Consider the following 105,120-nt stretch of genomic DNA (forward strand, 5'->3'; position numbering starts at 1 on the left):
GCTGATTCTGAGAAAAATCTACAGTATCTACTTAATATCCTAGCAGAATATCTGCATAAAAACAAACTGAAGGCTAATGTATCGAAAAGTCAAATATTGATATTTAACAAAAAGCAACCAGAGCTACCCCCCAAGTTTTATTTGGAAGGTCAAATTTTATAAATAGAAGAGAAAGCAACATATTTGGGCTTTACAGTAACTCGAAATGGTAAATGGACACAACATATATCAGCAACTACGACAAAAGGAAAAAATGCACTTTTCGGTATTTACAGAAGCAACGTTACAACAGGAATAAGCGATCTCAGCCTTCATAAGCATACATTTATCACAAAAGTTTTACCCATACTGCATTACGGGGCAGAAATTTGGGGCTACCAGACTACACAAAGATTAGAAACTCTACAACTACAATACTACAAGCATGCATATGGGCTGCATAAAACAACTCACTCTCTAGTATTGAAAAGTGACCTAGGCATCAACAGTTTAAAAATACGAAGAAAGATACAGATGATCAAGTTTTGGCTCAAAATCATGAATTTACCCGAGGAAAGACTTATTTTTGCTGCTTATAAAGATCTTCTCACCCAAAAAAGTAAAACCACTTGGACAGCACAGATCAGAAAAATACTACAGGAAACAGGCTTTTCAGACGCGTGGAATGGAGGACAGGGACCACTGGACCAAGAAAACTTAATAAAGGAATTCCAAGCAAGATTGCACGACCAGGAAATTCAACTTTGGTGGACAGTTTTAGATAGGTCGACTAGTCTTACTTTGTATAGAGATATAAAGCAGATTTATGGACAGGAGACATATTTGAAGCTGGGATTACCTAGTAAGTATATGAAAACGTGGATTCAGCTTCGAGCCAATTGTCTACCAATACAAGGAAAAGAAGTTTGGAAAAATAGAGAAGGTCCGGAAACGCAGCGTACTTGTCTAAAATGTGGTGAGATTCGTTTTGGGCTGGGTCATTTCCTCCTGCAATGCCGGCGGCTTTCTCACATAAGGGGAGAAATTTTGAAAGAGGGTAATGATTGGCTACTTCGGAGGGTTTCAAGTTCAGATTCACCACAGACAGTAGTCAGTTTGGTAAATTTTGCATTGAAAGGTATGAATGTTGATTAAGAGGATAGTGATTTTTGTATGTCTTTATTTTATTTATCCTTTTTCTTTTCTTTTTTGTTTTGTATATGGCTGTAAAAAAGCTTTAATAATACATTATTATTATTATTATTATTATAACAAGGCTTTGGGGTTGATATAAGCCCCTAGAACCCGGGGTGAGTGTTGTAACTTATGCCCCTGGGGCCTTTAAGGTTCGAATTGGAAGACTGATTGTGCAAACTTCAGAGGTGGCTCATTTGGTTGAAATTGAAAGTACTAGTTACATTTTAAGAGTCAACAGTGATGGAGGTCAACTAGCCCTCCCCTCAACTACCCTCTTTTCACCAAAGGCAAATATCACAATAATGAATTGCACATTAAGTTAGGTCTTTCAAGATATGTTGTGGAGGATCTTGAACTAGCCAGAAGACACCATCATTTATATTTTAAAGGATTTATTTTGAAGGGAAATTCAACGTTCTAGTACCCTTTTTAAGAATCAGAAGCGTTTGAAGTGAAATCAGCCCTCTTCCTTAGCTTATAGTTTGCCACACACTTTCAATCAAAATTTTAAGACAGCCATTTTGTTAAGCATAGCTTAACAGTCCTGTATTTATATCTTTAGGGGTATTATGTAGGTCACCCCCCCCCCACAGTTATGCAATTTGCTCATTATGCTTAAAACAAAAATGCTGCTTTAAGATTAAACACATTGATCTTAAAGCAGCCCTCCCCTCAACTACCCTCTTTTCACCAAAGGCAAATATCACAATAATGAATTGCACATTAAGTTAGGCCTTTCAAAATATGTTGTGGAGGATCTTGAACTAGCCAGAAGACACCATCATTTATATTTTAAAGGATTTATTTTGACTGGAAATTCAACGTTCTAGTACCCTTTTTAAGAATCAAAAGCGTTTGAAGTGAAATCAGCCCTCTTCCTTAGTTTATAGTTTTCCACACACTTTCAATCAAAATTTTAAGACAGCCATTCTGTTAAGCATAGCTTAACAGTCTTGTATTTATATCTTTAGGGGTATTATGTAGGTCAACCCCCCCCCCCCAGTTATGCAATTTGCTCATTATGTTTAAAACCCAAATGCTGCTGTAAGATTAAACGCATTGATCTTAAAGCAGCTTAAAATAAAGTAGATTTTATTTTAAGGGCTAGGTACACGTAGCTGATTTCGGGAACTGATTTCAGATAGGGTGTATTCCACGTTGGGTGATTTTAATTTATGATGCTAGGAGGCGGGGTTCAGTGACGGTTTTCGGTGATTAATCATCATAAATTATGTTCTAGACAAAGGTACGTACTAGGGCTTTAGAGCTCTAGGCATGTAATTAATCATATTTAATGATTATCGTAAATTAATCGTAATTAACCCTAGAAAGGTAAGCTTCCCAAAAAGTTACGTAGATGGTAAGCTTTCGTAAAAATTACTACTTGCAGAAACATTGACTTTTAAAACTCATCACTTAACTGTATTTTAAAAGTAAGTGGGAATTATCAAAAACAGATCTGCAGATAATGTTTTACACAGCACAAAAGGTTACTTTTATTTTTTGGATTCACATGGTATGCATGACTTCGCACGGTGTTCACCGAAGAATGGCTTTTGCAGTGGTTGCAAAAATTGGTAGTCATTCGGCGAATGCGGTCTGGGCAGATGCTGAAGGTCTTTCTTCTCCCTTCCACAGACGTTCCTGAATGTATTTCACATGTCACCTCCATTGTTTGACTGATATCGAGTCTGATCGAGCGCTGCAAAGTGGGGGTTTCTAAGCGAGTGGTCATATGCGGCTGGGTCAACTCTTTGAACAGAACATTCATGAAATCCTTTCGTGAAAGTGGTCTTCCACCAGATTTGGAGCTATGGAAGGAGTAGATGACATAACTGTTGATACACGCGATGTTGATCAACCCATAAAAAATGCACATGGGCCACCTATTTGTCTTCTGAGCCACTGCCATTGAACTACACATTTGGTCAAATGTGTCTACACCGCCTTTGGTGTTATTGTAGTACTCAATGATCTCAGGCTTCTTTGTTGGATACGTGATACTGGTACCCTCACGGCAAGTTGACAGAAGCAGGACCGTTTGTTATGGCTTAGGAAGATAAGACACTAGTCATCTCTCAATCGAAACAGAACATTGATGCTCTTGTGATTCTCTCTTTGCTGACAAGCAGGTCTTCCGGGAGGTCTCTCTTATGTTTTCATACTGTACCAACTGTAGTCAGTAGATACGGTTATTTCAGTAGGTCTGCTGCAAACGGAATCGATGTAAACAAGTTGTCAGTCGTGACATTTCTATTTGTCAGTGTGAAAAATTTTTGCTGCTCATTTGTTATATCAGAAAGTAGAAAAAGTTAGCATTCTTGTGAGAAATGTCCTCACAAAATTGGCGACGAAAAATGTAACTAATGGTAAAAACTGATCTGGCCTCTCTGTGTAAAGAAGCCTGCTAGAAAAAAAGTTTTTGTAGAAGTGTCCCTTTTCCTGACATAGGTGAACAAGTTGAAAAGATGGTACGCTTTCGTAAATTTTACTACTCACCCTTAATATCTCCCCAACCGGTTCAGATAATAAAACCTCGGTGACGGCACAAGAACTGGCTAGTCATAATATTAGCATATCAGGGAGGTCGGTTCGCGCAATGCATCCGTTTCCATGGCAACCGCGAAAAAGTGTTTTTGCATCGTAAAATTTACGAAAGCTTACCCTTCTAGGGTTAATGATGATTAATCACCAAAAAACGCCACTAAGCCCCACCTCTTAGCACCATTAATTATAATAACTTTACATGGAATACACCCTTGCTGAAATCGGTTCCTGAAATCAGCTATGTGTGCCTATCCCTTTAAGATCCAATCAAAACGCATTGTGTGTATGCTGGTTGCAACAAAGACATCTTAGCAACGTCCCAAAAAAGACAGAGGGTATTAAATTCAAACTTTCGGAGCTATTTCTATTGCTACCACTGCTTTTAAAATTTAACTAAATCGAAAGTGTGTAACTGTATCCAAAGTATCAAAGAGCACAGAATTTTTTTTGGGGGGGGGGAAAGGTATTAAGTTTTATTTTTCGGGTCAACTAGAGGAAGTAAGAAGCTAAATTAAACACTACTATTTGTGTCCAAATTTTCAACATGGTGTTTGTTGTTAAAAACTGCTGAAAAAGTCTCGCCACCATACACACATCAGGACAAACTATGAATGCTACTATGAAAGCAACTTGAAAGAATAAATATCAGAATGTGTATTTTAGACGGAAAAACCAATTTTTTTTTTGGTAAAGGGCAATTTACAAGGCCGTATCCAGAGGGGGGGGGGGCTACCCGGTTTGAACACCCCCCCCCTCCGAAATTTTTGGCCGACTCGAAAATAAGTAGAAAATTATTAAAACCTAGGTAAAAATCAGTAAAATTAGTCGAAAACTGAGTCAAAAATTAGTAACCCCCCCCCCCCAGAAAAGTCAAAAATTAGTTACCCCCCCCCCCCCTGAACAAAAATCCTGGATACGGCCCCGGCAAATTATGTTCCAGTCATGAGAATACAAGGGGGTTGTCAGCCTAGTCCTTTTTATTTTTCATTGTTTTGAATTTGACTAGGTTATTTATTATAATATATTTTCGTTTTGGGTTTCATTTATTTATTAATTGTGATTTGTGGTAGTTTTACACTTGGAAGATGAGAGACACTAACTCGTAGATTTTGACACCGCCGTAAAAACTTAAACAATAGGAATTTGTTGGTTTCCAATGCTTTCAAAGAAGATAAACCTTCTGGAACATTTTGCGGCCATATGTTTTTAGCTTATTTTTGATGATTTTTCAGCCATATTTTTTTCTTAGTTTTTTTAATTTGGCGGCCGCTTCTTTTAAAATTTTCAGAAGTTAATATGGAAGTCTCTTCAACAAAAATAGATTTAAGGTTTTGCTTCTAAGTTTTTAATATATTTAAGGTGTGTAAATTCCTTTTTATCCCTTTCCGTAGGACATCTCAACTAAACTAAAAAAACGCAACTCAATCAAAAATCTCAAATTTGGATAACCGAATTCTCCGTGGGGAAGGAGTACTTTCCTGATGGTTACTTTCCGCGCGGGGGGGGGCGGGTAATCCTCGGTGGTCATTTTTCTGGGGTCGTAAATGCCTAAAACACTAAAAAACATTTTATAAGCCTCTTTAAAATTAAACATTTTAAAAAAGTATACCAGGCATAAATACTCACTTTTTGTAACCATTAACAGAAAAGGAACTAACATTTACAATCAAGGTTTTTCATTTTAACTGTCAGACTAGATGGAAAAAATAATATTAATTATAGAAGAAACAGCTTTGTTTTCTTTGTGATATATTTTGTGAGAGGTAATCTAGGTCTAGACTATTTAAACAAGGCTTACCTTCCATTCTGGCTTTTATGTTCTTTTTATCAACCGAAACTTGGGTAAAATTCTAGTTCAGCTACTTTTTATCAGTTTCTTGTCAAGGGGCTGGTCAGAAAAATGAGTTTCAGTAGCCAGGGCCAACAACATAGCCTACCTTGGGAAGGTATTACCAAGATTCCATGTTAACTCCCTCAAGATTTTTAAACAGGGGCGTAAGTTGGAGCAAATTTTCCCAATCAAATGAAAATGACAGTGAAAACTAACAAAATGGTAAATTTCTACCAAATCATATTAGGCCAGGCTATTGAGTTAGGAATAAAGTGAATACACCATTCAATGCCTGGTAAGGTTCTACGAAATAATATTATTGAGTTAGGACTAAAGTGAATACACCATTTGATATATTTTTTTATGCTGATTAAGAATATAATAAGCATTTTTATTGGAAATGAATTTCAGCCCCCTCCCCCTGTATATGCCAATTCAGGGTTAGGTTAGGTATAGCCTATATAGGGGGGGGCTGAAATTCATTTCCGATAGAAATGCTTATTATATTCGTAATCAGCATTAAAAAAAAGGCATCGAATGGTGTATTTACTTCAATCCTAACTCAATAATAGGCCTATGATTTTGTAGAACTTTACCCAATGCCTTTTGGTAAAGTTCTACCAAATCATATTATTGAGTTAGGAACAAAGTGAATAGCCTACACCATTTGATGCCTTTTTTATGCTGATTAAAAATATAATAGTCATTTCTATGGAAAATGAATTTCAGCCCCCCCCCCTAGATATACCTAACCCTGACTTCGCATATATAGGGGGGGGGGGCTGAAATTCATTCCCAATAGAAATGATTATTATATTCATAATCAGCATAAAAAAGGGCATCAAATGGTGTATTCACTTTAGTCCTAGCCTAACTCAATAATATGATTTGGTAGAACTTTACCTGCATTTTTTTTTTCTGATTACAAATATAATAATCATTTCTATTAGAAATGAATTTCAGCCCCCCCCCCTATATATGCCAATTCAGGGTTAGGTTGTAGAAATATATGCCCTGAATTGGCATATATAGGGGGGGGGCTGAAATTCATTTCTGATAGAAATGATTACTATATTTGTAATCAGCATAAAAAAGGCATCAAGTGGTATATTCACTTTATGAGTAAGTCAATAATATGATTTGGTAGAAATTTACCATATAAAGGGGCCCTATTTTGCTTTAAAGGTAAATATGTACTAAAAAACTGACCGGATTCTGTTAATGTTTGAATTATACAGATTTGAACCTAAATTTCAGCTAGGAGGGAGACTTGGGTCTAGGGGCAGGGGGTCAAATCAAGTTCTAGGAGAGGCAGTTCAAGGCTGCTTTAAGGGCTCAAGATGCAATCTGCAATAGAAGCAATTATTGTATTATGGAAGAGCATAAAAAGGCATCAAATTATGTTTTTACTTTCATCCTAGCTAAATTATAGTGCCACCTAGAAATTTACCATTATGCCCCTGTTTTTAAAGTCTTAGAAATTTGCCTACTAGACAGGTTGACCTATTGAAATTTTGAAAAAACAGCATTTTACCTTAGTTTTCAGTTATCAGTTTATTTTTCTTTGGTTTTAGTTCTGAAAATGTAATTCATATTTTTTGAGTAGAATTTTGAGCCATATCAATGGTTATTTTTTTTTGTAAATTTAGGAAATATATTTGCAGAACTATGAAACATCAGAAACTAGGGTTGAGCAAGGTTGTGAAGCTAAAAACAGTTTTCTTTGAATTTGTTTAAAGAGAAGATCTGTTTTGCAAGTTTTCACTTTCATAACATAAAAATTTTAAAGATCATCAAAGGTAACTGCCATCTAGAAAGCGAAGGATTAGAGGCAAGTACTTCAAAATACCTACCCAGGACAAAGCCTACTTTAATTTGCAGACAAATCCATAAAAGTTCCCTTTTTTTAACCTAACCCCTTTTGAAGATAGCAAAAAGTAGTTAAACTTTAGCCTAATTATAAAAGTAGTAGGAAATTTAGCCTAATTATTAAGGGGTTTCAGGCTCATTTGAAAATCTGTACAAATTTATTTTCATATTAACATTTTACTTTTAAGACTAAAATAAATAAATGGTTACCATTTGTAAATCAGCTGCAAATGGCAGTTTTTCTCACTAGATAATTTTTTGGTATAAACCTAGGACCCAAGCCATATATAAGGAAACATGTTAAGAAAATAATTCTTACTTTATAATATGCTGAATAATCTAGTTAGCACATTTTGCAAGGGGAGAACCTTTATCTCCACTTCTTTCATTATATTTCCAGTTTTTTTTTATCCCATTTCTAAATATTTGTGTCTATTCTCCAAGTCTTGAAAAACAATTATAAACAAGCATCATCTAACCTAACTAAATTTATCACTATTTGTCTATTGAATTGTTTTTGTGAGAAATAATTAAATGGCACTGATAGTGTTTAATTAGATGTATAGAGTATTTGAAATTAGAAAAATGTGGTTGAATCCATGTTTATTTTTCAGAAATTTGTCTAAAAAAGAATTGCACAACAGTGAAAGAAGTGAATATAAATGCTCCCCGGCCCCCCCCCCCCCCTGCAAAGTGTGTTAACTATGATTATTCTTCAGCATTTTATGATGTAAGAATTGTTTTCTTAACATGTTTCCTTATATATGGCTAGGGTCTTAGGCTTATACCAATTTTATTTTTACAAACATGTTTTTAAACTTTTGGCTACTAGGCTATGTATTGTTTTGAATTTTTGGGCCCCCATTAAGAGCTCATGCCCCTGAAGCAATTATTGAACTATGAAAGAACATAAAAAAATCCATGAAGTGAGAGATATGCTAGAACAAAAAAGGAGATATTTTTAGATTACAAATTGTATGCTCATTTTTGTGGTGTTGTGCTTTTGACAATTCATCCACAGCCTCCCCCAATCCTATATAATTCTAACCTAAATAACAATTAATATAAAATAAAAGTGGTGCCACAAGATCCCCTCTTTTATGCTGCTTTTCAACATAGTATTTACTACCCTGACAATCCATCTCCCTCTCCCTAATGGAAAATTAGGCAATATAACCCTGACAACAGGTTTGTTTGTTATTCTTTCTATTGATTAATGTTTTGTAAAATTGTGTACCCGGTGTAGACTTCATGTATCAAGTTTAGTCTGTAGGATTGTGCTGAAGATCAGATAAATAGAATCCTAAGCATATTATAAATGAGTTAAATGTGAATAATAATAGGAAGAAACTTTATAATCTGATTAATGTAAATATACTGTATAGGCTGTTAGAAAGCAAGTATTTCATTGCTATAGTTTTTTTTTAGCTTTATTGCCTATATAGCCTATCATAGTCTTGGGTTATATATAGGATCACTGGGCAGGGCTAAGAATGAAACAAATGTGGGTTTAACCATGAAATGAGCATAAGATTAGCAATATACGGTAAAGGCACTGATGATTTGACAGTACAATTTTGGAACCACTGTCAAAAGTTTCCTTCAAAACAGGATAACTCTGCTTATTGGTGAAATGGAACACCATCTCTTGCAGTCTTCATTATAATTTTGAAAATGTAAAATGTGGACACTATATCCAATACACCCAGATATGAAAAGAATATTAAATTCAATCAGTTTCCTGTTTTTGACACAAAATAAGCTCCTGACAATTTTTTAGCTATGTAATGTTCAAAATGTCATTACTTGTTTTTTTTTGGCAAAAAAATTGGAATCAGCACCAATGCATCAAGATACATCTGATCTTCTCTAAAATGTAGCCATATTGGCTTTTTCTTGATAAAATTAAGGTAAAATGGCAGCTAACATTATATTGATGAAACTATGTTCCAAGTGTCAAAAATTTTTGTCTGATGTAGTGGAATACCAGACCAACTAAAAATGTTCCTTCAGCCAAATTCAAATTTAGATATTGGATTCTAATATGAAACCCTGATTACAAACAAGAAAAAGCCTACAGCTTTTTCTTCTTTGGAGTAGTAAGAGACAACCCTCAAAGAATCAGGCAGCTAACTAAGTCTAATGTATACTATGGTTTGTTCTTCTAATGATCATCTTTTTCTATTATAACTATTGCATTGCTCTTTTTTAGAAACCTGGATTACAGACAGGAAAAAGCCTATGGCTTTTTCTTATGTGCTGTAGTTTTTTCTTTACTAGGTTTCTGCTATATCCATTGAAACTTACATAGTCCCCATCTATAATGAAATATATAGTTTCAATATGTATGTTTTGTATTATCTTGCTGAAAGATAAGTGTATATAAATATCATATTCACTTATTACTTCATATATGGTTACTAGCCTACCTATGATTATGATGTCATTCATCAAGATTGGTCATAAAAATGCAGTTTTTAGTGGAAAAGTTGATTTTATTTAAAATAATTTTTTTTTTAATTACAAATGGCACTAGATCTAATAATTTCCTTTAACATAAGCCATTGAACACCTCTCAATGATGTTCTAGTGCCAGGCTATCTGTGGGAAAAAAAGATGCAGTTTAGGCAGAATGCTGTAGTAGCTGCCACTTTTCTTGATTTTCAAGCCAATATATTTCCCTTGTTGTTCAAAAGCCAAGGGAAAGTAAGTTTCCTCTGTAAGGGTTTCAAACAAGGCGGTTCTAATGGTGTATTTTTTGTTTTGATCTGAGTCTATTGTTAGGAGTTTATGGGTTGTTATTTTTCTTAACATTGGACATGATTATCTCTTACTAGGTTGCTAGCTACTGCTGCAACCCAGATTCATTTCATTTGAGAATATCTTGTAATAACCTTGTCGAAATTTTTGATAGACAGCAACAGGCCCTGTCAAAAAGTGGATTAAACTGGTAGATTAACTTTGAAATGTGCAAATGTTGACAATACTTGAACTGTGAACAACAAAGAAATCTTTGCTGGACCATTAAAGCTGAGACAAATTGGGCTATCTCAGGTAGCATTTATAAAGAGACCTATATCACACTATTATATCACACAATATATCATAGAGACCCAGGTCACACAATTACGCTCCATATGATTATCCGATTTTGTCCCTATACTTGAGGTAATTTTTTAGTTTTTTTGCTTCCACTATCTGAATAGTGTTTTATACATTTACATATCTAAAAAAGTTGAAGAAAAATTAAGAAATACACTAAAAAGAATAGGCATGTTGAATGCACCAGGATTTGCCCACAAGTATTCCCCAAGTATTTTGATACGTGTCAAATTGGGTTCCGACTTACGTCAAAAACAGGTAAATTTTTTGTTCTGTTTACATAGTATTTACGTTTCTTAGTTTCTGCAAAGTTGATCTCAATCAGGACTCAATCTCCAAATTGGAGGCAAATAGGTTAAAATGCTCCAATTTAAGAAAATGGGAGTTTTGTACCCTTTTCTGATAAAACTTCAAACTTCTAATCAAACAGTTAGATTTGTAAATATTTTTCTACATACTGAAACCCTTTTCAAACCAAAAGTATTTAAATTAAGCCTTCTGGAGTAGAAAAAGTGCTTCTTTTTTTAACAAATACTGTTGAATTGTTGGTAGCTTTACCCCATATATATACCTCTTTTTTTTCTAGCATGTCTCCTTCTGGAGAGCTGCTATTCTCTAGGTATACCCATGTTAGTTATTGATAAAATAAAAGTATTTGGTAGAACTAACAAGCAAGCCATTAAAATATAGGCTATTGCGATTTACTATTAGCCTAGGCCTGTTGTTATTGTTCTGCTAGCTAGCCTAGAAGATGAGCCCAGCACTTGTACTTTTTGACACTTTTCAAGGTACTAGTATAATGGTTAGCCCTTTCAGAAGGAAACACTAACAATATTCTGAAAACAACTCCTAAAAACTTCCAAAATCCTTGTTTCTATAACTCCTAAAAGCTCACCCCTTTACTTTATCACCTCCCATCCCCTAATGGTCATAGGCAGAGCCCAAATTATATATGTATTCTTTAGAATTTTTGATGAATAGAATTCACTTAATTCTGCCTTACGGGGCTCCTGCTGAATGATTTGTGGCATAGAGAGGATAGCAATTTTGCTCTTCCTGGTGGACTGATCTGCTGCTATTAGGGGGGCCTTTCCAGCTGCAATGTCAGCCATGTTGAGGAACTTCTGAAGGCTGTCCTTCCACTTCACCTAAGGTTTACCCTTTAGGCATGACCTACAATGGGATGTGGGGTCAAAGTTATATATAATTAACAGAGGCTGTTGGTGGCATCCAAAGGAGATGCTTAAACCATCTGAAAGTTTGCTGGGCAATTTGTGTTGAAAATGGAATTTGGTGAGTATGGGCAAGGAGCCTGTCATTACTCACAAAATTATCTCATTAGAACCCCTTGATTCAATGAATTTTTTTGTCCTTCAGTTATCTATTGTGCTCAATATTGTGGATTTGAGGGCCATGTCTCAGCTGCATAGAGCAGAAAAGGGATGAATTATATATGTGCATCTTTGTGTGCCTTGAAGTATGGAATGATTTCCATGTGGTATTGAGTGTTCTGATGATAAAAAAAGCTTTTGCAATTTGGCTGTCCATTTCCACAGAGGCATCATTTGAAATTATGGAGCCAAGTTAGGTGAAGTTAGTAACAACTTCACTGTTGGCTCCACATACTGCAATGAATTCTTTGGCTGGTAGTTTGACTGCCATTATTTTTTTTTTTTTTTTGCCAATTTACTATAAGCCCAAATTTTGCAGTTTATTCCTGTAGGATGTTCAGAGGATCTATCAGCTGTTGCACAGAGTTGATAATGAGTGCCAGATTGTCTGCAAAGTTGATCTCAATCAGGACTCAATCTCCAAATTGGAGGCATAAGGGCAATCAATCAGTTGTTTGAGTCAAGACATAGTCAGTGACTCAATTAAACAATGCTTTTCCATTTACAAGAGAGTTTAAGAGAGAAAATCAGGTTTAATTTAAATAAAGCAGTGACAAACATATCAAAAACAAAAGCAGCAACAAAACCTTAATTAATAAAAAAATTCCGAATATCTCAACTCCACATCTGGGAGCCTTTATCAATGGAAAAAAAGAAAAAACTAGTTAATCATCCCAAGAAAAAGAGCACAAATGAGAGAAAAAGAAAAAAAGCAAACAAACAGACAAAACAAATAAATAAAACTTCCATCTTCACAAAACTTTCAAAGTACAGCAAAACTGTAATCACAGAACAAGACACCCAAATCTCTAGATAATGTTCTTGTATAAGATTGGATTGGCAAATGGGATATCTTAACAAAATTTACTAAGTATAGCAAAACTGTAATCACAGAAAAGGACACCCAAAACTCTAGATAATGTTCCTCTATAAGATCAGATTAGCAAATTGATCTATTAAAAATACAATTGTATTTTTATTTGAAAAGAAAACAGTTCACCACCCCTGATCAAGTTTACAGGTTAAAACCCTTGAACTGCTTATATATGGCCAAACAGGTGAACAAAACTCATGCATTATAAGTTGATTGAATTTTTTCATTTCCAAGTTTAAATGCTGTCCATTGGCTCCTGCCAGCCTTGACCGCATTCCAACTTATTCTTACAAGGTTATCACCTGTTCAAGGACTGTCATGTAGATTACCATTGTTGGAAATTTTACCTGCCCCTTAATTAAACTATTATAAATTGAAGTTATTCTAAAATCTCCTTCATCTCTATTAATACTAATACTCCCATAGATAATGTTTTTAGTTTCTCTAAAGCTTTTATGAGGCCTATAGACATGTCTAAAATTTTCGTTTGGTCAAGTAATGTAATATGATGAGGAAAGTCAAATAAATGTTCTGCTATAGCTGATTACAACGTTTCTAGTTTTTGATTATATTTTAGTGAACAGTTAATGCTGTTTTTGTGTTGCTGTAATTTTAGTGGATCCCATTTGCCAATCCAATCTTATAGAGCAAGATTATCTAGAGATTTGGGTGTCTTTTCAGTGATTACAGTTTTGCCATGCTTTGGAAGTTTTTTTTAAGATATCCCATTTGCCAATCCAATCTTATAGAGCAAGATTATCTAGAGATTTGGGTGTCTTTTCAGTGATTACAGTTTTGCTGTACTTTGGAAGTTTGTGAAGATGTGAGTTTTATTTATTTGTTAGGTCTGTTTTTCTCTCTTAAACTTTCTGGCAACAGCATACCCTTTGCACAATAGTTTCCATGGTAGATGACATGCTTTGTTTCCCATTCACTTGAATGCAGCTCTTGGTTCCTTATATCAAACAGTTTGGTTAACGAACTGTAAGTAAGGAGCAACCATGCTCAATAGTAATCGAAACGCTAAAAAAAAAATGAATTTTGATACCAATGGAACATCAAAAGAATCAGATTTTTATGCTGATTTCAAATATATAAGTTTCATCAAGTTTAGTCTTACCCATTAAATGTAATGTGCCTTAGAAAATTTGCCTTATTTTCCAAAAAAGGGGGAACACCCCCTTAAAGCCATAGAACCTTAATGAAAATCACATTATCAGATTCAGCATATCAGAAAACCCTAATGCAGAGGTTTCAAGCTCCTATCTGCAAAAATGTGGAATTTTTTATTTTTTGCCAGAAGAAAGATCAGGGATGCATGTTTCTGTTTTTTTCGTTTTTTTGTTTTTTTTTCCCAGGGGTGATCGTAATGACCCAGTGGTCCTAGGATATTGCAGGAGGGCTCATTTGAACATAAATTAAAATTTCTAGTGGCCTTTTTAAGTGACCAAAAATGGAGGGTAACTAGGCCCCCTCCTACACTCATTTTTCCCAAAGTCACCCTATCAAAATTTTGAGATAGCCCTTTTGTTCAGAATGGTTGAAAATGTAGTTATTATGTCTTTGAGGACGATTTAATCCCCCACAGTCCCCGGGAAAAGGACTGCAAGTTATGAACTTTGGCCAATCTTTACATATAGTATTGGTTATTGGGAAGTATACAGACGTTACCTTGTGGGATTTTTTTCTGGTAGTGGGGAGGGGGGGGGGCTGGTTCGGCGGTTACGTGGGAAGATCTTTCCATGGGGGAAGGGACATTGCTATTAAGGGGGCACAAAATTTCCCAACATTATTTAAACAAACAATCAGAAATTAAATAAAAAAAAGTTTTTCAACTGAAAGTAAGGAGCAACATCAAAACTTAAAACGAACAGAAATCATTACGTCTATGATTGGGTCTGTCCCCTAGTCAATACCTCGCTCTTTACGCTAAAGTTTTTTTTGTAGTCGTTTCATCACAACTATTTATTCTAATTAACAGCCATGGTGATTCAGGGGTCTTTCTTAAAAAATGAGAACAAAATTCGAGCTTTAGCATAAAAAGCGAGGTATTGACTAGGGGGTGAACCCCTAATATACGTAATAAATACATACAAAGATAGAAGTTCGTTAGGTAGGTTAATTAGTAAGCTACGTCTATTTATTACTAATAAAAAAGTTCATAAATAAAATTAAACAACTTTCGAGAAAGCCATTTAACCAAAAAAAAGTAAAATTTAAATTCATATTTTATTTCGATTATTCATTTACGGTAGGCCAAAATCAAAACTTGTACTAATTAAGTAACGTTCATAAATTAAAAAAAAAAAGAAGTTTTTTCAACTGAAAGTAAGGAGCGACATTAAAACTTAAAACGAACGGAAATTATTCCGTATTTGGAAGGGGCTGTCCCCTCCTTAACGCCTCGCTCTTTATGCTAAAGTTTTTTTTATTGTTTTAAAAAAGTTGTGAGACAGGGTCAAACTTTAGCGTACAGAGCGAGGCGTTGAGGAGGGGACAGCCCTTTTCAAATACGGAATAATTTTTGTTCGTTTTAAGTTTTAATGTCTCTCCTCACTTTCAGTTTTAAAAAAACTTGTTTTTTTATTTAATAGCTTTTCAAGGAGTAGACAATATTGGGCTGGCAGTCAGAGGGAGTGGACTATAAGTCACAGGGATTTATTGTTGATCATATCAAAGGCAGCCTTAAAGTGCACAAAGGTTATATAAGTTTTTTATGGAATTCTTTTGTCTTCCACCAATTGCTTCACTGTAAAAATCTGTTCAACAGTAGACCTCGTTGGCATATATCTGGTCTGTTGGATTTGCCCTTTTCTCTACAGAAAACTTCCGCAGCAGTCATTCCAAAGAGCTTTCTGGGCACTGAGAGAAGAGTAATCCATCTGTAATTTGAGAATATGCTCTTGCTTCCCTTCGTTTTCCAAAGAGGAAGGGGATACCTGCACTCCAGTCCTTCATAACCCAATCTGTGTGCCAGTTGCTGGCACACAGCCTATCAAGTCGCTGGCATCAAGCCATGGCCACTTAGAGAAAAAGCCAAGACCAACAGTCTGAGTGAGAGGCAAATCTGGCATAAGCTCTTTTTTAGGATTAATTAAAGAAACCTTTTCCACTAAATCAGCTTTTCAAAGAAAAGTTAAGAACTCCATTAAACCAAAAATGAGCATAATTAAAATCATATAATCTACCAAGCGTGAAACTACCACAAATTAGTATCGATAAATAAATGAAACCCAAAAAAACCAGAAATTACAATAAATAACCGAGTCAAACTCAAAACGAGCAGAAATTAACATGAGATGGGCTCTAAACCCCTTTGCCTTCCCAAGGCCAAAACATCCGTAGATAGCCCTTTTCTGAACCCAAATTGATTCTCAATTAGAATTTTATTCTTTTATAATATAATAAATTAGCTGGGCATGTACCACATTCTCATATAACTTAGAGAAAAATGGGAGAATAGATATTGGTCTTCGATTCGATGGGTCATCATTTTTCCCTCCTTTATAAAGAGGAACCACTCTTGCAATCTTTAGTGCTTCCGGGGAGACTCCAAGATCTAGAGAAAGGTTGATGAGGCGCGTCAAGACAGGTAAGACACTCGTTTTTGCGGCTTTTATGAGTTTCAGCAAAAAATCATCCATCCCGCTAGAGCTTGACTTCATCGTAGCCAGGAATTGTGCCACTTTCTGTTCCGAATATCTTGCAAACTCAAAGGAATTCTCACTTGCAGGCTGTCTTTCAAAGACAGATCCAAAACTCACAGATGAGCATAGTTTTGCCCGTGCTTGATCGCAATGTCTTTTTCCTTCATTTACAAAATAACCACACAAAAATTCAGATATGCGTTGAGAATCAGTAAAACGCACTTCTGTCGTCTCCATGGCTCTCACCTCCTCCTTACTATGAAATTTACTCAAGAGTTTATTTATTGTTTTCCATGTATTTTTCATATTCCCTTGATTTTCATGAAATTCATTTTGGAAACAAAGTTTCTGAGTATTCCGTTTTACTGAATTTAAAATATTCCGAAATCTTTGAATTTTATAAAATTATCCTCTGAATGATCCTTTAAATAATTCACGTAAAATAATTCGCATAACTTTAACTCTTACTCTGAAGACTGTGGGGGGAGTGTCCTGCTCAAAGGTGTATAATATCCAGAACTTTCAACTGTGTGGAACAAAATGGCTATATCAAAATTTTGACTGGATGTGTTTGAGGAAATGGTTGGCGTAGAAGGGGTCTTAGTTGCCTTCCAATCCCTTTCGACTATGAAAAAAGGCACTAGCCATTTCAATTTCCAATCGAATATGCTCTTTTTGAAGTTTCCACGACAACGCTTTCTATGCTATAAAAACCTGACATGCCCCCAGGGCATAACTTACCACCCCTGCCCTGGGGGCTGCGGGGGGTTGTCATCCTCAAAGACCTAATTTCCAGTACTTTCAACTCAGTTGAACAAAATGGCTATCTCAAAATTTTGATTGGATGTGTTTGGGGGAAAGGTGGGCGTGAGAGGCGGGTCAGTTACCCTCCAACCACTTTTGACCATTAAAAAGGGCACTAGCCCTTTGAATTTCCAATCGAATGAACCTTTTTTGAAGTTTACGCCAATGCTTTCTATAAAAATCCTTATATGCCCCCAGGTAGTCCCCGAAGCCGCGTCACGCCGACATGACGGTGGCGAATGTGCGATTTAGTATCGGCGGCGGCGCGCCGCTAGGCGTGTCGAAATTTTTTCGGTGGCGCGCCGCCGACTTCTGACCGGCGGCGCGCCATGGCGCGCCGATTTTTCTGATTAAAAATAATAATAAAAATTCCATTTCACCAAGTACGTTCAACCTCAACTTGATTTTAGTAAGGATTTTTAAATGGTTGGCTAAAAACATACAAGAACAATATGACAAAACAGAATTTGTTGGGCCGTGCGGAAAGTGTTTATGTTCACCGTCGATCAGACCAAGTAGAATTTTCATTTTTAGCCACTAGACCCAGGGAAACCTATGTTGTGTTTATGTTTAACATCGCAGTGTTCCTATAAAACCCTGTGTTTAGTCATTTTCTTCTTGTTAATGATTTCGGCTAATGTGTGTATAACTTTCAAAGTTTGAAGTTCAAACATCTCCTGTTCATCAAAAACATGCGAAAAAACATGCGAAGTGAAAAAAACAAATAACAACATCGAAAAAACACTGTATACAAGTCAGATACCATGGCTTAACAACACCAACAATTTTAAATCAGCGGTTACATCACTTCAGTTACAACTGATGTAACAAAAGTGAGTTTGTTCACTCTGCCTGGAGCCATTGAGCATTGATAAACAAATGAAACCCAAAACGAACAGAAATTACAATAAATAACCGAGTCAACTCAAAACGAGCAGAAATTAAGATAAGTTGGGCTCAAAACCCCTATGCCTTCCCAAGGCCAGAACATAATTGGCATTTTACTGAAAAAATATAAATGTTTTTACTTTTAAAACTTTAATAAATCAAATAATATTATTATTTTGATTACTAAATATCAGTATGTGTATATTAAACCGACAATGCACATTCATTTGTATTTTTTCAGTAAAGTGCAAATTATGTTCTGGCCTTGGGAAGGCATAGGGGTTTTGAGCCCAACTTATGTTAATTTCTGCTCGTTTTGAATTTAACTCGGTTATTTATTGTAATTTCTGTTCGTTTTGGGTTTCATTTATTTGTCGATGCTGATTTGTGGTAGTTTCACGCTTGATTTTAATTTTGCTCATTTTTTGTTTAATGGAGTTCTTTACTTTTCTTTGAAAAACTTATTTTGTGGAAACAGTTTTTTTAATTAATTTCTGTTCGTTTTATATTGCCATAGTCTTTTCAGGGAAAAAGAAAATAGTGCTTAAAATTTTTTCGTTTTATTAAGAATTTATAGTTTGGTCAGCTATTTGTATACTGGAAAAAAAATTTCAGCAATTTTTAACAAAATAGACCCTTTTAAAAATTTGGTTACAAATAGTAGTGTTTAATTTAGTTTCATACCTCATCTAGTTGACCTGAAATGGAAAACTTGATACCATTCACAAAAAATCTGTTTTCTTTCTTTGATAGCTTGGATACGCTTACGCTATTATGATTTGGTTAAAGTTTAAGAGCAGAAGTAGCCCCGAAAGTTTGAACATAATACCCTCAGACGTTCTTGGGATACTGCTGAGATGCCTTATTGGGGAATTAGCATTAACGCAGTGCATTTCGATTTAATCTTAAGGCAACATTAACTTTTTAAACATAAAGGCAAATGGGAGGGTGGGCGTGGGAGGGGGATTAGTTTCCCTCCAATAACTTTTGACTATTAAAAAAGGCATAAGCCCTTTCTATTGTCAAACGAATGAGCCCTTTTAAAAGTTTTTACAACAATCCCTTCAATACAAAGTGCCCTGGTCTAAACAACAGCAACAACAAAAAAAATGATACATTGTACCCACATCGATCTTTACTATAAAAATGTGAAGCCTTCCAATCACTTTCGACTATTAAAAAGGGCACTAATCCTTTCGATTTCCAATCGAATGATCCCTTTTTGGGTTTCTACGACAACGTTTTCCATAAACACCTTATATGCCCCTAGGGCATAAATTACAACCCCTACCCTAAGGGCTGTGAGGGTGGTTGTCATCCTCTAAGACCTAATTTCCAGAACTTTCAACTACGCTAAATAAAATGGCTATCTCAAAATTTTGATTGGATGTGTTTCGGGAAATTGTGGGCGTGGAAGAGGTGTTAGTTGCCTTCCAATCACTTTCGACTATTAAAAAGGGCACAAGCCACTCTAATTTCTAATTGAATGAGCCCTTTTCGAAGTTTCTACGACAACTTTTTCGATACGAAGTACCCTGGTACGGAAAAAAAATAATACATTGTGCCAACATCGTTCTTATATACCCCCAGGGCATAACTTAAAACCCTTGCCCTAAGGGTTGCGGGGGAGTAACCTCCTCAAAAACATATTTTCTTTCTGGAAATCAGTTAGTCTGAACAAAATGGCTGTCTTAGAATTTTGATTGGATGTGTCTGGGGAAATGGTTGGCGTGGAAGGGGTGTTAGCTACCTTCCAATCACATTCGACTATTAAAAAGGGCACTAGCTATTCCAACTTTCAATCGAATGATCCCTTTTCAAAGTTTCTACGACAAGTCCTTCGATACGAATTGCCCTGGTATGGAAAAAAAAACAAAAAAAAAATAATACATTGTGTCAACATTGTTCTTTACTTAGGCAGCGCGATTGCGCTGCCTATGATAACATCCTGAATTGCCTAATGCTCATTTACCTACCTCTTTTCATCCAAAAAATCAGAAAGAAAAGTGAACAGAATTTTAAAGTGGAAGGTAGAATTTTTGTTTAAAGAAAAATTTCTTCTTCTCCTTCCTACGATCCGATATACATGGCGAGCCCAAGATGACAGTATTTATCTTTAAGAAACAGATTGGCCGTGATGACAGTTGAAGCCCGGAGGTCGATATCGATAAGCAAAAAAGAGACAAAAAACCGGCGGCGTATTAGTGACGCCGCCGGCGGCGTCAGCGTGCTGATGCAAGCTCGGCGGCGCGCCACCGTTTTTTTCTGCGGCGCGCCGCCGACTTTTCGGCGTGGCTTCGGGGTCTACCCCCAGGGCATAACTTACAACCCTTGCCCTGAGAGCTGTGGGGGAGTGTCCTCCTCAAAAACATAATTTCTATCTGGAAATCAACTACGCTGAACAAAATGGCTATCTCAAGATTTTGATTGGATGTGTTTCGGGAAATGGTGGGCGTGGAAAGGGTTTTAGTTGCCTTCCAATCACTTTGGACTATTAAAAAGAGCACAAGCCACTCCAATCTCCAGTTGAATGAGCCCTTTTCGAAGTTGCAGCGCGATTGCGCTGCCTAGGATTGTATAAAAATGATGTCATTTCACCTTGTGTTCCTGAGGAGCTCTGCTGATATTCCGCATAATTCCTGTTCTATTATTCTTCTAATGCTTTTTGCTGACTGAAATCTCATAGATGGATAGAATTAATAGAGTTTAGAATATATATATGTATGTATATATGTATATATATATATATATGTACATATATATATATATATATATATATATATATATATATATATATATATATATATATATATATATATATATATATATATATATATATATATATATATATATATACATATATATATATATATATATATATACACATATATATATATATATATATATATATATGTATATATGTATATATATATATATATATATATATATATATGTGTGTGTGTGTGTATATATGTATATATATATATATATATATATATATATATATATATATATATATATATATATATATATATATATATATATATATATATATATATATATATATATATATATATATATATATATATATATATATATATATATATATATATATATATATATATATATATATATATATATATATATATATATATATATATATATATATATATATATATATATATATATATATATATATATATACATACATATATATAACCATAACTGCTTCCTCAAAGGAAAGGTACTCCTTCTCAAGCTCTTGTGTGCATCATGTTTTTAGATTTTATTAAATTTTGAATATCTGTCTTTTTTCCCCTAATTTTTAAGATCTACATATTTTTGTAATTTTTCCTTTAACTGGTTTGACCGATTAGATTTTGTATTCGCTATCCTTGGTAGTTTGAGTTGTATTGTCTTCTATTTCCAGGGACTTCTTTATATTGAAATATCGACTTCAGAGTTTTAGTGTGAAGCTATATTTCCGTTCTTTTAACTCATCTTTGTTCTAAGATCTTACAGCTCAATGATGTTAGCAAAAAGTTTGAAGGGCGCCATCTTTCTGCCATATAGAAAAATGATGATAGAACTTTGATGATATACTCATCCTTGTTCTTAGAATGCTGGTTAAATAAAAAAAAACAATTTTTTTTAACTGAAAGTAAGGAGCAACATTAAAACTTAAAACGAACAGAAATTATTCCGTATATGAAAGGAGCTGTCCCCTCCTCAACGCCTCGCTCTTTATGCTAAAGTTTTGAAAAATACCGCTGTGAGAAAGAGTCCAACTTAAGCGTAAAGAGCGAGGCGTTGAGGAGGAGACAGCCCCTTTCGTATACGGGATAATTTCTTTTCGTTTTATGTTTTAATGTTGCTCCTTACTTTCAGTTAGAAAAACTTGTTTTTTTCATTTAATTTTTGACTGTTTTTGAATTAATACAGGTTTTGATTTTGGCTCACCGTGCATGAATAATTCAAACAAAATTTGCATATTAATTTTACTTTTATTTGGTTAATTGGCTTTCTCGAAAGTCGTTTAATTTTATTTACGAACGTTTTCATTAGTAATAAATATACGTAACTTACGAATCAACCTACGTAACGAACTTCTATATTCATATATTTTTAATACGTGTATTAGGGTGTTCGTCCCTTAGTCAATACCTCGCTCTTTACGCTGAAGTTCGAATTTTGTTCCAATTATTTAAAAATGACCCCTTAATCACAAAGGCCGTTAATTAGAATAAATAGCTCTTATGAAAGTACTAAAAAATCTTTGGCTTAAAGAGCGAGGTATTGACTAGGGGGCGAACCCAATCACATGCGTAATGATTTCTTTTCATTTTAAGTTCTGATGTTGCTCCTTAATTTCAGTTGAAAAACTTGTTTGTTTTTTTTATTAACTTTCTGATCGTTTTTTAAATAATGCTGGGAAATCCGGCGCCCCCTTCATAGCAATGTCCCTTCCCTCATGAAAACTTCCTCCATGGAAAGATCCTCCCACATAACCCCGACCCCCCCCCCCCCCTCACTACCAGAAAACATCCCCCCTGAAAACGTCTGTATGTTTCCCAATATCCAATACTGTATGTAAACATCGGGTAAAGTTCAAAACTTTCAGCCCTCCCCCCGGGGGCTTTAGGGGATTAAGTCATCCTAAAAGACATATTTATTATATTTTCGACCATGCTGAACAAAATGGATATCTCAAAATTTTGATCGGGGGACTTTGGAAAAAAATGAGCGTGGGAGAGGGCCTAGTTGCCCTCCATTTTTTTTAGTTTCTGAAAAGGGCACTTGAACTTTTAATTTCCGTTCGAATGAGCCCTCCCATGATATTCTAGGACCACTGGGTCGATACGATCTCCCCTGGAAAAAAAACAACAAATAAACATAACCCTTGATCTTTCTTCTGGTATAAAATACAAAATTCCACATTTTTGCAGATAGGAGCTTGAAACCTCTACTGTAGGGTTCTTTGATACGCTGAATCTGATGGTGTGATTTTCATTAAGGTTTTATATCTTTTAGAGGGCGTTTCCTCCTTTTATCGAAAATCAGGCAAATTTTGTCGGCGCATAACTTTTGATGGGTTAGACTAAACTTGATGAAACTTATGTATTTAAAATTAGCATTAAAATTTGATTCATTTGATATATCTATTGGTATCAAAATTCCGTTTTTTGGAGTTTTGGTTACTTTTGAGCCGGGTCGCTCCTTACTTACAGTTCGCTACCACGAACTGTTTGATCAGAGCAGAGTGATGAAAGACGTTTGCTAAAGAACGCTATAAGATGTAAGATATAATGCATAAGATGTAAAAATTAGTTTTACAGTTATTTTAAAAAGCGACTAGAGTAGATTTAGCATGTTTTGGACAAAGCAAAAAGCTCTAGGTGTCCTGAAAGCAAAATAGAAGACTATAAAATCGAGAAGACATAAACGATAAACGATTTTATTACCAAACGCCTTACAAAAAGCATAGCATATATTAAATATGTAACCTAAACTAACCTAAACTAGGTACCTTTTTTTGCCTCTTTAACCCCAAAAAACTTAAGTTTAAATCTTTTTCTCAGAGTGAGCAATACTTCACTATGCAGCGGAAACCTGCTTTTCATAAAGCATCTTTGAGATTTCGATGCGGTTCTTCTCGCGTGTTTACTGGATTCTGGACAAGTACCGGTTTTTGTTTAATACTAGACAAAGTTGATTTATACTTTCGAAAGTATTCAGGGCAGAATGATGAAAGACGTTTGCAAAAGTATGCTGTAAAGATGTAAGATCTTAGCACAAAGATGAGTAAAAGAACGGCCCTTATATATATATATATATATATATATATATATATATATATATATATATATATATATATAAAGACGTTTGCGAAATAATGCTGTAAGATCTTAGCGCTAAGATTTCACTTTTAAGCGTTCTTTGTCAAAAGATGTAAGATCTTAGCACAAAGATGAGTAAAAGGACGGCCCTTATGATTTGTTTTTTGGACTTGTTCAGTTAAAAGGGTTGTGGGGGAGGGCTAGTTTGTTTTTTTATAATATTTTGCTCTTAAAAGGGGCATTAGAGCTTGCCACTTCCTTCTACATAACTTCTCCAGAATTTTTGCGACCAATGATTGGATACATTCGTTCGTGTTGAAAAATAAATGTTGATTGTTTCCCAGCTCAAAATGAAAGAAGCTCACTGGACACCTCTTGTGTGTTGCTGTTATTGGATTTTGTGCTCGTTTTATTGTTTGGAATGCCGTAAATGTTTAATAATATTTATATGAAAATTGGAAATATTTAGTAAATATTTATTCAAATTGGAAGGTTACATTTTAAAAATGTTCGCGTTTTATGATGATCTTCAAGCAATTGGGATAGCTTAAATGGTTCTTCAATTGAGTACTTATATGGTTTACCATTATCAGTATTTTGTTTCAGCATTGACAAGGAGACAAAAGCTATGATTCATTTTCAGAAGATAAAGAGAGTGTAGATAAAGAAATTTGTCATATTTTAAGACGTAACATGAAAGGAATTTTCAGTAAACTATTTGAAAACAAATTGAGTTTGAGATAGTACGAATGGTAACAGATAAAAATTTTTGTCTAGAAATCAAAGCAGTAATACGATTAAACATGATGTTTTGTATAAAACGAGGGTTTGTTTGAAAAAACTAACACAAATCTCAAATTTGAACTTGGATGGGTAAAATTCACTCGACAAACAAAATTCGAAACACCATCAGCCTTCAGAAAAATAAGTGCGTTTTTGTTTATTTTACTGCCTCAAATTTGATTAATGTTCATAAAAATCTGATAAATGTTCATAAAAAACTTGATTAAATTTTTTGCATTTGACCTTAGGGCGATGAATAGGCCATTTTTTCCTAAAGTAAAAACAATATAAACAAGTGGTTTATGCCACCACTTTTCCAGTCTGTTCAAGTCAAAGTTACAGACCAATAGATATTGTGTTTTTTCCAGCTGACTCAATCTAACTGTCGAAAATCAAAGTAGGTTATGAAAAAACTGCACATGAATGGGATGCGCCGTTCACCCCCTGAGAGAAGCTTAAAAAGTCCGTCTATCGCAAAGTTTAAACCTGAAAACATATTCTTTTTGTAGTGTCTTAATAGCCCTAAGAAAAATCCTCTCGCTTTCCCTCTACTCCTGGTATTTGATCTATGTACACATAAGAGCATATAGGGTGCGTTTTCCAAGTTTTTAGGTAGGTTTGTAGTAGGCCTACCTTTGACTTCAGCTCATGCTCTGAATTGGAGGGAGGGCGTGGAACCACTGTACAGCCATAGTAGAGATGGCCTTCTGGATTTGCAGAGACGTATAGGAAATACTTTGCAGAGACGTATAGGAATCATCGTGCTATTTGCGTACATTATGTTCCTTTCCAAGCAAAGCGATCAAACACGTTTTTGAACTATGGACGAGATAGTGTAATGCAACCAGACGGGTTTCTGAGGCAACATCCACTTTTTGGGGCCAATCACAGAGAGCGGAGGCTACTATACGATAATTTGATTAGTAATTGGATTCAAATAAAAAAGTGATCAAACATGTTATATTTGGAACTAGGGTCGAGATTGTGTAATGTAATCAGACGGGTTTAAACGACACACAAGAATATTTGTGTAGTAAACAACTAATGTTTTTGAAAAGGTAGTTAATTGTAGCTCCAATAGCCAAATTAATCTTCCGTTGGCTAAGAACACGTCATGGATAACTAAAGAATGAGAAATTGAGCGTATCATTAATACGAAGAATAAACTCAGATACGTAATAGATTTGAAGCTTACAATATACATTGGTACAACGTATTGAATAGCTTAACTGGCTTTATATACTTTTGCGTAAAAGCTAACTCTATCTGCGAAAAAGGGTATAGCATTTGCGAATTGGAGTTGAACAGTGTTGTCAATATAAAAAATGGTGTAACGTTACAGTATATTAAAAAGTTGATACTAAGAGAGATGTAGATGGCAAGAAAATATTTTTAATAAATAAATTAATAACAATCCATAGAAATCCTTACAAATCAAGTAGTGAGGTATAAATGAGTATGAACCATCAAGGATCATAAGCACCAACGACCCTAACCACCAGGGATCTCAACCCCCAAAGGTCCCTTATCCCCAAACTTCAAGGAGGCCACTTCCCTCCAACTTTTTGGCCCCCTCCCCCAATTTTTTTTTTTTTAAATTTTTTTCTTATTTTTCTTTTAACATATATTTTTTCAACTTTTTTTTTACATCTCTTAGAATGACATGTAACATACTTAAAACATAAAAAAATCACATTTAATATTTTCTAAATAAAAAATAAAAATGATATAAAAATGTTAGTCGTGACTTCTACTATTATAAAAATATTGTTTGTAGTAGCCTTTTTTTAATTGGGCTGAATTTTTTTTGGACTTCGAAATGGCTCTAATAATTGTACTCTATGCTTTCGCAGAGACACTATGCGGCTTTTCCACCCCATCCCCCCATTTTTTGTTTGATTTTTTTTTGAATTTTTTTTAACTTTTTGTCATTTCTTTTTAACATGATATATTTTTTCAACTTTTTTTTACATCTCTTAGAATGACATGTAACATACTTAAAACATAAAAAAATCACATTTAATATTCTCCAAATTCAAAATGAGAATGATAGAGAAATGTTAGTCGTGATTTTTACCACTAAAAAATAATGTTTATAATAGCACTTTTTTTTATTGGACTAATTTTTTTTTTTGGACTTCGAAATTATTCAACTTTTTTTTTCACGTATCTTAAAATGACATGAAATATGCGTATTAACAATTGTACTCTATGCTTGCTCAGAGACACGATGCGGCTTTCTCACTGGTACTTTATGGTGGGTTATTGACACTACCTAGTTTATTGCATGTATTAAATCAGTATTTTTTACGCAGTGGAACAATAAACACATAAGTCATATCTCTAAAAAAGTGAAGATGGAACATTTTAAGATAGTGTGTTCACAAGATAGTGTTATTGTAGCATTGAATACTGACAAGGAGAAGTATTTAAACTATGAAATAAGTACAAGTGATAGCACTATCGGAAACGTATGCGTGCATTGTCATGACAGTAAGGAATTAAATTTCTTTGGACTACCGAAAAAATTCAACTCTTATGTTGGTGGATATGTGAGATTGAGATCTCCAGAGATGATTGCACTCACAGATAATGTCAACATAAACATAATCGTTGATGATAGATGACAACTCCTTGCTACTGTTGCAGGTAACACATTGCCCACTAATACATCCTATCGTCAGCTTTCGGGTATTAGCATTCAACGGAAGGTCAAAAGAAGAAAGGTCTACTCTTCTACTAATATCATAAACCATATCTTGTCAACGTGCCGAAACTTTTACCTTTGTAAAAATAATTTTAAAATAGACAGTGAAATTGCCGGAGAAATAAAAGGGCATTGGTAGAAAATTTCACTAAGGAATATAAAGATGAATCGATGAAAAACAAAGTGTCAGCAAACGTTACTACCATTGATCAAACGGTTAATGAATCAAATATTACCAAAGACGAAACGCATGTTGAACCTGTCGGTGACACACCAGTAAATATTGCGTATGACTCAAAATGGAATAATGTAAATAAATTCTTTATCAGCATCCGTTGTTGGATATGTCATTATGAAAAATTGTAAGTAATTAAGTAACAAACTCTTTCTTAGTTGTCCGCTATCATCAACAACTATTTTTATGTTGGCATTCTTTTTGATTGCAATCATCTCTGGAGATCTCAGTATCGCATATCCATCAACATAAGAGTTGAATTTTTTGGTACTCCAAAGAAATTTAACTCCTTACTATCATGACAATGCACGCAATACCTTTCCGATAGTGCTACCACGTGTACTTATTTCATAGTTTAAATACTTCTCCTTGTCAGCATTCAATGCCACAATAACACTATCATGTGAACACACTTTCTTAAAATGCTCCATCTTGACTTTTTTAAAGATATGACTTATGTGTTTATCGTTCCCATGCGTGAAAAATACTGATTTAATACATGCAATAAACTAGGCAGTGTCGATAACCCGCCATAAAGTACCTGTGGGAAAGCCGCATCGTGTCTCTGAGCAAGCATAGAATACAATTGTTAAAGCCATAAGCATATTTCATGTCATTTTAAGATACGTAAAAAAAAAGTTGAATAATTCGGAAGTCCAAAAAAGTCCAATAAAAAAAATGCTAATACAAACAATATTTTTCTAATAGTAAAAGTCACGACTAACATTTCTATATCATTCTCATTTTGAATTTGGAGAATATTAAATGTGATTTTGTTTTGTTTAAGTATATTACATGTCATTCTAAGAGATGTAAAAAAAAGTTGAAAAAATATAACATGTTAAAAAAAATAATAAAAAGTTAAAAACAAACTTCAAAAAAAAATTGGGGGGGGGGGGAGGAAGCCGCATCGTGTCTGGGCAAGCATAGAGTACAATTGTTAGAGCCATAAGCATATTTCATGTCATTTTAAGGTAAGTAAAAAAAAAGAAATAAAAGTTGAATAATTTCGTCAAAAAAATTTAGTCCCAAAAAAAATTTTGCCCAATTAAAAAAGGGCTACTACAAACAATATTTTTATAATAGTAAAAGTCACGACTAACATTTTTATATCATTCTCATTTTGAATTTGGAAAATATTAAATGTTATTTTTTTATGTTTAAGTATTATGTTTTACGTATGTTACATGTCATTCTAAGAGATGTAAAAAAAAATTGAAAAAATATATCATGTTAAAAAAAAAAATAAAAAAAAGTAAAAAAAAAAAATTAAAATTAAAAAAAAAATGGGGGGAGGGGGCCCCCTTGGAGTTTGGGGATAGGGGAGCTTTGGAGGTGAGAGGTCCCTGGTAGTGCTTGTGATCCTTTATGGTTCATACTCATTTATACCTCACTACTTGATTTGTAAGGATATCTATGGATTGTTCTGAATTTCTTTATTAAAATTCTTTCCTTGCCATCTACATCTCTCTTAGTATCAACTTTTTAGTATACCATAACGTTAGACCATATTTTATATTGACAACACTGTTCAACTCCAATTCGCAAATGCTATACCTATATTTTTCGCAAATAGAGTTAGCTTTTACGCAAAATTATATAAAGCCAGTTAAGCTATTGAATACGTTGTACCAATGTCTCTTGTAGGCGTCAAATCTATTAGGTATCTGAGCATATTCTTTGTATTATTGATACATTCCATTCCTCATTCTTTAATTACCCGTCACGCATTCTTAACCAAGGGAAGTTTAATTTGACTATTGAAGCTGCAAGTAATTACCCTTTTCAAAAACATTAGTTGTTAACTACACCCAGATTCTTGTATGTCGTCTAAACCCGTCTGATTGCATTACACAATTTCGTCCATGGTTCCAAATATAACATGTTTGATCACTTTTTTATTTGAATTAAATAAATAAAAAACAAGTTTTTAAACTGAAATTAAGGAGCGACATTAAAACTTAAAACGAACAGAAATTATTCCGTATATGAAAGGGGCTGTTCCTTCCTCAACGCCTCGCTCTTTACGCTAAAGTTTTTTATTGTTTTAAAAAATAGTTGAGACAGAGTCAAACTTTATCGTAAAGAGCGAGGCGTTGAGGAGGGGACAGCCCCTTTCATATACGGAATAATTTCTGTTCGTTTTAAGTTTTAATGTTGCTCCTTAATTTCAGTTTAAAAAACTTGTTTTTTTAATTTAATTTCTGGTTGTTTTTTAGTTAATGCAGCTTTTATTTTGGCTCGCCCTCATTGAATAAGTAAACAAAATTTGTATAAAAATTTTACTTTGCTTTTGCTAAATGGCTGTCTCTAAATTTGGTTCTGACGTGATTTACAAATTAACTTACGTAACGAACTTCTATATTCGTATATTTTTCTTCTGGCAAAAAATACAAAGTTGCAGACTTTTGCAGATATGAGCTTGAAACCTATGTTATAGGGTTTTCTGATACGCTGAATCTGACGGTGTGATTTTATTTAAAATTCTTTCACTTTTAGGGGATGTTTCCCCCCTCTTTAAAAAATCAGGTAAATTTTCTCAGGATCGTAGCCTTTGATGAGTAATACTAAACTTAATAAAATTCATATATTTAGAATCAGCATTATAAGCCTATTCTTTTGATACATTTATTGACATCAAAGTTCCGTTTTTAAAAATTTCGATTACTATTGAGCCGTATCGCTTGTTTTTTTTTATTGTTTTTTTTATTACGTATATGTTATTACGTATATGAGGGGGTTCTCCCCTTAGTCAATACCACGCTCTTTACGTTAAAATTTAAAAACAATTTTAATTCACAAACCCCTGAATCACAAAGGCCGTTTAATTAGAATAGATAGCTCTTTTGAAAGCACTAAAAAAAACTGTAGCGTAAAGAGCGAGGTTTTGACTTTGGGGAGAACCCCCTCATATACGTAATAATTTCTGTTCATTTTAAGTTCTAATGTTGATTCTTACTTTCAGTTGAAAAAACTTTTTTTTTAAATTTAATTTCTTATCGTTTTTTAAATAGTGCTTGGAAATCCGGCGCCCCGTCAGAGAAATGTCCCTGCCCCCAAAGAAACATCCTCTACGGAAATTTTCTCCCGCGTACACCCCTCCTCCAGTCCCACCCCCCCAACCGAAAAAAAATCTTCCTGAAAATGTCTGTATATTTCCTAATAACTAATACAATATGTAAGCAATGGGCAAAGTTCATAACTTGCAGCCCTTCCCCTGGGAACTGTGGGGGGTTAAGTCATCGTAAAAGACATATTTATTATATTTTCGACTATGCTGAACAAAATGGCTATCTCAAAATTTTAATTGGGTGACTGAGAGAAAAATGAGCATTGGGAGGGGGCCTAGTTGCCCTCCATTTATTTTGGTCACTTAAAAAGGGCACTAGAACTTTTAATTTCCGTTCCAATGAGCCCTCTTACGATATTCTAGGACCACTGGGTCAATACGATTACCCCTGGGGAAAAAAAAAAAACAAAAAACAAATAAACACGCACCCGTGATCTTTCTTCTGGCAAAAAATGCACAATTCCACATTTTTGTAGATAGGAGCTTGAAACTTCTACAGTATGGTTCTCTTATACGCTGAATATGATGGTGTGATTTTTATTAAGGTTATATAGCTTTTGGGGGGTCTCCCCCTTTTTTCGAAAATCAGCCAAATTTTCTCAGGCGCGTAACTTTTGATGGGTAAGATTAAACTTGATGAAACTTATATATTTGAAATCAAAATTAAAATCTGATTCTTTTGATGTATCTATTGGTACCAAAATTCCGTTTTTTAGAGTTTTGGTTACCATTGAGTCGGGTCGCTCCTTACTTACAGTTCGTTACCACGAACTGTTTGATCCAATTACTAATCAAGTTATCGTATATGGAGTAGCCTCCGTTCTCTCTGGTATTGGCCCCAAAAAGTGGATGTTGCCTCAGAAACCCGTCTGGTTGCATTACACTATCTCGTCCATAGTTCCAAAACGTGTTTGATCGCTTTGCTTGGAAAGGAACATAATGTACGCAAATAGCACGATGATTCCTATACGTCTCTGCAAGGTATTTTCTATACGTCTCTGCAAAGTATTTCCTATACGTTTCTGCAAATCCAGAAGGCCATCTCTACTACCCATTTCTGCGGATAATCTGAAATAGGACCAAACGAACAAAAATCAAGGCCAAAATGCTTGTTCGTAACACGTGCTGTTTACCTTAAGATGCTATCGTCGGCATTACATTGCTATCATTTACATTTTCTTCTAAGCATGTTATTTGTTTATCGTACCCCATTTAGGCCATAGATATAATTGTTTTTGGGAATGTAGAATTTTTTTTTCGTACTTTTAAAAGAGTTATTTGTTTTAATTAAACAGCTTTTGTGATTCAGGAGTCATTCTTTAAGAATTGGGACAAAATTCAAACTTTAGCGTAAAGAGTGAGGTATTGACGAGTGGGCGACCCTTTAATATACGAAATAAATTCTGTTCGTTTTGAATATCAATGTTACTCCTTACTTTCAGTTGAAAAAGCTTGGTTTCTTATTTAGTCAGTTGATGAAGCGAGGAATCCGTAGATGCCTTTGTTTAAGTTTCAGACAGCAATATATACCACTAAGGCCTAAGGATTATGGATCTGTACCATTTTTTTCAGGAGCACCAATTCCCAAAAATATACAGGGATTTGTTTTCCAAAATCTAGTGGGGGGGGGGCAATTTCTTTCAATGAAAATAATAAAGAACGTTTTTTCAATGAAAATGCCCACAGAATGCTTAAAAAACGGGGGGATGGGTTGAGGTTTTGCCCTCCTTGCCCCGTCATTGGAAACCCCTTGGTTGACCTATGGGTGTTAGTAACAGTCTCAGGATACCGATTTTCTAACAGGTTTACTTTTTTGAATGAGAAACACGTTTACATTTACTTACCTTGACTATTACTCTGTGACGTTTTTTATATTTTTGGCCATTGGTCGTTTTTTCTCTCACATTTACATCTGGTCGTTGGTTTTCTAAAGATGTATCTTATAGCCCATTGACATGAATACTAATGCGTGTAAGTTGGAAAAAAATATGGAAAACGTGTGATAGGCTTTTGTAAATTCCTTAATGAATAGACAAATAGTTCTTGGCAACGAAGTGTATGCCCTTGCTAGAACAAACTGGCACTCTAAATAAAAGTGGGATTGTAATCGTAGTGTGAGCGCCAGGAGAAACTGTTGTTTATTAGGATTTCATATATGTATGACTCATTAATTTAATAAACTCACCAAAGTGTATTGTCATAAGGAAATATATATTATTTATATATTATATATATTATATATATTATGTTATATATTATATATTATATTATATAATATATTATATTATATATTATATTATATAATATATTATATTATATATTATATATTTATTTTTAAAAAGAAAAAGCACACCAAAAAAGGGTTGCAATCTTCTAAAAATTCAATTTTAATTGAATGCACCTGATTATGACAGAAGTCTCAAGCTGCCGTCCCTGAAATCTGTAGGTTTTGTGTTTTTCCTTAAGAACAACGTCACTAATGCGTTTTTATTTGTTTTTCCTTCTCTTATCCCCAGGTGAGAATCATACTAAGCCAGTCGTCAATCATCTGGAGAGGGCTCATTTGAACGGAAACTGTAGGGTTTATTGCTCTTTATAAGCAATGGAAGATAACAAACTGTCAAGTTCTGCGATTGCGTAGCGCTAAAAAAACAACAATTTGGGCCAGAATACTACCCAGCGAAAATTCTAAAATAACCAAAAGAGTAGCGCCAATTCACGGAAATTTTTGGGAGGGCATGGGGAGAGAATTTTTTTTTCCGGTGAAAATACCGAAAAGGGACATTCTTCAGTAACAATACCCCGTAAAAGGATATTTTCGGAATTTAGAGGAGGGGACAAAAAAAATATAGGCCCACAGGTCCCCTCATCCATCCCTAATTGACGCCACTGAGGGTTAATTAGTTTAGAACTATTGAAAGGTTATGAGTCCCCTTTTGAAAGTCTGCAATGGCACGTGATTATGATTCATCTCTAAATATATGTACTATCCATAAAAAATGGAACTCATTGTATGATTACTTGTTATTTAATTGCTACTAGTCTATAATAATATAAAAAGAACTGAGTAATAAATGAGAAAAGGACAAAAGATAAAAAAAGACGGAGATTTGTATTGACAGAACACCAACAACATTTAAGTAGGCTATAGCCTAATAAAAGATGGAAAAACCGACGACTGAATTATAAACATAATTCAATCAAGAATATTAAACCATGGAGGACCTGCTTTTTTATGTGGATGATTTTTATTTTATGTGAATATAAGGACGCTTTATTCACGAAGAAGTCTTGAGCTCTGTTTCCACTGTTGCACTTGCAGTTTGTGGTAACGAACTGTAAGTAAGGAGCGACCCGGCTCAATGGTAACCGAAACTCTAGAAAACGGTATTTATATTTCAATAGATACATACAAAGAATCAGATTTTAATGTTGATTTTAAATATATAAGTATCATCAAGTTTAATCCTGCCCATCAAAAGTTACGCGCCTGAGAAAACTTGGCTGATTTTCGAAAAAAGGGGAAAAGAACCCATAAAAGTTGCTCCACCTTGATGAACATCACACCATCAGATTCAGTGTATTAGAGACCCCTACTGTAGAGGTTTCAAGCACTTATCTACGAAAACGTAGAATTTTCTATTTTTTTTTGCCATTAAAAGGATCATGGGTACGTGTTTATTTGTTTTTTCCCTAGGGGTGATTGTATCGACCCAGTGGTCCTAGAATATTGCGAGAGGTCTCATTGGAACGGAAATTAAAAGTTCTAGTGCCCTTTTTAAGTGACCAAAAAATGGAGGGCAACTAGGCCCCCTCCCACGCTCATTTTATTCCCAGAGTCACCCGATCAAAATTTTGAGATCGCCATTTTGTTCAGCATTGTCGAAAATATGATAACTATGTCTTTAAGGATGACTTAGTCCTCCGAAATCCCCGGGGGGAGGGCTGAAAGTTATGAACTTTACCCAATGTTAACATATAGCATTGGTTATTGGGAAGTATAGCCTACAGAAGTTTTAAAGGGGAATCTTTTCTGATAGAGGGGGGGGGGGTTGGGGGTTATGTGGGAGGATCTTTCCATGAAGGAAGTTTTCATGGGGGAAGGGACATTGCTATGAAGGGGGTGCCGGATTTCCCAGCATTATTTAAAAAAAGATCAGAAATTAAATATAAAAAAACTAAGTTTTTCAACTGAAATTAAGCAGAAACATCGAAACTTAAAATGAACAGAAAATAATACGTATATGATTGGTTTCACCCCCTAGTCAATACCTTGCTCTTTAAGCCAAAGATTTTTAGTACTTTCATAAGAGCTATTTATTCTAAATAACGGCCCTTGTGATTAAGGGGTCATTTTTAAAGAATTGGAACAAAATTCGAAATTTAGCTTTAAAAGAGTGAGGTATTGACTAGGGGGCGAACCCCCCTAATATACGTACTAAAATATATGAATATGGAACTTCGTTACGTAGGTTAATTCGTAAGTTACGTAAGTTAGCATGTAGTATATAAGGTAGCGTGACAGCACTGTAAAGACTGGCGAGGTAAAAACAGTTAATGTGTACTTATGTACTATTTCGTGGTAAAAAAAAAAAGTCGAGGCAATGCCCAATTGGTGCATAGTCTACTAGTAATGTGCCGTTTTCATTTATGTTAGTAAGTCCATGAGGTCCTAAAACCTCAGAAGAATATTGGTGATCATTTCACACTTCTGCATATAAGTCGCCAAAAACAAATAGTACATGGTTGCTACCATTTCATCTAACCCTCACAAGCACTAAACGTCATTTCGTCGACAAGGTAAATCCATCAGAACATCAACACGTCAGGAAATCGACAGTCATAACATCAGTCATCTATTTGCACATCAGGGGGGTGGGGGTAAAGCATAGCATATATTATATACGTAACCTAACATAACCACATGTCCCCCCTAAACCCCAAAAAACTAAAGTTTTAAAATATTTTAGATGTTTTGAAAAAATTTTAGATGTTATGACGTGTTAATGTTATGACTGTCGACGTTCTGACAGTTAGTGGTTCTGAAGGATCTTCGTTATGAAAAAAAAAATTATGTTATGAAGTGTCGATGTTATGACTGTCGACGTTCTGACGGCTATCGATTGTGACTATCGATGAACTGACGTGTCGAGGTTGTGACTGTCGACGTTCTGACGGGTAGCGATTGTGACTGTCGATGTTCTGATCGGTAGCGAGTGTGACTGTCGATGTCCTGACTTTTCGATGTTACGACTGTCGATGTCCTGACGTGTCGATGTTCTGACGGGTTTTTTGTCGATGTCCTGACGGTAGTGGACCTGACGTGTCGATTGCCTGACGCCTTCTCTAGTACATCAGACTTGGGGGTCTCTTTAGTGATAGTCTGTAATGTTTCGTAGAAATTGGCCTTTACAGCCTCATCCGCCTCATTTGTTGAGGCATATCATACAGTCACCATGAACTGTTCAATGAACTTCGGAGCACATCCTTATTCCTACCCCTGCCCAATGATGGTTGCCATTGCCACTATAGAATAGCATATAGGCTATCCCTCTTCTAGGTTCTCTTGGTCCACATCTTTCCACAGAACCAAACGGTTCATGGTAACGAACTGTAAGTAAGAAGTGACTCGGCTCGATAGTAACCGAAACTAAAAAACAAATTTTGATTTCAACAGATACATTGAAAGAACCAGCTCTTATATACAGAAATGTGGAAAATGTGCGCCAGAAGAATGATCATGTGTGCGTGTTTATTTGTTATGTTTATCATAATACTAGTCCTAGAAGAGCGGCAGAGGGTGCATTCGAACGGAAATTAAAGTTCTTGTGCCCTTTTTAAGTGACCAAAATATTTGAGGGCAACTAGTCCCCCTACCATGCCCTGTTTCCCCCAAAGTTATTTGATAAAAATTTTGAGATAGTCATTTTATTCAGCATAGTTGAAAGATCCAATAACTATGTCTTTAGGGGTAACATATCGCCCCACAGTCTGTGGGGAGAGGTCTGTAAGTTGTAGAATTTGACTATGTATTTGTGCTTGGTGTGAGTTTCCATAGGGAGTATTTTCTGTTGGCAGGGAAATATACGGGAGAGGGGTGAACTTTCCAGATGAAATGGGAAATGAACTTTACAATGGGGGGATTTGTCAGAATACCTATACGAAATTTTAATTATATTACTTTATCTTTGCCAACTCAATTTTGCATGTGGCGATGTTCTGGGGGAATTATGCAGGGGCTATTTTTGGAGTGTTTGGATTTCCGGGAAAAAATCCGACGGGGGGTGAAATTTCTGGAGTGATCGAGAAAGCGATTAGAATATGCTAAGGAAAATTTTTCAGGCTGAAACGTCCACAAGAAATTTTACGGGGGGGGGGAGATCATCAGCGATGATGGAACTGTCTGGAGTAAATTTTACGGGAGGGGTTCATTTTATGTGGGGGGAAATTGCCACGGATGAGTTTCCCCTGAGGGGGTATTTTTCATGGAGGGTGAGCTAGATTTAGCGGCGTTATTTGAAAAACAATCAGAAAATAATTTTTTTTATAAATGAAAGTAAGGAGAAACATTAAAGTTCAAAACGAACAGAAATTATTCCGTATATTTAGAGGTTGCCCCCTCGATATCTTGCTCTTCACGCTAATTTTTTACTTTTTGTCCCAATTTTTTAAGAACAGCTCCTGAAAGACATGGGTTGTTTGATTAGAATAAGAACGGTTTTTTTTTATAAGTGGTTAAAGCCTAACGTAAAGAGCAAGGTATTGAGAAGGGGGGCAACCTCTTCATGTACAGAATAATTTCTGATTGTTTTGAGTTTTTAATGTTGCTCCTCACTTTCAGTGAAAAAAAAAAACAACTTGTATATATATTTAATTTCAGTGAGGGTCAGCATGTCAATTTATTTTACTTTTTCATCTCTCTGAGAACTTGCTCGGTCTTTTGATAACTGGCTTATAGTTCACGCTCCAGAACGCAATTTTCGTAGGTTGTTTTGCAGTCAAGAATTGTGTCTAGGCTAGTGTTGTAACTGGTAAAATAGGGGATTTTACCGCAATCTTACGGACCTCATAAAATTGGTATTTTACGTAATTTACCAGTATTTTACGTATTTTACCGGTATCTTACATATTTTACGGCGCCTTGCAATTTTCAAAACCCAAAAGCGTAAAGAGGTAAATAGAAACAGGTTTGGATATGATTTATTGATTTTCTTTTGAACATAGCTGTATTACGTCAGCCGAATTAAAAGGTCGTTTTTGTGACTTCACTCTCTTGTTATCAGAATGATAAAGTGTATTATAGTGAACAGTGTTTCCACTTATCTTTTCAAACAATCTGCAAAATCTTAACAATTTTCTGGAGAAAATCGGGAGACGGCTCTCAGGATTCGGGAGATGGATCTCAGGATTTAGTAGAATTTTCATTTTTTTTTGTATTTTGTATTGAGTTTTTGGAGTTGTTGGAGCGATTTGAGTATAAAGTACCACGTTCTAAATGTTTGGAGTGCAGATTTACTGGAGCCAGCTGCAATTCCGGAAAGAAAATTCGTCGATCAACGTTGTCAAACATGACAAAAGGAAGCAGCTAGAAGCTTGAAATGTATTTAATTTTGAAACTAAGTGCAGATATATTTCATTCAGACTCTAAAGCTGTTTAATTAAGACATTTTTTCTTTTTTCGACCCCTACTTTTTTTCGCCCTTTCAGATTCCACACGACAGCCCACTAAGTTCAGGACTGGGACAGAAAATCTGGATGAATTACGGACACTAGGCCTTTGACCATTGAGTCTGAGTTGAGCGGATAATATTTTTACCACCATCCCTAGAGGTATTCACAAATGATAAAGAGAAAACGCAAAGTCGTAGCTCATTAGTATTGATATAACTAAAAAAAATTATAAGAAATAGTATAACTTTCAGATACATATACCGAATTACATTCATAATCTGTGTCTATCGCATGGCTTTTTATGTGAGCAGCCTCCTCTGATCATGCAGTAACTCAGCTGTGCTGGTAGACTCTGCTAGTTCTTTTAGCCTCTTTCTCAGGGGCTGGTCAACCGTCAGTGTGTCTGCTGTAACTCCGTCTCGTTTCATTTCAAGTTTCGTCTGAATTGTGGAAGCCAAAGTTACTGTTACCAAATGATTCCTTCTGTCTGTCTTTACTTCTTGAGTAAGCTGAACAGTCTTTCTGAAGCTACGCTCGAAAACAGCAAGGAACACAAGTATTGTACAAACATTGCTAAGTTTGGTTTCCACGGTGGTCCCTCGCACTCAAAGCCGATTTCCAGTAATCCCCGGCTGTCAGTGTCACTGTTTAAATCATTGGAACTATCGAAATGTTCCCGCCATTCTTTGTCAATGGCACTTTTCGACCACTAATTGTACCCAGGTTCATCTTTTCTTCGCGGTTTTTTGTTTTATAATACACTGACAGGCCCTGGCGGACTATATTCGTCACTTTCTGCTTACCCAATCTTACTTTATCAGTAACATTTTTATGCGGCATATTATTCAGGAATGGAACTATTCTGCCAACCAGCAAAAATGGTAAATTGCTCTCAAAATGATGCAATTTTCGTCTCTTTCTTGTATTGGATTATTTGAGGCAAACCCCTTTAGTTCTACCGAGCAACTGCAGACAAAGTCTAATTTTTGTCATATTCATTTAAATTTGTAGTAACTTTGGATCATTTTGAACCTACTGAATCAGCTGGAACTACATAGTGCTAGTTCCCATCTTCTTGGTGCAAGCCAACACCTGCCGTTAGTTTATGAATTGAAAATAATTAGTTAATTACAAACCTTCAAGGTGCTTAAAAGATCAAAAACAGAAAATCAATGCAACCAAAGTGGAATGGATAATGGGCAATGTTCATACCTATGCAATAAATTCAAATCGCGGTGCCTCAAGTGCCTGGGACGTTAGGAAAAATACCTAAAAGACCACAGGCAACGGCCAGGTAAAAAAAAAGAATGACCACAAAGTAGAATATTTCGGGCATTAAGTTCTCTCGAGATTTTCGCTAAATTCGGTATCTTCTTTTTTTTGTCGGGAGATTGATTAGAAATTCGGTAGATCTCCCGAAAAATCGGGAGAAGTGGAAACACTGATAGTGAAGGTAATTATAATTTTGAAATGGTGAAATATTAGTTGAAATGAAATTATATTAGTTGCCGAGAGCTGTTAAATAAAGAAAGGGCTAAAAGCAGGATTGACATAACAAAAAAGTAAATAAATAGCCCTGAAAAAGGAGGGGTAAAAAGAAGCGAAAATAACAGAAGCAGATATTTCCTCAGGGACTTCCGCCCCGTCGGCTTCCGTGCTCAAAAAAACGGAAGGAAAACTAATTTTTGTTAAGTAACTAACAGAGCAGAAGAAAAATTGAATCAAAGAAACCCAAAAACCGAGCTAGGTTAAGTGAAACTAGATTAAATGACCATTCACCAACAAGACTTGGCAAGAATTCTCGGTACTTGTTAATTCGCCAGAAGACACTCAAGTTTTTGATATGAATGTAAGATCTGAGAAAACCGGTTTCATAGCCACAAAGACAAGAGATGGCCAGGGGCTTAGCTCCAGCATTTTTAGTGAGGGGAGGGGGAGAGGTCCAGATCCGGATAGTCATGGGACATGGGCTATATAATAATATTTTTCTCCAAATTATTGATGAGGGAAACTGCTCCCACCCCAAACGACGTCACTTGTGACGGGTGACAAAATGCATTGGACTTCTGCGTATATTTAATGTATGTATGCATTGGGCCATATATTTGCACATTAGGGGGTTGGGGGTGGGTAAAGTATTTGGACAGCATGTAGTTAAAAAAACAATTCTTACTACATAATGTACAGAATAATTGTAGCTAACACATTTTGCATTCAGACCCGCTATACTTTACCCTCCGCTCCGCTCCCCTATTGTGAAGATATATAAATATTATATATAGTACACGTTATTGAGAAAGGTATGCATGTTCGAATTTTACTTTCCAAGAAGACGAGGGGAGTGTTAACTAAATAAAAAACGTTATGTGTATACGGATTGTATAAAGGGCGTAACTCTCAGGAATGCAAGGGAGATGATCAAAAAGGCAATATTTGCATGCTATCAATACTGCTACAATTACCACCACTACTACTACCACACTACTCCATTTACAGTATTGAGGGAAAATTTGAACTAAATCAAGAGACACAATGTGCGTGCACATTGTCAAAAAAGTGTATCTCAAGAATTGATTTGGGTATTAAGTTGGAACTTTCAGAGAATGCTTTAAGAAAACATCATCTGGCTAAAAGGCAGTATGTGCACACTACTGCTAATACATACTATCACTGCTGCATTTACTATTACTACTATACTACTACTTGTATGGCTAAGAGCCTTGAGATGAAAATTTATAGAGGTAGGCTATATGAACTTACAGGTTATCAAAACAGCGCATCAGCAATGTTATAGCAATGGGTATTTGCATTAAGTTGAAACTTCCAGGACTTGATAAGAGGGATGTTCTACTGACCAAAAGGCAATATGTTAATACTGCTTCTAGTACTGCTGCTATTGCTATTAATACTATTACTAGTAGGCTAGTATCAATACTACTAGTTTGACTACTATTACAACTATGCCTAAGGATATGAAGGTGAAATTTTCAATGAATTTTGAGGGCAAAGGTGAACTGAATTACAAAACATCGTCTGTATGCAAAGATCAGAAATATTTGTTTGTAAACAATGAATGAATAGCCTAGCTTACAGCCTTTGCTCTGAGACTGTGGGTAGGTTGACATCACCCAAGACATAATTACTGGACCTTTCAACAATGCCGAACAAAATAGCTCTTAAATTTTTGATCGGATGTGTTTTGGGGTATGATACGCTTGGGGGGGGGGGTACCTTCCATTCCCTTTTGATTCTTAAAAAGGGCACTAAAACTTCCAAATTCCAATAAAATGAGCCTCATTTAATCCAAAGTTTACACCACCACCTGTTCCATAAATATCTTATATACCTCGGGGCTTAACTTCAATCCTTCCCCTTGGGCTCTAGGGGGTTGTTTCCGCTCGGAAGACTTTTTATATGTTCTTTGGACTATTGGTAACAAAATGACTATCCAACAGTTTCGATCGAATGCGTTTGAGGAAAAGAGGATGTCAGGAGGGGGGGGGGGGCCTGTTTCTTTCTATCACTTTCGACTCTTAAAAGGGAAATATAATTATAAATTTTCAATCGAATGAACCTTCTCTAAAGTTTACATGACCAGCCCTTCCACAAATACCTTACATGTCCCCGGGGTATAACTTACAACCCTTTCACCCACACTCGGGGGGTTTTTGTCAACCCCAAAGGCCTTGTTTTTCGACCTATGGACTATTTTTGAATAAATCTTTATCTCAAAATTTGTATCGGATGTATTTGGAAAAATAAGATGTGAGGAGGGGGGGGTAGCTGGTTTGCGGTCGCTTTGACTCGTTAAAAGAGCATTAGAACGTCTGATTTCCAGTCTAGCGAGCCCCCTCCGAAGTTTATATGACCACTATTTCCATTAAAACCTTATATGCCCGGTATAATTTACAACCCTTGCCTTGAGGGCTGTGGGGTGGGAAATTTTCAAAAATTTTTGGACCTTTCAACTACGAACAAAACGGCTATTTCAAAATTTAACTGAAATTTTTTTGAGAAATGATGGGCGTGGGGGGATATGGTGCCCTCCAATAAGTTTTGACTATCAAAGAGGACACTAGCTGTTTTAATTTCCAATCGAACGAGCCCTTTTCGATGTTTGTACGTCAACAAATGACCATGTCGAAATTTCTATCAGATGTGTTTCGGGAAACTACGACGTGTTCTACAACCATCTGCTCTGTATGATGTGACTGATGCTTTATTTACATGGGAGACTCGCCGCTCTTTATACTACACTTTATACTTAAGTGGCATGTTCAGGCTCAGCGGGTTTGGACACGGGTTGTTCTCGTCTAGTGCATCAAGCGTTTTCACAAATAGGGTCCACGGGGTTGAAACCTCGAACCCGCTGAAACTAGACGAAAAACTAGAAACTTGAAACTAGACGAGAACAACCCGTGTTCGAACCCGCTGAGATTGAAAACGTGGCTATATGTTTTTATGCTATATTGTGAATGAGTATGATCCGCTTCTCATTGTGACAATCATTGAAAACCAAGTTTTTAACAGAAGAAAGAGAAATAAAACATGTTCATTGCCCAGACCAGGTTTTAATTTTAGATTTTTCTTTTACAGGTGATTTTTAGAAAAGAAGCAATGTGTAGCGGCTTCAAATGTACCAAAACATCCCTTGTGATCCTAAACATAATCTATATTGTAAGTATTACCCTTTTTTTTAGCAATGGTGCCGTAAAGGCCCTAAGTATTAAAGGGACGGGAACCCTTGTTGTTTAAAATCAGTTAAATGAAACGGATTGGATTTGAAAAAGTGTCCCATTCATAGAAAAAATTGAAATAGGTAATCTAAGTTGGATTTTTTGTGTGGAGGAAGAACGAATTATATTTGACAGTTTGAATAAGAAGTGTCAAGTAATTTGGGATAATTTAAGATAGCCAGAGAGGCCATAATCACTTTCATGGAACTCGGCCTTTAGCGAGCCGAGGGTTTGGAATCGTTAGAATATTCTGCTCTGATTTTTTCTTTTACTTTTGGGACCCATCATTTATCTAAAAGTCAACTACATTTTAGGTCTAGGTTCCCCGTATCTCTGTTGTGCAGAGCTTTTTCGCGAGGTAATATGTTTTATTAACCTCCTTAAAGTCAATTCAGGTTGTTGTTTTTAATATAATGCAGGGGCGCAAAACCCCTATGCCTTCCCAAGGCCAGAACAAAATTTGCACTTTACTGAAAAAATATAAATGTTTTTACTTTTATAGCTTTAATAATTCAAATAATATTAACATTTTGATTACTAAATATCAGTATATGTATATTAAACTGACAATGCACATTCTTTTCTATTTTTTCCCTAAAGTGCAAATTTTGTTCTGGCCTTGGGAAGGCATAGGGGTTTTGCACCCAACTTATGTTAATTTCTGCTCGTTTTGAGTTTGACTCCGTTATTTATTGTAATATCTGTTCGTTTTGGGTTTCATTTATTTATCGACGCTGATTCGTGGTAGTTTCACGGTAGATTATTTGATTTTATTTTTGCTCATTTCATCGGTCTTATATGCCCTCACGGCATAGCTTAAAACCCTTGCCCCGAGGGTTGTGGGGGAGTGTCCTCCTCAAAAACATATTTTCTATCTGGAAATCATTTACGCTGAACAAAATGGCTATCTCAAAATTTTGATTGGATGTGTTTGAGGGAATGATGGGCGGTGGGGGGAGGCTAGTTGCCGTCAAATCACTTTCGACTATTAAAAAGGGCACTAGCCACTCCAATTTCCAATCTAATGAGCCCTTTTCGAAGTTTCTACGACAACTCCTTCGATGCGAAGTGCCCGGGTGGAGAAAAAAAAAACACATTGTGCCCACATCGTTCTTTACTTAGGCAGCGCTAGCAAGCTGCCTATGAAAAAGGGCACTAGACTTTTGAATTTTCAATCCAATTAGCCCTTTTTCAAGTTGCTACGACAAACTTTTCAATAAAAACCTTATATGCCCCCAGGGCATAACTTATAACCCTTTCCCTGAAGACTTTGGGGGGAGTGTCCTGCTCAACGGTATAATTTCCTGAACTTTTAACTGCGTGGAACAAAATGGTTATCTAAAAATTTTGATTGGATATGTTTGGGGAAATGGTTGGCTAAGAAGGGGTGTTAGTTGCTTTCCAATCACTTTTGACTATTAAAAAAGGCACTAGCCATTTCAATTTCCAATTGAATGAGCCCTTTTTGAAGTTTCTACGACAACGCGTTATATAAAAACCTTATATGTCCCCAGGGCATAATTTACAACCCTTGCCCTGAGGGCTTTGGGGGGGGGGGGGTTATCATCTTCAAATGCCAAAATTACAGACCATAAAACTACGTTCAATAAAATGGCTATCTCAAAGTTTTGATTATGTGTGTTTGGGGAAAAGGTGGGCTTGAGAGGCGGGTTAGTTGTCTTTTAATCACTTTCGACTATTAAAAAGGGCAATAGCCCTTTGAATTTCCAATCGAATGAGCCTTTTTTAAAGTTTTTACGACAACGCCTTCTATAAAAAACCTTATATGCCCCCAAGCCATAACTTACAACCCTTGCCCTGAGGGCTGTGGGGGACTGTCCTCAAAAACATAATTTCTATCTGGAAATCAACTACACTAAACAAAATGGCTATCTCAGAATTTTGATTGGATGTGTTTCGAGAAATGGTGGGCGTGGAAGGGGTGTTAGTCGCCTTCTAATCACTTTCGACTATTAAAAAGGGCACAAGCCACTCCAATTTCCAATTGAATGAGTGCTTTTCGAAGTTTCTTCGACAACTTTATCGATACGAAGAGCCCTGCTCTAAAGGAAAAAAATTAATAAACAATACATTGTGCTAACATCGTTCTCATATGCCCCTAGGGCATAACTTAAAACCCTTGCCCTGAGGATTGTGGGGGAGAAACCTCCTTAAAAACATATTTTCTATCTGGAAATCAATTACGCTGAACAAAAAGGGTATCTTAAAATTTTAATTGGATGTGTTAATTGGGAGTGTCCTCCTCTTTACTTAGTCCCCATTTCTTGTCTCGTTCTCGAGTGTCCCCGTTCTTTACTTAGGCAGCGCGATCGTGCTGCCTATGATTTATACAAAACAACACTATATATACCTTATATGCCCCCAGGGCATAACGTACAACCGTTGCACTGAGGGCTCTGAGGGGGTTATCATCCTAAAAGACCTACTTTCCAGAACGTTCAACTACGTTGAACAAAATGGATATCTCAAAATTTTGATTGGATGTGTTTGGGAAAATGGTGGGCGTGAAAGGGGCGTTAGTCGCTATTCAATCACTTTCAACTATTAAAAAAGGCACTTGCCCTTTCAATTTCCAATACAATGAGCCCTTTTGAAGTTTCTACGACAACGCTTTCAATAAAAACTTTATATGCCCCAGAGCGTAACTTACAACCCTTGCCCTTAGGGCTGTGGGGGGAGGGGTTATCATCATTAAGGACCTAATTTCCGAAGCTTTCAACTACGTTGAGTAAAATGGCTATCTAAAAATTTTGATTGGATGTGTTTGGATAAAAGGTGGGCGTGTGAGGGGGGGGGGGAGGGTTAGTTGCCCTCAAATCACTTTCGGCTATTAAAAAGGGTACCATTCCTTTGAATTTCAAATCGAATGAGCCCTTTTTCAAGTTTCTACGACAAAGATTTCAATAAAAACCTTATATGCCGCCAGGGCATAACTTATAACCCTTGCCCTGAGGGTTGTGGGGGAGTCCTCAAAAATATATTTTTTTATTTGGAAATCAACTACGCTGAAGAAAATGGCTATCTCAAAATTTTTATTGGATGTGATTGGGGAAATGATGGGCGTGGGGGGGGGGGGCTAGTTGCCCTCCAATAACTTTCGACTATTAAAAAGGGCACTAGCCCTTTGAATTTCAAATCGATTGAGCCTTTTTTGAAGTTTCTACGACAACGCCCTCTATAAAAAACTTTATATACCCCCAGGGCATAACTTAAAACCCTTGCCCTAAGGGCTGTGGGGGACTGTCCTCAAAAACATAACTTATATCTGGAAATCAACTACGCTGAACAAACTGGCTATCTAAAAATTTTGATTGGATGTGTTTCGGGAAATGGTGGACGTAGAAGGGGTGTTAGTCGCCTTCCAACCACTTTCGACTATTAAAAAGGGCACAAGCCACTCCAATTTCCAATTAAATGAGTGCTTTTCGAAGTTTCTTCAACAACTTCTTCGATACGAAGTGCCCTGCTCTAAAGGAAAAAAATTAATAAATAATACATTGTGCTAACATCGTTCTTATATGCCCCCAGGACATAAACTAAAACCCTTGCCCTGAGGGTTGTGGGGGAGTATCCTCCTCTTTACTTAGTCTTCGTTTCTTGTCTCGTTCTCGAGTGTCCCCGTTCTTTACTTAGGCAGCGCGATCGTGCTGCCTATGATTTATACAAAACAACATTCTATATAAACCTTATATGCCCCCAGGGCATAACGTACAACCCTTGAACTGAGGGCTTTGAGGGGGTTATCATCCTCAAAGACCTAATTGTCAGAACGTTCAACTCCGTTGAACAAAATGGATATCTCAAAATTTTGATTGGATGTGTTTTGGAAAATGGTGGGCGTAAGAGGGGCGTTAGTCGCTATTGAATCACTTTCAACTATTAAAAAAGGCGCTTGCCCTTTCAATTTCCAATACAATGAGCCCTTTTGAAGTTTCTGCGACAACGCTTTCAATAAAAACTTTATATGCCCCAGGGCGTAACTTACAACCCTTGCTCTGAGGGCTGTGGGGGGAGGGGTTGTCGTCATTAAAGAACTAATTTCCAAAACTTTCAACTACTTTGAATAAAATGGATATCTAAAAATTTTGTTTTGATGTGTTTCGGTAAAAGTTGGGTGTTAGTGGGGGGTAAGTTGCTCTCAAATCCATTTCGACTATTAAAAAGGGTACAATCCCTTTGCATTTCAAATCGAATGAGCCCTTTTTCAAGTTTCTACGACAAATATTTCAATAAAAACCTTATATGCCCCCAGGGCATAACTTATAATCCTTGCCCTGAGGGTTGTGGGGGAGTCCTCAAAAATATAGTTTCTATCTGGAAATCAACTACGCTGAACAAAATGGCTATCTCAAAATTTTTTTTGGGTGTGTTTGGGGAAATGATGGGCTTGGGGGGGGAGGGGCTAATTGCCCTCCAACCACATTCGACTATTAAAAAGGGCACTAGCCCTTTGAATTTCAAATCGAATGAGCCTTTTTTGAAGTTTCTACGACAGCGCCTTCTATAAAAACCGTATATGCCCCCAGGGCATAACTTAAAACCCTTGCCCTGAGGGTGGTGGGGGAGTGTCCTTCTCAAATACATATTTTCTATCTGGAAATCAACTACGCTGAACAAAATGTCTATCTTAAAATTTTTATTGGATGTGTTTGGGGAAATGATGGGCGTGGGGGGGGGCTAGTTGCCTTCCAATCACTTTCGACTATTAAAAAGGACATTAGCCACTCAAATTTCAAATCGAATGAGCCCTTTTCGAAGTTTCTACGACAACTCCTTCGATACGAAGTGCCCAGGTATGGAGAAAAAGAAACACATTGTGCCCACGTCGTTCTTTACTCAGGCAGCGCTAGGGCGCTGCCTGTGATAACATTCACAAATATAACAAAATTACAAAATAGGGGCCAGTTATAGTCCTACGTTATACACAAAGTTCGCAGATAATTGTTTATACACAAAATTGTTATACACAATTTTGTGGTTTTGTCCGTATTTTTGTGGTTGTTCTTCTAAGAAGTTGGTTCATATTCAATAAAGCCAATTTGAAATATTTCAGTAGACTTTTTTATAGCCTAGGACTGTATGTACCCTATTTTGAGGGGCTTAATTTGAACCAAAGCTTAATTTGATCATTTTGTGCATTTATGCATGCAGCAATTTTCTTTATGGCATTGTCTTTTTCTCATTTTGAGAGTTTTCTCTTTTACTTCTGTCTTTTTAGAGTTTGATTTTTTTTTTTCAATTGTCATTGCATTTCTTAGACCATCAAAAGTACTATAAGATATAGATTAATCTTTTGTTAGGTAATAATACCTCAATTACACCTCTTTGACTTTGCATCTACTCATGATGCAATTATTCAAGGCACTGAATTAACAAATTTCGCTGAAATGTTTATCTTAGCCTGCTTTACACTACCATATCCCTGTCTTAAAAGAGGAATCCTCTTTCGACTCTTTATTCTGTAGGTACAGTAACCTGTACGAAAAATGTAGGTACAGTAACACAGCTTTCTAAGACTATATTGAGAGAAAAGTTGAGGTGGCTATGATATCTTCAGCTGATGAAGGAAGACAGATTGCCAAAGATCGTCGTTTCTGGCCAGTCACCTAGGGCCAAACAAAATTCAGGTCGTCCCCAAATGGAACGGGTGGAGGGCTCAAGTATGGATTGAATGGAAATTGAAAGTTCTTGGAAGGCTATAAAGAGGTACGCTTTGAACAGATTGGGATGAAGGAGGATTGCGGGCATGTATCAAGCCATGGCTATTTGTAGAAAAAGCCAAGACAGATAGTCCGAGTGAGCGAGAGGCAAATCTGGGGTAAGCCCTTTGATTGTATAAAAATGATGTCATTTCATTTGTTGATAGATAAGTCTGTCTATCATCCGTCCATACGCCATTCCTAGAGCAGAACTAAGGTAGATAGTAATAGAATTAAGCGATGAAAGATTGGATTGATTTTGGGTTGGCGCGCGACGGACAAGGTGGCTTGGTGCAGCAATGAACTGTTGTTAGTAGTAGTAGTAGTATGGAGAAAATTCTCATTATAGCCTATGATAATTAATTATCTGTCTAAGTATGAGGAAGAATATGGGTTTATAAAGCGTGGAAAGGGAAATCGATCTCCGAGGAAAAAATAACTACCATCAGTATCATTTAATCGCAAATAATCCGAGGGGAGAACTGAAGTCTTGTGATTTTTTTTTTGATTTTTTTTTGATTTTTTTTACTAGCCTAAAGTTTCATAGAGGGGAACTGACGTGGTTGGGTTTAGCTTTTGTTCCTTTGATGGCTTTAAATTTCATACAGGAGGTTCAACAGTTAGATTTAGTTTTATGTCAGGCTTGAAAAGGGCGGGATTTGTCTCTTCAGAAATAGCAACAATGTGACAACATTATGAGACATGCCTTATAGAGAAGATATAATACCTACTCCGATATATTACTACTAGAGTATAGAGTTTCTTGAAGACCTTAAAAAGTGGGAAAAGCTAGATCTTGCACATTCATTCAAGTACCTCACAGATACAAGTTGTACTGACTATATTGTAATGACAGTTACAAGTGATACTGATGCTTCTAAAAATGAAAATGGGATTGGAGCTGCATTTTGTGTTTCATCCAAATCTTAGGTTGCAAACTTTGTATCTGCTCTGACTCTAATAGCGATGGCTCACATCATTGCAGGGAATTGTCAATATGGGTTGGCCACGTTTTACAGTTTTAATTATTGACTGTTAAATGATTGTTCATTATGATTTTTCTATTTCGTTGTTGTTGTTTCATTTTTGCGAGTTTTAGTGCAACCATTTATATTGTCGACTCCGAAGTCGGAATTCGGCCCTTTGTGGGCTTGTGATAGTGATCTTTTTGAAATAAATATCTTATCCTATCCACGTGGGCATACCAGGAAACAAACAAATAGACCTGGAAGCCAAAGATGCAACTATCTCAGAGGAAGAAACATCCAATTCCATAACACCATCTATAGCCTATGCTATTAAATCAGCTATCCAGAATTTGAAACATGAATCTTTTATTAATAATCAAGCTCAAAGTTCAAACAGGTCTGTTAGCAGAAAACAGGAACGATGCTTTGAAAAAGAGCTATACAGCAAATTATCAAGACATGGTAAATTGCTATTCAGATTGCGATCAGAAGATGCGGGAATAAATTCATATCGAGCCCGTTTCTATGAAGAAAGCCCAAAGTGTAGCTACTGTGATCAAGTAAAAACAGTAAATCAATTTCTATTACAGTGACCAGTAACTGCCTGTAATAGAAAGAAACTTCGTGATCTTATGCGTGTAAATAAGCTTATAGACTATCATGATCTTCTTGGCAGCCCATCAACAACCGATGGAAATATGGGAATAATTTCAGCAACAAAGGAATTTTTACGTAAGATCTCAAGGGACAAGTCCCTACAATTAACCCTTTTATTTCAGTAGTGTTCATCCAAAGCGCATGATCCTCAAGTCACGCCAGTGAGAAGGAGGATTAAATTTCATCATCATCATCATCGTGACTGGTATCTAAAAATATGTTACTGGTGTTAACTGTGAAATTAAGGCAGACTTTTTACCAGGGAGTTATGGGAAAGTAATTTCCTTTTCTCTTTGATTTAACACTATATACCAAAATTTAAGTGCTAAGTCCTCAATGGAATTTTTCAGCTACTTATTAATTTGCTTTTACTTTTAAGGTTGTGAGTTTCATACTTATTGGTGTAGCTGCCTATGGGAAAGCTTCTAGTCTCGTAACCAGTTTGCCAGTGATTGGTGGCATAACGGCATGTGGTATCTTTCTGTTGCTGACAGCAATTCTTGGACTTGTTGGCACGTACAAGCATCATCAAGTCCTACTATTCTTTGTATCCTTTTTCGCTATTGGTTAAAAAAAAAATTTTCATCTTCTTCTTCTATTGTTTAATTTTATTGTTTTTTGTTTAGTTTTCACCTGTCAATTTTATAAGGATAAATGTCTAATGGAAAAACAACGTGCAGAACAGATGTTTTGAACAATGTAATATAATTCTGAATGCATGGTTTTGTAAAAAAAAAAAAAAAAACGCTGTTAGTTGACGATGTTGAGCTTTTGGTTAAAAAATGAAAATAATAATTGATGTCAATAAATTAAAGATTATTTTTTGTTTGTATTATTTACATTATCATTTTATTATTTATTGCTTCGTTATATGTGATTATATTTATAATATTTTCTTGCGTGTTATCTTATTAGTATGTTATTTCTGTTGAATGTAATTTTATTTTTCGTGAGTTCCATTCGGAGTTGATTGCCAGTAAATTTTCAACAAGTGGAATTTAAAATTAATAAAATAATAAATAAGAAAATAATCTACAGTTTAAATATTATTTAAACTATTTTATTATATCATTTTATTAATCTTATAAAAAAAACCCAAAGAGAGAAAAAATCCAATGGAAAACAACAAATAAGACTGCGCCTAGTAGAGAGAAAAGATGAAAAAACTAAAACGATTTGGATATTTTGCCTGTATGAAAACGAGGCCTCTTCAGCACAGAAGAAACAAAGATAAAAACTAAAATAAACTAAAAACAAATAAAACCCTCACCAATATTAATAAAATACAATTGTCCCAACTGATCCACATAGGTCACAGAAGCTAATAGAGTTGCTTCGATGAGAACACCAAAGCAACTGAAGTTTATTTGGTGTTCTTATCGAAGTAACTCTTAGATGTAAGATGTAACCACTGATGCAGTGTTGGCATTTTTTTTTTTTTTTTTTTTTTTTTTTTATATCTAAAGTTAAGCCGAAAGATACATTTTCTAGTGAAAATCCGCCAAATGAGCAACAAAAAGCTTTTAAAAGTGCTAAATTTCATGATTTTGAGAAATGTATAACAACGAATGTAGAAAACTATTCCTGCTTCTCAACAGAAATCATTCCGCTTTGAAATATATTATATTCAAAACGCTAAGATTTAATGGGGGAGAAGGGTATACCAGTTAAAGGCGAGTAAGCATTGACTCTCAGAAATTCTTCGGAGTACAAGCTCCTGGTTGCATATTGCGAATCCAGATATTATCCCTCAAGCATGTTCTTATTGTGAAGAGCAGGGGGTCAAGAAGTTAACATCCCCCTACTCCCTCATTTGTTTTCAGTTTAAATAAAGCTCTTAGTCACTTGAAACAGTTTTTTCTAGTTGATTTCCGTTCGTTTTTGATACCATAACCAGGGTTGCCATCTATGTAAAGAAACCACAATCATTTTTTTTCAATTTTATGCCATATAGCAACAGCTTCACCTATCATCGAAAGACTTTTTCCTCGCTCTAAGCTGAAAGAAACTAGCGAAAGAAACCGGTTTACAGTGCGCCAATAGATGAACAACTTGAGTGGTCGGGAGTATATCATACAAGTACTCAAATCCAATAATATATATGCGTTTGGAATAATCATGTTTGAATTACAAAATTTAATTGTACAATCTTAATATCGTTGATTAACTAAGACATCGCATCATTAATTAGTTTGATTTGTTTAACGAAATAATTGGCTTGAGCAATTAATTTCATTAATTAAGTTATGCTTTTGATTAAGTTAGTAAAATACCATTGTTTATTTTGTTTTTCTGTACAACTGTGTTTTGTTCCTTCCAATAGAATATTCATTTGATCAAATACACTGTGTTATTTTAAGTATTACATATTTAATTACTAAAAAGTATTCAAATTATACACTTGTCAAAACAGCAGCATTAATCTTAGGTTAATGATATCCTGTAACTTCACGACATGAGCTCATAGCTTGTTTTTGATACTTAAGAAAGTGGTTTCTTTAAAGAAAAGAGCAATGTTATATTTAAACAAGTAGGTAAATATTAGGTTCAATCTCCTGAAGATTTGGGACATTGTCACCTCCTGAACGTTTCGCTGAAGTTTAGCTTATGCCTTAGACGGCCAAAATTGTGTTCTGTGGGGGTAATTTACTGATGATCTACCTTTTATGCTGCTTAAAAGGGAACTTTAAAAAAGATAGAAAAGGGAGGGACACAAATTTATTACTCTTTTTATTTTTCTTTATCTTTTTGTGTTTTTATTAGAACAAATCTAACTTATTGGATATATTTTCCTTAAACACAATGTATAGTACATGGTTATCCTTTTCCTCTTATTCATTATTCAATTCAGCATTGCATGTGCCTGCTTGGCGTTTTCAGAAGAACAACAAAATGAACTTGCTGAAATTGTAAGTCGGATCATTTTCTCTCGCTCTCTCTCTCTCTCTCTCTCTCTCTCTCTCTCTCTCTCTCTCTCTCTCTCTCTCTCTCTCTCTCTCTCTCTCTCTCTCTCTCTCTCTCTTTCTCTTTCTCTCCTTGATCTCTATTAAATTATTTTGTTTATTTATTTACCTGGTAACCTGTCATGCTAAACACAACAAGACGAAGCAATTTAAATAAAAAAAAACATTAAAGAAAAAACTTAATCTTTTCTATCATTGCACTTGCTATTGTTCTACCCGATTAATAATTCTATGTTTTAGATGTTAAAAAATTGTGATTTTTTTATATTTTTCACCTAAGACTTTTCATTTTATCAGTTGTTTTTAACTTGTATTTTTTCTATTGTAATTCTCTTTGTCTCATCTGTCAATATTTTTTCGATTATTTACATTGTTTTATATTCTAGTAGTCGTTTATCCATAACTTAGTTCCTTAGCGCAAATAATGCTAAAGTACTACAGCCATCTGTTTCTATTAATGTCTAACTAATACCTGATTACAGGCTCCTAACGATGCTGATCGTCTACCCCCCCCCCCCCCTAAAGTAGTTTAAAGTAGTATGATTTACTTAATTGGCGAAAGTTTGCGTTAATTAAACTTGCTTCTAACGTAAGTTTATCGGATCAACCTATTTTGCATCCCCCTCCCTCTGGAAAAATCCCGGATCTGCCCTTGAGAGAAGGAGGAATCTGTTCTGAGCAATTCCTTCCTCAAGTCCTTGTTACCCTCATTGACCCGCTAAAGAGGGGTTTTATCAGTGGGTCATCATTTGACTGACTATCTTAGTGCTATTCTTATCATTAACTGTGGGTAAATTGTTGGCTGATTTTGTGGTTCTAGTCATTTCTTGTAGGTGGTTCACTATGTACATGTACTTTGGAGCCAATAAAATTTTACGGCAATACTGTTCATGTGGTAGTTGTTAATTTCAGTAAACTTTTTTAGTTATTAATTTCAGTATTAATTAAGATTTTAGTAGACTGTTAGGTTTATTTAAAATCAACCGTTTGTTTAGATCAGTGGTTACCAGCCGATTTCGGACCACGCACCAACTAAATATTTCCAATATCCTGATGCTTTCCTCGTGATATTTAAATTTTGACAGTCAAAAATTTTCCGTGTATTCATTGAGGGAAACTTAAAAGGCCCATTAACTTGGTGTCTTTCTCGAATCGTCCTCTAGGCATATTTTATACTAATAAAAATTTGTGTGTGTATACAACAACTTTTATACACTGCATGACGTCATTGCAATACTATCATGTATATATCATGTATCATGTATTTTGCTCTGTAAATACCACTGTATGTAAATTATACACAGTATAATCACGACTCAGTAATATTTGGTGACTACAGTCACGGCGCGTATAAAAGCCCCGCCCATATACTCGTACGTCCTCGTCCATTGGACCACTGATGGCAGATCAAATGAGAACCCTGGAACACGTATTTTGGCAGAAACTTTCTCAAAATGCCTTTAAAACCAACTTGAGACTTTGCAACCTACTTGTAATTTCTAAAAAAAAAATCTAATAATAAAATTGCACTACTAATAACCGATTTTTATATACGTATTGGAATAAATTAATTTAAAATTAGTTTCTTTAAAATTGAGTGTTACAAAGGTGAAGCCAAGTTTCACGTTCAAGAGAAATCTGACTAGTCTACCCGTGAAAAAATTCAGTGTCGCTTATGTTTTTACGTTCTCCGGAGCACTTACGACTCGGTCCAGCTTTGTATAATGGTTGAGATAGGGAATGATTCTACTGTATATATATCTATCTACAATGATAAACACTTATGAATGTGACGTCAGTCACATGAAAAAATATTTCTTTTTCAAAATTAAAGCTCTAGAGAGGCTATAGTGAGTTGGAGGGTGTGCTTTCTGTATATCTTGGTAATAAGTAAATTACTGTATATTTTTGGAAGCCCTGAGCCCTCTAAAGTAAGTCCTACGACTATAGTACAGTAAAGTCTGATTTTAAAATTATGTTAGTAAGGTAATTCATTACTCTTTTTGGTCTTGCACTTAAGAATGGCTATTGATTAATACTCTTTTATTTGTCTGATGGTTACTTATAAGGATACTATTAAAGAAAAAATATGCAGTCTTTTCTCATGTTTTTTTATGAATTAAGACAAGGCGAGGGTGAATTCTGCTTTCCGCAGTTCATGTATAAGATTCCTAAGGTCTTAAATCCTCATCACCTATAAAACACCAATGAAGACTGGTCTTAAACCCAGGTGTCCGCACCTAAGCTATTAATAGTTTTAACCTTCAGTGTTTTACTCATTTTGTATTTTATTAAACTTGGCAATCATATTTGAAAACAAAAAACTATAAAACCAAGTTGCTAAGCTGTCCTTTTACGCCTTGTCGCTAGTCAAAAACGTGTCAAACAATGTCCAAAAGGCTCGGCTGCAGTAATTCAATTTTTTTTTTCTCCAAATTATAAAGTTTAGAGGAGAATGACTGGAATAGGTTGGACTATGATTACGTACATCATATGCAACATATTTTTAATTATCTTACCCGATTTGTCTTTTGTAACTTCCAAGGTTTCCTAAAAACTTGGGAAACCTAGCGGACAAGACAGAATGCCAATTAAAAAAAAAAAAATTCTGACACGATATTCTCTTTTTTGCAAACCAAAGGATTTTCGCAATATATACGAATCTACTTATATAGATTTTGAAATATCCCTTGGTTTCAAAAAAGACAAAACTGCGTCCCAAAGTAGAAAATACAAGTATTGGACCTCTACATAGGTTATATACAGAGGAGAATGACTGGAATATGTAGGATTATGAATACGTACATTATATGCAACATCTTTTTAATTATCTTACCCGAACTGTCTTTTTTAACTTCCAAGGTCTACCAAAACCTTGGGAAACCTTTTTTTTTCTCCAAATTATAAATTTTAGAGGAGATTGACTGGAATAGGTTGAATTATCTAGTTTTAAGAATCATCTATTCCAGATTTTATTATCTGAATGTTTGAAGTTACTATTCATGTTAATTTCTGTTTTGTATTTGATGGCATTGTATTTCCCAAAACGTGTCCATCAACTGAAAAAAAAAAACAGAAGACCAATACTATTTTATTTTTCAGGGGTGGAATCAAAGTGACAATGGCACTCGTCATGATGTCCAAGAGTTATTTGGCTGCTGTGGATTTGGCAATGTGACGGAACCAGCTCGTCCTTCCTGTCCTGAAGTAGGATCCTTTCTTATTCTCTTCTTTCTGTTTTCTCTCAAGTCTCTCTCTTCTTTCTCTTTTTTGAATATTATCAATCCACATAATATATGGGCGTGGGTTCGAGTATTTATACAAGGTCAGTTAATATATTTTCAAGGGCTACTAGCACATGTGTGCTAACCATATAAAGGGAGATACATCATTGAGTACTTCCCAGAAGTATTTATCTAACTTGGAACAGCCCTCTGGAGGTCATAATCTCCTTGAAAACTATGCTATAGTGTCGGTGTCTGTGTGGAAAGAAATGCTGTTTCAGTGTGTGAACTTTTTGTACTTGAGATTCAACACACAGCTCCACAAAAAACCTCAATTTAATTTAGTGAGTCAGTCCTAAAAGAAAAAGAAAGAAATCTAAAAAAATTTGTTTAAAAAAGAAACCTAAATGAAATCCTGTTTAAAAAAAACAAACAACACAAGAGCCTTGAAAAAATCCCTCCATGGTAAAATGTTGTTTTTGTCAAAAAATTGCATCTATCCACTTGTGAATAAGGATTATGTCAGTGGCGTATCCATGGTGAGAAGGGGGCATTATAAAGCATGTCAGAGTGTCTTTCTATGGATACCCTCCCAGGCTGGGTAAGTGTTGGATGCCCTTCCACGGTGGAATAAGTATTTGGGGAAGAAAATTATTTGCCAGAATAAAGAGAATACTATTTTGAAATACCAAATTCATACGAACATAAATAAACTTTGATAATTGACCTTCTTCATGTGAGAAAACGTTTATCTCTTAACAATTTCTAAAGAAGAAATAACAAATAAAGCCCTTGACAAGCGACAAGCAAATTTCTTTCTTGAAAAAAGGAAAAAAATTATGAATTTGTGTATATTTTTTTTTATTTTTTATTAACTAATGTGTCACAAAATACAGCAGTTAATTTGCGTATAATATTAACAAAACAAAAACAAACATTACCAATTTATATTCACAATAAGTTCCGACGTAAATTAGCGTATTCGGGACGACCCTCCCCCCTTCTAAAAAAAAACTCTTGTTTTACTTCCTCGGGAAAAAACGATCTTTCTCCTCCACCCCCAGTGCACGATTAATCAACCATTAGAAAATTAAAATATGTAATAGCAACATATTATAAAGATCTTGCTATTACTGGAGGGTCCAGCATCAGTGGCAAAGTCCCCTCAATGATGGAATAAAAAATGCGTTGAGAAATAAATGATTCGAAATAAAGTTATGCTTCGATGGCTTTACCTGTTGAATTTGTTTTTGGAAATAACACCAGACGTATAGTAGTTCATATATTAAAGAGTCGACATTACAGTTTGTTTAAATTTTGAGATAAAGTGATTTGGTATTAAAAATAGCAGATTTTCAAATGAAAAGTGAGGAAAAAAATAGATGGTATTTTACTCCATCTATTTGGCTTTGAAACTAAAATGCTGTTTTCGGAATATAAAATGAATTGTTTTACCATTGCATGTTTCATCTGTTATAAATATAATATAATTACGTAAGTGTTGATTGTTCATAGTTAGGGACACATTATACTGGTAAACGAATAGAAAATCCAATGTTTGATTATTAAGTAATGAATTAACTATAAGTTATGCTAAAATAATAGCCCATCTAAGAAGCTATATTCGGCATACTTTAGTTAAAATAAATTTATCTTTTTGTGACCAAACTGCTCTGTTTATTTTGGGACTCCGACTTCTGTTATTGGTAGGATTTTGTGTTGGTCTGTCTAGCTTATTGCCATTAATTTACATTTTACTTTATTTATCTTAACGTCATCTTGCCTAGATTGCCAAAAATGGAGCTAGTAATATTTTTTGTAGTTTGAGAAGCTACTAGATAAGCTGTTTCTTCTTTTGGGCCTTAGCAGTGTCACAACGCACAGTCATTAATTTTTTTTCTGCTAAATTGTGTTAAATGTTTATTGATTAAAATTGATATTTTTAACTTTTATCTTGCTGTATCTGTTATTTTGATATTCTTTTACCTGACCTATGAAGCGAATTCGACTTTAATAAAGCTTTTGATAAGCCTTTCGAAAATAGGTATTATCTTATTTCGACATGTTACTGTTGTGTTTTTGTCACTATTTTTGGAATAGTACATTTTAAATTTTTGTAATTGTTTCCCTTTTATTTCTTTATTTTTATTGTTACTCCTCCTTTTTTTACAGTTGTATATATAGGGTAAAAAATGAATTATCATTATTATTATTGTAAATTTAGCCGTGCCTTTTCCGTACCTGAGAGTCAAATTTCCGATTCTAGAAGAGACGAAAATGTTTTAGATCATTTCCCATTTACTAAATTTTTTTGAATTCTTTTCAACGGTTTGTATGGGCACTCTACGGTGCTTAGCAGCAGAAAGTTCAGTTTTTTTTACTGGTAACGTCATTACTTTTCCTGTCAGCGGAATTATCCATTCTTATTTTTTCTGCAACCATTAGAGACTGAAAAACAGAACTATGCTGACGCAATTCTTTAGCTAGAGCCTGTTCGAAAAGAAGCGTTCAAAATCTTTTTCGTGTTTAGGACTATGTTTTCGCTGTGGGGCTATGTGGGCTGGGGCTGTGGGGCTATGTCACTCTCAAGTCATAATCTATTTCTCTTACAACTAACTTTAGCCGTAACTCTTTAAATTCAGTCAGCACTCTGCACTCTATACTCCCTACACTATCTAATCTCTCTCTGTCAGGTTCTTCTTCATCTTCTTCGAAAAGTCTTGTAGGTGTTAAAGGAAGTTCTATCTTATTTATTGACTTAAACTTGAATCACTTCATTCTCGTCTTTTTATTTCGCTTCCTTTATTTATTTAATTTGTCTATTCCCTTGAGGCAGTCTTGCAATATGTTTCGTTTCATAACACATTTTTGTTATAAAACAAGGAAGAATAGAGATCAATTTAAGCTAATGAAGAGTTTCATTTTCAAATTTAAATAATTTCTGTAATTTAAATAATTGAATTTTTCAATTTAAAATAATTTTTCAATTTAAATAATTGAAAAAGAACAAATAGTGTAAGTACTCAGGGCAGAATCGAGAGAAGCTGAAATTGCAACCAAAAAAATGGAGAAGAAAATGCTGCCGCTTAAAGCAACAAATTAAAATAAATGAAAGGCTTTCCCGACATTCATGAATGAAAACTTTTTTTTTAATACTCTAATAAACTTATATTTAAAAATGAATTACAAATCAATGTGCATTATTGAATGAAAATATTCACCTTCAAAAATATGTTTTACGAAAAGTGCACCTCTGCTGCAACAGTGTGTATTGGACATAAGGGTGTCTGCAACATTATTTTGATTGTCCTGTAAATTTATTTCGTTTGTTGTTTTCATTATATTATAATGCAGCAAAGCCACCGTTTGTGTGAATCAAACTTAAGTGTTTGCTTCATATAGGAGCCAGGGGGATATGCCGTAATAGCGTGCGCCAGTCGACTTCGAAGGCAATAAGAACGTGTTAATCACCTGAGCTTCTGCTAAAAGCTACCCTTCTCTCTCTCTCTCTCTCTCTCTCTCTCTCTCTCTCTCTCTCTCTCTCTCTCTCTCTCTCTCTCTCTCTCTCTCTCTCTCTCTCTCCATTAGGATATGTTATTTACATGAAGCTGAACCAATGGATTTCTGACAACCTTCAGGGCATTTTAGCCGCATTGACCGATGTTAAAGCTATTGGGTGATCGATAGGGCATGTTGGCCACGTGGACCTGTTGCAATAAACTTATGACAAACATTTGGACATTTTAGCTGCATTGACCTTTGTTGAACGCTGTCGGGGGACCATTAGGGCATGTCGGTCATGTAGACCTATCCCAATTGACTTCTAGCAGCTGTTAGGACATTTTAGTCGCAGGGACCTCGTTGAAAGCTATTGGGGGAAAATCGGGGCATGTTGGCCATATTGACCTGCGCCAATGGAATTCTGACAAATATTCGGACATTTTAATCGCCTGTATCTGCGGTAGTAGCTACTGCGTAACTATTACAAAATTTCTGTCACATGGAACGTACACTAATTGACTTTAAAAAACTGCTAGGACATTTAAATTGCATTGACCTGCGTTGAAAGCTATCGGGGAGTCAGTGGGGCATGTCAGCAACATTTACCGGTACCAACGTGCCTTTGAGAACTATCTGGTCATTTAACTGCCTGGACCGCCGTTAATGGCTTTCGAATGACCATTAAAATATGTCGGCCACGTGGAGCTGCGCCACTGGACTTCTGACAACAATTAGAACATTTTAGTTTCGCAGAACTGAAATAAAAATTATTAGGCGGCCATTTGGGTGTACTTGCCACATGGACCTGCACAAATATAACTATTAACAATTATTAAGACATTTTAGCTTCGTGGACCTGCGTTAAAAGCTATTGGGTGATCGTTGAGACATGTCAGCCACTTGGACGCGTACCAATGTACTTCTGACAAGCATTAAGACATGTTAGCCAGATGAACCTATATTAATTGTTTTTGGTTGTCCATCAGGACATGTTGGACACAGTTGATCAGCAAAGGACTTAAACAAAAATTATTTGTGATTAAAAGAATTCATAAATGTAACAAATCTAAGACAGAAACTCAAAACTTAAATTTAAGAAGGAAAATAACCATTCGTTTCAGTTGCCTTTTAAGGGATTTAAGGGAGTTTTAATATTTTTGCGTGATTTTGTTATTTAATTTGTTTGTTGATACTTGCGTTTTGATACAGCATACAAACGTATCAATGGGTCCGTGTGACTTTGAAGTAATGTTTCTGTATAAAGAGAGCGAATGATGGAACATAATTGATAAGCAATTAATAGCAATTAATTAATAAGCAAAAAAAGATAACTCTGCATTAGCTATCCTAAGAAACCTCGAAGGATTATCTTTGTTACCTGTTTGACTGACCGTATATCAACCAGTGAGCGTTACAAAACATAGAGCTTGAATTCAACTTCTAAAGTTACAATAAATGAAAGTTTGAGATTTGTAGGTTATGTCTTATGGATGATGAGTAACAGATTACCATAATTGTGCTTTTTGGCCATCTATGGGCCACTTGAAAAGAAAGATGTTTTCGAAGGGCCTGGAAAAGATCATATTAAAAGATTTAGAAAGATCTTTTTCCTTTATATAAGGGACTAAAGATGGAATCTTTGAAGGGACGTGGTGAAGGAGGAGCAATTCCTGCTTCGATGTCCTCATTTGACTAAGTACTGGGTTGAGTCAATTGGGTATAAATTTGTAATGACACCTGGTCATAAGGAGACAATGTTAAGAAAACAACTTCAAAATATGTAAAATTATCCTAGTTAAAATATTTTCCAGGGTGAATACCCTTATCCTCAATATTTTCCTTGTTTTTCCAGTTTTTCAATCACATTTTTCAATTTTTTGTCTTTTCTCCAACTCTTGAAAATCGTTTAATACACAAACACCGAAGAGCCATCTAGTTCGTCTAACCTATATTTATTTATATTAACCTGTTTGTATCTTTTTGGTAGATGGTAGTGATGGTGTTTAACTTTCATATATAGAATATTTGAAAACGGATAAATGCAGTCAAATCAGTTTATTTTTCATAATTTCGTTAAAAAAAAATTGTACAACAGAGAAAGAAGTGATGATAAGGGGTTCTCCCGCTGAAAAATGTGTTAACTAGGATTATTCTGCATATTAAGAAGTAATAATTCTTTTCTTAACATGACTCCTTATGACCAGGACTGGTTGCAAATTTATACCGTCAATTGTGGTCGAACCGAAAAAGGGACGGACTACTGGTAGAAACTCTTGTAACTCAAAAAATTTCGTTCATTTTGTTGACTTAAAACTTTCTGTAGAAACCAAGAAGGTTTTAGAAAGAGGGGCAATTAGCTGCCTTTACTTGTATACCCTTAAGGTTTATGTTCTCTCTGCTAGTTTTGATGTGTTATTGTCCTGCTTTCTTAAGCTTTTAATAAACACCTGAAGAAGATATTTTCAGCAATGCTCCATAACTGAGAGTTAGTTCTATCCATTTACCGAATTAAATTCTAGAAATTGGGTATGCGTTTTTTTTGTTTTTTTTTTTTATAAAAAAAAATACTTTCAAAATTGGTTAAAATTTGTTGAAAAAGGAAATTTTTTCCCATTTCTTTTTCCCAAGCCTAAATAATATAATAATTATGTCTTGGTGAAGGGACTGTTCTGAGATCAATGAATGCAATGATTGTCATTTTAGTACAGATTACAGCTGTAGATTAGATTATACGTAGAGTAGATTAGATTAATCTACAGCTGTAGATTACAGATTACAGCTGTTACAGCTCACAAAATGGCTTCTTTCAGAGAGAACATATACCTTAAGAAATAATATGATAGGCTCACAAAAATACGTCACACACGTAAAGTAAAAAATGAAGTATATTTTTTACCAGGATATTATTGGAAAAAAACATTAATTTCTGTTTTATCTTCGGTTGCATTACAGCAGCATAAAAAGGGAAAATAGAAGGGTGAGTGTATTCGAGGGAGATGAATAATACTGAAATTTCTCCCTTTTTTAGAAGTGCTGCCCAGAAGGTAAGCAAGATTGTTGCGACATCGGTTCTCCGTCGTTGTCCGATTGCACCTGTTCTCCGTGTCGCGAGGCCCTAAGTGAAGTCATTGGCTCTGCTTTTAGAGCCAGTGGCGGATTGGGACTTTTCTTCAGCTTCACAGAAGTAAGTATCTCCTCTCTCAAACTAACAGTACAGCTAACTTTTACTTTCTACCGTTAAAGCAATAACGATATTACTGGAAAAATGAGCAATACTAGGCTATGCAATTTTAATTTTGGTGTCGTCTAACTCTGAGCAAATAATCTTATTGGAGGAGGGTTTAGGGTAAGGGGGTGCCGGTAGAACCGAGCGGAAGTTTTACCCACGTAAAGTAAGCCCTTCAAACTCCCATATAGTAACTTCTTAGTATTATCCCTTCTGGAAATTCAACATCAAAAGATCGCGTGATATCCGTAGTACCAAGAATTCTTGTTACTTTATTTGTTGTAACTCTAAAGGTTCAAACTAAAAAGGAAAGTATTTATGTAAATAATAGGACAGATATCAGGTATGAATGTAGGTATTATTTATGAATGCAAATATAAACAAGCAGACATTTTAACGGGGTAAAGTAAGACCCTCCAAACTCCCATAACAATATTATAGTAGGCCAATATCTTAGGTATAACTCTATTAATGAATACTTCCAATACTACTAACAACTCACCGCAGCACCAAGCCGTCTGAGGCCAACAAAGCCACGCACACTCCTCCTCAATCCCAATCTATACAAAGCCTCGCTTTTTACACCCTCCAACGAAGTTTCAATTTCCTTTAGATCTTTCTTTATGACGTCCTCCCACCCCAGACGAGGACGACCTGCTTTCCGTTTAGCCCTAGACGGTTGGCCGAAAAGAACAATCTTCGATAATCTCTCATCCTTCATCCGCACAACGTGCCCTAGCCACCTTAACATTTCTTTCCTTATAGCCCTAGAGAGTGGTTTTGAACCACATTTTTCGTATAGCCTATTGTTTGAAATACGGTTAGTCAGCCGGGTACCCTGAACAATCCTTAAGCAATTTCTCTGGAAAACACCTAGCAAATCTTCATCCGCTTTTCGGAGCGCCCGTGCTTCAGAGCCATATTTGACCACTGTCATTACTGTAGCCTCTAATATTCTAATCTTGGTTTGCAGACTTATCATCCTATTCTTCCAAACTTTTTTTAACTGTGGAAAACACCCTGAGTCTTGGCTATTCTACTTTTAACATCTTCACTGCTCCCACCATTTTTACTAGTAATACTACCAAGGTAAGCGAAGCTGCCCACCTGATCAATGTTTTCATTACCCAACGTCACCCTTTCATCTTCACTTATTCGTAGCCTTAGTGACTTGGTCTTCTTGTATCATTTATGAATGCAGGTATAGACAAGCGGAAATTTTAACGGGGTAAACTAAGACCCTCCAAACTCCCATAATAATATTATAATAGGACCATATCTTAGATATAATTCTATTAGTGAATGCAGGTAGCATTTATGAATTCAGTTATAGGCTAAATAAGCGGAAATTCGACCGGGCTAAATTAAGTTCCTTTAAACTCTGATATGGTAAACTCTTTGGAGTGTTCCTACTAAAGAATGACAAAGATCAAAAGATCTAACTTCCTTAAATATGAACCAACTGGGATCTCATGCTTTATCTTCCCTATATCTTTTGGAGACAAACATGTGGAAAACACATTTAATTTGTGACTGCTTTACAACTGTTATGAGGAAGTTCAGGTTTTCACTAATTAAACTCACTAATTAAACAGTGGACTAATTAAACTCTAATTTGTAGTTAGCTTTGGAAAATTGATTGATTGCACACAAAAAAAACAGACTGTGTAACCGCTTTGGATTAGAACAGGGCTTATAAAAATCACATTAATTAAGGGTTTACGCATTAGAAGCGTGAACCTTGCGTTTTCCCCCGTCAGAGTTTCACGATGGAGACTGACAAAAAGACCTAGCAATAACAAATTAGTCAAAGAAACAAAAAGAAGTGGCACTAAAAACAGTGTTTCCAAGGAACTACTTTATCTGCTATGGCCTAAGCCCCCTTTTTGCCAATCTAACTAAAGCCAAACGAAAAGCAGGACTTTGAAACGGTCAGCCGACGCCGTGGGGTGGGCGTCGGTGGGAGTGGGGCTATTAATAGCTTTTTTGCAAGAAAATTGTCGAGTTCATTTGCAAACTAAAAATTTTGTAATCCGCATTTCTTACCTTTCTTATGATCTGTTGACTTTACTTTAAGGGAATTTTTTGGGAAAAATTACAATTATCATATTTGTTATATTTATTCCTTCCAAATATTTATTCCAAAAGTATTAGTTTTATTGTTTAACTTGTTTCACATAAAATACAAATATTAAATTTATTGTTTCACTTCAGAAACCAAGAAAAGAATTAGAGGCATAGCGCATTCAAGAGTACCAAAGACTTCCATTGCAATCACCCTACCCTGTTTGGCTTGCGCGATATATGTGATAAGCAATTAGACTACCCCGTGAAAGATATGATAATGCTTAATGAAACTGGAATGCGTGTCTTTAAATGATTTAATTGCAGGATTCTTAATATCTTTGAACATTTAAGTGCAAAAAGTGCATTTAAGTGAATTTATCGAATTAGTTTCCACACATTAGTTTTCACAGTTCGGTTTGAAAACATAGGTGAAACTTTTTCGTACGAATTCTGGCCTTCAATATTTTTTAACAACCTACAGAAAAACAAACTAACAACCTGAGTGGTTGTAGCCGAGCGGTTAGTATTCTAGACTTGAAATCCTGAGGTCAGGGGTTCAAGACTTGGTGTTGCTAGTTATTGAACGGGGGTCAATAATCTGACTCTGCTCAGCCTTGCCAGAGTCGACCCAGCTCTAAGTCGGTACCTGGTGAGATCTGGGGAAAAAACACGGGAAGCGTCGGATGATTTGCCCCCAACTACCCATTGCACTCCCGGTTGAAGGCATCGAATCAGGAGATCGATGACCTTTGGTCTTTTTCACATAAAGATTTATTTCAGTTTTGTGAGGGTGACAGACCACTTCTCGTCAGACCGTTCATTCTAGCCTCAAATAAAGAGGCTAATGATTATGCTACCTTCGCATGGTCAGTATACCACGGCCTTTTAATTAATCAGTGGGCAGGCCCGACATCCAATAAGCATGCGAAAAAGTAAGTAAAAATAAAGAAAAACCTGACGTGATGGACCTGAGATGGAGCCAGGTGGCAAATAGTGTCTTGTAATGTTTTCGTTTTTATGTCCTTGGTACTCCAAGTCCTCTATTAAGCTAATATCAATGGAATTTATTCAGAGAACGTCCTTACTAGGTTAAAACTTAGATATATATACACGGTTTTCTCTTCTACATTATATATAAAATTTACAGGTAAATCCATTTGTCAATTCAGGTTTGTTCCGACAACATTTTCATGTGTCATGTGCTTAAAATTCCCACTATCCATGACCTTCTTTAATATTTCATCTAAAATGTTGGCCTATTACTAGAAAATCAATTGGGACCTTTTCTGGGGAGGGGGAGGATTTCTTGTCCGATAGTGGCCAATCTACAAAAATTTTTGAATAATGTGTCCTTTTTATCCATTTATGTTTGCTTAAACAAGATATCCTGGCATGGGAAATTAGAAGTATGTTCTATAAAAGCTAAGTTAAGATTTTCGAGTCTCTTAAAAAAAATAGTAAGTATGACGGGAGTAGACACTTAAGGTCCAAATCGGCGGTGCTGATCTCCGTTTCGTGGCCCTTCTGCCAGGAAGTGCAATGGGGGACTGGGGGCCAGCCATCCTGTGCTTTCGCACACACTTCTTGCTTACCTTCCCCAGATTTCTCCAGGTACCCATTTAGAGCCAGGTCAACTCTGGCTAAGCTTACAGTCAGACTACTGACCCACGTCCCAAACCAAATAACTGGCCACACCAGGGATCGAAACCATGCCCCTTGGACAAAGAATTTTCAACCCAGCCACGTTTGCTTAGCTAGGAGGGTTTTTTTTCGAATCTCTTCCTAGAATATTGAATAAAAAACACATCTTTTCTAACTGAAAGTAAGGAGTATCTTTGAATCTTAAAATCAACAGAAATTATTACGCATATGAGGAGAGATCTTCCTCATTTTTCTCTCTTTGTGCTAAAGTTTTAAAGTTTTTTAGAAATATTTCTTGTTCAAATTCAACAGCCCTTGTGTTTCAGTAGTTTTAAAGAATTGGAACAAAAATTCAAACCTTTTCATATAAAGAATAACGATAAACGTCTAGGATTGTGCCTTTTCAGAAGGAGACATGCTAGAGCAGAAAGAGACCCATTTTTAGATTGCTAATTTTATGCTTATTTTGGTTCGCGTTTTTGACAATTTGTCTCTATCCTTCCTCTAATGGTCTCATATAGCCTTTGGGTATGTAGAAACAAGTAAAATAATAATTAATGAAATCTAATTCAAATACAGATAGAAATGGGGAAAAAACAAGGAAATATGATTCATTGATACTTGCTGCATATTTTAAAGTAAGAATCCCATTAGTTGTGGTGGTTTTCTCTATGTAAATCATTAAAGGGGGGCTGGGTGAATTGTCAAAAAGCTTATAAAACCGTGGAAATAAACATAAGATTAGTAATCTAAAAATATGTTTCGTTTTCTTCTAGTATGTTTCTTTCTGAAGAGGCTCAATTCTTGACCTTTACCAGAATAACCTCTATACAATTTAAGTTTTGATATTGCGCTTTACTTTCAATTGCAAACACTTTATTACTAAATCACTGATGTTTATCATTCTACGAATCCCACCCCCCCCCCCCCCATCCCAGTGTAAAATGTCCCTAGATAATTCTCCCCAAAAAAATCCGTGTATTCCGCAATAACAAATACTATATGTAAACATCGGGCAGATTGCACAACTACAGCCTTTTCCCCTGGGGCCGTAGGGGGTCATGTCATCTATAAAGACATAGTTATTGGACCTTTCAATTAGGCTGAACCAAAATTCTTATCTCAAACTTTTTCCCGGATGTCTTTGGGGGAAAAGGGCGTGGAAGGGGAGTTAGCTGCTCTCCAATATTTCCTATCGTCACATAAAAATGACAATAGAACTTTTAGTTTCCGTTCGAATGAGCCCTTTCCTGATCTTTTACAACCATTGGTTTGATATGATGGCCCCGGAAAAAAAAACCAATTTCACGCATTCGGGAACTTTCTTCTGGCAGAAAATATAAAATTCCATGTTTTTATAGATAGAATCATGAAACCTCTATAGTACGGCTCTGATATGCTCCACCTGATGAGGTAATCTTCATTGAGATTTCTTGATTTTTTTAGAGTGGTTTCCCTCCTTTTTGGAAAATCAAACAAATTTCCTCAGACTTGTAGCTTTTGATGAATAATATTAAACCTAAAGAATTTTATATTTTTGGAGTCAATATAAAAAGCCAATTCTTTTGATGTATTAATTATTGTCAATCTTTTTTAGAGTTTCGGTTGCTCCTTACGTGTAGGTTGTTTACACGAATAGTTTAATCTCAGTGAAACTTCTGTTGAAATGTTTGCTATTGGATTTCGTGTCTAAGCTCCAAAAATTCCAGATACACGCAAAATTCATATATCGAAACCGAATGTGAATGATATAAAATGAACTGGTTCTGTTTTTACATCCAACTTAATAGGTGACAGGGAGGTAGCTTTTGTTTTATTAATTGTCATTTTTAATTTTTTTTTTTTTTTAACCTGTTGTTTAACTATGTTAGATCCTCTAAAGTTCTAACTTTTTTGGAATTGATTCCTTAAAGTTTCGCACTTCCGTACTTATTTTTACACGAGAAGTCATCCACTTTCAAAAATAGTGTTCACCAGTTGGGGTATGCCATGCGTGATGAGGGTGTTCTAAGCGTGGTGCAAAGGATGCAACCTGGCAGAAGTGTGCCGTTTATCGTGGAATAAGTGGCGCTTGCAAATGTGCAAGAGGTGGGTGGAGAGTGGGTATCCCCCAATTTTGTTCTTGGCCACTATATTTTCTTCTCTTCTTGCATAGTTTATTGGAGTTTGGCTCACTGTCCGCTTCCGTAATCAGAAAGACCCGCGAGCTAACCCATCCAATTTCCTCTGAACATCAAAATGGATATTGTCTAATAAAAAGTGTATTGTCGTGTGCCATACTTTTGGGAAGGTACAGTCTTACTATGCTTTGCTTTTAATTTATCTATTGCATCTGCATTTCTAGAGCTTACCTATTGTAAATTTTGTATGCTTTAAAGCATTTTTTCTGTTTTCGGAAGTGAAATCTCATAAGTTGTTAGATCACAAACAGACCTGTTCTAAAATTATCTGTTGCATTTGCTTTTCTATTTCTATATGTTGCAAATTTTATGTGCTTGAAATAAAGAGTAAATAATAGCTTCTAAGGCCAAACTTTATTTAAACTTGATAAAATTCTCACAGCAAGCCAGAGAAAAAGAATAGCGAAAAATAGCGAAAAAGAATAGCGAACTCGGTTTTTATATCAAATCTATGAGAAATCAAACCGCTTGTTAATTTAATAATGCTGGTCAAATAATTATTCTGGATTACGAACAAAATGTTTTAGGTGAGAATAATGGACATGATTCGGAAACAAAGGTGGATTTTCATTCTTGGATAGAGAAAGAATTCCTTGGTAAATTCTTCGTTGCTAAACGGCCAGTGATATAGTTATGTTTTTTTGGCTTCATTTTTTGCTGTGACCTTTCTGTGAAAGGAAATAATATTTTCTGTAAATTCGTTTTTCAGTAGATTTCCTATTGAAAATAATTTTGAAATTTTGACTCTTTCAAATTCGGTAAATATATTTGATATTTTGAGATTCCTTGTACACTTGTCTTGATATTATTGCTCTTTCCTACAATTCGTTTCTAACATTGTCTGAAAAACGGTTTTGCCATCTACTAATGCCACCTTAAAACTAATTTTAAATGTAAAACAAAGTGTTTGCCCTCGTGTACGGAATGTGGCCGCATTTGAGAAGCGATTATTTACTCTAGTGAATTTGTGTTTCTGTGGCCTGTGTGTTTTAAATTGGAAATGCTTCATGATGTACGACAAGATTAAAATTAAACATCAGTGAGTTGAAGACTAACAAAATTTAAATTTCATGCGGTTTATGCTCCTTTTACAGGAAACTGGCAAATATGAAGCTTCTACGGAAGCAAAAGATAATTCACACCAAGTTTGCTGAAGAAAGCTCAACCGAAATAATTCCCTTCAAAATATGTTGCGCTCAAATAGTTATAATAATGTTTTTCACTCGAACTTGGAAAATTAATTGGATTAGTCTATATCATAGTCTATATATAGTATTTTTATTTTGTCATATAATAGTATGTTGTACCATTGACTGGTCAAAGGTACACTATTTATTGCGGTCAAAGATACAACACACAGTTATTATTTATTGAATGCATTCATTCAGTTGTGGGTCACGAATTGAAGATTGAAATACTATGTTGTTTATTTGCTCCAAAGATATAAATGCAGTATAAAACAGTGAAACGTAAATCATTATTAATATAAAAAAGAGTATAATAAAGAAATCAGTATGTGAAAATACTTACTTTTAGAGATGGAAACGGATAAAAATTTCTTTAAAAATCTGCAAGCATGTGTTGATCTTCATAACATGTATAGCAGCGCTCCTAGGAGCTAATGCATGTAACGGTAAATTTAAGTTCAAAAAAATATGTAAGATGGCAGCACAAAAAAAGGTGGTAAAAGGTGAGAGGTACAACACTTTCCTCCATATATATAAAAAAAAACGTTTCGGGATGGAATCCCCATCGTATATCTTTTTGCACGTAACACTAATGCATGAATTTTTGATACTTTAATTAAATATTATGTATCGTTGGTTATATTTCTAGAAGTATAAATTGCTGGATGGTAAGTTAATGTTTGTGGAGGAAAATGTTGAAGACCTGGTGATGATCAAATTGATCGTTGAAAAATCAGAGCTTTAATAAGTTCTATTTTATTTTACACGTAAACAGGAAGGGGGCTTTAACGACGATATATATTAGGTTATAAATTACTGAGGAGCTAGATGGTAATGTGACGCACAGCAAGTAAATTGTTGAATAGCTGATAATGATCAGATTGAGAAATCGCTGCTTCTCAAAATTTTGTTTGATTTTAGGTTAGGTTATCAATGGCTAAATAGCGTAATTGTAGTTTTTTTGTACGGGGAATAAGTACAGCTTGTTGGACCCCTCTCTCTCTCTCTCTTTCTTTCTTTTTCTATTTCTCTCTCTATCTCTTTCTCTGTCTCTCTATTTCTTTCTCTCTTTTTTTCTGTCTCTTACTCTGAACTTAAGAAAAATGGTAATTATAAGCTATCTCCTTTAGGACTTTCGTTTGTTACACCTATTTGATTTGTTGAACATGGCAAACAATAGATGTAAATATGAGATTAGTTGTTCAACGTCTTGTTTAGAATATAAACAAAGAGAAACAGAAAAAATAAGAAAAGCTAGGGAAATCTCTTATTTTTCTGGTTTGGACTCCAATTACTCGCGTGAATAGCAGGCAGATATGTACCGTTAACTTACGATGCTGTTATTAACTTTTAGGGTTAACTCGTACATCCCTCCCACTTACACTTTTTAGAGCATCATACCCATTGTATAGATTGCATAGTACACATTGTGTCATTAACATTGTAATTGTAAATTAATTCAGTAAGTAATACATTAAAAGTTGAATATCTCCTCTTGTTTGCAGCTTATAGTTTTTATGTCAATAGTTTCTCGTGTAACATTTATTGATTTGAAAAACAATTCTTCATAAGTTTTAACTTTTTGGCTTTTCATCAACTTGGTTTTACCTGTCTAGAGTGTGCAGACGTAGTAGCCACGTTCTATTCCTTAAGCTAAGATTTCACAGAGGTAAAAATCTATATATGTCGTAACTAATTGTCTGTCTGTCACAATCCCTTGCATTGGCCAAGATAATTGTCTAGGATAGACAGACGGGTATAAATGGGTAGAATCAAAGAGGCGTAAATTTGCCTCTAATTCCCCTTTCAAACTTTTTTTTTTTCTCTTTTTTTTTTTTTTTTTATAGAGAAAATCAAGCACATTTAAGAACAAAAATTTAATTTTCATCTAATTAGCTCCTTTCTATGAAGTTTGTAGTCAGTAAAAGGACGAAATGGTTTTTAGTCACAAAATTGTTACAAATATACTATCTGTTTCTCTGTTGCGGGATGTTGTAAGATTAAGGAAATGCATGCTTTTTGAACTCATTCACTAATTGTGTTAAGACGCCCAAATACTTTGAATGGCTACCACTTGGCCAGAAGGGTCGCACCAAAATGAAAGAGAGATTACTGTCCTATTCTTCATAGTTATAAAGTGGGCTTCCATTCCTTGGTTTATTTCTATTATGCATTTGTCAGCCACTCAAACTATTCATTAAACGTACGTTAGAAAGGAATCCGCCCTTTTTCGCATTTGTCAGCCAATCAAACTATTCATTAAGCGTATGTTAGAAAGGAATGCGCCCTTTTTTGCGTTTGTTAACCAATCAAACTATTCATTAAACGTATGTTAGAAAGGAATCCGCCCTTTTTGGGATACAGGACCTGATTCGTTCTTTTGTACGAAATTTCAAGCCATTAAAAACAATAGTTTTCGAAAAATGAAGTTTATATCTTAGCATGGTCATGATACTTTAGTCAGCATATCTTTTGCTTGTACTCTGGTGGTATCTTATAAGATCCTGGGGATCGTTTGAATGATTTTGTATGAGTAGGACTTCCACTACGATAATTTAAATAGTGTATAGGCTTTCTAAGAGAACTAAAAAAGTGGGGTTTTTCAGTTGTCATTAATGGACAGATGTTTGGCAACAAGGATGGTTTTTACATGGATTTCAACACAGGATAATCGCAATTTTTACACATTAAGCTCAAATTTCCAACCTTTCTTGTATTTGCTCAAAAGGGACTCGTAACTTATTTTGGAAAAAAATGGAAACTTGTGAATTATTTTTTAACCCAGATAACACCAGAAATCAGACAACACCACAAATCATCTCGGAGAAACCAGTCGAGTGTATTTTTTTGTTTGACATACCGCAGGCGATTTGGTGCTCAGAGTGGCATGCCCTGAGATCATAACTGTGTGTCTTTATGCTCTTCAAGAAGCATAACTAAAAACATTCTTTATGTCATAATTTTCAACAACAAAAACAGCCGAAATATGATGCAGGTGAACCTAAATGACGGAGACATTATATAAGGACCTTGCACTACAAAATTGGCAAATATAACTGACATAAATCAAGTTTCAGGTATGGAAGTCTTTTGGTATTCCACCCTGACCGATCTGGTTAGTACCAGCTCAGGTTGTGGAGACCATTGTTCTAAATACTCGTGCAACACTTTCCCATTATTGACACTTTTGTCTTTTTATTTTATTATTATTTATTCTGTCTTAGATGGAGGGTGTTGACACTAGTAATGTAGCCATGAAGGGCGGCCTTGCTGATTGCTTCATCGGACAATTATATAAATGTATGGTTCTTGATTGGGAAAAAAATTCTGAAAGTGATACGACCATTCCCTACTATGGCCAAAATTCCCCTTACGGCGGTATAGATAAATGATGGGGCAAATTTTCGGACAATGGTGGAAACGAGGGGATGTCGAATCTGAGCTCAACTTCTCATTCGCCCTTTTATTTATTGAGCTGTGAACAATTTCATGTTTTTTCTAGTCGAATACCGGGAGAAAAAAAACACATCTTTTTATGTGAAGAAGCGAAGGCTTCCAAGGAAAACTGGCAACACATCTAGATTTAGATGCAGGGTAGTAATTTCGTATAAAAAATATGGGTAACTTTCAAAGTAGCGGTCTATTAATGCGCTCCTTATCTGAGAATTCGTGTTTGTAATATATGTAGCATGGAGCATTTGCTACATTATTCGCTAAGTTTTATCAAATTAAAAATTGTTTTAGCTGTTAAAAATGTTAGTTGTAAAAATTGTTTCTAGGAGATACTAGTGACTATAGTACACGAAGGTATAAAAAAATCCTCCATTTCTTTTTATGATTTTTTGTGAGTTTAATTAAATATTTATACAGGTATGTTCCGAGAATCGATTCTATTTACCGTACATATGGCTCTGAAAATTTTCCACGCTTTGGCCCTTGACCCTAATTTGAATTCTGCGTCCCTGGTGTAATATTTGGCGACTATTACTCATAGTTACTGTAAACAACTAATAATGTGATATAGAACCCCTTTATAATATCTTAATTTAATAATATCTTAATGATATTATTTCAGTTCAGTTCAGTTCATTTTATTTAACATCAAAATACATTTAACAAATATGCCAATACCCGCCCCAAGAAAGATACCAAAAAGCACTTGCGACTGGGCGGGTACATACACTAAAAAAACAACACACGCAAATTACATACAAACACTACAAAACAAAAAAAAAAGAAAAAATCAATCAATCTCTCATCAATTCATTTAATAATAATGATGATAATAATAAAGATAAATAATAATAATAATAATAAAAAAAAAAAAAAAAAAAACTATGAACCTTGACCTAACAAATATTTTTTCAATTTATTTTTAAATAGCCCCAGGTGCTCAGCCGCCCGAATGCTCTCCGGAATAGAGTTCCACACATTAGGTCCTGAAAATCTAGTATGGAAGCCGGCCCTGGTTCCACTTCTATTCGGAACAATAAAATCACTAGCATGACGAGTTTCATAATGGTGCAAAGGCCTATTATTATTAAAATAATCACGAAAAACCTCTGAACTAACATCATTCCAGCATTGATAAGCAAAAATTCCTATTTGGTAGTCTCGAAGCTGTCCTACATTCAACACTTGCAACTTGTTGAAGCAAGCTGAAGTGTTATTTACACCTTCAACATACCCACCAATAAGACGCATCGCTCTATTTTGAAGAGTCTGAACACGTTTAAAATTCACATAGAAATTACTTGCCCATAACATACAGCCATACGAAGCATATGGGTGGATCAAAGCATGGTATAAAAGCAATAAAACTCTCTGAGGTAAGAAATTTTTAAAACGACGAATCGCTCCAAGGCCACGTGCAACCTTTGTGGCAACAACATCACTGTGGCGTTTCCACGAAAAATTACGATCAATGAAAAAACCTAAGTACCGGATTTCTTGAACTTGAACTACAGGCATATTATTAAACAGAATTCTACCATCAATATCACTGGGTTTGCCTAATCTAGAATATACAATAAAATTAGTCTTAGTAACATTAACTGATAGCAAACTCAAACTAGTAAAAACATGGAAATATCTCAGAACACAATTCACTTTCAACACAAGACTATCCAAACAACGACTAGAAAACGTAACTGCAGTGTCATCAGCGAATGACGTTAAGCAACAATCTGGAAGATAAAACCTCATGCTATCCACATAAACCAGATACAGAAGTAGACCAAGGACCGATCCCTGTGGCACACCACACAACACTTGATAAGGAGAAGAAAAAGCGTCATCAATCATCACTTTAATAGACCTCCCACACAAATAACTTTCAAACCACTTCAAACTCACTCCTTTAACACCTAAGCATTCTAATCTTTGCAATAAAATTTTAAAATCTACCGTGTCAAATGCTTTCCTAAAATAAAAAAATACTGTTATGGGGGATTTCACCATTTACTAAACAATTATTTACAAAATCAACAAGATGAATGGCAGCATGACTAGTGGAATGACCTTTTCGGAACCCGAATTGGGGGTGTCACTGAGTAGGCTATGTTTCGAGAGATGGTCATATAGACGGCGATGAATCACTTTTTCCAAAATTTTTGACAATAAAGGCAGCATCGATATTGGTCTCCAGTTACCGGCATCTGACCTGGCACCCCCTTTGTAAAGCGGGATAACTTTAGCTTGCTTCAGCGCTTCTGGAAAGGTCCCCGTTTCCATAGATAAATTAATAATATGGAGAATACATGGTAGTATACACATTAACACAGCTTTAGAAGTTCTCAGATTCACGCCATCTATCCCAGCAGAATTCGATTTTATATTTTTCACTATTTTAATCACTTCATCACTTGTACACTTTTCGAACTGGAACTCAACAGTATCTCCACGAGAGTCCACGAATTCCTCGCTAATAAAATTTCCCCTGTCCCACCTTACACTCTCTTGAACAGACGAGCCAACCTGAGAAAAAAACTGGCCAAAATAATTCACGACCACATTTTTATCACTCGCATAACTTCCGTTTATATCAATGCAAGGCGACTGACTACTTTTCTGATTTCCCATAAACTCATTAATAACCTGCCATGTGGCTTTGGTATCTCCCTTACTATCAGAAGACTTTTCTTCAGAATACTTTTTCTTTGCTTGCCTTCTCATACTGTTCATCTTATTTCTCATTCGCTTGAACTCTGCAAAATCTGCGTCATTCTGACTATTAAGAGATTGATCATATAACAAGTTCCTTTTTTTATCATGTCTATTAATGCCTCCGTAATCCACGGCTTGTGGGGATCGTCCCTCTTTTGTTTGGTCAAGCGCAAGGGGCATGTTTTCTCATAAATCGGTTGGAAAATATACATGAACTGATTGTACGCTAGAGAAGAATCACCAGAAATTCCCAGGACCGAGTCCCACTTGATACAGCTCAACTCCTCGGCAAAGCTATTCAGATTTTGCTTTTTCAGCTCACTTGTCAGTATTTTTTTTTAGCCGGGATACTTCGTTTTCTAAGACACGTCACATGAGCAATTACCGGGAGATGATCCGAGCCTGGATATACTATCACATCTGAATAGCTTTGACTCAAATAGCCAGGTCCCCCGACAACTTTATCAATTAAGGTCGCAGAATAATTAGATATTCTGGTAGGTACACAAGTTAAAGTGTAAAGGTCACTGGAAATCATATAATTAAAAAAAATCCAAATTATCAACTTAAAGATCTAAAAGATTATAGTTAAAATCACCCATACAAAGGAAATCCATGCTCGTAGAAGAAGTCAAAATCATCAACACACCAAAACCTGCTACAAACTCATCCAGGCGTGCACTGAGCGGCTTATACACCACACTAATTAAAATTTTCCTTTTTTAAATTTCTAATTCCAAACAAAAACTTTCAATCTTACCTTCTATCCATACACCCAAATCCTTCCTCACCATATACTTCATATTTCTCTTAAACAAAAATCCCAGGCCTCCTCGGTGCATAGTGGATCGGTTCCTTACCTCAGAATCATATCCTGGAAAAGAAAAAGCCGAGAGAGATTGGCCAGAACTCAAAAAAGTTTCACAAATACCCATTATATCAAATTTTGAGGAAGATATCTCAATCATCTGCAGAACATCTAAATACCCCGTAGTAAGGTGCCAATTCCACGTGCAAAGACACAGTGTCATGTCTCCACTGACTTGCGACGGCAATATATAAGAACTCTCACGAAGAGGCTTTGAATTCATAATAGGCAAATCATCACTTCCAATTTGAGCCTCTAAATGATCTTCAATACGGAGCGGATTACGTATAAATCTATTCAATGAAGAAAAATCATTCAACATAAATAAGGAAATAAAATAATTTCTCTTAATCTAAAAAAAAAAAAAAAAAAAAAAGAAAGAAAAAAAAGAAAGAAAAAAAAACACAAATAATCAACATTTACTAAAACACTAAAGAGTGTCAACAAGTGAGCAGATTCGTGTTGGGTGGCTATCACCCTGCTCACGTTTGTAAACACGGCCACGATCAGACCACACGTTTTTTACACCATATCTGTTTCTCGCACCTTCAAAAATCGCTTTTTTCATTTTCGTAAGATATTCAGTGACGAATACACCTGATTTCGCCAGCTTTGATTTCGCTCTGAAAATATTATACGCCGTATCTTTAGTTGCAAATTTAACGAGAACTGGCGCAACAGCCGTAGGTGTCTGGATATTCCGGGCAGCGTTCGGAAGTCTAAGACGGTTTACAGACAACAACTGATCTTTCTGGACATTTACACCAATTTTCTTCACTATATCAAGAACAGTAGTACCCAGGTCGTTTCTGGGGTCCTGCTTCACTCCAAAAAAAACAAAGAATATAGCAAACGCTCCTGTTCGTAATCGTCCAGCTTTTACTCAATAGTAGCCACTCGAAGCTCTAATGACTGAATCTGGCTATCCAGCGATGAAAACAGTTTTTCTATTTTCTCAAACTTTACGTTGTATTCTAGCGTGATCGAATCATATATTTCCAAAACAATCAGTTCAGGGTTCAGAGCGGCTTGTTGCGATGAGCCTGCTACTCCTGTCACGGAAACTACTTTTTCCTGAACTTTTTTCTCTATTTCTTTAACTAGGCCAAATTTAAGCTTTGTAACTTCATCTTGTGCTAAAGTAAGCTGATTTCGGATTGCAGATGTTTCGCTCGAAGCAGTTAAATCAGCACCCGCGCCATTCGCAGTTTTCTTTTTCAGAAACTGATAGTAAAGATCAGGAGAAGATTCACACTCACGGAAAGCATGATTTACGCCCTTAGCCGTTTTTTTCGAAGCTTCCGCATAATTTTCACTATATGAAAGAAAATTCACTTCTACCACGATCTAAAAGTCATGGGACCCGTAGCAAAAAACAATGAATTTTGGCGTATACTCTTTTTGGTTAGTTATGCTAACAATCCGGACTGGCCAGAGGGGATATCCCTTGAACTGAGCTACCGCCAAATCTCCCTTCTGAAACTGTACCATGATGAAAATAATAATTCAATAACTCAAAAGTTGACTTATCTTTAGTGGACAGGATCTTCTAAAGCTAATTAAAAATCAAGCAGGAAACGAAAACTTACTCGCAAGGGGGGCAATTAAATCCCCCCGCTTTCCAATAATATCTTGCAAAAATGACGTCAGCCAATGCTATAATTATGAAGTGATATCCAATTAAAAAGTCACTTGTAACTTTAATACTTTACAGTATTGTGACACTTCCGTAATCACTGAGTTAATGATATTTTCAAGCTCAAAGAAATCAGTTCAAATACGTGTTCACGCTTTGAAATCCAGATAACAAATACAACATACTCGATTCGGTTGTCTACTTGTTTTTCTTCCTCTCCTTTACTCTTTCAGCTTGTTTCTCAGTTTTTATTCCGATTAATCTTTTTTTTTTTCAGATAATTGGATTTGTCCTCACCTACAAATTCAGAGTCAATATTCAGCTGAATTCTGAGTCTCCAACCGCTTTCAACTGAGAAACCTGTCTATCGCTTTTAAAACTCCGTAGTCCTAACTAGAATTTGCCATTTATTTGTTGATTTATGTCAACCTTTTTGTTCTATTTTTGATTGTCAGTATTCGGAAACTTTGTTAGTATAACTAGTGAGGCAAGGTGTACGAAGATAATTTGGATAATTTTCCATAGATATAGAATATTTAGACTCCAAATTCCAAAATATTGGCAAACCTAACAAAGTAGCTATTGCCATTTTTTTTCATATCAATTTTTTTTCATTTGTGATTAACAATGTTCGGGGTATTTGTTTGTATTGTTCGTTAGTCAAAGCCTCCATTAAGCTTACTTCGGGATCTCCCGTAAAAGTTTCGTTTTTTTCATTTTTTTTTTTCTTTTTTTTCTGAGAATTTCAAGACATCCTTAAAAACAAGAATGTAGCTTATAACGGTGAAATATATCGCAAAAATTGGTAAGAGCGTTTCATTGAAACCCGCTTTGTAACGCTTTTTTATATTTAACTATAATAAAAAATAATAGTATGCTTTAACTTATTAGTTTATTCTTTTTGAGCAAACAATTTAAAAATTAATTTCCCAAAATTATTTGTTTTTTCTTATTCTATTCTCAATATATGAAAAATCTTGAAACTTGAAACAAAAAATTGCTATGCTTGAATATTGAATTTGCTATTCTTGAAATATTTGCTATTCTCGAATGGGAATGATAAGTCCCTATACCAAATTTAGCATTAGTCTATTTCCTGATCCATGGATCATTTAGACTAATGGGATTCGCAACTATGGAAAATTTTTTGTCAAGAGAAAATTGCTGGTGCAATCTAATATTTTCGTATGCATGTTCGCAAATTTATTTTCGGTAAAAATGGTATAAAAACAACACTTTTTCAGATGCTCACATAAACACCTAACTAAAATAAAATGATTAAGTTTTAGCAGAGGAGATATTCTAGGAAGACAAAAGAGACTCATTTTCAATCAGACGTACCAGCCATATTTCTCATGACGACTACGGTATTCCACCACAAAATTTGTTGTTCTCATATTAGAACTTTCCTTTAGTCTTTTATTTCTTTGATATGAACTTTTAAGCGAGCAGCTGTGTACATGTTCGCATGCTGTCAGCATATTTTTTTAATGTCCAAAATGGGAGAATAGAAGTCGAGACCCTTATTAGTTTAAAATTGATTTTGAGTATGGCTAGTGATGTAGCCATTGGGGGGGGGGGGTGCAACGTGGTACACTTCTTCGTACGCAGCATCAGTTTAAGTGCCGTTTAGATAATATATATACTATATTTTTTTATGTAAGATATGCCCGCTTACATAGTTAATTTGGGTAAGGGCAGGGGAGTGGCAAAAACTATCATTGCCTCCGAGCTTTGAAAATCCTGCCTGAGTCTCTGATTATTGCTTTCTATTTATGCCAACTGACAGTGCTATTTATAAACATCCAACTCACATTGAAATAGAAAAACTTCTGTCTTAGAAATTACAATTTATGAAATGTACCAAGTACTTTAAATTTTCTCTGCAAAATCACTTTCCATCAAGTACCCACAGGATGCATCCATGTCAACTTCCTTTCTACAAGATATAATCTCCCGTGTAGCATATTTTTGCCGAAAATGGTACCTCGAATTCAATACGTTTTCGACTTCAGGAGCATAGGCTTCAGACCTCTATTAATGATTATACGCAATCTTCATATTTTTGCTGAGAAAAAAAGGAAAATTTTTGCACACATGGCTCCGTGTATACATGCAACTTAACCATGTACTGTAGTTTCATGAAGGTTTATACGGAGTAATGAACCGTGAGAGTCCATGAATGAGTAAATGGGTTTCTATTTTAAAGCACAATCTAGGTACAAAATTTTCATGCACTGCCACACGCCTAGAAATTTGAATAAAAATGAGGAGGGATTCACGCTAGTTCTTCGAATATATCCTCCCCCGCTTAAAAAAATGTAACGAGGTGAAGAATGTGGGCATTTCAAAGCTGCTTACTTTATGGGGAGACGTGCGACGTTAAGAAAGATTAGAGTTACGAAACTGCTGCTACAATTTTTCCTCTCATTAGAAAACCAAGGAAATTAAAAATACAAGATAGGCCAGGGCTCAAGGACGTATCCAGGTCTTTTTACGGGGGAGGGGGTACAAAATAACTTTAAAAACGCATTGACAAATTTGTTTATATGCATTTTTTTATATTTGTACGAGTCTGATGAAACCATGTACCATGTAATCTAACCATGGTTCCACTAGGGTTCATAAGGTGCTGTTGAGTGGAGATTTGAAATTAACTTTCGAAAATTTTCTAGAAAAAAATAAGGATTTTGGCTAATAAATTAAAAGAACACTAGTGCAATGTAACCATAATACTGTTCAGACCTTAGTAAAGTGTTTATAAATAAAATCAGGATAAATAAATACAAGGATTTAAGAATAAGGATTTAGGCTACGAAGTTAAAAGAACACTAATTAAATATAAACAGAATATTTTTCAAGACCTTAGTAAAGTCTTTATATGTCTTTCATTTTGAGTTATTTTCATTTTAAGGAGAAAATAGTCAATTACCTTTTTCATTGCTTTTTTTACTACATAGATATGTATTTTATTACTAATTGCTATCAATTACTAAGGATACTGTTCAAGACCTTGGTAGTCTTTAGAAATAAAAATAAGTATTTAAAAATAAGGATTTTGGCTATCAAGTCTTTATATTTTTGCTATTAAGTCTTGATATGTCTTTCATTTTGAGTTTTTTTCATTTTTAAGTAGAAAATAGTCAATTACCTTTTTTGTACAATTAAGTTCATTAGATTTCGAAATACAAGCCTGTCTTGAAGGCCAAATGAAAATTCTTTGTCAGTAACTATCGAAAACCCCAAATTTAAAATTTTTCCCCCTCTCGTAAAAGCTTATAATGTGTAGCATATCTCCTCTTCAGTCATCAGAGCCGAGATAATATATGGCTATTGAGCCAAATTATTAATGTATCAAACTACTTTTAGATTGTTCTTTCTTTTTCTATAAATATATACACTTCCTAAAACGTGAAACCGTGTCAGTTTCTAACTCTGTGGGTTGGATGCCTTTACACACCTACCACCAGTTGTTGATGTACCAGTAGTTAGATAGTTATTTATTCTTTTGATTTAAAAATTATAGTCTTCTCTCTGTCTTACTGGCTCTTCTATGCATTCCAGCTAATTTGGAGCTTATATCATGTTTTGTGGTTTGTTTGTTTTTTATTTTGTTTTTCTTTTAAGGGAATTGAGATTAAATAGTTTCGAAATATGTTTGCTGTTTTTTTTTTTTTTTTTTTTTTTTTTTTTTTTTTTTTTTTTTTTTTTTTAGATTAGTTGGTTTCTCATTTGAGAATAGACAGTAGCTGACTGATGCCGAAAAATGGTAAAATAAAATGAGAACTTCAATTTTTGGGGGCATTATTGTAATTGAGACCAGAATTGTTGTTGACAAATTTTCAGCCCTTATGTCTTATCACCCTTAAAGGCCACAAAATATTTTTAATTATGTTCAAATGAGCCGTTTCTCGATATTTTGCAACATATTATACGAGACGATCATCTCTGCGGGAAGGAAATGGAGAAAAAGCAGATATGTGTGCAATACCCTTGAAGAATTGCGATTTTTCTTGTTTTTAACGTGGGAAATTGTTATTATTATTTTCAGGCGGGGGGCTCTTAACCATCTTTCAAGAGTTGTCGAAAGTGGCCAGGTCAAAGTTGTATTTCTCTTTCAATTTGGGGCAATTTGTCAGGGGTAATTTTGAAATTCTCAAAACATTCATGGCGCAAAAACAGATTCGTGTTCAGTTTAATTTCAATCGGTTGCTGGGTACCCGGCTGACTGACCGTATTTCAAATAATAGGCTGTACGAAAAATGTGATTCAATACCTCTCTAGGGCTATAATGAAAGAAAGGTTGAGGTGGCTGGGGCACGTTGTGCGGATGAAGGATGACATTGCCGAGGATTGTTCTTTCCGGCCAACCGTCTTGGGCTAAACAGAAAGCAGTTCGTCCTCATATGGGGTGGGAGGACGTCATAAAGAAAGATTGAAAGAAAATTAGAACTCCGTGGAAGGGTGTAAAAAGGGATACTTTGAATAGATTGGGATGGAGGAGCGTGCGTAGCTGTGTTGACCTCAGGTGGCTTGGTGCTGCGGTAAGTTGTCAGTAGTAGTAGTAGTATTACGCTGCTGCTAATTTTGTAATTATGAACAAATAATGGTGAAATAAATTCTCTAAAATTTCGCTTAAATTTTTGTAATAAAATTTTTCTAGATTTTTTTCGGCCCTAACCATTTTTTTTTTTTTTTTTTGTTACTTGTGCAGGCACTTGTTCAGGAGAAATTAAATGCTTGTCAATGTCATCTTTTAATGCTCGGTTAAACGCTAATCACTAGAAACTGCCAGATTAATTTGTTTTGAAGGGCGATCTCCTATGATAACATCTTGTCATCCACCTGACAAGTATACTTTGTTAATGTTCTTAGTCAGGAATGCTTTACGAGCCACCGTCTTTTGCCTCACATGTAGAGCCCTTGACTGTAGAATTCCTGACAGAAATCAGGAAATTTTACATTCTGTTTGGGCTATTGGACAGGAATACTCCTTTAATTCTGACTTAGATCTTAAGTATTCCTCTACCTAATACAGCTGAAAGCCAATAGCCTGTCAAACAGTTCATGGTAACGAGCTATAACTAAAGAGTGTCTTGTGTTCAATGTAACTTAAAACTTTCTCGCATGCTGACCAAAGTTCTGCGTTACGCAGGTACCGATATAAATATATTTGAAAAGTTGGCTTATTATGGTGATTCTAGATATGCAAATGTCTTTAGGTTTAAAGACTGTGAAAATTTGGACAAGTTTTCAGAATAAGAGAAAAACGTCTGGAAAATGTAGTGATCTTAGTGAAAATAGCATCTGTCTCAGAACCTATACTTGTGTGGTATGCTGTTCCTTCCTAAACACGCATGTTTTCCAGAAAAACTGAACCAGTTTCATAGATCATTTATGCAGCAAAATTAAGGATTGTAGAAAATCAAGCAATTCGTTTTAACAAACCATAAATAAGGAGCGTCATGACCAAAATTTAAAAGAACTATAGTACCCAAAACTTAGAAAAATTAATTTTGATAGCAGTGTATATGTTACCGTGAATGTTCGCAATCTGTGTATGTCATATATGTACCATATATTATTTTAAAAGATTAATACGGTTAGATAAAATGTTTAATAGCATTGTTATAAAGGGTGACCTGGGTCTTTTCAGCTTAAGAAATAAACGGTTAGTACGCATGGTAGGTTATTGGGGAAAAAATTATTGCTATGCCACATTATCGGCTAAAAAAAAATGATATCAATGAAATGTTATTGGATAAAAGAAAAGATTCTTGGTCTGTGCAAATTAAGAGTATACTAGACAATTGTGGGCTATTAGGCTGGTGGAATGACGGCATTGGACCAGGGGTGGAAACAGGATTGACTGCAAAAGCTGTGGAAAAAGTGCTACAAGATCAAGAGATCCAGGTTTGGCAAGAAGACAAGGTTAAGTCACAATCCCTTGGAATATAAAGATAATTTTAAAAAAGGCTGCGGAGAAGAAATATATACAATTTGGGTTCCAAAATTATTCTTTAAAATGGGTCTTATCAGTAAGGGGGAATTTTATGCCGCTTGGGGGGAGAAGAAAATATTTAGGGAGGGCTAAGGTACGAAGTAGTCCTTTCTTTTGTCCGATGTGCGGGGAGTCTGAAGATTTAGAACATTTAATGTGTTATTGTGAAGAACTGGAGGTACTTAGAAGGGAAGTTTTTGGGAGGGATGTCATGGATAGAAGGTGATTAGAAAATAATATAGGAAGTAGTGTTGCAAAATGGATATTAGAAATTTGGGAAATTTTGTGAGTGTGGGGATGAGACATAGGGAGGGTTTTCTATCGTAGTGTTATTTTCCAAAGTGTTTGAACTTATTATTATGTTTTATGCGTTTCGTTGTATTTGTATTATCCATGGCCCATGGGGCTTTTGTGATAAATATATCTATATAGTATATGTGGTACCGGTGTATGTTGACTTTCGACATTCACGGGTAAAATATACATTAAAAGAATTGGATTGTTTGTGGGTATACCAAACATAGGAATTAAATTTTTCAACGTTTTCTCTTATTTCAGAGAGGAAAGTGGTGTTTTCTCCCATCTCTGGTGCAAAGAGGGAGGTATTGACTAGGTGGCGAACCCCCTCATATACGTAATAATTTCTGTTCGTTTTAAGTTTTAATATTGCTCCTTACTTTCAGTTGAAAAAACTTATCTTTTTTATTTAATTCAGTTAAAAGATGAACAGTAGTGAAAATTACAACGAGGCAAAAACTAATGTGACGAACAAAAAAAAAATGTGGTTACAAGGCATATGACAACGGTCAAAAATGAAATAGAGGAAAAAGGAAGTATGAGGTTGAAAGACATGTGACAGCGAGAGCAAACTAAAATGTGGTTCAAGAACAGCAGCAGCAAGAATGACAGGCAACAGGGATAATCAGAACATGTCAAGAATGAAAATGAAGAACAAAGAATTGTACGGTTAGCAGACTTGCGAAAGCGAGTATCAGAAAGTGTAAAAATATAATTTAAGAACAAGGAATTGTGCTGCTAGAAGACAAGTGGCAGCGAGAATCCGAATGAGTCCAAAACGAAAGTGAAGAACTGGCATGTTAATAATTTGAGAGGGAGTAGTCAGTCCGTACTTGTCCCAGTTAAAGATAGGAACGGGGCTATTGCTAATGATAAGGAAATAGTTAAAGAAAGATGGGGAGAACATTTTGAGAATGTGCTAAACCGAGATAGTGTTGCATGAAAAGATAAAGAGGAAAATGAAAATCTTTGTGATACCTTGGATGTGAAGGAACATTTTTATTGTGAGAAAAAATTAGCCACAGTACTAAAAGGACTAAAAACAATTAGGCCAATGGTGCTGATAGTGTGGTAAATGAGTTTCTTAAATATGGTGGCTCTGTGATTAGGAATAAGTTACTGAAGAATATGAATATGATTTTGAAAAAGAGAAAGTACCTAGCGATTTTAAGAAAACCTTAATTAAACCACTGAATAAGAAAGGTGATAAGGTTGAGTGTGGTAATTATCGAGGCATTAGTCTGGTCTCTGTAGGTAGCAAATTACATAGTAGTATGATACTTTTTAGACGGAAAAATGCTGAAGACAAAGTTATAAGAGAATAATGGTGTGGTTTTAGAAGGGGTAGAGGATGTGTTGAATGTGTCACAATTTGCACTTTGCTGGGAAAATATAAACGTTTTTTACTTTTATAATTTTAATAAATCAAATAATATTAACATGTTGATTACTAAATATCAGCATATGTATATTAAACTGACAATGCACATTCATTTGTATATTTTTTCAGTAAAGTGCAAATTATGTTCTGGCCTTGGGAATGCAGAGGGGTTTTGAGCCCAACTCACGTTAATTTCTGCTCGTTTTGAGTTTGACTTGGTTATTTATTGTAATTTCTGTTCGTTTTGGGTTTCATGTATTTATCAATACTGCTTTGTGGTAGTTTCAGGCCTAGTAGATTATTTGACTTTACTTTTGCTCATTTTTTATTTCATGGAGTTCTTTACTTTTCTTTGAAAAACTTATTTTGTGGAAACAGTTTTTTTTTAATTATTTTCTGTTCGTTTTATATTGACATAGTCTTTTCAGGGAAAAAGAAAATAATACTTTAAATCTTTCCGTCTTTTTTTAAGACTTTATGGTTTTGCCTACTATTTGTATGCTGGAGAAAAAAAAAATCTGGACACAAACAGTAGTGTTTAATTTAGTTTCATACCTCCTCTAGTTGACCTGAAATGGAAAACTTGGTACCATTCGCAAAAAATCTATTTACTTTCTTTGATAGCTATTTACTTTCTATGGGATACTGCTGAAATGCCTTATTTGAATTAGCATTAACACAGTGCATTTTAGTTTAATCTTAAGGCAAAATTTAGTTTTTAAACATAATGAACACATGGGAGGATGGGCGTGGGAGGGGGATTGGTTACCATCCAATCACTTTCGATTATTAAAAAGGGCATCAGCTCTTTCTATTTTCAATCGAATAAGCCCTTTTCGAATTTGCGCCGACAACTCCTTCGATACAAAGTGCCCTGGTCTAAACAACAACAAAAATAATGCATTGTACCCACATCGATCTTAACCATAAAAATGTCAAGCCTTCCAATCACTTTTGACTATTAAAAATTGCACTAAGCCTTTCGATTTTCATTCGAATGAGCCCTTTTTGAAACGACAACGCTTTCTATAAACACCTTATATGCCCCAGGGCATAAATTACAACCCTTACCCGAAGGGCTGTTAGGGTGGTTGTCATCCTCTAAGACCTAATTTCCAGAACTTCCAACTACGTTAAATAAAATGGCTATCTCAATCAAAATTTTGATTGGATGTGTTTGGGGAAATGATGGGTGTGAGAGGGGCGTTAGTTGCTCTCCAATCACTTTCAACTATTAAAAATGGCACTAACCCTTTCAAATTCCAATCAAATAAGGCCTTTTGAAGTTTCTACGACAACACTTTCAATAAAAAAAACCTTGTATGCCCCCAGGGCATAACTTACAACTCTTGCCCTGACGGTTGGGGGGTGTGTGTAATTCTCAAAGACCTAAGTTCCAGAACCTTCTACTACGTTGAACAAAATTGCTATGTAAAAATTTTGATTGGATGTGTTTGGAGTAATGGTGGGCGTGAGAGGGGGGTTAGTTACCCTCCAATCACTTTCGACTATTAAAAATGGCACTAGCCCTCTCAATTTCCAATTGAATGAGCCCCTTTTGAAGTTTTACGACAACTCTATCTATAAAAACCTTATAGGCCCCCAGGGCATAACTTACAACCTGTGCCCCCGGGGCAACCTTTGTCATGGGGGGTTTGTCATCCTTTAATACATAATTTCCAGAATTTTCAACTACGTTGAACAAAATGGCTATCTCTCAACTTTGGTTAAATGTTTTTGGGAAAATGGTGGGCGTGACAGGGGGGCTAATTACTCTCCACTTATTTTCGACTATTAAAAGGGCAATTTCAATTTCCAATCAAATGAGCCCGTTTTGAAATATCTATAACAACTTTATATATAAACGTTATATGCCCCCAGGGCATAACTCAAAACCCTTGCACTGAGGGCTCTGAGGGGGTTATCATATTAAAACACCTAATTTCCAGAACTTTCAACTACGTTGAACAGCATGGATATCTCAAAATTTTGATTGGATGTTTTTGGGAAAATTGTGGGCGTGAGAGGGGCGTTAGTCGCTCTCCAATCACTTTTAACTGTTAAAAAAGGCACAAGCCCTTTCAATTTCCAATTGAATGAGCCTTTTTGAAGTTTCTACGACAACGCTTTCAATAAAAACCTTCAAAGACCTAATCAATGTCATTTTCAAAGACCCAATTTCCAAAACTTTCAACTAGGTTGAATAAAATGGCTTTCGAAAAATTTTGATTGGATTTGTTTGGGGAAAAAGTGGGCGTGAGAGGGGGGTTAGTTTCCCTCCAATCACTTTCTACTATTAAAAAGGGCACTAGCCCTTTCAAATTCCAATCAAATAAGGCCTTTTGAAGTTTCTACGACAACACTTTCAATAAAAAAAACCTTGTATGCCCCCAGGGCATAACTTACAACTCTTGCCCTGACGGTTGGGGGGTGTGTGTAATTCTCAAAGACCTAAGTTCCAGAACCTTCTACTACGTTGAACAAAATTGCTATCTGAAAAATCTGATTGGATGTGCTTGGAGGAATGGTGGGCGTGAGAGGGGGGTTAGTTACCCTCCAATCACTTTCGGCTATTAAAAAAGGCACTAGCCCTCTCAATTTCAAATTGAATGAGCCCCTTTTGAAGGTTCACGACAAATCTATCTATAACAACCTTAGATGCCCCCAGGGCATAACTTACAACCTTTGCCCCCGGGGCAACCTGTGTCATGGGGGGTTTGTCATCCTTGAATACATAATTTCCAGAACTTTCAACTACGTTGAAGAAAATTGCTATCTCTAAACTTTGATTGAATGTTTTTGGGGAAATGGTGGGCGTGACATGGGGGTTAATTACTCTCCACTCACTTTCGACTATTAAAAGGGCAATTTCAATTTCCAATCAAATGAGCCCGTTTTGAAATATCTACAACAACTTTCTATATAAACCTTATTTGCCCCCAGGGCATAACTCAAAACCCTTGCACTGAGGGCTCTGAGGGGGTTATCATATTAAAACACCTAATTTCCAGAACTTTCAACTACGTTGAACAGCATGGATATCTCAAAATTTTGATTGGATGTTTTTGGGAAAATTGTGGGCGTGAGAGGGGCGTTAGTTGCTCTTCAATAACTTTCAACTATTAAAAAAGGCACAAGCCCTTTGAATTTTCAATTGAATGAGCCTTTTTGAAGTTTCTACGACAACGCTTTCAATAAAAACCTTCAAAGACCTAATCAATGTCATTTTCAAAGACCCAATTTCCAAAACTTTCAACTAGGTTGAATAAAATGGCTTTCGAAAAATTTTGATTGGATTTGTTTGGGGAAAAGGTGTGCGTGAGGGGGGTTAGTTGCCGTCCAATCACTTTCTACTATTAAAAATGGCACTATCCCTTTGAATTTCCAATCAAATGAGTCCTTTTTCAAGTTTTTACGACAAAGATTTCAATAATAAACCTTATATGCCCCCAGGGCATAACTTAAAACCCTAGACCTGAAGACTGTGGGGGGAGTGTCCTGCTCAAAGGTATAGTTTCATGAACTTTGAACTGCGTGGAGCAAAATGGTTATCTCAAAATTTTTATTGACGTTTTTGGGGATATGGTGGGCGTGGAAGGGGTGTTAGTTTCCTTCCAATCACTTTCGAGTATTAAAAAGGGTACTAGCCATTTCAACTTCCAATCCGATGAGCCCTTTTTGAAGTTTCTAGGACAACACGTTCTATAAAAATCTTATACGCCCCCAGGGCATAACTTACAACCCTTGTCCTGAGGGCTTGGGGGGGGTGTCATCCTCAAAGAACATATCCCCAAAAACGTCCAATAAAAATTTTGAGATAACCATTTGGTTCCACGCATCCTCAAAGACCTAATTTCCAGAACTTAAAACTACATTGAATAAAATGGCTATCTCAAAATTTTGGTTGGATCTGTTTGGGGAAAAGGTGGGCGTGAGTGGAGGGTTAGTTGCCCTCAAATCACTTTCGTCTATTAAAAAGGGCTCTAGCCTTTTGAATTTCCAATCGAACGAGCCTTTTTTTAAGTTTCTACGAAAACGCCTTCTATAAAAAACTTATGCCCCCAGGGCATAACTTACAACCCTTGCCCTGAGGGCTGTGGGGGAGTGTCCTCCTCAAAAACATAATTTCTATGTGGAAATCAGCTACGCTGAATAAAATGGCTGTCTCAAAATTTTGATTAGATGTGTTTCGGGAAATGGTGGGCGTGGAAGGGGTGTTAGTCATCTTCCAGTTCCTTTCGACTATTAAAAAGGGCACAAGCCACTCCAATTTCCAATTGAATGAACCCTTTTCAAAGTTTCTACGACAACTTCTTCGATATTAAGTGCCCTGGTCTAAACGAAAAAAAACTAAATAATACATCGAGCCAACATCGTTCTTATATGCCCCCAGGGCATAACTTAAAACCCTTGCCCTGAGGGTTTTGGGGGAGTGTCCTCCTCAAAAACATTTTTAATGTTTTTTGTTTATCCCAGGGTGATCGTATCTACCAAGCGGGCCTAGAACATCGGGAGACAACTCATTCTAATGGAAATAAAAAGTACTAGTGCCCTTTTTAAATGAACAAAAAAATTGGAGGGCAACTAGACCCCTCCCATGCCGCTTTTTTTCCAAAATCGTCTGATCAAAATTTTTGAGATAGCTATTTTGTTCAGCATAGTGGTAAGGCCCAACAACTATGTCTTTGGAGATAACATAACCCACCCACAGCCCCTGAGGAAATGTCTTTAAATTATAATATTTGCCCATTGTTTATGTATGGTATTTTTTATTGGGAAGTATGCACTACATATTTACAGTGGGAAGGGGAGAATGAATTTTCTGATAAAGATTTCAATGAAAACCTTATATGCCCCCAGGGCATAACTTATAACCCGTGCCCTGAAGACTGTGGGGGGAGTGTCCTGCTCAAAGGTATAGTTTCATGAACTTTGAACTGCGTGGAGCAAAATGGTTATCTCAAAATTTTTATTGACGTTTTTGGGGATATGGTGGGCGTGGAAGGGGTGTTAGTTTCCTTCCAATCACTTTCGAGTATTAAAAAGGGTACTAGCCATTTCAACTTCCAATCCGATGAGCCCTTTTTGAAGTTTCTAGGACAACACGTTCTATAAAAATCTTATACGCCCCCAGGGCATAACTTACAACCCTTGTCCTGAGGGCTTGGGGGGGGGGGTGTCATCCTCAAAGACCATATCCCCAAAAACGTCCAATAAAAATTTTGAGATAACCATTTTGTTCCACGCACCCTCAAAGACCTAATTTCCAGAACTTAAAACTACATTGAATAAAATGGCTATCTCAAAATTTTGATTGGATCTGTTTGGGGAAAAGGTGGGCGTGAGTGGAGGGTTAGTTGCCCTCAAATCACTTTCGTCTATTAAAAAGGGCTCTAGCCTTTTCAATTTCCAATCGAACGAGCCTTTTTTGAAGTTTCTACGAAAACGCCTTCTATAAAAAACTTATGCCCCCAGGGCATAACTTATAACCCTTGCCCTGAGGGCTGTGGGGGAGTGTCCTCCTCAAAAACATAATTTCTATGTGGAAATCAGCTACGCTGAATAAAATGGCTGTCTCAAAATTTTGATTAGATGTGTTTCGGGAAATGGTGGGCGTGGAAGGGGTGTTAGTCATCTTCCAGTTCCTTTCGACTATTAAAAAGGGCACAAGCCATTCCGATTTCCAATTGAATGAACCCTTTTCAAAGTTTCTACGACAACTTATTCGATATTAAGTGCCCTGGTCTAAAGGAAAAAAACTAAATAATACATCGAGCCAACATCGTTCTTATATGCCCCCAGGGCATAACTTAAAACCCTTGCCCTGAGGGTTTTGGGGGAGTGTCCTCCTCAAAAACATTTTTAATGTTTTTTGTTTATCCCAGGGTGATCGTATCGACCAAGTGGGCCTAGAACATCGGGAGACGACTCATTCTAATGGAAATAAAAAGTACTAGTGCCCTTTTTAAATGAACAAAAAAATTGGAGGGCAACTAGACCCCTCCCATGCCGCTTTTTTTCCAAAATCGTCTGATCAAAATTTTTGAGATATCTATTTTATTCAGCTTAGTTGAAAGACTCAATAACTATATTTTTGGAGATAAAATGACCCCCCACAGCCCGTGGGGAAAGGACTTTAAGTTAGAAAATGTGCCCATTGTTTACGTATAGGATTTGTTATTGGGAAGTATGCATACATTTTTACAGTGGGAAGGGGAGAATGAATTTTCTGATGGGTTTATTTTGCTCAGGGAGAAATTTTCATGGAGAGGGAAGTTTTCAAGGGGTGAACTTTCCAGGGAAAATTCAAAATTGTCCGCGGTAAGTTTTCGCCAGGACTGAATTGTCCAGAGTATAATTCCGTGGGGAGGGGGAAAATTCCATGAAACAGAAAAATCGCTCAAAGCACAGCTTTGGTAGCATCAGCTTAGGAAGGACGTATATATGAGCAATATCGATTATATGAGCTACTAAAAATTTGCCTAAGATACCAAAGATACCAAAACGCCCTGTAACATTACGCCCATACCGACATGCGTGATATCGATACGTCCGATACCAATACAGCGCATAGCCCTTTCCCCAGGGACTATGGAGGGTCATATCACTAAATCCATATATATTCCACCTTTGAACTATGCTGAACAAAATGGTTATCTCAAAATTTTTATTGAATGACTTTGAGGGGAGGGGGCCAGTAGGGAGAGGGGGTTAGTTGCCGTCCAATCTTTGTGGTCACTTAAAAAATGCACTTAAAAATTTAATTTTCTTTCGAATGAGCTATCACACATCTCCCTGTGATGCTCTGGCCATCCTCTAGCCCTGCTAGAACAAAGAGAAAAAAAAGGGAGACAGATCAGTGCTACCTATGCAAAGAAGCGATTTTCTTTGTTGTTCAAGGAGGGGGACTGTAATTTTCCTGTATCAGGTTTTCGACCATGCTGATTCCAATGGTGCATTTTTCATTTTGGTCTGACACCATTTTCGAGGGATATCAGGCTTCTTTTGAAATCACCATAAATTTCTTTTCGCAATAGACTTTTACTTTTAAGACGAACCGAAATAATAGTCACCATTCTTGAATAAATATCAGATGGCAATTTTTTTCATAGGAAGCTTTTTTTAAAAGTGATTTTTAACTTTTGGATACTATGGGCTATGGTACTATGCTTGAAAAAAAGTAAAATAACGGGAGAAAGATCATTGCAAAAGAGTGATTTTCCTTGTTGTTCAAGAAAGGGCACTGTAATTCACCTATACAAGGTTTTCAACCATGCTGAATTCAATGACACAATTTTCATTTTGATCTGACGCTATTTTCGAGAGGTTTCACTGGTTTCAGGCTTTTTTTCGAAATCATCATAAATTCCTTTTCGCAATAAACTTTTACTTTTAAGACGAACCGAAATAATAGTTACCATTTCTGAATCAGTGTCACGTGACAATTTGTTTTCACTTGGCAGTTTTTGCTCTAAATGAGTTTTTTAACTTTTGGGTACTATGCGCTGTGGTTCGCTCTTTACTACGTAGCAGCTGCAGCTGCAATCATGATCATTCTTATTCTTTTAACACCCTCAACATAATTTTTCTTTGAATGTCCCCGTAAAATTTTCAACCTAATACCCGCAACTGTTCTTGAGGGATCCCAGACACCCTATTTTAACAACCCATATGGTCATGCTACGTTGGGATTTAATTTAACATTATCCAATAACTCGCTAAAAGTTTTAACTTAGTACACCTTCCCTTTTTGGCGATACATGGCCAAACGTGCCTCTTTTCACAATAACAAAACCAATATGTAACCATCTGAGACTTGCATAATTTACAGACCTTGCCTAAAAGGCTCTGGTCTTCCCTGGAGACATAGTTATTGGACCTTTTGACTATTTTGAATAAAATCCATATCTCAAAATTTGGATCGTAAGCATATAACAAGCCAAAAACTTGGCCATAAGAGAGAGCCTAGTCGCCTTCCAATCACTTTCGATTTTTAAAAAAGGCCCTAGAAGTTTCAGTTTTCCAGCTAAACGAGCCCCCTTTCAAGTTTTTGTGACATCTCCTGCCATACAAAAAATGCATTAGAGCCTTGGCGCTCTTAACCTAGGCAGCCCTGTCAAATTCTCGCCCACCTCTCCTACTCAAAGGTTAGATAAGAAAAAGATTACAGAGAGGAGCAGCTAAGAGACCAAGTCTTACCCCCCAACGGCCCAGTACTATGTCCTGATTACGTAAGCTTAACATGCAGAGTCCACATATGTTATTTATAGGCCATGACTGTTTACTGTACTGCTAACCTATTTCAATGGCTCATTTTACAAGTAAGAAGAAAGAATCTTGCACAAAGCAGGGTCTTTTCGAGCAAAAAAAAAGAAATGTTTCGAATCAGCATAAAGTCTTTTTTCGTATCTATTGACATAAAAAGTCTGTTTTTAAGAGATTTGCTACTATTGAGCCGCTTCGGGCCTTATTATATTTGGTTTTCACTAACTGTTTGATACTCTTAGCTGTTGCTGAAATATGTCTTATATTCTTTTGAAACCCCGAATACAATTTGTTTCAATATCCCCCTCAAAGTTTTAACCTGATACCAGCAACTGTCCTGGAGGATTCCCAGATGCACCAGTTTGACAATATGTACTTTAACCATAATTTACAAACCTTGTCCAAGGGCTCTGGGAGGTATGATCCTCCTTGGAGATATAAATATTGGATCTTTCGACTATATTGAATAAAATCCATATATCAAAATTTAGATCTTAAGTATGTAAGAAGCAGAAAAGACTGGCCATGGGAGAGGGGTCTAATCCCTTTCCATTATTAAAATGGGCCATAGAAGTTTCAATTTTCTAGTCAAACGATCCCCCTAACCTCCTCTAAAATATTTGTGTCAACTTTTGGTGTACAAAGCAACAAGTTGGGGAAAAGCCATATCACTGTTTAGCTAGGCAGCGCTGTTAAATTCTCGACACCATTCCTTGTCCTCTTCAGAGACTAGGTAATAAAAAAGAAATTACATAGAGATGCAGCTAAGAGGCTGAGTCTTTGCCCCAACAGCCCAGTGCTACGACCTCATTACATCAGGGGGCGGATCCATGATTTTTCTCGGGGGGGGGGGCGCAAAATAAGTTGATCCGATAAACTTGCGTTAGGAGCAAGTTTAATTAACGGAGTCTTGTGTTAATTAAATTAATTAAACTACCTTAGACTATGTTAAGGGGGATTTGCCACCTCACCCCCTCCCCCTGGATCCGCCATTGTATTACTATAACTTTATCTACAGAGTCCACATATGTTATTTATAGACTACGATCGTTTATGTTCCCACAAACCTATCTCAGTGACTCAATTTACAAGCAAGGAGAAAGAATCTTGCACAAAGCAGGCGCGTTAGATGCAAAATAAAGAACTGACTTCATTACGTTGGTCTTACGTTACTAGTAAACAATTTGGGTCTCCCCTAAGCACTGTGTCAAAGCTCTAATCCTCGAAAGCTCTTGTTTAAACTCCAAAATAAACAGAGGCTGCGATAAATAATAGATATCGTTAGATAGGATAAGATAATCAAACAGTTCATGATAACAAACCGTAAGTAAGGAGCGACCCGGCTCAATAGTAACCAAAACTCTAAAAAAAACGGAATTTTGATACCAATAGATACATAAGAAAATCAGATTTTATGCTCATTTCAAATATATAAGTTTCATCAAACTTAGTCTTACCCATCAAAAATTATGCGCCTGAGAAAATTTGTCTTATTTTCGAAAAAATGGGGAAACACTCCTTAAAAGTCATAGAACTTTAATGAAAATCACACCATCAGATTTAGGGTATCAGAGCACCCTACTGTAGAAGTTTCAAGCTCCTATCTGCAAAAATATGGAATTTTGTATTTTTTGCCAGAAGAAATATCACAGATACGTGTTTATTTGTTCTTTTTGTTTGTTTGTTTTTTTCCCCCAGGGGTGATCGTATCGAACCAGTAGTCCTAGAATATCGCGAAAGGGCTCATTTTAATGGAAATTAAAAGTTCTAGTGCCCTTTTTAAGTGACACAAAAATGCAGGGAAACTAGGCCCCATCCCACGCTCATTTTTTCCCAAAGTCACTCGATTAAAACAAAAATTTCAACTGAAAGTAAGAAACAACATTAAAATTTAAAAAGAACAGAAATTATTACGTATATGACTGGGTTCACCCCCTAGTCATTACCGCGCTCTTTACGCTAAATTTTTTTTTAGTACTTTCATCAGAGATATTTATTATAATTAACGGCCATCTTAAAGAATTAGAACAGAATTTGAACTTTAGCGTAAAGAGAGAGGTATTGAATAGGGGGTGAACCCCCTAATATATTTAATCAAAATATACGAATATAGAAGTTCGTTACGTAAGTTAATTCGTAAGTTACGTCACAACAGAATTTTGAGAAAACCATTTAGCCAAAAAAGTAAAATAAATATGCAAATTTCGTTTTAATTATTCATGCACGGTGAGCCAAAATCATAGCTGCATTAATTCAAAAACGTTCAGAAATTAAATAAAAAACCAGTTTTTTAACTGAAAGTAAGGAGCGACATTAAAACTTAAAACAAACAGAAATGATTCCGTATATAAAAAGGGCTGTTTCCTCCTCAATGCCTCTCTGTTTACGCTGCAGTTTGACTGTCTCAGAACTTTATTTTTTAAAAAAATACAAAAACTTTAGCGTAAAGAGCAAGGTGTTGAGGAGGGGACAGCCTCTTTCATATACAGCATAATTTCTGTTCGTTTTAAGTTTTAATGTCGCTCTTACTTTCAGTTAAAAAAAACTGTTTTTTTTATTTAATTATTTTCAAAAGGCTATCACAAGCTCTAATAGAGCCGAATTCGATTCATATGTTCAAAAAGAGAAAGCAAAACAAAGAAATGAATAATACAGCACGACAAAATAAGAAGGTAAGAGATAAGATAAGATAATACTTATTTTCAAAGGCTATCACAAGCTCTAATAGAGTCGAATTCGCTTCATATGTCCAAAAATAAAAAGCAAAACAAAGAAACAAATCATAGAGGAAAAAAATTGTAAAAGAAACACCATACAAGCATAAAAATGGTAAAAAAAATGCTAAGTCGTAGGACTAAAATGAACTTTATACAATTAATGGCAAAAACAGAAAAGGTTGGGGATAGAGTGGTATCACAGGCTAGAAGAAAAAAAAGTTACCGAGTTTGTGTTCTAAGTCAAATACTTAACAATAAAAAAAAAAAACTTAAAATCATGTCAAATTAACTATCAAAATGTCAAAATGAAGTATTTACAATTAAAGAAAGGATTGTGCTGAAGACTAGGTTGAAAATGAAATAGACTACAAATAAATATCACAAATGAGCAAAATAAAAGTGGCCAAAGATAAAAAAAAAGTGGGCATGATTAGTGCGACCATACACCATCAACTAAAATAAGGGACGGAGAAGATCAATTTGATTCAGGAAAGAGATCTGGAATTTTTAAGGCGCTCCAGAATAAAGGGGACAACACTTTTCCAGGACCCCTCAGTAACGGCATGGGTCAGAGAATGCGTTGGGATTGCCAAGGAGGTTAAGCGGGGGAGTCAGGTCTAATGGGGTCATTAGAATCAGGGAAGGTGTCCTCAGTATGGGGATTAGAAATTGTGGATCTAGGAAAACGCAAACAAATTTGCTCCCTCTTGTCTTTTAACGTTGTTATGCGTGCGGATTTAAGGAGGAAGGAGTATGAAATTTTGGAGGAAGTATAGACCTCTTGTTTTTCAATAAACGATGCTTGTTATTTTTAAGTGAAGACGCGAGATCAGCTTTGACTTTTTGAACTAGCAAGTGAACTTTACTCTGGCAAATACCAGTGCTAATCCTGGACCTGGACTTGAAAATACAGCTTCCAATTCAAGGTCTATGTCTTTTTTTCGTTCCTTAGCCTATGGTTTCCCATCCTTGTAAGGAATACTACAGAAAATGTGGAAGTGGGTCATTCCAGTGTTCTAAGTGCAATGCTTGGTTGCACCCAGCTTATACTGGCATCACAAGAAGTAATCACCTTAAAAACCTTAATTGGTTATTCATACAATGTCGATGGTTAATGGCTGAGAATAACGAGATTTATGTGATCGATAATCAGTCAGAAGTAGTCCAACCAATCGAGGCTGTTAAATTACACCTTGTTTTTACTGAAGAAAATTTAACTATTTCCACCGATAACCAACTTGAAGTGGTCGTGCCAATTGGTATTGTAAATTCCCCAACCATACCTTGGGCTTTGAGTACCTTGTGTCTCTTGTGTTTTGACAACAGTAATTGCCCTGGACCGATTGATTCAGCAAAAATAACCACCTACCACCATTCCCAAATTACCCCAAATATCTCTTGTTCTAGTAAACATAAATTGACAAGCAATGCAAAAACGGCTAGTGACTTTGAGCCATGTACCTGTGAAGATTACATATAAAAAAGACACAGAAATCGTCAATCTCAAAAAACGGAATATTAATTTCAAATTTCTTTATCATAGGTTATCTGATCTTTACGAGCACCAGAAAAGTGATCTTTTCAGGGACAATTCATTAAAAAAAAACAAAGTTTTTCTGAGAGAAGTAAAGAGCGAAATTGAAACCTAAAACGGACAAAAATTATTAATTTACAGCCTATCGAAAATATATCAATAGAATTAGTACAAATAAATCAACTAATTATGTTTCCCTGTGTTTCTAGGATTATAGAAAACTAGCACTTTACTGAAAACACAAAATAATATAGGAGTTTTGGTACAGTAAAAGAAAACCAACTAAGGACACTTTTTATAGAATAAAAATATTATCAATCCCTTTTAGGATCAATCCGTTTTAAGATAAAGCAATAATCCATTTCAGGATTTTGCTTAATTTTTTTTTACATTTAATTTGATATCACTTCTGCATAATGGCTCAGTTCAATGACTGGCTCTCGTTTTGGTTCTGAAAAGGACATGTCATGATTAGTTTGTGCACAAGTCCGAAGTAAAGCCATCTTGATAGTATTAGGACTGTAGATTAGCTTTAGAATTTGTATCATAGCTTAAAATTCACTGTTGTATAAAGAGAAATAATCAGATTTTCAGAATTCGTATTATGTCTTGTTTAATCTTCATTGCAAGTAATACTAAATCATATTTTTTACAATTTATGACTGTATATTACCCACTGTATATTACCACGGTATATTACCCACTATTAGTATTATACCTTGTGAGACCAAAATGCTGCTTGAGAAATCAATCTAATATTTCTGTATGCTGTTCAATTACTTCGCGGTTATTAAAAAATATTTAGTTTTACGCTTATGTTTTAAAGATAGTTTTAATTGTATACTGAGAGTTACTGATGTAACGACTGGTGTAAGATAATGAAAAGATTCATAGATTCGTTTAGTGTTGTCAGGCTACATAATCACTTTTGACTCTTAAATCAATAATCCTGTTTTTTATACTTGACTTTTGTGTTTCAAACAGTTCGTGGTAACGAACTGTAAGTAAGGAGCGACCCGGCTCAATGGTAACCGAAACTCTAGAAAACGGGTTTTTGGTACCAACAGATATATCAAGAAAATTAGATTTTAATGCTGATTTCAAATATATAACTTTCATCAAGTTTAGGGCTACCCATCAAAAGTTACGCGCCTGAGAAAATTTGGCTGATTTTCAAAAAAACGGGGGAAAGACCCCCTAAAAGTTATAGGACCTTAATGAAAATCACACCATCATATTCAGCGAATTAGAGAACCCTACTGTAGATGTTTCAAGCTCCTTTCTACAAAAATATGGAATTTTACATTTTTTGCCAGAAGAAAGATCACGGATGCGTGTTTATTTGTTTGTTTTTTTTTTGTTTTTTTTTCCCAGGGGTGATCGTATCGACCCAGTGGTCCTAGAATATTGTGGGAGGGCTCATTGGAACGGAAATTAAAAGTTCTAGTTCCCTTTTTAAGTGACCAAAAAAAATGGAGGGCAACTAGGCCCCCTCACACCCTTATTTTTTTCCCAAAGTCACCCGATCAAATTTTGAGATAGCCATTTTGTTCAGCATGGTCGAAAATATGATAAATATGTCTTTTAGGATGACTTAATCCCCCGAAGTTCCCAGAGGGAACTTCGGGGGAAGTTTGTAAAAGTTATGAACTTTACCCAATGTTAACATATAGTATTGGTTATTGGGAAGTATACAGAAGTTTTCAGGAGGTTTTTTTTCTGGTAGTGGGAGGGAAGGATGGGTCGGGAGTTATGTTGGAGGATCTGTTCATGAAGAGAAGTTTTCATGGGGGAAGGGAAATTGCCATGAAGGGGGTGCCGGACTTTCCAGGAATTATTTATTGGTTATTGGGAAGTATACAACCATTTTCAGGAAGGATTTTTTCTGGAGGGGGGGGGCTAGAGGAGGGGGTTACTCTGGAGAATATTTCCGTGGAGGATGTTTCTTTGGGGTAAGGGAAAATTCTATGAAGGGGGCGCCGGATTTCCAAGCATTATTTAAAAAACGATCAGAAATTAAATAAAAAAAATAAGTTTTTTCAACTGAAATGTAAGAAGGAATATTAGAAATTAAAATCAACAGAAATTATAACGTATGTGAGGGGGTTCTCCCCCAAGTCAATACCTCGTTCTTTACGCTACATTTTTTTTAGTGCTTTGAAAAGATCTATCTATTCTAATTAAACGGCCTTTGTAATTCAGGGGTTTGTTAATCAAATTTGTTTTTAACTTTTTACGTGAAGAGCGTGGTATTGACTAAGGGGAGAACCCCCTCATATACGTAATAACATATACATAATAAAAAAAAAAAATGAAAAAACAAGCGGTACGGCTCAATAGTAATCGAAACTTTTAAAAACGGAATTTTGATGTCAATAAATGTATCAAAAGAATGTGTTTATAATGCTGATTCTAAATGTATAAATTTAAATAAGTTTAGTGTCGCTCATCAACGTCTAGGGTTCTGAGAGAATTTACCTGATTTTTTAAGCAGATAGGGAATATCACATACAAATCAAAAAACTCTGTTGAAAATACCACAATTAGATTAGACGTACCAGAACCCTATTTGATACAGGATTCAAGGTACTATCTGCAAAATTATGCAATCTTGTATTTTTGGCCAGAAGATAAATATACGAATATGGTAGTTCGTTATGTAAGTTAATTTGTAAAGACATCCATTTAGCAAAAGAAAAGTAAAATTTTTATGCAAATAAAAGCTGCATTAACTAAAAAACGATAAGAAATTAAATATAAAAAAAAAGTTTTTTAAACTAAGAGTAAGGAGTGACATTAAAACTTAAAACGAACAGAAATTATCCCGTATATGAAAGGGGCTGTCCCTTCCTCAACGCCTCGCTCTTTACGCTAAAGTTTGACTCTGTCTCATAACTTTACGTTTTAAAGCAAAAAAAAACTTTAGCGTAAGGAGAGAGGCATTGAGGAGTGGACAGCCCCTTTCATATACGGAATAATTTCTGTTCGTTTTAAGTTTTAATGTCGCTCCTTACTTTCAGTTTAAAAAACTTTTTTTTTTTTATTTAATTCAGTAAAGCGCCAGTTTTGTATAATCCTAAAAGCATAGGGGAACACAATTGGTTGGTTTATTTGTACTAGTCTTATTGATATATACTAAATAGGCTGTGAAGTAACACAGCCCGTTTTAAGCCGTTTTAAGTTTCAACTTCGCTCCTTATCTCCCACAGAAAACCCTTGTTTTTTAAAAATTAATTCTCAACCAAGTACAAGTTTTTTATAGTCATACAAGCATAGTGACATATCGTTAGTTTGTTTAATTGCACTAGTTTTATCGATATGTTAGATAGACTATGAACAAATAATTTTTGTTAGTTTTAAGTTTCAACTTCGCTCTTTACTTCCCTTTGAAAACCTTTGTTTTTTAAATGAACCGTCGTTGCAGTAGTAGCTGCAACCTAGTAAAACACGAACCACAGTCCATAGTAACCCAAAGCTGAAAAACGCGTTTAAAAAAAACTGCCTAGTAAAAAAATTGCAATTTAACACTGAATCAGGATTGTAAGTGTTGTTTCTATTTATCTTAAAATTAAAACTTTATTGCGAAAAGAAATTTATGATGGATTCCAAAAACAGCCCGAATTCTTTTGAGAATGGCGACAGATCGAAACAAAAATGCATCATTGGGATTAGCATGGTCGAAAACCTTTAGCAGGACAATTACAGTCCTTCGCCTTGAACACTAAAGAAAGTCGCTTTTTTGCATGGGTAGCAGTTATGTGTCCTTTTTTCTTTTCTTTTTTTTTACCGTGGCTAGCGCGTAACCAGAACATCATAGAGAGATGTTTAATGACTCATCCGAACTGCAACTAAATTTGCAAGCACCCTTTTTAAGTGATCAAAAAGATTAAAGGACAACTAGCCCCCCTCCATAAAGGCCCCTTTCCCCAAAAGTTATCCAATCAAAATTTTGAGATAGCCATTTTGTTGAATATTGTGCAAAGAATCAATATCTATTGGTTTGGTGATGGCTTGACCCTCATTAATTCCTGGGGAAAGGGTTGTACACTGTATCGGTATAGGACGTATCGATATCATGCGTATCCCTATGGGTGCATTGTTATTGGACGTATTCGTATCGCAGGTACCTTAGACACATTTTTGATAGCTCATATAAAAGATACTGATCATATCTACGTCCTTCTTATAAATTCCACCATCAGCAAGTTCCAAATGACACTAAAAATGGCACTTTTGGTACAATGTTTCAGGTGGAAAAGCTGGGGCTATTGGCCAATCAGAACTTTTCAGAGAGTCGTTTAATGGCTCATTTGATATCTATTACTCATAACTACGCGATTTTTATCAATTCTACCATTCGTAAGTGTGATATAGTGCTAAAAAAAAAAACACTTTTGGTGTCACTTCTTAAGTAGAAAAGCTTGGAAGTATAAAACGATATCATCATTGTAATAATTATAGTCCGAAACCCTTAACCGGAGGTTTGCAAGAACACCTACCGTATGCTCCTCATCTAAGCCCCCTTAATAAGCTACACAATTAAAGACAAACACCAACATATTAAATTAGATTATTTGATAGACACTGATTGTTTATTAATAGGCTACTGATTGACAACATTTTTCTGTCTTCTAAAAATGATATTAAATTTTTCTCTGGTATCATTTTCTCTGATCTTTCTGACCATTTTCCAATTTAATGTTCTTTTCCCAAAATAAAAGTGTTGAGCCGAGAGGATGCCAAAGGTAAGTCTTTTGCAAGAATTTATAGTCAGAGCAATGTTCACGACCTTAAAATAAAAGTCCAAAATAGGGATACAATCCTTTTTAATAGACAGTGTATAATAAATTTCACAAAAAATACCAGATATTTCGGTCACATATACAGTGATCGTCATCAGTAGTAAAACAGAATTTTACTACTGATGACGGTCACTGTATATGTGACCGAAATATCTGATAGTTTTTGTGAAATTTATTATACACTGTCTATTAAAAAGGATTGTATCCCTATTTTGGACTTTTATTTTATCGTCATGGAAAGGCAGTGTGGTCTCCGAAATTATCTAGTTCACGACCTTATGTGTGATCTTAGTGCTAGTGCTTGGTGTTCAGTAATGAATTCTGAAGATGTTAATTGGGCATCTACCTCATTAATGAGTCGGTTGCAGACACTAATTGAGAAAATTTTCAATTAGTAAAATTTTCTAGTAAATATAAACCCAAGATGCCTTGGATGTCTCCTAGTCTTGTGAAATCGACAATGCAGAAGTCAGAGCTTTTCAAGCTGGTTTGCAAAAGCCTTGAACCTGATGATTTATCAAAGTATAAGCATTATAAGAATGAATTTCATCTAAAATTAGACTATCTAAGATAAATTATTTTTTGTTGAAAATTCAGGAATGCAAAGGTAATTTACAGAAAGTTTGGAGTGTAGTTAATGAAGCTTTATCTCGTAGGAAACAAACAAAGAAATAATTTTGTTTTTTCACCTTCAAGAACGCAGGTAGTTCAACTATTGAAAAAGCGGCTTTACCTAATGCCTTCAACTCTTACTTTACCACCCTACCAACTGTTAAGACCCCTTCCTTTCCTAAACCAGGTAAATCCTCACCAGCTGAGAGAAGTATTTTAATCTATCTATTTTTAATCACCATATTTTTAATCTATCTATTTCAAAAGGTGTATACCCTGATTCGTTTAAAATAGCAAAAGCAATCCCTCTTTTTAAGAAGGCTGACCCCAGCTTAGTGTC

The 105,120-nt window shown here is 35.5% G+C and overlaps 1 protein-coding gene across 2 annotated transcripts; it reads left to right on the forward strand.

Moving 5' to 3' along the window:
* Positions 1-5,467: 5,467 nt before the first annotated feature.
* On the forward strand, positions 5,468-82,828 carry Tsp97E (Tetraspanin 97E). 2 transcript variants are annotated; one of them, XM_089101683.1, is made up of 7 exons: positions 5,468-5,486; positions 43,029-43,109; positions 50,893-51,060; positions 53,324-53,422; positions 56,579-56,683; positions 63,230-63,385; positions 79,449-82,828. In XM_089101683.1, exons 2-7 carry the CDS (start codon positions 43,050-43,052, stop codon positions 79,524-79,526), a joined length of 666 nt encoding a protein of 221 aa, XP_088957809.1. In that variant the 5' UTR covers positions 5,468-5,486; positions 43,029-43,049; the 3' UTR covers positions 79,527-82,828. The 2 variants fall into 2 exon arrangements, with proteins under 2 accessions (XP_088957809.1, XP_088957810.1); XM_089101684.1 differs by lacking the exon at positions 5,468-5,486 and adding an exon at positions 69,291-69,425.
* Positions 82,829-105,120: the final 22,292 nt, after the last annotated feature.

This window comes from Artemia sp. Qi Xiang Cuo, chromosome 15 (assembly GCF_049724085.1).
Source record: "Artemia sp. Qi Xiang Cuo chromosome 15, ASM4972408v1, whole genome shotgun sequence".
Taxonomy (NCBI): domain Eukaryota; kingdom Metazoa; phylum Arthropoda; class Branchiopoda; order Anostraca; family Artemiidae; genus Artemia; species Artemia sp. Qi Xiang Cuo.

Bases quoted from the DNA above. Each gene is read 5' to 3' on its own strand.
- Tsp97E (XM_089101683.1), top strand. From the start codon at position 43,050: ATGTGTAGCGGCTTCAAATGTACCAAAACATCCCTTGTGATCCTAAAC. The intron at 43,110-50,892 runs GTAAGTATTACC...TTTACTTTTAAG, and splicing joins TCCTAAACATAATCTATATT to GTTGTGAGTTTCATACTTAT. The intron at 56,684-63,229 runs GTAGGATCCTTT...TCCCTTTTTTAG, and splicing joins CTCGTCCTTCCTGTCCTGAA to AAGTGCTGCCCAGAAGGTAA.